The 116,631-nt window shown below is 44.9% G+C and overlaps 3 protein-coding genes across 4 annotated transcripts; 1 reads left to right on the top strand and 2 right to left on the bottom strand.

Annotated features, from left to right (window-relative positions):
* Positions 1–9,812: 9,812 nt before the first annotated feature.
* On the bottom strand, positions 9,813–19,755 carry LDLRAD1 (low density lipoprotein receptor class A domain containing 1). Its single transcript, XM_059689495.1, has 6 exons — positions 18,356–19,755; positions 17,935–17,986; positions 14,567–14,695; positions 12,485–12,622; positions 10,333–10,461; positions 9,813–10,079 (listed from the first exon to the last, which is right to left on the bottom strand). The coding sequence occupies exons 1-6, from the start codon at positions 18,374–18,376 to the stop codon at positions 9,931–9,933; spliced, it is 618 nt and encodes a 205-aa protein (XP_059545478.1). The 5' UTR covers positions 18,377–19,755; the 3' UTR covers positions 9,813–9,930.
* Positions 19,756–24,498: 4,743 nt separating this feature from the next.
* Positions 24,499–57,703, bottom strand: TMEM59 (transmembrane protein 59). Of its 2 annotated transcripts, none has more exons than XM_059689475.1 (8): positions 57,442–57,703; positions 51,743–51,848; positions 49,371–49,465; positions 46,750–46,902; positions 44,739–44,820; positions 43,582–43,663; positions 35,159–35,267; positions 24,499–25,120 (listed from the first exon to the last, which is right to left on the bottom strand). In XM_059689475.1, the coding sequence occupies exons 1-8, from the start codon at positions 57,628–57,630 to the stop codon at positions 24,965–24,967; spliced, it is 972 nt and encodes a 323-aa protein (XP_059545458.1). In that variant the 5' UTR covers positions 57,631–57,703; the 3' UTR covers positions 24,499–24,964. The 2 variants fall into 2 exon arrangements, with proteins under 2 accessions (XP_059545458.1, XP_059545459.1); XM_059689476.1 differs by lacking the exon at positions 57,442–57,703 and adding an exon at positions 53,095–53,246.
* Positions 57,704–57,812: 109 nt separating this feature from the next.
* On the top strand, positions 57,813–96,341 carry TCEANC2 (transcription elongation factor A N-terminal and central domain containing 2). The gene is made up of 5 exons (XM_059689494.1): positions 57,813–58,140; positions 58,746–58,889; positions 69,346–69,487; positions 86,213–86,406; positions 93,878–96,341. Exons 2-5 carry the CDS (start codon positions 58,788–58,790, stop codon positions 94,064–94,066), a joined length of 627 nt encoding a protein of 208 aa, XP_059545477.1. The 5' UTR covers positions 57,813–58,140; positions 58,746–58,787; the 3' UTR covers positions 94,067–96,341.
* The last annotated feature ends 20,290 nt before the right edge of the window (positions 96,342–116,631 follow it).

Below are 116,631 nucleotides of genomic sequence, written 5' to 3'. Positions count from 1 at the left end.
CTGGGTTGCCTGGAGCTCAATCCCCATTGTGAGGTCTGCAGGAGGCAGTGATCCATAATGCTCTCTCATCATTGATGTTTCTATCTCTCTCTCCCTTTTCCTTCTCTGAAATCAATAAAAATATTTAAAAAATAATAATTATGCCACATAATGGTCATGAGGTTTGGAAAGAAAATGATAGTATAGCTTGACAAGATAGCACATCTAGCAAGTGTTATAGCTCTTGGAGGGAAATCATTGGCTTAGGATTTGGATCAGCGATTCCCAGATGTTCCCAAGGGCCTCTTGAGAAGCCTGTAATAAATTGCAGATAACCCTCATCCCTCCATTCTGATTCTGGAGAGTTGGTTGGCCCCAGGAACCTGCATTTTCATCAAGCAACACCCCTGCATGACATCCCAACCCCACCCCCAGGAATCCGATGTGGCAGATCCTAGGACTCCTCTTTGGGAAACTGGATGAAGATGATGGAGTGAGGATGACAAGGATTTTCCAAGGGAAGTACTCTGGAAACCCTGTGCTTTGCAGAGGAGAAACCATGCGTGGCTGTATGGGGGACTTGCTGGGAAAGTCAGGGTGTAAATTTCAGATTCACTTTCAGGTCCAATTTTTCCCTGTGGCATTGAGCAGGCTAAATGGGGAATTTTACAGGCCTTAAACTCATTTACTTCTACCACTGCCATCGGGGGAAAATAGGAGACTCAAGTCACTGCTTCAGACTCCCAGCCTTTAAAATGAAATAATGACGGCTGGGCCCTGCTTTCTCAATGAATGAGGTAGAACAAATCTCCAAATATAGACACTCCCCTGCCCCAGGCCTGACTGGGGCTGGAAGACTTCTGGGAAAGCATCTCCCTCTGCCTTGCTCAAAGATCCAGCAAGCAGCCAAGAAGGAGCAATGGGATCAGCTTTACCTTCCTGCCTGAAACAACCAAAACGTATACAAAGACTATTGGGAGCAACAGTTTTAAAACACTGGATGCCAGGCAATGAAGGACAGTGAACCCTGAGAGACAGGAAACAAGGTGAACCCCACCATTGCTCCGCTTATTGCCTGGAGAGAGTTTCCAGGCTGCAGCACAGAGAGGGGAATCCAGGCAGATAAAGCCTAACAATCCATGAACTAACGAGATGGCGTGAAGAAGTCAGGGAAAGCAAGGCAGCTAGTTGTCATAGGAAAGAGTGGTGGAGAGGGGAAAGCTGCAGACACACAGAGCTCCAGAGATATGCAGAGAATGCCCCTTGGGTGTTCAACACCCACTGAGGAAACTGAGTCCAGGGAAAGACCACCCACCAGGATTAGAGGAAGCAGTACTTGATGGCCACATAAGACTGGGAAAACTGGTGTGACTAAATTTATATCAGACAAATAGATTTCAGAGCAAAGACTATTACGAGATAAAGAACATTAATTACTGCCCTGACCGGTTTGGCTCAGTGGATGGAGCGTTGGCCTGCGGACTCAAGGGTCCCGGGTTCAATTCCGGTCGGGGGCATGTACCTTGGTTGCTGGCACATCCCCAGTGGGGAGTGTGCAGGAGGCAGCTGATCTGTGTTTATCTCTCATCGATGTTTCTGGCTCTCTATCCCTCTCCCTTCCTCTCTGTGAAAAATCAATAAAATATATTTTAAAAAAAAGAACATTAATTACTAATGATAAATGGGTCAGTTCATCAAGAAGATGTAACAATCCTAAACACGTGTGCACCTAATAACAGCTTCAAAATGTATGAGTCGAAAATTGATAAACCTGCAAGGAAAAATAGACAATTCTAGCTGGAGATTTTAATACTCTCTTCTTGACAATTAATAGAACAAGTAAACAGAAAATGGGCAGGATATAATAAACTATCAACCACCTAGGCCTGATTTATAGAATCCACAGCAGCAAAATACACATTATTCTCAAGTGCACACAGAATGGTATATTTCTAGCAAGACCAGAGAGAGAGAGAGAGAGAGAAGGCATCAGTGAAGATGATAAACTTCTAGCTAAACTGATCAGGAAAAAAAGAGTGGAGATGCAAATTACAAATACCAGGAATAAGAGAGGTGGCATTACTACAGATTCTACAGATATTAAAAGGACAATAGGGGAATATTACAAATAATTTTATGTCAGTAAATTCAACAACTTTGAAGAAATGGATAAATTCCTGAAAAGATACTGCCAAAGTTCACTGAAAAAGAAATAGATAATTTAAAACTTCTATGTTTATTATAGAAGTTGAATTTTTAGTTTGAAACTTGTGCAAAGAAAATTCCATGAACACGTGGCTCCATTAATGAATGCTATCAAACATTTAAAGAATAAATAATACCAGTTCTATACAAACTATTACAGAAAACTGAAGCAGAGGGAACACTTCCCAACCCATCTTTGAAGCCCATGTTACTCTGATACCAAAACTTGACAAAGACATAACTTTGTCAAGAAAAGAACACAGCTGTCACCAGTTTGGCTCAGTGGATAGAGCGTCGGCCTGCGGACTCAAGGGTCCCAGGTTCGATTCCGGTCAGGGGCATGTACCTTGGTTGTGGGCACATACCCAGTGGGGGGTGTGCAGGAGGCAGCTGATCGATGTTTCTCTCTCATTGATGTTTCTAACTCTCTGTCCCTCTTCCTTCCTCTCTGTAAAAAATCAATAAAATATATTAAAAAAAAAGAGAAAAGAACACAGATGGAAAAATTCTCAGCAAAATTTTAGCAAATCAAATCCAACTATATATACAAAGGATAATACATTATGACCAAGTGGGATTTATCTCAAGAAAGCAGGATTTAGTTTAACATTTGAAAGCAATTCATGTAATTCAGCACATTAAAAACAACAAAAAAGATCATCTCAATACATGCAGAAGAAACATTTGACAAAATTCACATCCATTTTCAATATAAACTTTTAGCAAACTAGGAATAGAAGAAAATTTCCTCGACCTGATACAGTTCATCTGTCAAAACCTACAGCTAATATACTCAGTGGTGAAAGACTGAATGTTTCCTCCTCTGGATCAAGAATATCTGAGAGCAGACATAATAAGGCCCATGTCTGCTCTCACCACTTCTATTCAACATTGTAAATAGTTGCTGATAAGACAAGATACCCAGATTGGAAACAAAGAAATAAAACTGTTTTTATTCATAGGCTTTATGATTAGCTACATAGAAAAATCTGATGGGATCTACCCAAAAAAATCTGCTAGAATTAATATGTGAGTTTAGCAAGTTTGTATGATGAGGATCAATCTACAAAAATTAACTCAAAATGAATCATAGACTTAATTATAAAACCTAAAACTATAAGTTTCATAGGATAAAATCTTTGTGAACTTGGATTAGGCAATGAATTTTTAAATGCAAAAAATACAAAAGAATGATACATAAAAGAAAATATTTCATAAATTAGACTTTATCAAAATAAAAAATTTCTGAAAGACACTTAAAAGAATGAAAAGACAAGCCACAGACTGGGAGAAATATTTGCTAGTCAGGTATCTGATAAAGGATGTGCATTTATAATATATAAAGAACTCTCAAAACCCAGTAGTAAAAAACAATCTAATAAAACGGGTAAAATATCTGAACAAACCTTTTACCAAGAAAATATAAATGGATGGTAAAGGAGCGCACAAAAAGATGCTCATCATCATTAGTCATTAGGAAAATGCAAAGTAAAATCACAATAAGATGCTAGCACACACCTATTACAATAGCTAAAATTAAAAAGGCTGACTAGACCAAGCATTGTTGCCAAGCATATAGAGCAACTGGAACTCTCATCGTCTAATGGCAGGAATGTAAAATGATGCAATCACTTTGGAAAATAGGCGGTTTCAAAGAAAGTTAAACCACATCCAGTCATTCCACTCCCCCAAGATAAACAAAAGCATACATCCGTATATATAGACTTGTATATAAATGTTTAGAGCAACTTTATTTGTAATGGCCAAAACTGGGAATAACCCAAAATCCATTAATGGATGGATAAGTGAAAAATACATTTCTTCAGCCTGGAATACACAAACACTATCCATACAACAAAATGTTACTCAAAAAAAAAAAAATGACTACTGGGCATGCAACAACATGATAAATCTCTTAATAGTTATCCTGGGTGCAAGAAGCCAGACAGACAAAAAGACTAGATACTGCATAATTCCATTTATATAACATACTATAAAAGTGCAAACTAATCTACATTGGCAGAAAATAAGTTGGTGGTTGCCTGTGTATGGTAGTGTGGATGGGAAGGGCTGAGACAAAGGATTACGAAGAGTATAAGGACATTTGAGAATGATGGATATATTCATTATCTTAATTGTAATAGTTTCATGGGCATATACATGTGTTAAAACGTAGGAAAATGTACATTTTCAATACATGTAGCTTACAGTATGTCAATTATACTTCAATAAAGCTGATTTAAAAAACTCATTGAGCTGTATATTTAAGATCCGTGCATTTCATTGTGTGTAAATTATATCTCAATTAGATCATTTTTTAAAGGACTCTGAGAAATCATTTCTCCCTTGACTCGGGTGGCCCTCAGAATCCCAGCAGCAGCCACCAGGCAGCGTGACTTTGGGCTGGTCCCTTCCCTCTCTGGGAAGCTCTCAGTGCCTCTCCAGCTTTGATGTCTGTAGTTCAATGAATCTAAGGATGAACGGAAAGTCCCAGGCAAACAGCAATGGCAGAGGGTTAAGTCAGACCAGATTTTCAATCCAAACCCTGGGGTGGAGGCTGAGCCACTTTAAATTCCATCCATCTATCCCAGCGTGTTTGCACAGCAAAGAGCCTGTTGTACTTAAAGTACTGATCTTGGAGCTGGGGCCGGGGATGCTGGGAGATGGCAAATATTGATGCTGGAGGCCTGGGTCCTCCCTGCAGGCTGTGGTATTAAATCCCCTGCTCTGCTGATGAGAACCAGGGGCGGGCCCTGGCGGGCTGCGCTGGGCACTGTGTCTTTCTGGACCTGGCTTATGGAGTGCTGTTTGCAAGGTTGCTGGGGCATCTGCTTCTTTCCAAAAGGAAGAACCAATAAATAAGAAAAGAACAAATGCTGTTCTTCAGTGCCAGCCACCTCCAGTTACCAGGCTGCCACCCCTAGCCTGGGTTTCAGCTTTCTCTTCTAGGGAATCCTGGCCTAGAAAGGGTGAGGCATTAAGGAGGGATGCGGTAGGCGCTGGATTTGGGTCTTTCAAGGTTTGATCCTGGTTCAGCCCTTTAAAAGCTGTGTGATTTTGCCCTGGCTGCTGTTGCTAAGTGGTTAGAGCACTGGCCCAGGCACCAAAGGGTCATGGTTTTGATCCCCATTCAGGGGCACGTACCTGAGTTGCAGGTTCAATCTGCACATGCAGGAGGCAGCTAATGGATGTGTCTCTATGCCCACAGGTGAGGATTAACGAAGAATAAATAAATAAAAGCTATGTGATCTTAAGCAAGCAACTTCATGCCTCTGTGAAGTGCTCATAACCAAACTAGGTTCCTGGAAATGAGACACAAGAGACAAGACAACCAAAGGTTTGCCATGGTGCTTGGCATGTGCTCGGCTCGCTAAACATTGGCTGTTAATATTCATTAATCCCCTAACACAGCAGTTGACACTCCCCTTTCTTTTGCCTGACGCTCCACTGTTTCCAAGTGGCGTTCACATGCCAGCTCTCACCTTTTCCTCTCCATGAGCCTGCAGATAGTCTGGCCATGATGTCCTTATTCCAAATGTACAGAGGAGGGCACCTTCTTTGCAGCCCCTCCTCAGAGGGAGGAGTCCAGTGTGTTCTTCCTGCTGAACTCCTCTGCCAGCTCCCTGCAGCCTTGAGCCAAGTTCACTCCCTGCAGCCCAGAATCAGAGGCTCTTCCTCAAGCTCCAGCACAGGGAACTGCTTCACACCTCAGCCGGTCTTCCCTGTCCCTGCTTCCCACCTGGCTCCATCACGGCCCTGCTCAGGCATCGTCGCCACTGGAAACTGCCAGACCTCGAGACATAACATAAAACAGTGACCCACCACAGCTAAGTGCTCAAATACCTGGCTCTGAGCCCCGCAGGTCATATGCCCTGCAAACAGCTGCCTGGCCTGTCTAAGCTTTGCATTAAAACAATACCTCCCGCCTGTCCGGTGTGGCTCAGTGGTTGAGCGTCAACCTATGAACCAGGAGGTCATGGTTCAATTCCCGGTCAGGGCACATGTCCGGGTTGAGGGCTCAATCCCCAGTAGGGGGCATGCAGGAGGCAGCCAGTTGATTATTCTCTCTCATCATGGATGTTTCTATTTCTCTCTTCCTCTCTGAAATCAATAAAAATATGTGTATTAAAAAACAACAACAACCAGTACCACCCTCAGAGTGCTTTAGGGAGGATGAGAGGTACAGCTCTTAGCACAGTGCCTGGCTCGCAGCAAGCGCTCGGCAAGCGCTAATGTGCACACCTAGAAACCTGGCTTTTGCGTTTGTGACAGCTTGGATCTTGAGAGTATTATGCTAAGCAAAATAAATGAGACAGCAAAGGACAAGAACCATATGATTTCACTTGTGGGATATAAAACAGAAAGCAATAAACAAACACAATAAACACCCAAACTTGTAGACACGGATAACAGTATGGTGGTTACCAGAGGGGGAGGGGGTGGGGGGAGGATGAAGAAGGTAAAGGGGTCAGATATATGATGATGAAATAAACTAGGCTGTGGGTGCTAAGCACACGATGCAATATCTAGATGTTGTATGATAGAGCTGTACACCTGAAGCTTACATAATGTTATTAACCAATGTCACCTGATAGGTTTAATTAAATTTAAAACAGAAAAGAAACCTGGCGTTTAGTCCTCACCCTGCTACTGAAACGCTGAGTGGAGTTGGACAAGTTGGTTTCAGCCTTGGTTTCACCCTCCTGTGAAATGAAACTCCCCCAGGGACTATGGAGGGCTTGGTTGGGAGGGGCGGGCAAAATGATGTGCCACCGTGACGCTGATGCCTCTGGGAAGAGCCACAGGCCACCGAAGAGGTTTAGGACTAGATGACCACCGAGGTCCACCTGTCTCTTTCCATGGGGCCCAAGTGATGCACCACCAGCCCCCGCCAGGACCTGGGTGCTCTCCTGCTGCATGAACCAGCAAGGCTGCCTGGTATGAGCAACACAGGCTCGTGTTCCCGTGGTCTGTCCCCAGTGACCTGTTCCCGTGGTCTGTCCCCAGTGACCTTGTTTTCAACAACCGAGGCTCAGGGTGTCAGCAACGTGTTGGCATTTGAATGCCGAACAAGCTTCTTGTTCCTCAGGGACCAGCTCAACCCTCCCTTCGCCAGGAGAAGGCATGGCCCAGGGAGGGAGGCCCGGTGCTCCTTCTCAGGCCTCTGCCTCCCCCCCCTCTTCACCCCCTGACTCCGTAGGTCCCTAAGGGGCATGTGCTCCATGCTCCACCAGTAAGTAGCCCTTGACATGCCCTCTTCTCTGCCTACTTGGTCCCAGTCCTGGCGGCTCTTTCTTGAACTGCTGTAATTAAAGGTCATTGTGACGCTGGTAGGTGTCGTTTATCATGCCTTATCGCCATGGTCCTCAGGATGGAGTGCAACCTGCTGTGCCCTCCAGAATCATGCGCCTGCTCACCTCCTCCTCTCCTACCGTCCCTCCAACCCCAGTGATGTTTTGGCCGCCCTGACCTGCTGGCATTCCCTGGCCGAGCCACACACTGGCCCACACCCACGCCTTCGTTCACATGGTCCCTCAGCTGGGGATGCCCTTCGCTTGCACCGGTACCACTGGAAGTTCTCCTTCCCTGCAGAACCAGCCCAAATGGCCCTCCTCTGGGGAAGAAGCTCCTCTGGGTCGGCGATCAGAACCCAGGATGCCCGAGTGTACCCGCAGCTCCTCACTTGTGCTGCAGTTGCAGAGAAACTCAGCCAAAGGCGCCAGGGCCCAGGGCTGACCATCCCTCGGGCAGGATCCCTGCGGTGCCCTGCTCTAGGCGTTGGTCCTCAGTGTGCCATTTCCTGCACCCCGTCCTTCCATGGTGTGAGGTGCCTCCTCCATGAGACCCGGAGCTCCCCATGCGCGGGGATCCAGGTGTCCTCACTTCTGGGTGCCTGGCACTCAGCTTGGCCCAGGGCAGGTGCAGAGGGACTCTTCGGTGAGTGATGAATGAGGCAGAGCTCATCTGTCTCTCAGATGCCCATTTTCAGTTCAAAACTCACATGAGACTGATACATAAAACTGATTTTATTAATTTCCATGGGGATATGTCTGTCTCCCTCAACAGGAACCCTCTTGCTGGCCAGATTTCAAGTCTCTCTTTCAGAATAAGGGTGGGACACTTTCTGACCCTCAAGCTCATTTTAAAAATACCCCACAGTTACATCTACACGATGGAATACTATGCTGCTATAAAAAGGAAGGAACTCTTACCATTTGCAACGTCATGGATGGAACTGGAGAGCATTATGCTAAGTGAAATAAGCCAGTCAATAAAGGAAAAATACCACATGATCTCACTCATTCGTGGACAATAGAGACCATTATAAACTTTTGAACAATAGATACAGAGGCAGAGCTGCCTCAAACAGATTGTCAAACTGCAGCGGGAAGGCCGGGGAGGGTTGGGGGGCAGGAGGTAGGGGGGTAAGAGATCAACCAAAGGACTTGTATGCATGCATATAAGCATAACCAATGGACATAAGACACTGGGTGATAGGGGAGGCTAGGGGACTGTCTAGGGCGGGGGGATAAAATGGATACATATGTAATACCCTTTGTAATACTTTAAGCAATAAAAAAAAAAAGAAAAAAAAATAAAAATAAAAATACCCCACAGGGACTCTGCACATCCCCATCCCCTTGACCCACAAGCCAAGAGATAATTATATTGATAGCAGGAAAGGCTTCAGGGTTGGGACACCATAGACTATGTGAGAGTCCCACTGACTTTACTGTATGATCCCAGGCAAGTAATTTCTCCCACTGGGCCTCAGTTTCCTCATCTGCTTAATGGGAGCGTCTATCCTTGTCTGTCTGGGTGTGGGAAGCTGGAAAGCTCTGCAGAGAAAGAGCTGCTTCACTCAGGCTCTGGGATGAAAATACACTCCTTACTACAAGAACCCGGGGCTGTATGTCTGGGTACTGGTCACGGGGTGGAGGGAGGGGAGTGGTAGGGTGAAGAATGGAATGGACAGAAGGGCTCCTCTTTCTCCATTCCTTCTACTCTATAGCTCAGAGCCCCCTGGTTGAATTTCACGTGATCAGCCAGCAGGGCGTGCGAGGATTGCTGCAATGAGGAAAATGCTAAGGCTGTAGCCAAGCCCAGCAATACCTGCCTCGGGTACCACAGGAAATGGCATACACTCCACATAAGGCCTACATTCCTCAGCTTGGTGTGTGAGCCCCAGACCTGTCTTTTCTCTAAGGGGCGGTAAGGTCAGGATCTGCAAGTCTGTCTTGGAACAGAGCAGATCTCCTCTGTGTGGCCCCACAGGCAGCCTAAAATCATGGAAGCAGATTCTCCTCATTTTTGTTAGGAGCTGCCTAACATGATAGTGAGCTCCCTGTCCCTGGAGGCATGCAAGGAGAGGGTGAACATCTTGAAAGCCGGAGAGGCAAGTCTTATTCAGAGACAATAGTGTGTAGATCCCACATGCGGCTCTTTGGCCCCTTCCGTGTGGCTCTTCCACAAAATACCACATGCGGGCGTGCACATACAGTGCAATTGAAACTTCGTGGCCCATGCGCAGAAGTCGGTATTTATTTTGTGGAAGAGCCACACTCAAGGGGCCAAAGAGCCGCATGTGGCTCGTGAGCCGCAGTTTCCCTGAGCTGCAGTTTGCCGACCACTGCACTAGGTGATCTTGATGGCTCCTTCCTGCCCTCATGTTCTTCGATTCGATGCTCATGTGAAGGATTACCACCAGTGCCATTCAACCAGTGTCCTGCTCGGGCCTGGTGCCACTCAGGGCCCAGGACAGGAGTACTCGTCAGACCAGTCGGAGCAGTGCTGCACACGGTCCCGGCAGAGGCTCCTCGGGATACAGTCGCAATACTTGAAGACAGTGGAGGGGCAGCGCCACCACCCAGGGCCGCAGGGCGGGCATGCAGTCACTGGAGGGACAAGAGCCGACAAAAGAGCAGCTGTAGTGCCCTGGAATGCCTCGGGCACCCCTAGCTCTCACACCTGCCATAGCTCCCCAGAGCCCCATCCATCTGACATGGGTTGGCTATATCCCTTATTTCCCATCTTTCTAGAATGCAAGGAGGAGGTACAGAAGGAACCTCAGAGATTCCCTGGTCAACCTCTGCTCTCTGGTCACTGCCTGGCCACCTGCCCCAGCCCAGCCCGTGCCCAGACCCCCACCTGGGCTCAGTTCATCCGAGCAGTCCCCACAGTTGTTGGTTCCATCACACTTTTGGTCTGAGTAGATCCAGGAAGCTGGGTTTCCACAATGGGCCACAAGGAAGCCGGGCAGACTCTGGGGCACATCTCCTACAGAGGACAGATGAGTCAAGAGGAAGTTCACATCTGGCCACAGCTGTCTCAGAGTAAGATGAGGTTCATGGGGGCTATATGGAGGTGGACTGTCCAAGCCACCTGGGCAGTTGCCAAACCCAGGGTTACCATGCATCTGTCCCAGGAAAGGCATGAGGAAAAGGCTTTCCTGGAGAGGAAGGAGGTCGGGTCAAAAGGAGAGACATGTCCGTTCCCTGTATATCCAACAAGATGCCCAGAGAGTTGCCTCTCCCTTCCTTATTCCCTACTCAGCTCATATGCGTCCGCACCCTATACCACTGCCTGCCCTTTCCCTTCTCTAGAAATGTCCTCCTTGACACCCACCCAAAACCATCTACTTCAAGTCCATGCCACTTCCTTTACCCCCAGGAAGCCTTCTCCCACTGGAACATAACAAAAGCAAACGTGAAGTCTTGCACTTGGGTCCCAGCACTCAGAGGCTGGAGTTCACGTACCTTGTGAGAGGGGGTCAGAGCACCTTTCTTGAAGTGGATTCTGTGTTAGGCAGCAGTGTGGCACCGCTTCCAAAAGTTAACACAGACTCAGGCCACATCACTGGAGGTATAACCCAGGCTTGGGAGGGGAAAGCCTTTGCTCCTTGGACTAGCCAGAGCCAGTCAGAAGTATCATGCGTGTCGTGGAGCTGTCCAAGGAGAGGGGGGTGGGCAGTTGGTATGTGTTCTGGGGAGTGCTGGAGAGTGGGGAAGACCGCTTGCAAGGGGGGTGACTGGGAGTTCAGAGTGTGGCCCAGGGAAGGGACACTGATCTGGGGGTGGGGAATGCACTCTGCGAATTCATGCAGTGCCACCATCATGGAGATGGATCAAGATGTGGTTCGTGGGGGGCAGGGGTTGATGAGAGGCCAGAGTTGGAACCAATCAAGGATGCCGGTGGGGTCCTAACCAGTTTGGCTCAGTGGATAGAGCATTGGCCTGTGGACTGAAGGGTCCCAGGTTCGATTCCGGTCAAAGGCATGTACCTTGGTTGCGGGCACATCCCCAGTAGGAGGTGTGCAGGAGGCAGCTGATCGATGTTTCTCTCTCATCAATGTTTCTGGCTCTCTATCCCTCTCCCTTCCTCTCTGTAAAAAATCAATAAAATATATTTAAAAAAAGGATGCTGGTGGGAGACAATCCCATGAGAAAACATGCAATGATGGGAGCAGTTGCCTCAAGTTGCAGGGAGCTCCCCATCCCAGGAGTGTGCAAGCAGAGGCTGGGTGGCCTCTGCTGGGTTTGTTATAGAGGGGATTTGGACATGAGCTGGGACCTAACTAGATGACTTTTAAGATCTCGTCTAGGTTTATGATGTAATGTCCCTCCCCTCATTAGCTCCCCTCCTCCACCCTTATCAACTTACCAAGTTCTCTCCCTCCTACATGGAAAGCGCCCTGGCCTCTCTCTCCTGAGAATTCATTATCAGGTCTTGAAGGTCTGGGACAAGACCTTCCCATTCATTCATTCTATCACTCATTCAGCATATCATCCCAAACACCCCTCCGTGTCCTAGCCTGCATCAGGCACTGTGACCCCCAAATCAAGCAGACCAGGCCTGCCCTTGAGGAGTTTACAGTCTGATGGTCACGGAAAAAAGACCAATGGAAAGTGTCAACCAAGGTGACCAGGGCTGGGACCAGGGAAGCACAGGGGCTGTGGGAGCCAAAGCAGGGACCTGAACCAGGTTTGAGAGTCAGGGAAGGCTTCCTGGTGGAGGTAACACTTGAACTCTGCCATGAAGTTTGAATACAGGTTCTCTGGGCACGGAGGCGCACAGAGTGAAGGCCTTCCCTAAGGGGGCACCTACTTATGGGTGCGGGTGGGGGCAGGTGTTCCTGGCTGAGGGCCATAGAAGCGAAGGCCTGAGGACACAAAGGTGCCCGGTAATTTCAGGGACAATTGAGCCTCGTTTGGGCAGCAGGGATAGATGTAATGGGGGGGCAACCCCCAAAGGGCCCTGGAAGGCCCACCCAGGGCAGGGGCGGGACTGAGCAGGCACTCACGGCACAAGGCCTCCTCCTCGTCCTCGCCGTGGGGACAGGTGCGGACGCCGTCACAGACCCCGCTGGCCGAGATGCAGCTCCTCCGGTCATGGCACAGGAAGCCGGTCCTGTTCGTCAGCGTCACGCAGGCCTGGGCCCCTGAGTGGGGGGGTGGGGAGGGGCACGAGGGTCAAGGGTGTACTCACAAGGGCAGCACCAGGTTCCCACCCCTGAGACCCACCTGAGCTGGACCGAGGAGCTGGGGCATGAGGCCAAAGTCCCCGCCCTCCCACCTGCCAGCTGAGTGACCTTGGGCAAATGACTCGACCTCTCTGAGCCTCTTGTTCCTTGTCTGCAAAATGGGGATCATAGTGCACACCCAAGGACTGTGGGGGAGACTTACACACCCAGACATAGAATGTGCCGAGGAAGTCCTGGTTCCCTCCTCTACGGGAAGCTTATCGACGGTCTCGCAGGAGGCCCCTGAGGCCCGGGCTCAGCCGATGAAGTGGTTTTAATGGTGGGGCTCCTAGCACCAGGTTAGGGTCTCAGAAACAATATACTGGGCCTGGCCTGGCCACCATTAATTGTGCCATCATTCCTTACACCTGGGCATAACTTTTCGGTCTGCAAAGCACTTTCACATTTTTATTCTCTTGCTTCCCCGAACCCCTTTGAAGTATCCTCATTAAGCCCATTTTACAGATGAGAAAGGGAAGGCTCAGGGAGGTGACGGGCCCAGCCACACAGCTAGTAACCAGGCCTGCTGACTCAGCTCTTTCCCGAGGCTGGGGCGGCCTCTCCAGCGTCCAGGAATGGTGGCCGCCATCTGAACATGTCTGTCCTTCTGGGAGTCTTCCCTCCCATCCCACCCAGAGCTGCTCCGAAGGATTAAAGGAGAGAGACTGTCAGATGAGCTGGGAGCCACCCTGGCTCCGCTGGCCATGCGTGTGTATACACATGTGTGCAGGCAGGAGATGAGAGCGGTTTGTGCTTGCATGTTTGGGGCACATGTGAACCATGTCTTAGCTCCCAGAACTGCCTCAGCTCATATGAAGGGGACTGACTCTCAGAAACTGTCACATTGTCACACATACATACATGCTTCAGACATGTGCGCACACAAGCACAGAGATATACACAAGCACATGGGCACATGCATGCATACATAGACACATACACAGGCACAGAGACACACATGTGTACACAGGCACATGAGTGCAGCTCCTCTTGTGTGCATATCTGCCCTAAGTGCTCATGTTTCTGCACAGGCATGTAGAGAACTGGATTTATCCGCTCCCCCACCTTGTCCCCTTGCAGCCCCCAGCCTGGCTACAGAGCCATCTGTCAGAAAGGTAGCTGTGGCAACACCCTACCCCCAACTCAATCCCCTTCCCATGGCTCTCTCCCTCCCCAGTGCAGCCTCTGAGGCCCTAAGCGCCTGTGTCCACTGGCCTTCTTGCACTCTCTCTCTCCTCGTGATTCCTCCTGCCCCAGGGGCTCCGCAAATGTGCTCCCTGGACCTAGGGTGCTTTTCCTGCCACCCCTTCGTGTAGTTGCCTTTCCCTTGTCAAGGTGCCACTCTGACTCCTAGTCTGGTCAGAGGCCCTATTCCAGACTCCCATGAACCCTGCCTTAATGTGCTTATTTGATTAATGTTTATGTCGCTCTCCAAATTCTTAGCTCCGTGAGGGCAGGGGCCGTGTTGGGCCTCACCCTGAAGCTGGGGCCACATTCCTAACCTGCGTGTGGAGGCAGACACACAGTTGAGTGGCACCACCCAGGACAGCCAGGCCAGGGGAAGAGGAAGTCGGGGGGTTGTGGGGGCTGAAACAAGGCTTCTAACCCAGCCTGGGAGTCAGGGCAGGCTTCCTGGAGGAAGTGGGTCATAGAGCTGGGTCCTCTCACTACTCATATTACAGATGTGTAAATGGAGACTCAGAGACGTGTTAACATCAGTCTGTGCACACACCCTAAGGAATTGTCCAAATTAATGGCGACCATTAATTTGGAGCAGCCAGTCAGGATGAGGGTGCCCCCATTTCTCTGCCCCCCCCACCCCCTCCCAGCAGGTCTGACCCACCCGCCCTTGACCACCCTGACCTGGTGTACGTGGTGGGGATCCAAGGATGACGACCAGGGCGATGAGGGCCGCGACAGCTGCCAGCAGGAGCAGCACGAAGGCTGAGAGGCAGGCCCCTCGGCCGGAGCAGCAGGGTGCGGTGCAGCCTGCTGTGTGGAGCAGGAAACCAGCGATGGAGCAGCCAGCGCTGGGGCCCAGGGACCCAGACCCCGCTCCTCTGGCCCTTCCTGTAACTGGCCTGTCTCCACCTCAGTTCCCTGGAGGAGGGGGTTCCTAGGCCTGCCATGATGCTCTCATTTCTGCCTGTGGGCCCACCGCCACCAAGCGCCAGTCCCTGGTCCCAGTCCTGTCGCTAGCAGGTGGCGTTTGGGATGAAGGTCCCAGGTCTCTGCCCTGCCTCCCTCACACTCCTGTCCTTCCACGAGGAAGCCGCCTCAGGAGGCAGGGAAAGATGGACACCTGCTCTTTGAGCCCCTATCACAGGCAGAAACGATAGCAGGCCCTTCAGAGCCGTTATTATTATTTTCCGACACAAAATTTTATAGACGAGGAAACCGAGGCTCAGAGAAGGCACGGTTCAGGTCACCTTATGCGGAGCTGAGATGTGAGTTCACACTTATTAGCCATCACAACCAGAGCCCGTTGCATGATGCCAAGTGATTGTCCCTCTGCAGCTGCCAAGATGCTCGTGGGAATCCCGGCTCCCCCACTTCCCAGCTGGGACCCACAGAGACGTCACTTCACTTCTCTGTGCCTGCTCCTTCATGTGGAAAATGGGGGTCATACCACAGGGTTGCTGAGAGGATTAGCTAGTTAATATGTTAAAACAGTGCTTGGCGCTTAGTAAGTGCGATGAAAGTGTTAGCTTTGTTAGCATTTATTAAGCACCTACCATGTGCCAAGCTGTATCCTAAGCACTATGGAAATAACAGCAATAGGAGACACCCTGCTCCTTTAACTTACTTGGCTCCTTTAATTTTTGCTTTGCTTGTGATATAATGAAAGAAAGCTCTATCGGGAACCTGCTAGGTGTCCTGCTCTGTAGAAGACACAAAAGCAGTTATGGCTCAGGTTGCTGCTCTCTTCTAGTTGCACTTAGAAGGCAAAGCATGTTGTACTTCTTAATCCAGCCGTGGGCAAACTACAGCCCGCGGGCCGGATCCGGCCCGTTTGAAATGAATAAAACTAAAAAAAAAAAAAAAAAAAAAGACCGTACCCTTTTATGTAATGATGTTTACTTTGAATTTATATTAGTTCACACAAACACTCCATCCATGCTTTTGTTCCGGCCCTCCGGTCCAGTTTAAGAACCCACTGTGGCCCTCGAGTCAAAAAGTTTGCCCACCCCTGTAATAATCCCTTCACATTTTTCACCCAGCGGCCCCCTCCCTCCCAACACAATCTCCTCTGGCAACCATCAGTTTGTTCTCTGCATCTATGTGTCTGTTTCTAAAAAAAAAAAAAAAAAAAAAAAAAAAAAAAAAAAAAAAAAGAAGGCAAAGCATGTAGGTTAAAAGAAGAGAGTGGGTACAACAGCTGTCCTCTGGGCCTCAGTTACTATTTCAGATAAAGAAGCAGAACAGGTCTGATGCATCTCTGTCCCCAGGGTCCAGCCCAGAGGCAGGCACACAGTAGGTGCTTTGTGAATATTTTGACCCTGAGCTCCAGGACACAAGGAAAGGGCCCCCACCTGAGGTCAGTTCAGGGCATTTCCATTCAATCCACTCATATTTGTGGAGCTGCCTATTCTGCTGTCCTACCAGTCACATCTGTCCCTGTGCCGCTCACAGAGCCAGTAGGAAGTGTGGTTAAGGAAGTGAGTACGGTGCCTCGGTGCTCAAAGGAGGGTGGGGTTTCCAAGAGTAGGTGAGGGGAGGGTGCAAAGAGAGGAGATTCCAGGTAGAGAGCATAGGAGGAGTAGGGTGTGTGGTGTGGGGGGGACAGCAAGGGGCCTGGTGTGGCTGGACCCTGGAATGGGTGTGTATTGGGAAAGAAGACAATAGTAGGATATACAGCATAAATCTAATGAGTCCTAGTTGGTGGTTTCCTTGTTGTTAGCAAACACGGGGTAAACTCAGGTAACCAGGGCGACAAGATGGTGTGAGGCTGGGCAAGAGGAATGTCCTGGTCAGCTGAGCAGACACGCCTCAGACATTTGTGCAGCGCAGGCTGTGGGCAGCAGGGGCACAGGAGCCTCTGGCAGAACTGAGGCCCCTGCCCAGATGAAGATGCTGCCCTCCAAAGCTGGGAGGCCCTGAGGGCCCATCTCCCTCCCTCGGGACAGATGGGGAAAAGGAGCCGTTTGTTCCACAGTCATGCCCACCGTGAGCCGGGACTGGAAATGAACACAGATGGGTGGCACCACCCAGGAAAGACACACAGATGGGTGGCCATCTGAACATCAGTGTGGAGCAACAAAGACTGGGGCTTTGCAATCAGTGGGACCCCAATTCAAATTTGAACCCTGTCTCTCCCCTCCCAGCTGTGTGGGATCCCAGTTTGGCCAAGCTACCCGATCTCTCTTAGCCTCAACTGCCTCGGCTGTTATTGTCCCATAACAGGAGCCCCTCTCGGAGCTATCCTGAGAGTTAAAAGAGGCCATGCCGTGCCAGAAACATCACAGGGCCCTGATTCTTTTTTTCTCTTTTTTTTAAAATATATTTTATTGATTTTTTTTACAGAGAGGAAGGGAGAGGGATAGAGAGTTAGAAACATCGATCAGCTGCCTCCTGCACACCCCCCACTGGGGATGCCTGCAACCAAGGTACATGCCCTTGACCGGAATCGAACCTGGGACTCTTGAGTCTGCAGGCCAATGCTCTATCCACTGAGCCAAACCAGTTAGGCCCCTGATTCTTCATAGCTATGACTGGTATTTACCTCTCTGGGTCTGCTTCCTCCTTGGTCAAATGTGGTCAAGACACAGCACATAGTAGCTGCTCAATAAATGTGAGTTCCTTTCTTTCAACTGCCCTCATTGCACAAATCAGTGGCACATAGTAGGTGCTAAATAAATGTGTGATCCCACCTACTTTATCTCAGTGGTAAAGAGAATTGCCTAGGTCATCCACAGGGTCAAGTATCTGACTGCAGAGCCCTTTCCTTATAGGTGACAGGCGGGCTCTGTATGTGGTGCAGTCCCTGTGAGGTAGGCAGTATACAGTAGGTGCTCCACAAGTGCTTGTGCATGGAGAGAATGAACCACCACATTAAGCAGGTGGCTGTCAGCATGGCTGGCCAGGAAGTTGGGAGTGGAGGACATCGGCATAGGGGGCAGAGGTCTGAGGGACAGTGAGAGTCTGAGGGTCAGTGAGAGCCTTAGGGTGCTCTCTTTGTGCCTCTGTAGCAACGGCGCAACCTCAGGGAACCCAGGCCCTCCATCCATTACCTTCTCCCGGGAGGACTTTGGTCCCAGCAGCAGCATTGCCATTGATGTCCCCCTGCTCGAGAGAACAGAGTGAGGAGTGGGCGTAGGTGAGTGAAGTCCAGCCTCACGGAGCCACACTGGGAGCCTTAGGTGGAACCACTGGCCCCTCGCAAAAAAACTCATCATGCCTGCTTCACATTTCCACACCTTTGCCTGGACTGTGCCCTCCGCCTGGAAGGACTTTGCCCCCACCGTCCACTTGGTACACACTCATCCTTCAAACCAGCTCAGGTGGCTCCTCCTGGGAGAGGCTTTCCCTGATGCCCTCTCCCATCATGTGGATGGATCCCTCCCCCCCACCCCCCTCCAGAGCAGCGGGGAACTGAGCTAACTCAACATCTCTCCTTCCCCAGGTCAGGAGCCAGCTCACGGCAGATCTTACCTGGGGGAAGACCTTGTTCATGTCTCCAACTCCTAGCTCCCAGCTCTAGTCTCTGGTCACTGGAGTTGATGTGTAGAATTCAGCTCAGGTTCCCTGCCTTGTCACCAGGGCAGCCTGGAGGAGGGAGGACTGAAGGCCCTGCCTGGCCACACCCGCGCTGTGGGCAGTCCCTTTCCAGGCTGCCTCCCAGACCAGGAAAGGGCAGGAGGGCCCTGCTCCTGCCCAGCCTCTCCCCACCCTGCATCTGAGGGCAAGGCTCCAAGGCTGCTGAAATCCTCCTCCCCATTTGACAAAGAGCCTGAGGTACAGAGAGAAATAGCCCTCAGGTAGGGGGTGGGGGTTGAAATCAGGAGCTTTTCAGGGCGTGCTTTTTCCTCCATGTCAGTGATGAGACTGAATGCCCTCAGCACCCGGGAGTGGACCTAAACCGGCCGTCAGCTATCCCTCTCACAATCCTGGACCGCTGGCTCCTAACTGCTCACCTGCCTGTCAGCCTGATCACAATTTGAAAAGCCCTGTCCCTACTCCATGCGGTTAGACTACCCTTTTCCTATGGGTTTCCTACCTGGTGAATTGCTTTTTCCCATCTCTTTCCCACTTTTTTATGGGTGGTTTGTCTTGTTCTTATTGATTTACGGATTTCTTTATGCTGAATTGAATCATTTGTTACATGGGTTATACATCTCTCTCCCAGTCTGTAGCTTGTCACTTGCTTAGAGTGACTTCGGCTGGCTCCCTCTCTCTTTCTTGCCCAGACCAGGTAAAAGTCTCACTTCATGAAGCCTTCTTTCACTCTCCCTGCTTCCCTGGGTTTACCTTCCCTGCATTTCTTATGGTCTGGCTGTGGCTAGGTGACCCTCTGGACATGAGATCAGTAAACCCCAGCTTGAGTCAGACACACCTGGGTTTTCATCCAGACTCTGCTAAATTAATACCTATCAAATTTAAGGTGGCCAATCACAGCCTCTCTAAGTCTTAGTTTCCTCATCTGAAGAATGGGTATAAGAATACTTACCTCATAGTTGTGAGGATAAAGTGAGTGCACATATGTGAATGTTTTTGTAGCCTGTGAAGGTGCCATATTATTGCTGGATGCCTCAGTCTGTCTACAATTACCAAGAGATTTGCTTGAGGCCTGGGACTGCCTCTAACTCCAGGCCTCAACTCTGAGTTGGGAGAATGCTAAGTGGGCACCACAATTAGATTGACCCAGGGACCTGGAGATCTGCTTCCAGACCTGGATAGAAATGAGGCACTGTCCCCACCTCAGCGCTCGTCACTCCTCCTATGTATTCCTCAAGTCTCCGAGCCCTGGCTGGCCACCTCTCCTCTCAGAGACTGTTTCCTAACTCCAAAATGGAGATGTTAGACCCCATCCTGCTCTTCTAGGGGGATGTTGCAAGGACCCATTTAAGGTGAAAGCGGGAGTGCTAGAAAGAGCTTTGCAAAAGTCACAGGAATCAATAGACAAATTCCCTTGTGAAATACCTTATATAAGTAGACACTTTTACAAGACAGAACTATAATATTGTTTAATGCAGATGATCCAAATTTGACTGATGTTTACAGACTTAAGCATTATTAAATTAACAGAGGTGGGGAGCTTTTGTTGAAATCTCTCATTTCTAATCTGTTGACAATTTCTTTTCACCCAAGCTTTCAATTATTGCTGTTCCAATGTTGTAAAAACAGTCTATACTAATAATAGAGGGATATGCAAATTGTCCAGGATGCCATCACAATAACGACCAAACAGCAGGCTGCGTGGGGTGACAAGGCCGGCAGGGGGATTAGTGAGGGATGACCAACAACTGAACAGCAGGCTGCGTGGTGGGTGGCAAGGGGGGCAATTGAGGGTAACCAGGCTGGTGGGGAGGGCATTTGGGGGGCAGTTTGTTAGGCTGGCAAGCAGAGGTGGTTAGGGGTGATTAGGCTGGCAGGCAGGTGACCAGTTAGGAGCTAGCAGTCCAGGATTGTGAGAGGGATGTCTGACTGCCGGTTTAGGCCTGATTCTGGATTGGAGAGGGTGCAGGCTGGGCTGAGGGGACCCTCCCACACACAAATTTCATGCACCGGGCCTTTAGTTAAAGTATAAAAAGCACAGGAGAAGTAGTAAAAGAAGCCCAAATAATTTAGAATTGAACAAACAAATATTCTACTCTTAGAGATGACAAAGCAAGCCCGCTGATATGGCTCAGGGTTGAGCATCAACCTATGAACCAGGAAGTCATGGTTCAATTCCCGGTCAGGGCATATGCCCAGGTTGTGGGCTCAATCCCCAGTGGGAGGCAGCCAGTTGATGATTCTCTCTCATCATTGATGTTTCTCTCTCTCTCCCTCTCCCTTCCTCTGTGAAATCAATAACAATATATTTTTTTAAAATGACAAAGTAATATCAGGCAACTTCTGAACCAGGAGTTCAGTGAACGTGGATGGGAAAAATTAAATCATTTTTTCACTAACTTCTAACTGAAATATAGCATTTCCTTTAGTTATGAACAGAGGCAACAATTGAGAGCAGTATTAGCAGTACCTGTGACTTTATCACCAATAGAAGTCACATTTAGATATCAAATTATGGTTGTTGCATATGTTTCAAAATAGTAATTTGATATTGCATCATAGAAATTTCTGAGACAAGAGTGATAGACTAGATGATCTGATTTTTATTTACTAAAAATATCTATATATTTAAAAGCCTAAGCGACCATCTGACCAGTAGCTATGACACACAATGACCACCAGGCAGCAGATGCTCAATGCAGGAGCTGCTGAGCTCAGTGACTTGGCAGCGTTGGTTCTTGGGTGACGTACCCAGAACCAGAGAGGAGGGAGCCTGATTCGGGGTGCATCACCTGAGAACCGCTCTCACAATCCGGGACCCCTTGGGGGATGTTGGAGAGCCGGCCCAATCCCCACAGGCCAGGCCGAGGGACCCCACCGGTGCATGAATCTGTGCACTGGGCCTTGAGTATATAAATAAAAGGTATCCATGAAATTTTGTGAAAAGACTGGGTATCATTCATTATGGTGACTACTGTCTATTTAATTGCATGAATTAGTATGTCTCACCCTAGGAGCCTGAACCAAAGACCTTAGGAGTTTGGGAGGTTTGGACCAGAGACTCAAGGGCCTTGAGATTTTGCCTAGGACCAAGATAAACTTTTCAAGAAGATGCTTTTTATATGATACCTGTCTCATGGAAACAAGTGAAGTTGGGCCCATTCAAGAAAGGCTAAACTGTTACTTTAGGACAGCGATTTTCAACGTTTTTTCACCTCATGGCACCCATAAACGACTAGCAATTACTAAAATTCTGCGCACCAAAAAAGATTTTTTGCCAATCTGACAAAAAAACAGGTATAATTTCAATTCATTCACACTGGACGGCTATTGTTGTTGGCTGTTGTACTCTTTTTAATATGACAACCTAAGGCAGTGGTCGGCAAACTCATTAGTCAACAGAGCCAAATATCAACAGTACAACGATTGAAATTTCTTTTGAGAGCCAAATTTTTTAAACTTAAACTATAGAGGTAGGTACATTGTTATTAACTTAATTAGGGCACTCCTAAGCTGGCCTTTGCTAAAAACGTCCTCAATCTGATTGAGGTACGTTCGCTGAGGTCGACCCCTCCAACTCTCCCATCCACACTCGTCTTGTATACTTGTTTCGTCTATCTCCTTTCGTTCATCCTATGTCCTAACCATCTCAACATACCTTTCTCAATCCTCGACACTACATCTTCTTTCACTCCACAACGTTCCCTAAAATTAACTTAATAAACTTTAAAGTTTTAAGTCAACTTCACACTGTATGTGAGCACCCACACGTGGTATTTTGTGGAAGAGCCACACTCAAGGGTCCAAAGAGCCGCATGTGGCTCGCGAGCCGCAGTTTGCCGACCACTGACCTAAGGAAAGAGAGGTCAGTGTCCCTGACTAAATAGTCAGGTATTGCATGTTTTAAAAAACTCTTGCAGCACAGAGGTTGAAACTAGCTGTTTAGGAGAAGAGGACCAAAGGCTCAGCTTTATTGCTTTTGTTAGAATTTTCAAGTCAAGCATTTTTTACAATGGTAGGAAATAGACTTCTGTGATCCATCTCCAGCATAGCCAACTTTTAATGGAAACGGTTACTCAATTTCCCCAGGGCAAACAGAATGTAGGGCGGAGGGAAGAGGACATAAGAACAAAGAACTGTGTATGGGAGCCACCACCACGGTGGAAACCCCCAAGGCACACACCTCCAATAGACAGCGGGAGGTGGAGACAACTAGAAAAGGCCTCAGCCCAATTTTTTAAATGTCCCAATGGGAGACAATAAGACCTAGGCGAGGAGATATTAACCCCATAGTACTCGGCCAATGGGGAACCGGAGGGGACTCTCGCACCCTAGGGGGGTAAATAGGCTGTGATCACCACTCCATGTGTGCCTGTACAACCGGATAGACACCCGCTCTTGAGAACTTATTAAGTATGGTCTCGTTTTCACCATACTTCTGTCTCTGAGTCCATTATTTTAATTTGAACAGGTGAGCATTTCTCACAACGTCTTTTTTTTTTTTTTTTGGTGGGGAGAATTTTTTTTAATTTTTGAAAATGTCAGTCTGGTTTAATCATGCTAAAATATAAAAGGGGGCAGGATTGATTGGGTTTTCACATACAGGAATTATAAAGAAAAGGGGAAAGTTTATTGCACTTGGATCAAAATATATTTTATTGCCTTTTTTTTTCTTAACAGAGAGGAAGGGAGAGGGATAGATCAATACTTTCAAGACAATTGAGGATATCTCAGGGATAACCATATTCAGGAAGCAAAGAAAACCAAAACCAAGGGTAGGTGAGAGAATACAGGACAATCATACAGTTGTCCTTCTTATCTAGATATTACTCTTATTGTTCTGTTTTCATAAGGGAGGGCTTTCCTAACAGTGGGCTGACTCCTACAAATCTGCGGCATTTTGTGTATTTCCCCCTCACTGATCTGAAGTTTTCTTCACTGGATGTATTTCAATTAAACCTGTACCTGATACTAAACACAAACCATGGCTGGGAAATGAGACAAGCAGGCTTTTTTAAAAGGTGTACTCCCAATCCCTGTGTTCTATAACTGTTTTCTCACAAAGAATGAGAGATGATGACTGCTTGACAACTCTTTAATAATTACTCCTCTCTTCCACACCTGGATGTGTGCACATATCTTCTAAGTCTCCATCTTCCAAATCTAGACAAACTATTTTAAAAACTAAAACCTGTATTTTGTGACCAGTGTCTTACTTGATTAGTTGTTATTGTATTTTTTTGACTCGGAGAAAGCTGATGACTAAGCTGAAAGGTAAGTGTGCAATCCACTCTTTAGTCAAAAAGCACTACTTCAGTTGCCAACAATGTTCCTATGTGTAAGGAATATTGGTTTGCAAAGTTATTTAATATTTCATGGTAAAATAATACCGAATCATGTTAAGATTCTGTTATCTATGTTACCTGATATCAACTCTTATTTTAAAATCTGTATTATTATAGGTAAAGGAATGATAATAGTAATAGCTTTTGCCAAATGAAATCTAGTCTAATTCTTACTGTCAAAATGAAACGTTTTCTCTGAAAATATCTTTAAGCTTATACTTGATATGCTTTCTAACAGAGAAAAATAGTTCTTGGGAAAGGCTCAACAAAAATCTATAGCCTGTGCAATAATATAAAATGCACTTCTAACTCTAGAGAGTTTTGCTCAGTGGTTAGAGTGTCAGCACTCGGACCAAAGGGTCTCGGGTTCAATTCTGGATCAAGGGCATGTACCGTGGTTGCAGACTTGATCCCTGGCTTGGGTTGGGGCGGCGGGAGGCAACCAATCGATGCGTCTCCCTCATGTTGATGTTTCTCTCTCTCTCTTGCTCCCTCCCGTCCACTCTAAAAATCAATGGAAAAATATCTTCAGGTGAGGATTTTTTTTAATAAAAGCACTTCTGACCACATTGTTTTTCAGTTTGTTTCCTGATCATCATATTGTATAGCAGTATGTATTACTGCCATAGCAATAGGTATTAATAGAACATTTCATAATTTTTGTTTGGATTCGATAGGGGTGAGAGGAAAGATCTGGAAAATCAGGAGTATATTAACTCAAATTTCGGCACATAATTATTCAAATAAAATTTTAATGATTTCAGTTCAATACAATTGAAAATGTAGTGTAAGGGCATTTCCTGCTAAATTTCAAATTACAGGTTGTGGGCCATTTCTGAGCAGAAGCATCATATCCTACTGAATATTCAATTTAATCACTAAAGTGATTGATGGTATCATGGTGAGAGGTGGGGAAAAACAATGATCAGCTCATAGAATGTGGCTAAATAGGAAAACAAAAACAATGCAAATAATAAAGAAGCTACAGATATTAAAATAATAATACAATCCCAAATATCCATCTCTTAAATTACTAGAAAAAAATTACAGCAAATATAGTCTTCTCAGATTTGGGTAAATTTATTTTCATTTTATAGTGATTTTTAAGCCCTATATCCAATGAAACCAATTTTAAAAGCTCTATGAGAAATGAATATTTAGATAGCTATTACACTTTTCTTAATAAAAAAAAAGAAAAAGTTTAAATTTCTGAATGAGCAAGATTCACTTTCGTGGGTAGAGGCCCTGCTTCCTCATGATCTTCCACTTGAGATCTAACAACCACAAGAGAAGAAGCTGGATATCTGTTTAGTTTTTGTTCATTCACAAATTCCAAGTCGCCATAGATACTCAGCTTCTGCAAGAGAAAATTAATGCATATTAGAATTTGGATAATTAGAAACTTCACTAAGTAAGTCTTCAATAACAATTTAATCTATGGGTATTTTGTAAAAAAAAAATAAAAAAATAAAATTCTATAAATGTCCTCAAGAATGAAGAATGCTTTTACTCAAAGTGTTACAGATAGGTGATTCAGCTGCCAGTAATGGCAAAGAAAACTTTTCCACATGTCCCAAGTTAAAATATTTAGAAGCATAACAACAGAGATCAAGAAAAACTGCTCAGGTTTAAATGGAGTTAGTGTGGTCATACCAAGAGCACTTATTTGGGATATTTGATTTTTTAAGTGATCCATTCCTTCAAGATCTTAGTTCTCTGACCACCCTGTCTAATGATTTGGAATAAGTTTCTCTGCTACTAAATGTTTTAACTTACTATACTTGGAAAATATGTGCTATTTTAAAAGGCTGTGAGAACAATGAATTTACATGAAACATTTTAACACTGAAAGGTCTTCACAAACATATCAAAGCTCCTTAAATTATCATATCCAAGAAAATAGTAAAACAATAAAAGAATTAAAGCATAAAATACTCACTGCAAATGTCATGAAACTCACTGGAGTATAACAATTATGTCTAACATCTTTTGAAAGTAGGTCTATTTAGATGTAGGTTATTTCCTAAATGCAGAAAAGCTAAATAAAAAGTATTTACTAAGAAAGAGGATAGATTTGTTGTTAACTCGTACAGCAATACATCTCTGTGTCATGAGTGAAACACTGAAGTGCTGACTTTATTGAGAGGATAAGTGACTGATTATAGAGCAAGAACCACATGAAAATACTTAGTATCGTAAAGGTGCATTTGAATAAAGAGCACTTTTAAGATTTTAAGTATCCATCAATACTGATATGTGCTACAACATGGATGAACCTTGAAAACATCATGCTAAGTGAAAGAGGCCAACCATCAGAGACCACGTATTGGTTGCCTATGGCTGGGGTGGTGGTGCGGTGGTGGTGGTGCTTGGGAAAAAATGGGGAGTGGCTATGAATGAGTATGAGTTTTCTTTCTGGGGTAATAAAAATATTCAAAAAATGATTGCCATGATGATTGCTTCCTTGTTTCATGTTTCCGATATGGTTTGCTGACTACTGTTCAAGGCAACAAGGAGATGGCCCAGTACCTTATATTTTTCCATTAAGAGAATACCCTCCAGACAGATTCAGTGGTTGATGGACTGGACATGGATCTGATATTGTGTGGCCTCCTTAAAACCCAGAATTAACATGTGATAATCTGCTCTGGGGCACTGTGAAAGAAAAACTCTACCTAATAACATTTAAAGACCTTGAAAGAGCAACCAAGAACTGTGAGAATGATTTCAAACATCAACATAAAAGCAAGTAAAGAGATGGAGGTGAGGTGGGAGATAGTATAAAGGGAACCACTTAATTCCTCATCCCAGTAAGAAGACATTAGATAATGTCTAAAGCTGGCAAAACAAAACAAAACAAAATAAAACAAAACCAAAAGTTAAAATTTAAAAAATGTTAACTACTTGGAAAAAATTTTAAACTATTGACTATAGCCCAGTTGGTGTGGCTGTGATTGAGTGTCGACCTATGAACCAGGAGATCAAGGCTCAATTCCCAGTCAGGGCACATGCCTAGGTTGCAGGCTCGATCCCCAGTAAGGGATGTGCAGAAAGCAGCCGATCAATGATTCTCTCTCATCTTTGATATTTCTCTCTCCCTCTCCCTTCCTCTCTGAATCAGTAAAAACATATATATTTTTTATTTTTTCAAATATATTTTATTGAGTCTTCACAGGGAGGAAAGGAGAGGGATAGAGAGCCAGGAACATCGATCAGCTGCTTCCTGCACACTCCCCACTGGGGATGCGCCCGCAACCAAGTCACATGCCCTACACAGGAATCGAACCTGGGACCCCTGAGTCCGCAGGCCAACGCTCTATCCACTGAGCCAAACCGGTTAGGGCAGTAAAAACGTATTTTAAAAAAACCTATTGGATGTAGTATATCTCAGAAGTGAGGAAGAGGAAGATTTAATTTATGTTAATGTATTACTTCTAAAAGTTAAAAATTTTTAATTAAAAAAATATTTTTAATTTAGTAAATATGTAGTTGAGTTTTAGGCCTGGCTCTGCCACTAATCAGTTATGTAATCTTTGGTAAGTTATTTACTTAAATCTTTTCTAAAACTCAGTTTCTTAACAGAATTTGGATTAAAAAGCTATGGCATTTATATTGTTTTCTGAGTGTCTGACTCTTTTATGAGACTTAAAGCTTCTAAATGGCAACGTTCTTAGTCTTTTTTTTTAAGAGGAAGAAAATAATGTTTATTATAGTTTAAGACATGTTTCACACTACTTCCTGACCCTTAGAAGCCTTAAACTTTGTTCCTTCTTGATCTTATTCTTCATTGTACCTTTAATCCCTTGAACAGGGCCTGACACATAATAAGTTAGCCATAAATATATGTGATTCACTAACATTAATGTTATTAGGAGTTTTCTAATAACTGAATACATGAAATCAGATGATCATGGTTTTGACAAAGAAAAAGGCAGCATACATATAAAGAGATAACAATGAGGCAGCACGTATAGCAGGGGTGGGCAACCTTTTTTCTGCCAAGGGCCATTGGGATATTTATAGCATCATTCCAGGGCCATACAAAATTATCAACTTAAAAAATTAGTCAGCTATATTTGCTCAAACATTTAATTAACTCACCCCTAATGCCTTGGCAGGGCCAGACCAAATGACTTTGCGAAACCAAATGTTCTCCACCCCTGATGTGTATCAACATCTGTTGCTATAACAACGTTCTGAGGCTGCCTGATCTCTAAAAAGGGATATCCAAAACTGCTAACCCCTGTCCTTTTATGTTGTGTGATCTGCCTGACAAGGACCACTATGGAATGACAACTCTTTATTATTTTAAATAGATAACTCAACAAGAGAAAGTGTCATCCCATTAAGTTTCAAAAATGACATCACAAATGTGAAAAAACAGAGGAAAAAACGTGGAGAAAAGAAGATCAAAATCTTTATGCATCAAGTCACTCAAAATGACACTGCTTTAAGATTAACAAAGGAAATGAAATTCTTTGCCAACTCTTTTTGGCCATTACGATCAAATGATATATGATGAATATCTAATTATGTGTAAAGCAGGTTAAAAATAAATTATCTCAGAGCTTTCCTAAATAAGAAAAATAAAGCTGTTCATAAATTTCTAAGACCACATTCCAGATATCTATTACAACCATTTTAAGCTTTGTTTGTAGTGACTGAAAAGAAAGCTTTTTATATTTCACTAGAGGCATCTTGCACGAAATTTGTGCACTAGAGGCAGGGTTGGGGGATGGTTCCTCAGCCTAGCCTGTGCCCTCTCGCAGTCCAGGACCCCTCACTCCTTACCACCAGAGCCTCTCCTGCCACTGCTGCTGTGCTTGCCAGCCGTGAGCCTGGCTTCTGGCTGAGCAGCACTCCTGTGGGAGCACACTGACCACCAGGGGGCAGCTCCTGCATTGAGCATCTGCCCCCTTGTGGTCAGTGCAGGTCATAGCGACCAGTTGTTCCGCTGTTTGGTTGATTTGCATATTAGCCGTTTATTATATAGGATGTTTAAGCTCCAAGATACTAGGTCTGTACTTAAGAGACACACATTCTCCCAGCAGGCTTATGATTTCCGATAAGCACACAGGATCATATATGTAAATAACATAACACAATCTAAATAATACTGCTCACAGATGAGTTATACTTGTACTAGAGGCCTGGTGCCATGCACTCCGAAGGTCCCTCGGCCCAGCCTGTGCTCTCTCGCAGTCTGAAGCCCTCTGGGGATGTCCAACTGCCGGCTATCCTTAGTGCTGCTGCAGAAGCGGGAGAGGCTCCACCACCGCTGTTGCACTCGCCAGCAGTGAGCCCGGCTTCTGGCTGAGAGGTGCTTCTCCTGTGTTGAGCATCTGCCCCTGGTGGTCAGTGCGCCTCATAGTGACTGGTCATTCTGCTGTTTGGTCAATTTGCATATTAGCCTTTTATTATATAGGATAGTTAAAATGGAGTCTCATGTTACTATGGAGAGGGGTCAGAAACAATTTATGTTCTAATAAAAAAATCAATGAAAAGGCTTTATAAAGAAAGTAAAGTTTAAAATAGGTAGCTTTTGGCAAGAAAATCCAAATAACTTTCTAATGCTAAGTTCTCAGTTATTTTTACAGTAAACAAAGAAAACACCAGAGAAGGAATACTTCTACTACAATATTTTTAAACAAGAAACAAAACCTTAATATGTATTAAAAATTATTTATACTAAAAATAAATCCATTCTAATGACAACACAACAATAGTTCTGTATGATGAGTGATTTCTGCTTCTTTATATGTACTTCACAAATTTCTACCCTAAGTATACAGTATTTTTATAATAAAACTAGAGGCCTGGTGCATGAAAATTCATACACTCGGGGGGGAGGGGAAAGAATGCCCAGCCTGTGCCCTTTTGCAGACTAGGAGCCCTTGTTAGATGTCCAACTGACAGGCCTAAGTTGCCGTCTGGCCTCCCTCTGCAGGAGGTGACCCGCAGGCCAATCAGGGAATGGCACTAGCCAGTGAGTGGCTGGCCCTGCCCCCCCATTGCTGTCCGTTCCGCCATTCAGTCGATTTGCATATTAGACTTTTATTACATAGGATAGGATATATGGTTGAACACAACATTAATACCTAGCCAAAGTGTGGTTTCACATACAAAGTAAAGCCTAAAATGAATGATTCCAAATGGCTGTTTTCCACACATTTTTCTAGAAAATGTATCTTCTTAGAAAAGTCTAGCTCCTTGAGGTTATAGCCATAATTTTAATTGTTAAGTATAGGAAGAAGAGCTCTAGAGAGGAGCAAGAAAGTAACATTGCAAGGCAGATATTTGTAGGAAATGTAACAGGTGCCAAGAGAACTCTATATGGGTGTTGATTATTTATTTATTTTTTTTAATTAAATCTTTATTGTTCAGATTATTACATTTGTTCCTTCCCCCCCCCCCATAACTCCCCTCCTCCCAGTTCCCGCCCCACCCTCCGCCCTCACTCCCCACCCACTGTCCTCATCCATAGGTGCACGATTTTTGTCCAGTCTCTTCCCACATCTCCCACACCCCTTTCCCCCCCAAGAATAGTCAGTCCATTCCCTTTCTATGTCCCTGATTCTATTATAATCACCAGTTCATTCTGTTCATCAGATTATTTATTCACTTGATTCTTAGATTCACTTGTTGATAGATGCATATTTGTTGTTCATAATTTGTATCTTTACCTTTTTCTTCCTCTTCCTCTTCTTAAAGGATAGCTTTCAGCATTTCATATAATCCTGGTTTGGTGGTGATGAACTCCTTTAGCTTTTCCTTATCTGTGAAGCTCTTTATCTGACCTTCAATTCTGAATGATAGCTTTGCTGGATAAAGTAATCTTGGTTGTAGGTTCTTGGTATTCATCACTTTGAATATTTCTTGCCACTCCCTTCTGGCCTGCAAAGTTTCTGTTGAGAAATCAGCTGACAGTCGTATGGGTATTCCCTTGTAGGTAACTGAGTTTCTTTCTCTTGCTGTTTTTAAGATTCTCTCTTTATCTTTTGCTCTTGGCATTTTAATTATGATGTGTCTTGGTGTGGTCCTCTTTGGATTCCTTTTGTTTGGGGTTCTCCACGCTTCTTGGACCTGTAAGTCCATTTCTTTCACCAGGTGGGGGAAGTTTTCTGTCATTACTTCTTCAAATAGGTTTTCAATATCTTGCTCTCTCTCATCTTCTGGCACCCCTATAATTCTGATGTTGGTACGCTTGAAGCTGTCCCAGAGGCTCCTTACACTATCCTCGCATTTTTGGATTCTTTTTTCATTTTGCTTTTCCGGTTGGATGTTTTTTGCTTCCTCGCATTTCAAATCATTGACTTGATTCTTGCGCTCCTCTGGTCTGCTGTCGGGCGTCTGTATAATATTCGTTATTTCAGTCCGTGTGTGCTTAATTTCTAGTTGGTTCCCCAATATAAGATCGAGGGTCTTATTAGTTTTCGTGTAGATCTCATTAAGTTTATCGGCAGCTTCTAAACAGTTCTTGAGAGACCTTAAAAGTGTGGTTCTGAACTCTATTTCTTCCATTGACAATTTTGTCCTGTTTCTTTGTCTCCGCATTTTGTTATGCTTCCTTGGTGCACCCCCTAGTGGTCTTTGTTCACAGTCTTATAGATAAATCTTGATTGTTGTAGCTAATTCCAGGGAGGGTTTGACCTCCAGGCCAAGTGGCTATGAGAATCAGCTGCGTCAGCAGTGAGAGAACTTCTGTCCTCTAGGGAGGTGCTAATCTAGCCTTTGCCTGAGGCTATCTGGCAAATGCCTCTGTGCAGGGCTTGGGCGGGGCGGGTCGCACAGGATCAACAGGGTGGGCCGGAGAGAGCAGTTATGGCGGCTCTCAGTCCTGTCCCCAGGGGCTCTGCCTCTCTGAGTCCCAGCACCCGCTGCAAAGCTCCGAGAGAAAGCTGCCCTCGCTCTGACCGAAGCCAGACAGTCCCGCTTCTCCCGTTTGAGTCTGGGTCCCTAAAGACTCGCCCGGATCTGGTGCTCAGAGTCTGCGACTCCCTCCCGATTGAAAACAACAACCGTGCCCTCCGCCGCCAGCCCGCTCCGCGCACTCCGCACCTCAGAATTTGACTTCAGCACTGCGCCTCCTCTGAGTGTCCGTATGCGTTTCTCTTTCCTCCTAGTTGTAGGACTTCCACTCAGCCAGCGTTCCTGTGGTTCTGGGTGATGTCCCTTCCGTTTTTTGGTTTCACTTTTGAAGTAGTTGTTCAAAGCAGCAAACTCCGGCGTTAACCTATGCCGCCATCTTGGTTCTCCGGGTGTTGATTCTTTAGACTCTATGACAGGGGTCCTCAAACTACGGCCCGCGGGCCACATGCAAATACAAATATTGTATTTGTTCCCGTTTTGTTTTTTTTACTTCAAAATAAGATATGTGCAGTGTGCATAGGAATTTGTTCATAGTTTTTTTTAAACTATAGTCCGGCCCTCCAACAGTCTGAGGGACAGTGAACTGGCCCCCTGTTTAAAAAGTTTGAGGACCCCTGCTCTATGATCACAGGAATCTAGGGGGCATACGTGGGAAAAGTGAGTTGTTCCCCAAAGAATTTGAAAATAAGGGGAGAGAATTTCTCACAGAATTAAAGCTACACAATCAAAATAAAATTTATCACAGCAGAGACATCTAAAAGGAAAAGAAAGATCAAGTCTCTGAAAGGAAATTTCCTCAAATCTATAAGATATAACCAAAACCACAATGAGAGGCATCGATATGTCTAAACAACACCAGAATAGGAGATCGCTTCCATAGGTAAAGAGGTAAGAGAGGAAAACAATGAAATGTCCATTTAAAACTATTTTTGGATAGAAAATGCTCAATTTAGTCAGTAGGCCTGGGGACCAGAATCCAGGTTGTGGTGGATTTATCAAGGTAAATTTCACCTGAGGCCAGCCATTCAGTCTTTCTTGGCAATAATCAGACCAATCTCTATGTGTATCTTTTTCTTTCTTTTTTTTAACCTAGGGGTAAGGATAAGGAACTAATGATGTAAAAAGGAAGGAATAAAGTGCCACATGGTGGGTAGGTCAACAAAGATTTATTACTATGGTTTTGTAGCTTTTTTGCCATAGGATTTAGAGTGCATGGGGTAACAGGCAACGAAAATCCTATGTAAGATGGGTAATTTCATTTTATCAGAAATAATGAAATGACTAAAATATGGACATCAGCACTAAAAATAACACAAATAATGAAGCAAGAAGATGTCATTAGTATACTCCTATCATAAGCAGATGAGTTTTACAGAAATTTACACAATCTCTAATACTTTAATTCCTGATCCTGTTTAATTTTATCCATTTGGTTTATTCTCCTAATTTAAATTATTTTAATCAAGGTAGTTCCTTACTGTACTTCCCTGATAATTAGCTTATTCTTGTCTGTACCTGGGAAAATTGTCTACCCTCTTCTCTGCTAATTCATATCTACCCATACTTCAAAGTTCAGATCAAGATCCACATTATCTAAAAGCCTTATCTGACAATCCAGCACATGGTGTCTGCTTTCCTTAACACTTTAAACATTTATTATTTGTACCACTTAAAATCCTTATCAGCCATAGGAAAGATGGTAATAGGAAAAACACAGGAGTTGTGAATCAAAAGATAAGAGCTAATTCCAGCCTCAATACTTTCACTGCTGTGCAATCCCAGGAAGGTTAACTGGCTTTGTAAGCCTGCTAAGCCACCCATAAAGTAGATAATAGAACATACTATAGAGTACTGCTGGATATGTGAGATATATGAAAATACTTTATAAAATTTATAGAACGATATAAGTGTTAGTTATCAACACTATCCTGTTCCAATTTCTAGCTGCTTGTATCACATATCTTAAAAATATAAAATATAAATCTTAATTATTCATGCATAAACCATATATTAAAACATATCTTTATAGTCTGTTAAGATAAAACTGGTTCAAGCACCATGCTAGGCACATGCCAACTACTTATTGGATTCTATTTTAACTTTCCTCCTTTCTTCTTTTCACTCTTTTTCTATTGCACTTTTGAGGCACAAGAGAACTAAAGTTTATTTCATTTGGAGTTGAGTTAGCCCATATTTATTATATAAACTAGGGGCCCGGTGCACAAAATTCGTGCACTGGGTGTGTGTGTGGGGGGTGAGTGTCCCTCAGCCCAGCTTGCCCCCTCTCACATACTGGGAGCCCTCAGGTGTTGACCCCCATCACCCTCCAATCGCAGGATCGGCCCCTTGCCCAGGCCTGACGCCTCTGGCCTAGGCGTCCAGCCCGGGCAGCGGGGACCTGCAGTGGCAGCGGGGGGCGCCGTGATTGCGCGGGCTCCGACCCTGCCCCTGCAGGGTGCCTCTGGCCTAGGCGTCCGGCCCGGGCAGCGGGGACCCGCAGCTGCAGCGGCCCCACGATCGTGGACTCCGCTTTAGGCCCAGGCAAGGGACCCCTAGCTCCTGGGACTGCCAGCTTCGACCGTGCCCAGCTCCCATCGCAGGCTCCACCCCTACTTCCTGCTATCACTGGCCAGGGCGGAAAAGGCGCCTGATTCTCCGATCATGGCTGGGGGGCAGGGCAAAGGCGGCCCCAGGGCCGCCTTTGCCCTGCCCCCCAGCTCTTAGCTCCCCCCTGGGTTTCCGATCACTGTCAGTGGCAGGGGGCTTCTTCCTGCTTTCCCTTTTGCCTCCCTGCATTGTGCCTACATATGCAAATTAACCGCCATCTTGTTGACAGTTAACTGCCAATCTTAGTTGGCAGTTAATTTGCATATAGCCCTGATTAGCCAATGAAAAGGGTAGCTCGTACGCCAATTACCATTTTTCTCTTTTATTAGTGTTGATAATTCTTTCCTTCAAAGCTAAATTGAATAATCAAATTATAGACTTTTCCAAAATATAACTCCTTTACCTTAAAAGTCAAGTATCTTGGGTCAATTAAATTTTCATTATCAAGGAAGTCATAATAGTTTTCTATCTCTTTCAGGGTTAGATTCCAGAACAAAAGAACTCAAAATCAAACGCTCTGGCCTTGCTGCTTCTAAAGCAGCAATTACTCTTTAAAATTTGTGGCAATTAGTTTAAAATGCTAAGTGGGTATACAAGACTTCTTTCTTAAATATCACCTTAGAAACTGATGTCAACAGGTTCTGAAAAGTCTCAAAGAACCAGGGAGAGAAACACTTTAAACTAGCCAACATGTATGTAACTACGGTAGTTAGCTTTACAGAAAACTGAACAGTGATTCTTGTGCTGCAAACCTGTAATTTTCATGTGTGCCAACCCCAGGTATGTGACTGAAACCACCAAATCTTCTCTCATTCTATTAGTAGAGAGGCCTTGTTTTTTTAGTTTTAAAAAAAATAGGCATTTAAAATGATTAATCATATGGCGCAGTCTTCAAATGGTGTATTAGAATTAAATCTACCTCAGAGGGAACATACTGCTCCACAGCTGTAGCAACAGTTGCACAACAAATCCAGAGCAATACCATCACCGAGAGGACAAGAGTTGTGGTTAAAATCCACCCAGAGTTACTGAAAAAAAAGAAAGAAAGAAATATCAACGATTAGTCATGTTAAAATTTCATAATATAAGAAAGAGGAGATTCTTAATAATTAAAGGCAATCAAGGTTAAGTACTTAGTTTAATAATCTAAAGCTTTACAGTTACTACCTTTAAAACTATTTAAAAAAAACATACTCATAGAAGGAACTATTATAATAGATATTAGGGGCCCTGCCCGGTTTGGCTCAGTGGATAGACCGTCGGCCTGGGGACCAAAGGGTCTCTGGTTCAATTCTGGTCAAGGGCACGTACCTGGGTTGCAGGCTCCTCCCCAGCCCTGGCTGGGGCTTATGCAGGAGGCAACCAATCCATGTGTTTCTCTCACATTGATATTTCTCTTTGTCTTTCCTTTACTCTTCTACACTCTCCAAAAATCCATGGAAAAATATCCTCAGGTGAGGATTAAAAAATAAATTAAAATTAAATTTTAAAAAAAATGTAAGAAAAAATAGATATTAGGGTAGTATGAAACCCTTCCCTCCATTTCTCAAGTTTCTGTAACATGGCTGCATCACTTTAGCAACTTAAAAAAAAAAATCAGACATACTGGCTTTTTGTTAAATGTATAAAATTAAAAAATTATTGTCAAGGGTAATTTTAAATTACTAAATGAGATAAGAAAAATGAAAGTGTCCTATAAATTAGACACTGCTATAAAATTTTATATGTATTATTTTGCAAGTTATTATGATGATACTAGCTTTAAAAAAACCCAACAGCTCAGAATTAAGGTACAGAATAGGTAAATTATGAAATTATCATGTTTCATAAAGGGATTCACAACAGGCTTCCAGAAGTTAGCTTCTCTAGAGCATTTCAAATATTTGATCTGCCATAATTTACTTACAATTCAATTTATAAGAGTATATCTATTATGAAGTATTCTGCACCCATTACAGCACATCTTAGTAAAGATAAAATTACATCTTTCTTATGATTAAAATATTTTTTTAAAATGTTTTTATTGATTTCAGAGAGAGAAAGGGAGAATGAGAGAGAGACAGAAACATTGATCGGCTGCCTCCTGCATGCCCACTACTGGGGATCAAGCCTGAAACCCAGGCAAGTGTCCTGTTTGGAAATTGAACCATGACCTCCTGGTTCATGGGATGACCCTGGTTCATGGGACAAAGTTCAACCAACTGAGCCATGCCGACTGAGCTGATGAAAATATCTTTTTAAAAAAATAGTATTTTTTTTACTGATTTTAGAGAGGGAGAGGGAGAGATAGAAACATGCCGGGGTCCAGCCCCAGCAGGTCCAGGGGTCCCCAAAGGTGTAGACGGAGTCGGCAAAGAAGGAAGGACACGGAGACAGCGTTCAGTTGATCAGCAGCCTAGCCAGGATCTCCAGCCAAGTTCTGGTCTTGATCTCCAGAGAGGCTCTGCTTCGGATTTCCAGCGAGGTTCTGTAGCCATGTTCCCTCGCTAGGTTCTCCAGCCAGGTTCTGTCCAGGTTCTCCAGTCAGGTTCAGTGTCCAGGTTCCAGTCAGGTTCTCCTGCCAATCTCTGTAGTCAGGTTCAGTCCAGGATCCCTTGCCATGTTCTCCCGCTAGGCTCTGTCTCTAGGCTCCGAGGCCAGTCCCTCTCCAGGATCCTCCGGCATGCTCTCTCCAGCGAAGTTCTTCTGTCTCTAGGCTCCGTATAGGTTCTGTCTTCCTGATTCTGTTCTAATTTCTGAGTGTTTCTGTCTTGTTACAACTGTATTTATACCAGTTGATTCAATCCTATCAATCTCTATTACAAAGGTTAGGGTGTTTCTTATCTCCATTCCAGGGAGAAAAGATTACGTAGTTTAAGCATGATTGTTCGTAGTTAAAGGGATTAATTACCCGCCTGGCACTTAGTTGAGGGGTTTTATTCCCTCCCTAACTTCAGGGGAAAATCCCTACCTGGGGATTCAACCTTTCTCGGAGAGGTGACTTTGGTTAAAACACAGCGCCAAGAAGGTGAGCAAACATATTAAGAACCGTATGCCATATATGCCAGGTCCCTTGAAACAGTAAGGATGGACCGGCTCCCGGCAAATTCCCCCTTTTTTATTTTTTAAAAGCAAGCATTAAAAAGAAAAACCCTGAAATGCTCTCTTGTATCCATTTTAAGAGTAGGATTGGCGCTTTCCGCTATTACCTGAGTCCTGATCTATCAGACCAGGGAGAGCTTGCCAATCCTGCACTTTCCCGGGGTGGAAAGGCTGCAGTGGGGTTAAGGATAAGGCTCCTTGGGCCTACCTTCTCCCATGCCTCTACATTTACCTTTCCGGCACCTTTCCTTCCTCAGAAAAGCATGGACGTACTTCTTGTATAAAACGTTCTGTCTGACTGGGAGTAACCTTAATTCCTCTGCTAGCAAGCATATGTGTTAAAAGATCAATACAGAGTCCTATTTCTTTAGACTCAGTATGGCACATCTTCTTGATCTAAAGATCAATACAGAGTCTTCTTTCTTTGGACCCAGTATGGCACATCTTCTCAATCTAAGTTCTGTACTATCCACCTTCTTACCCTACTTATCCTCTATAGGGGGGTTTGCAGCACCCTGGTGGAGTCCTATCCGTCCCGAGTGTGGGGTTCTCAATGGGGGGGGCTTACCTAAGGGAATCCTGTTCCAGGGGTTCCCAAAGGTGTGGACGGAGTCGGCGAAGACTATCCACCCTCTTCCTACGGTGGAGTCTGATCCGTCCCGAGTGTGGAGGTTCTCAATGGGGCAGCTTACCTAAGGGAATCCTGTTCCAGGGCTTCCCAAAGGTGTGGACGGAGTCGGCGAAGACTATCCACCCTCTTCCTACGGTGGAGTCCGATCCGTCCCGAATGTGGGGCGCTTACCTAGGGGTCCCTGTTCGGGCGCCATATGCCGGGGTCCAACCCCAGCGGGTCCAGGGGTTCCCAAAGGCGTGGACGGAGTCGGCGAAGAAGGAATGACACGGAGACAGCGTTCAGTTGATCAGCAGCCTAGCCAGGATCTCCAGCCAAGTTCTGGTCTTGATCTCCAGAGAGGCTCTGCTTCAGATTTCCAGCGAGGTTCTGTAGCCATGTTCCCTCGCTAGGTTCTCCAGCCAGGTTCTGTCCAGGTTCTCCAGTCAGGTTCAGTGTCCAGGTTCCAGTCAGGTTCTCCTGCCAATCTCTGTAGTCAGGTTCAGTCCAGGATCCCTTGCCATGTTCTCCCGCTAGGCTCTGTCTCTAGGCTCCGAGGCCAGTCCCTCTCCAGGATCCTCCGGCATGCTCTCTCCAGCGAAGTTCTTCTGTCTCTAGGCTCCGTATAGGTTCTGTCTTCCTGATTCTGTTCTAATTTCTGAGTGTTTCTGTCTTGTTACAACTGTATTTATACCAGTTGATTCAATCCTATCAATCTCTATTACAAAGGTTAGGGTGTTTCTTATCTCCATTCCAGGGAGAAAAGATTATGTAGTTTAAGCATGATTGTTCGTAGTTAAAGGGATTAATTACCCGCCTGGCACTTAGTTGAGGGGTTTTATTCCCTCCCTAACTTCAGGGGAAAATCCCTACCTGGGGATTCAACCTTTCTCGGAGAGGTGACTTTGGTTAAAACAGCGCCAAGAAGGTGAGCAAACATATTAAGAACCGTATGCCATATATGCCAGGTCCCTTGAAACAGTAAGGATGGACCGGCTGCCGGCAGAAACATTAATGATGAGAGAGAATGATCAATTGGCTGCTTCCTGCACACCCCCTACTGGGGATCAAGCCCGAAACCTGGGCATGTGCCCTTGACCAGAATCAAACCCAGGACCCTTCAGTCCACAGACCAATGCTCTATTTACTGAGCCAAACTAGCTAGGGCTGATTAAAATATTTTTTTTAAAAAAATATATTTTTATTTATTTCAGAGAGGAAGGGAGAGATAGAAACCTCAATGATCAGAGAGAACAATCTATTCACTGCCTCCTGCACACCTCCTACTGGGGATCGAGCCCACAACCTGGGCATGTGCCCTTGACCAGAATCGAACCCAATTTCCATTCTGGAGGCTAAGGGCAACTTCATATCAACCAAGTGATATAATAAAAAGAAGCTCTAGCATAAGGGTCAGAAGACCAGATTCCACTGACTGGCTAGGTGATCCTATATGCAATCATGGAAAAACCATGATCTTTTAAAGAGCGAACAGCTATGATAGAATAGAATGAGTAGAAGACATAGAATTTGAAAACCTAGATTTGAATTTTAATATAATAGATATATAACCTTGGGGTAGCTGACTCACCTCTCTGATTTACCTACTTATCACAGGGTACACTGTTCTAAGAGTCAAATGAGATCACTGAGGGGGGGGGGGAAGCTTTTAAAAAATAATTCTTTTTATTAAAATGTAGGATACTATCATATTTAGCATTCATAAAACTATCAAATTGCAAAAAAAATCCTAAATACTCGAGAGAGAAAAACTGTCCTTTTTAAAGCAAGGTCAAAAGCAGGTTTAGAAATGAAAGGAAGGGAAAATTTAAAGTTAAACCCTTATTTTCTCACCCAGTCTTTAAAGACTTTTGTTCAGTAAAAGGTATTAATTTTTAGATTCCAATATAACAGGAGAAACCAAGATGCAGCATAGGTAAACACCTGAAATTGCTGCCTCGCACAACCACTTCAAAAATACAACTAAAACACAAAACGGACATCATCCAGAACCACAGGAAGGCTGGCTAAGTGGAAATTCTACAACTAGAAGGAAAGAGAAAAGCACTGAGACTCAGAGGAGGTGCGGAAGTAAAGTGCAGAGGTACGGAGACGCACGCCGAAAGGGCTGGCAACTGAGGACGTGGTGCACGTGGGAAGGGCTGGCAGCTGAGGACACGGCGCACTTGGAGAGGGCTGGCAGCTGAGGACACGGTTGTCTTTTTCAATCGGGAGGGAGTCTCAAGCTCCCGACTGCTCTGAACTCCAGTTCCGGGTGAGTCTCTGGGGACCCAGACTCATACAGGAGAAACTGGACTGTCTGGCATCGGGCAGAACTCGAGGGCGGCTTTCTCTCAGAGGTGCTTGCAGCGATTACCGGGACACTGAGACGCGGGGCCTCTTAGGGTAGGACTGGGGAGCAGCCATAGCTGCTTGCTCTGCCCTGTTGATCCCCTGAGACCCCACCCCACCCAAGCTGTACGCAGAGGCTTTTGCATATGAAAGGCCTGGCCCTTTGCAACCTGAAAATTACCTAACAAACTGCAGCTGAATCAGAGAGACCCAGAACTTCCAAAAGAAGGTCCAAGGCCCCACAGCAGCTTGCATTGCTTCACAGCTGGGCCTCATCTGGGCACCTCCAAACCCCAAACAAAGAAGAGGAATCTCTCCATAGCTCCTGCTGGGTAGCCTCAGACAGAGGCTAAATTAGCACCTCCTTAGAGATCCAAGAGCCAGTGTATCCAGTGGTCAGAGTGGGACCATCCAGATTACAACTCCTCAGATCCATAAGGGACACACTCAGGGGGCAGACTCAGTGAGCACCAAAGCCCCACTGATGGAAGTCTTGCCCCAGAAGGGTGTCTCCAGCTCAGAAGTTCTCCCACTACAGACACAGCTGATTCTCACAGCCAAATGGCCTGGAGGTCAATTCCTCCCAGTGATACCTACAACAATCAAGGCTTAACTACAACAAGACTGTGCACAAAGCCCACAAAGGGGTGCACCAAGAGTGTCCACCTCAGGTAATTGGGGAGGCTGAGCCACTGGGCCCTATAGGACACCTAACACAGAAAGCCACTCTATCAACACAGGGAAGCATAAAAAATGCGGAGACAAAGAAACAAGTCACAAATGACAGAAATGGAGGAAAGCAAATGACTGGATATAGAGTTCAAAACCACACTTTTAAGGGTTTTCAAGAATTTTCTAGAAACCGCCGAAAAATTTAGTGAGACCCTCAAGAAATCTAGTGAGACCGCCGATAAATTTAGTGAGACCCTCAAGAAATCTAGTGAGACCCTTGAGGTTATGAACAAGGACCAACTAGAAATTAAACATACACTGACTGAAATAAAGGATATTATGCAGAGTTCCAACAGCAGACTAGAGGATCGCAAGAATCAAGTCAAAGATTTGAAATATGAAGAAGCAAAAATCACCCAACCGGAAAAACAAAAAGAAAAAAGAATCCAAAAATACGAAGATAGTGTAAGGAGCCTCTGGGACAGCTTCAAGCGTACCAACATCAGAATTACGGGGGTGCCAGAAGAAGAAAGAGCGCAAGATATTGAAAACCTATTTGAAGAAATAATGACAGAAAACTTCCCCTACCTGGTGAAAGAAATAGACTTCCAAGTCCAGGAAGTGCAGAGAACCCCAAACAAAAGGAATCCAAAGAGGACCACACCAAGACACATCATAATTAAAATGCCAAGAGCAAAAGACAAAGAGAGAATCTTAAAAGCAGCAAGAGAAAGACAGTCAGTTACCTACAAGGGAGTACCCATATGACTGTCAGCTGATTTCTCAACAGAAACTATGCAGGCCAGAAGGGAGTGGCAAGAAATACTCAAAGTGATGAATAGCAAGAACCTACAACCTAGATTACTTTATCCAGCAAAGCTATCATTCAGAATTGAAGGTCAGATAAAGAGCTTCACAGATAAGAAAAAGCTAAAGGAGTTCATCACCACCAAACCAGTATTATATATGAAATGCTGAAAGGTATCCTTTAAGAGGAAGAAGAAAAAGGTAAAGATACAAATTATGAACAACAAATACACATCTATCAACAAGTGAATCTAAAAATCAAGTGAATAACTAATCTGATGAACAGAATAAACCAGTGAATATAATAGAATCAGGTGCATAGAAAGGGAGTGGACTGACTATTCTCGGGGGGGAAAGGGGTGTGGGGAGGGAAGAGACTGGACAAAAATTGTACACCTATGGATGAGAATAGTGGGTGGCGGGGGTAAGGGCAGAGGGTGGGGTGGAAACCGGGTGGAGGGGAGCTATGGGGGGAAAAAAGAGGAACAAATGTAATAATCTGAACAATAAAGATTTAATTAAAAAAAAAATTTAGATTCCAATATGACCCTACTCTCATCTGATAAAACCTACCAAGAAACTATTTCTATAAAAAGAAATTACAGGAAGCATGCAGTTTGGACTACTGCAGTGTTACACCTGAGACAGAACATAGCGTGAGACTGTGAGGGAAACCACTTCTATACTGTTCTACTCGGGCTTGGTGTGGTATTTGACACATAGTAAATAGTTACCAATAAGTGTTAAGGCCCACTTTCTTTCTCCTCTTCTTTTATTGGTGGGAGAAATTTGGGGGGAGGGCTCATATCATAACTCCTTGCAGGAGTGCAAGCACACATAATTTGATAAAACCCTCTTTATCCTCAGAAGGCTTGATATTCCTTCCTAGAACATAACATACCCATTCCCCCAACTGCCCACTTTTCCTTGCCTTGGCATAGAGTTGATATTCCTCCTTAGCATAGAACATGAAGCCTTCATTAGTCTATAGCCTTATCTACCCTCCCCAGCTTTATATGTGGCCTTGCAGCTAAAAACAAAAATCTGATCCCCAAAACATTAACATATACTTAAGAAGCACATTTCTTAACATAAATCAGGGAATCCTAACAAGAAAGTTTTTATACTGTGAAAAAAACTACTTGCTTGGGTTTAAACTAGTATGATATCACCTTTCATTTATTGTTAAATCCTTAGAATATGTTTATTGATATTAGAGAAAGGAAGGGTGGGAGGGAGGGGGAGAGAAAGAGAGAGAGAAACATTGTTCATTTACCTCCTGCATGTGCCCCGACCGGGAATCAAACCTGTGAACCTCTGGTGCATGGGACAATGTTCCAACCAACTGAGTCACACTGGCCAGGGCTGCATATTACTTTTTTCTTTTTTTTAAATTTTGTTTTATTGCTTAAAGTATTACAAAGAGTATTACATATGTCTCCTTTTTTTAAATTTTACCCCCTTTGAACTTCCCCCGGCCTCCCCTAACCCCCAGTGTCTTGTGTCCATTGGTTATGCTTATATGCATGCATACAAGTCCTTCGGTTGATCTCTTATCCCCCGCCTCCACGCCCCCCAACCCTCCCCAGCCTTCCCGCTGTAGTTTGACAGTCTGTTGGATGCTGTTCTGCATATTACTTTTTAAGAAATTAAAATATCCAAAAGTAGACATTTGGTAGGGAGAAGGTAAATTTTTTTTTTTTTTTTTTTTTTTTACTTTAGAGCAACTAATAAAATTTTAAAATAATAAAAAGGACTATATCTTTCTGATATAAGCCAGACTGTATTTCCTATACCCATTAATAAAGAGGAATACATACAGAGAGAGGCATCTTAAAAAGCCATCACTTTCTCCATCTTCAAGAAAGTTCCTGTGTGCTTGTGAACTTCTCATTTGTAGATCTGGTGAAATAACAAGGCACATGTTTGATCTCTTATACTCAAAAGATAGTCCCGAATGACTACTTCTAGATCTATACATTAAATAATGAATGAAAGTTCCTATGGCACATCAAAAACTAAATAGATATTCTACTACATTAAGGATTTCCTATTTAACTTCCAAATTCTCATTGACATTGAAGCTTTCAATTTAATTACATGTGGGCTTAAATAATGGAATCTGGTTTATTCTAATGTAAAGTTAAAGATGGCCTTATGTACTGTCATTATCCACCCAGCAAAATCATTAGAAAGTTAATTAAATCAGTATCTAAAGTAAGGTAGAAGATAGTACATTTTAAAAGGTAAACTCAGCTTTAGCTTGATCGTTTTATATCCCCATGAGTTAAAATTCACTTCTAGTATGGAAATCAAAATAGAAAAGGAGCTCATACTTTTAGGGTAGTTTCACTATTTGGTTAGTTTATTGGGATGTATCAGAATATTTCATTGGTTTATACTCACAACATCCTTCAAAGCAAACTAAATGGTTTTAAAATACTGGTTCTCGCCGAAACCGGTTTGGCTCAGTGGATAGAGCGTCGGCCTGCGGACTGAGGGGTCCCGGGTTCGATTCCGGTCAAGGGCATGTACCTGAGTTGCGGGCACATCCCCAGTGGGAGGTGTGCAGGAGGCAGCTGATTGATGTTTCTCTCTCATCGATGTTTCTAACTCTCTATCTCTCTCCCTTCCTCTCTGTAAAAAATCAATAAAATATATTAAAAAAAAAAAAAATACTGGTTCTCAAAGTGTGGTCCCCAGACTAGCAGCATCAACAAAATCTGGCAACTTGTTAGAAATGCAAATTCTCAGGTCCTTTCCCAGATCTAGAAAATTGGAAACTTTGGAGGTGGGACTCAGAAATCTGTTTTAACAAGCTATCCAGATCCTAATGCACATTAAAGTTTGAGAACCACTGTTTTAGAAATTATTTGTTCATATTCTATTAGTGTAAAAACAATCATGCAACCAATTCTACACAACCAGATTTGATTGCTAATGTTTTTTATCCCAAGCTGCGTAAAAGAAAACTTACAGGACATTTTGCTTAGCGATGATTCTTTCAAATTTGTAGGCTCCTGTTCCAACTGTGATGCATACTGGATTTCTGGCTTAGACTAAAATGATAATGAAAGCAATTAAGTCATTTGTACTCTTTAAGCCTTTCTCAGTAGCAAGTTCTGTAACACATCATCTCTATAAACATTCAAATTGAGAAAAAGTAACAAAGTATGGCATAAAAAATAAAGCATATTAACCACAATATACTTTAATTACACTTCCTAAACATCAGATCCAGTGCCTTGCAAACAGACACAGACTTTTGGCATCATCAAATATTGTTTAACTTCCTGACAGCATAAAAAAAATTAAAAAAGGACAAATTATAGCATACTGCATTAAATATCATACTCTGCAAAAACGACTTCTAATTCTAGTTGATCAGGAATAATTTAGCAGACTGCCAACGTATATGACTCAACACTTATTATCTCTATTTTTTCTCAACTGAAACATTCCATTCTTCCCTAAGTGTAATTCATAAATTATAGCTAAATACTCCATACTCTACTACAGCACTGACCCTCTGGAGTGGGGGCTTCTTTATCCTAGTTACACTCAAGTGGACACAAAGAGAGAAACAGCTAATCTCACATCTAATCAGGAATGAATGAGGTCTTCACTCTAGGAGTCAATTTATGCTTTACCTTAAGTAGCTTTAAGACACAAAACTTGCCCTAACCGGTTTGGCTCGGTGGATAGAGCGTCAGCCTGCGGACTGAAGGGTCACAAGTTCGATTCCAGTCAAGGGCATGTACCCTGGTTGCGGGCACATCCCCAGTGGGGGCTGTGCAAGAGGCAGCTGGTTGATGTTTCTCTCTCATCAATGTTTCTAACTCTCTATCCCTCTCCCTTCCTCTCTGTGAAAAATCAATTAAAAAAATATTTTTTAAAAAAAGACACAAAACTTACTGAATTTAAAGAGAGAAAATCACATATTAGCTTTACAGTAAGCCACTCACTTAGTAATAATAATTAAAGGTTCACTTTAATTAATACCTGAGAGAAAGACAGTACTACAACATAATTTGTGGGCTGGTAAATTTAAGAAATTTGCCCTGGCCAGGTGGCTCAGTTGGTAGAGCATCGTCCTGTACACCAAAAGGTTGAGGGTTTGATCCCCAGTTGGGGCACATACCGGAGGCTACTGATCGATGTTTCTCTCTCACATTGATGTTTCTTTCTCTCTTTCTAATAAAAAATAAAAAAAAATCAATACAAACATATCCTCAGGTAAGGATTAAATAAATAAATAAATTAAGGAATTTAACTATAGAATTAAAAAGAAGACAATGTTGTAGGGTGGTATATGAGCCTATGAGTTAAAGTGATCTGAGTCTAAAGCCTATTTTTGTTACTGACAGGGTGACCTTAAACAAGTTAGACTCAGTTTCCTCATCAATAAAATAGGGATAATACAACCTCATGAAGTTGTCTGAAGATAAATACATAAGTCCCTAGTACGTAAGAACTTAAAAAAAGACTACTATTATTATCACATCACATGGTAAATAATGAAGTAGGAGAAAAGTTACTTCTCTAGGAGGCAATATGCTTCTTCAATAAGTTCTCTTGTAAGAGTTATGAGGAAAAGCACTAAAAACAACTAAAAATTACATCATATTGCTTTTCTCCAATATAAATACAGGGTATAAATACATACCACTATTTATATTCTAAGTATTTTAATTATTCCTATTTCCCATATCTAGAGGTTTCATTTTATCAATTTAACCACTATAAAATTTAGAAGATTCAGAGTTCTTGTTAGATAAGGATTGAGGGCTTCAGACAGGCTTCCAATAGGCAGAGGGGAGGGTAAGTCACATTGTGTCATGATGCCCAATGTTTTCATTAGGCCAAATAATTATTATTTGATGATAAATATTTTTAAGTGGCATGGCTCTATGCCAAGACATTGAGACATATACATTTACTGTTGCTGGTATTTACTAGTAGATGAACATATGAAGAACAGTTGTCACCTGGAATATAACTAATTTTCCATCATCAGCTTGAAGATAAAAAGTCCATGAAGAGGTTATGAAGCTCTGTGCAGAGTCCATCATGCCACTCCAGAATGACCGTACCAGAGTTAGAGGGAAGAGTAGATGCATTTTTGGCATCAGAGACATGAGCTTTAAAAAAAAAAAAAAAAGTCATAATAAATACATTATATATATACTAGGGGCCCAGTGCACGAAATTCGTGCACTGGGTGTGTGTGTGTGTGGGGGGGGTGTCCCTCAGCCCAGCCTGCCCCCTCTCACATACTGGGAGCCCTCAGGCGTTGACCCCCATCACCCTCCAATCGCAGGATCGGCCCCTTGCCCAGACCTGACGCCTCTGGCTGAGGCGTCCGGCCCGGGCAGCGGGGACCCACAGCTGCAGCGGCCCCGCGATCATGGGCTTCGCTTTAGGCCCAGGCAAGGGGCCCCCTAGCTCCTGGGACTGCCAGCTTCGACCGTGCCCAGCTCCCATCACTGGCTCCACCCCTACTTCCTGCTATCACTGGCCAGGGCAGAAAAGGCACCTGATTCTCCGATCATGGCTGGGGGGCAGGGCAAAGGCGGCCCCAGGGCCGCCTTTGCCCTGCCCCCCAGCTCTTAGCTCCCCCCTGGGTTTCCGATCACTGTCAGTGGCAGGGGGCTTCTTCCTGCTTTCCCTTTCGCCTCCCTGCATTGTGCCTACATATGCAAATTAACCGCCATCTTGTTGACAGTTAACTGCCAATCTTAGTTGGCAGTTAACTGCCAATCTTGGCAGTTAATTTGCATATAGCCCTGATTAGCCAATGAAAAGGGTATCGTTGTACACCAATTACCATTTTTCTCTTTTATTAGTGTTGATATATATATATTTATATATATACATATATATATATATTCATATATATATTCAAGAGAGCAACATAATCAAATCCTTATTAGGACAGGGTATAAAGCATTAAGTGAATCTACTATAATTAGCACTCAAGTAAACTCTTAGTTATCTATGCAAATTGACTATGGTAAAGCTGAAAATCCCTTTAATTTCTAGTAAACACATTTATAAGCTACCTGTCACCTGTATCAGAATAAAAGGCTTTTGAATCAGATAAAAAAATATCTGGAGACTCTTGCTCTGGTTGGTTTTCTTAGTGGTTTGAGCCCCAGCCCTTGGACCGAAGGGTCGTGGGTTCGATTCCCAGTCAAGGGCACATACCTCGGATGCAGGTTTGACTCCTGGTCCCAGTTGGGGCTCATGTGGGAGGCAACCAATCAATGTGTCTGTCTCATGTCAATGTTTTTCTCTCTCTCTCTCTCCCCTCTCCTCCCTCCCTTACACTCTGTCTGAAAATCAATGGAAAAAATGTCCTTGGGTGAGGATTAAAAAAACAACAACAAATATGGATAATCTTAAGATTTGATTAAATAAGGCCTAACAAGGCTCAAGAAATAGAAGGGAAAGGGATAAGTTATTCTTTAATGCTTTCAAATAAAATAAATCATGCCATAATGAACATCAATGAAAAAGAAGGAAAAAAGTCAAAAGAATATATGCATACAATGTGAGACATCTGATAACATGGCAGGGTGAGAGAGTATTTATGGGCTGAATACATATATAGTATGCTACTGATAGGAATTAACACTAATTGACACAATCTCCCCTCCAGTTCTGACTCATAAATGTGCAAAACATGCAATATCATTGTTACATGATAGATTAGAAACAACCTACATGTCCAAAAATAAGGGAATGCTTATTAAATAAATGATACGTTCATACAAAGGAATATGTAGTGAAAAGAGTAGACATTCACTATGTACACTTCAATTTTTAAAAAAGAATGCATGTATATACATAAAATATATCTGTACTGGTAACTCTGGCTACTTTAATGGAGAAAAATATAGGGATAGGAGACTTTTCACTATTTATTCTTTTTACCTTTTGAGTTTTGTAACATATGGCTGTATTTTCTATGCAAAAGTTAATAAAATTTAGAAAATTACCCCAGTATATATGGAGTATAGAGTATGAGGAGTGGGAGATAATAACAGATGACATAGGAGAGGTAATCAGGAGCCATGTTGTGATAAGTGGTTTGGACTTAAACCTGTATATAATGGGGAGCAACTGAAATATATAAGATAGGAGTATGACATGATGAAATTTCCATTTAGAAAGTAAATATCTGGACACAGACTAAAAGATAAACTAGAGGGGGTTAAAGTGGGAAAATAGTTTGGAAGTTAATTTAATTTAGTAATGTAGATGAGAAATGATGATGGTCTGAGTTAAGGTAATTGCAGTTGGGATGAAAAAAAGACAATGAACTATCAATTTCCCTGAGCCTCAGTTTTTTCATATGTAAAAGGGGGATAAAATCTTCACTAGACAACGAGAAAAAACAAAGTGAGATTATGTATGTGAACATATCTTTTAACAGTAAAGCATCATAGAAAAATGTAATTGATTTGTCTATGTGCAAATATATAACTTGTTTGCTGAAAACTAATTTAAAATATAACACTAAAATAGGATCAAGTGGGTGATAAATATCTCAATACAAGTAAGTGTAATACAAGCAGGCAATTTTGAAAGGCAGTTTTGTCTCATACTTGTTCTTGTCTCAATTCAGCAAATGGCAGCTGATTCTGGCAACCAAGATGGCAAGCATATTGCTCATCAGATTGGGAATATGCTTCTGTACATGCTGTAAGAGAAAAACAATCAAATTACAAGAAAGAGACAGAAAGAGAGAAAGTAAAGGAATTTGGCATTTTTATGAAGAAATTTATTACACTAAAACTAAAGGCCTGGTGCACGAAATTCGTGCACTGGGGGGGGGGGGGCCTCAGCCCCGTCTGCATCCTCTTGCAGTTCGGGATCCCTCAATACTTACCACCCACCTGCTCGCTGCTCCTTAGCACTACTGCGGAGGCAGGAGAGGCTCCCACCACTGCCCCTTTGCTCGCCAGCCATGTGCCCAGCTTCTGGCTGAGCGGTGTTCCCCATGGGAGCGCACTGACCACCAGGGGGCAGCTCCTGCATTGAGCGTCTGCCCCCTGGTGGTCAGTGCAAATCACAGCAACCGGCCGTTCTGGTCGTTCCGTCATAACAGTCACTTAGGCTTTTATTATATAGACTAGAGGCTCGGTGCACGAAATTCGTGCACTCAGGAGGGGTCCCTCAGCCCGGCCTGCACCCTCTCTCAGTCAGGGAGCCCTCAGGGGATATCTGACTGATGGCTTAGGGCCTAAGCTATCAGTAGGACATCCTTAGTGCTGCCACGGAAGCAGGAGAGGCTCCTGTTACCGCCACTGCATTTGCCAGCTGTGAGCCTGGCTTCTGGCTGAGCAGCACTCCCCCTATGGGAGTGCACTGACCACCAGGGTGCAGCTCCTGCATTGAGCATCTGCCTCCTGGTGGTCAGCGTACATCATAGCGACTGGTGGTTTCACCAGTTGGTTGATTTGCATATTAGCCTTTTATTATATAGGATAACATTTCATCAATATGCATTTCCAAATTTGGTAATAGTAGCAAATGTATCCTTTCCTATATAATAAAAGCGTAGTATGCAATTGTCCCCTCAACTGGGAGGTCATCCAGGAGTTTGACCAGGGGGCAGGGCCGGCCGGAGGAAGGGAGGGAGGCCCCGGTCGGCAGCCAGCAGCCACTAGGGACCCTACCAGTGCACGAATTTCCTGCACTGGGCCTCTAGTTATTTTAATAAAACCCCTATCTTTTATCACCCACAAGTCAAATATTTCAGGTATAAGTCTATTAATTACACACTCAAGCTCCTATATGATGACATTTATAAGAGGGGAGCTTCTTGCTAAGGTTTACACAGTGGAAAAACATTGAACAGACAACCTCATTGAATAGGCAACCTCAAGTTTTGGCTCTATCATTTGTTGGTTGTTTATGTGACTAGGGCTAACTGTTTAACCTCTCTGACTATTGAATTCCATAAGTCTAAAATGGAAATACAACCACCTTGGCAAGGAAAAAATAGAAGAATTAGTTTAACACCCTAAATTCTAAGAAAATGGAACTTAGAAAATGTTCTACAGCAGGATTCTAAATTTAAATGGGTCTCTACCAGATAAACTCTCTTCTTTTACCAGAGACAAATCTTTCTTATGATAGAACACTTCACCATTATAACAATCTTATTTTTCTTTCCAACCTGTTCATGTATTTGTAATATACTTCTCCAAGATGCTAGATAATAAACTGAACAGTATTATGCACACATAAAGATGGCCAGTTTAGGAGTCTGAGCCATAAAAAATAAGGTTATGATATCACAGAGGCTGGATGTTAGTCATGGCATAGTGGTAAGGAGTAAGACACCTCCTGCTACACTGAATAAACAGTGTAATGTAATGAATAGAGAAAATTCCATTATAGTTCTTTAAAAAGTTAAATGTCAATTTTATCTTTATTATAGGTTTTTTTTGTGTTTTTTTTAATTAAACACCTCTTTCAGCAAAAATAAGAACAGTGGTTTAAGAGATGACAAAGACTCTAGTTACCTCTTTTATTGGCATGGCCCACAAAAGAATACACTATTAAATACCGAGTCAAAGGCCTGATTCAGTAAAAACAAAACTTGGAGCTAAGCTAACTAGCCAATGGTTGAAAGGCTTAGGAAAATTATACTATCTCTTGAAAAGGTAGTGATGAATTATGGGAAGGCTAATTACTACTGCATTTGTCTAAACCAAATACTTGTTTAAACAAAGGTGTCCTATCCACAGTACAAAATAAACGCTATCTCAACAAAAGATGAAATTTAAAGACCATAAAATTTCTAGCAGCAGCTACTAAAACTCTAACTTCATAACAATTAAAATATGCTGGATGACTAGTTTAAACATTATGCTTCTCATTTTCTGAGGAAAATACATTAAAAGTATAACACAGCTCAGAGAAAACATCAATGCTATACACTGCTGATGTCATTAGCATAGCATCTTACCAGATTCGCATTCCAATTTGGTCCGATTTAAATCAATTCCATCATCCACAAACTGACAAATTGAAAACAGCCTGCAACCTCTCTGACATGCGTACAACTCCTCTTCCTAGGGAATTCAAGAACAGGGAGGATTACAAAAAAAAAATCTATTTCCCTCAGGGAAAAAAGGTCAGAAGAAAGCAAAGTTAGTAGGTTTATTATAAACTGCCCAATAAAAAGAATGTTATAACTGAAAGAAAAACGACAGGAGCCAGGTAATGCCCAAGACCTTTCCCATATAAAGAAGTTTTAGTTTCTTGTTTATGAAGTGATATCAAAGAAAGCAGTCTAGTGCGTAAAATCACCCTTTTCCTATTATTTCGTGGGGGGTGAGGGGGTTGAAAATAAAAATAACAACGACATAATCAGAACTTTAACAAAGATAGAAATGAGTAAGCAAGTACCTTAGGACAAATAGCATACTTCTGCCCATAGATATTTATACAAATCATTAAGCTTATTGGGAAAAGTATCATGATTAGCTTCACAAGGCCAATAGTGCTATAAAGGCCCCCATAAAGTGAGGTGTACATCTATACAAATACTTACATAAAAGGATTTTTAAAACTTGGCTTATTTACTAAAAATACAAACAAGAGCAGTAGTATGTTATATGGGAAAGGCCAATGGAATTAGCCAGACCTGGATTGAAACCTTTGAGGTGAGTGACCCAGCACAAGTTACTTTACCTATCTAAAACTCAGTTTTTTTCATCATAAAAGGAGATAATAGCTATAAATTACCTCCAATCCCTTCAGTACTGCTGGAAATAGCTATTTCTAGCACAGTGCCTGGGACATACAAGGTACTCAATAAATGGTAGTGTTAATCATAATAATAGAGTTTTTAAAGAGAAAACAAGTTATAGACACCATTGTGTATGTGTGTGAGCTCAAGGTAGGATATATTCTTCATTACTGGAAAATGTTACCTGCTTAGTTAAGACTAATGGCAATGTCTTCAACAGGCTTTCCGTCAATGACCTACACACAGTATTTGAAACAAACCAGTACATGTGGGGAAGCCCCCTCAACTTACTATGTGATCCACTGTGTACAAACTGCCAGGCCCCAAAAAAGGGAGGGAAACAGCATGTGCATATACCAGTTTGCAACCAGTGGAACACAAATAGCATTTCTTCCCGCAGAGGATCAGTAAAATCTACGTGGCAGCGGCAATCCATTAGGGAGAGATGGCTGCAGTCTAATCGTAAGCAAGCTTTGAAGGCAGCGCATTTCTGGGCCTCAGCTCTAGTTGCACTTATTGTTAAGATGAAACTGAAAGAGTGTTAGCAATTACAATAAATTTCATACCTGAGTAGCTTTTGCAGACTTTGTACAACAATGAAAGAACTTTCATGTCTTTGGAGTACCACACATTTCCTTAAATTGCACAGAGGAAGCATGAGCTCATTGTTAAGAGCTTTACTGAATGCCATTTCCTTTTCAGATATGTTTTCTTCTGTTAAACCAACCCAATAAGCCCTCCAGTACCTTTTTTTTTTTTTTTTTTTAATCCTCACCAGAGGACATGCTTAGGGGAAGGAAGGGGAAGAGAGAGGGAGGGGAAGAGAGAGAGAAACATCCATAGGTTACCTTCCATAAGTGCTCCACTGGGGGATTGAAACCTAAATACAGGTATGTGTGACACTCAACCAACTGAGCCACTCTGGCCAGGCTCCAGTACCATTTTCAGAAGAGAACATGTACAGCATGGTGAAAACAGTCTAGATTTAAAGCTCAGCCCCACCATTTGTACAACCTTGGGCAAGTAACCTAATCTTTCAGCCTCAGTTTCCTTACTTGTAAAACAGGAACAATCTTTCTTCAAGATTATGTCAATCTTGAATATGAGGGTTGTACATTTTATATTCACAATATCATTAATATTGTGCTATACAAATAAATAGACATAACATTAATAATATATTTAATGAGCACCCATAATGTGCCAGGCACTGAACTAACACTTAACATCTGATACAACACTTGGCACAGAGTAGGCACTCAAAACTCATTATGAAGAATCATATCCTTATTCTAAGTACATGTTTCATGTTCTAGGTAATATTACTACTCTGAGTAAATGATTCATGCCCCCTGTATCCCAAATGACTGGCAAGCGTTTATCAAATACTAGAGGCCTGGTGCACGAATTCGTGCATGGGTGGGAGGGGCCCTCAGCCCAGCCTGCACTCTCTCAAAATCCGGGACCCCTCGGGGGATGTCTGACTGCCAGTTTAGGCCTGATCCCTCTCGCAATCCGGGACCGCTGGCTCCTAACTACTCACCTGCCTGCCTGCTTATTTGCCCCTAACCCTTATGCCTGCCTGCCTCATCACCCCTAACTGCGCTCGCCTGCCTGCCTGATCGCCCCCACTGCCTCTGCCTCGGCCCCACTGCCACAGCTTCATCCAGAAGGTTGTTCGGCTGTCAGGTCTAATTAGCATATTATGCTTTTATTATTATAGACTAGGGGCCCGGTGCACGAAATTCGTGCCCTGGGTGTGTGGGGGGGAGTGTCCCTCAGCCCAGCCTGCCCCCTCTCACATACTGGGAGCCCTCAGGCGTTGACCCCCATCACCCTCCAATCGCAGGATCGGCCCCTTGCCCAGGCCTGATGCCTCTGGCCTAGGTGTCCAGCCCGGGCAGCGGGGACCTGCAGTGGCAGCGGGGGGTGGGGGGGGGGGGGCGCCGCGATTGCACGGGCTCCACCCCTGCCCCTGCAGGATGCCTCTGGTTGAGGCGTCCGGCCAGGGCAGCGGGGACCCACAGCTGCAGCGGCCCCGCGATCGTGGGCTCCGCTTTAGGCCCAGGCAAGGGACCCCTAGCTCCCGGGACTGCCAGCTTCGACCGTGTCCAGCTCCCATCGCTGGCTCCACCCCTACTTCCTGCTATCACTGGCCAGGGCGGAAAAGGCACCTGATTCTCCCCCAGCTCTTAGTTCCCCCCTGAGTTTCCGATCACTGTCAGTGTCAGGGGGGTCTTCCTGCTTTCCCTTTTGCCTCCCTGCATTGTGCCTACATATGCAAATTAACCGCCATCTTGTTGACAGTTAACTGCCAATCTTAGTTGGCAGTTAATTTGCACATAGCCCTGATTAGCCAATGAAAAGGGTATCGTCGTACGCCAATTACCATTTTTCTCTTTTATTAGTGTTGCTATTTCCTCTGATTTAGAGCACAAGGAAATGGTGCTCCCCATCAAATGGAAAACCACCTAAATAATTACAATGAATTTCAATAATACATTTATAGATTTTATGTGCATTTTCACATCCTGAGCTAAGCAAAGCTAACTAACTATTCTCTTATTATTCAGCACTTAGGCAGTTGCTGAGAATGCCTCATATATTATCTTTAATTCTCACACTAGCTCTGCAGGGTGTGAAGGTTTTTTTCTATAGCTGACAAAACAACGTAAGGAGAAGTTATGTGATCAGCAAGGACACACAGATAGTAAAAGTGGAGCTGTGGATGTAACCTGGGTTTGTATGGTTCCAGAGCCCACACTTTGTAAAAAAATATGACCAGGCTGGACCTAGTCAGCTTTGTTGTTATTAATATAAACTTATGTCTCTTGTATTTAGACCCAGGCAAATTATGCAACTGCACTTTTAAGGAAAGTTAAAGGGTAAAATATCATAATTTAAAAATAATTACTTACAAATAGTTAAGGTATTCTACTTTCTTAGAACAAAATACTTCTGAAAATAAGTCATTAAAATAAGATTTCTATCTGCCAGCTACAAATGCCAGACCAAGAGAGGCTATGTGCGCTTGTAAATTCATCTAATTTCTTATATAACACACTGCTTTTTTCCCCCCTGAACTGCCAAGTACAATAATTGGGAAGAAGGCCAACAGAAATCAGTGAAATAAGTAAATTATTTTTAATAGAACGTTTTTGATAAAAAGGCAGCACAGTATAGCCGGTTTTAGGACTGAGTTCCCACTACTCCACTAGTTATTGGCTATGTGACCTTGGGCAAATCACTTAACCTTTCAGAGCCTCAATTTCCTCAATTGTAAAACCCTACTTAGCCATGAGAATTAGGGATAATGGGTAATCTCTCATCAAACCAGCTAACAGAAGGTAGACAGGTAATACATTTTAAGTCCAGTATTTCCAGGGTGCCAGAGGATTTAGAGTTCCTGGTGACAACAACTTTAAAGAATAAGTAAAAATAGCTTAGAGATCACACAGTTGTTTAGGAAGTAGTGGATATTATAAAAGTACTTAAAAGTTCCAGAAATGTTTAGCCTTTCAATTTACTTAGTTATTCTCCCAGGATTCTGGTTCATACTGCAAATTTGCTAGGAAAATCTCAGAAATAAAAGCCAAAACCAAGTAGCTGAATGATACAAAACAAGTCTCCATGCCAAACCAGGTCAGATCAATATTAATGAGTTTCCCCATACAATCCTCTCAGATGAGAGGTTTGTAAGAGAAGAAGGTAATTTGGCGATAGTATACATTCAGTCTGGAAATCAGAATGTCTCACTTCTCTCTCTTGCTATATTAGTCTCTGACTGAAAATTTTAGGATAATACCCTCTCCCACATTTTGTCTTGAAAACGGATAATCCGCAGGCAATGTAAACAGACATATGGGAAGTGCTAGCATTTAGGACTTTCCATTTTCAAAGACCTGAAAACACTTGCCAATAAGGACCATCCTAATGTCACTGGGCCTGTCCTCGTGGTCACTTTGTAGACTGAGAGCGCAAACAACATAGAGATGAAGGGAAAACAAGAAGAGAAAGACCAGCAACTGGCAGCAAAAGCTCTTGCAAATAAAGGCAGTGGGGTGGGGAGGGCATATACCCAAATTATATATGGGAAAGGGTGAGGGAGTTCACCCCACAATCTAGAATGTTGAGTAAACAGAGTTCTCAAGAAGCTGAAAAAAACAACTTGAGAAGCAGAAGGGAATTAAGGAAAGACAGCACGTGTGTGTGTGGGGAGGGGGGGGGCAGTGAAAGTAGGGTGACCCCTTCCTCCGTGAGAGGCGGTCTCATTTCTTGACTCACTTCACGGAAATGTAAATTCTTTCAATGCAGATGCATCGACCTGCTTCTTCCCTAAGCCATCCCAGGCCCTAGCGGCAGAGCCTTGCACACAGTCATTACCACAGGCTTTGGAAAGCCCTGTCCGTGCGTCTCACAACTCCGCGGGCTGCTGAACACGTTTCATACCATAGTCACCCTGTATGGCATAGTGGGGCCGTCTGCTCGTCTGACTCCCGGAACAGACGCTTAGCTCCCGGCCCGGGGAGGTGCTCCGTAAACACGGTTCATGAAGGAACCCTTTGTGGGCTGGCGTTTCTGCCCCCGCCCCCGCCGTTCCTTAGGCTCCTGAAGGTGGGGGTCGGTCTGAACAGGCAGCATCCTCCTCCCGCTTGGAGCGCACTGCTGCCCGCAAGCGCTTTCTCATCTCCGCATCCCCCGGCCCCCTACAGGGTCGGTGCAGCACAAACTTCCGGCAGTTACAGCGGGAGCGGTGCGAGTGGGGTTAGGGAGGGAAACAGGAGCGACACAGGTGGGAGACAGCGGCTGGATGGCGGATTCAACGGCCAGCTCCCCGGAGCCGACAGAGGAGCGCGAGGGCGGAAAGACGAACGGCCAGGGAAGGGTGGTAGCCCGGTTCAGACGGGCCCTACCTTGGGGTAGGTGTGCAAGGGGTAGGTCAACTGACAGGCCCGGTGGCAAGACGCCGTATCCCCCAACACCGAGTCAAACGCTTCGGCCGAGGCGGTCCCCGAGCCTCCGGCCAGGGCCACGGTCAGCAGCAGCAGCGGCGGAAGCCCCAGCTGGGCCCTGACCCGGAGGCTCCCTCTCGGCACCGCCATTTTGTTTCCCTCTGTCAAGGCAGCTCAGCTTGTTGCTGTTTTCTTTTCAGGATTTCCTCCTCCTTCCGGGGCCAGCCCCTTCCCCACCCCGCCCCCGGCTGCCGCTTCCGCCTCCGCTGTCCCGCTCAGAAGAGGTGGAGCCAACCGTCGCGAGCACTGGAGCGAACCGGCATCCGGGACCCCTTTTTTTTTTTTCCTCTGCGGTGCACGCTGGGGCATGTAGTTCTTCACCGGCGGGAGGCGCCCTGGCGGTCGGGAAAGCTGGTCTCGGAGAACTACAGTACCCTGGGGGCGACCTCGCCCGCCCCTTCGCAGTGCATTCTGGGGAGTGTGGTTTGCAGTGTCGCTGAGGCTCTCGGCGGGCGGACGTCTCTCCCGAGAAACTACCAATCTGGAAGGAAGCGTCCGTTTAGTTTCATCAGGCCGAGACTGGGGAAGAAACTGTTTAATGGACTCTTCGCAACCGTAGTTCTCTGGAGGGACCTCGCTGTTGCCAGGCTGCTTTTCCTGGTGCGTTTCACGTCAGACCCTTTGCATTGTTAGGTCCCCCTTTCTGGGCTCAGGAGTGCTGAGGGCAGAGGAAGATGGGGTTTATTAATAGCATTTTCGCTCAGGGATCGAGAAGCCCATAGTCGTGGATAGGGAGGGCTCTGGGACCACAAGCAGTTCCCGGAGACAGGGACTTGTTGCGAGGACTTTGCTGAGATCTGGTTACTAGGGAAAACCTTGGGATTGCGGCAGTGGTGGGGTAGTCATTAAGAGAACTTCATCGCACCCAGTGGAACTTGATCCTGCCACAACCCTACCTAAGTTGGAAGAGGTTTGTCACTAGGTTCAACGCCTGGCCCACTATCGGACTCCCCTCCACAGCGTGCACTTGTGAAAACTAGGCACTTTCTGACCCAGATAGTAGACCCGTTATTGTACAAGTTTCAGGTCTTGGGAAGATGTTTCTTTTTCAAGAGAAAATCTTCCCATAAATTCCATCCAGTAGTCCTCATAATCCAGGGAAGCTTCCAGAACCCAGAGGGTATAGACCACAGTTGTGTCATTTTAGGGAACACACATCCCAACAGTTAGGACGTTTTAGAATCTGCCCTCTTTTTTTTGAGCAGAACACACTGCAAGCACATGGAGGTAGCCGGAGGCCCCTAGCAATGGATAAATTCGTCATTCGAACGCCTAGACTCCAGAGTAGTCCTCAGAAGAAAGGTCCTGGAGGCAAGATTTACAAGCAGGCCACAATCGAATCTCTGAAGGTGAGAAGGGGACCTGGGACTAGAGAAAATGTGCAACGGGCTGTGACGGCAAGGTGTTGTGAGCTCCGTGGAAGACCTGTGTGCTATTTTTGCATTACTTCCCAGTGTTCCTGGCCACTCCTGATTTGTTTCCCCCGTACCCTGTACTGATTTCGATTGACCAGTTCCAGGACTTATCTTACACTTGCCTCATTACTTTGGCCTAATGGTATGTTTTGGTAGCTGGTAGGACAAACCCCCAGTGTTGTTCTTCTTTTGCAGAATTTTGTCTATTAGGAATGTTCAAGTACCAAGTATGAGTTTATGTACCCTGTATAAACTCAGTCAGGCTGGGTGATGATACTGTACTCTCCTAGCTTTTTGGCCCGAACTGTATCACGAGACCTCCATCGCTATATCTGAGATTGGGGAAGAGACTATTTTAATGGACTCTTTGCAACCTGAGTGTGTTAGCAAGTTAGAGTCAAGGAATAGATACAAGGATAGACAACCAACAGTGAGTCAGCCAACATAGAGACTCAATTAATGGTAAAATAGTTATTTCACTAAAAACAAAAAACTACTTGTATTGTATTAGTTCGCTTTGTCTTCTTGAACCTCTCTTCCTACATATTGGACTTTTTCTTTTCTGTTTCCTTTATTGCTTCCCCTTCCTCCACTAGACTCCTAATGTTTGTGCGCCCAAGAGCTTACCTGACTCAGATTAGAAAGCAGTGAAGGGGGTATAAACAGAAGCCCTGGGTTCTAGTCTTTACTGTGCAACGGGGTGATCTTTAGCAAGCCATTTTCTCCTCTGGGATCTGTTTGTCCTTCCCATAAAATGTAGGGTTGCGCCCTACCTGGTTTGGATCAGTGGACACAGCATCGGCCTGCGGACTGAAGGGTCCCAGGTTCAATTCCAGTCAAGGGTACATGCCCCGGTTGTGGGCTCAATCCCCAGTGGGGGTGCCTACAGGGAGGCAGCCAATCAATGATTTTCTCTCATCATTGATGTTTCTATCTCTCTCTCTCCCTTCTTCTCTGAAATCAATAAAAATATATATTTTTTAAAATGTAGGGTTAAGTAATATCAGTGTTTCTTTAAAGGAGCACTATTGTCATTTGGGGCAAGATAATTCTTCATTATTTGAAACTGCCCTGTGAGTTGTAGGAAGTTTAACATCCCTGGCCCTCAGATACTAAATGCCAATAGCACCTCCCACTGTGATAACTGTGGGCTACAAGGCTGCTGTGGGCACATGGGCAGGTCTTGGCCCATCCTCTGTGCCCCCGCCCAGCCCCTCCTGCCACAGCCCCGGTCCCCTGTCTGCTGAAGGCCCCCCGCTTCCACCACCCGCCGCTCCCACGCGCTAATGGCGCCGGCCTGCTCGATTGGGGCCAGCGCCAGCAGCGGGTGCGAGCGGGGCGGGCGGGCGCTGTCAGCGGGTGCAAGCAGCGGTTCCAGTGCTGGCCGCGAGTGCGAGCAGGGCTGGCACTGGCAGCAGGTGCAAGAGGCTGCCAGCCCCGATTGCCCCTCAGGAGCAGGGGGAGGTGGAGAAACCCTCAGGGGCAATTGGGGCTAGCAGCTGCCACTTGCACCCGCTGATGGTGCTGAGTGATCGGGGCGGTGCCAGGCACTCTCAGCAGGTGTGAGTGGCGGCTCCGGTGCCAGCAGTGGGTGCGAGTGCCTGGGGTGCGGGAGGAAAGAATTTTCAGTAACCACCAGAGGCTTGCCCCGATGACAGCAACTGGCGCCCTGCCTTGGTCTGGCGCCCTGCTTCACCATCTCGCCGAGGCCGATGCCTGCCATGTTCTGTGCTCTGCCGCCTGCTGCTGGCACCCACCATTTTCCACATGTGCCCCCTGGTAGTCAGCGCACGTCATAGTGACCGGTTGTTCGGTTGTTCCACTGTTCGGTCTATTTGCATATTAGGGTTTTATATATAGAGATAACTTTATGCCCAGCACTATGATGAGGTACTCTGGGAACCATAAGGGAAATTTAAGGTCAACGTATGAATCATCATGGGACTTCCTATTAGAGCATCATAGCAAAAGAAATTATTAAGTAATGATACAAAATCATATGTGATCCATTACAAATTGTTTTTTGGACAAAAAGGGTTAAGAGTTAAGAGAGGAGAGAGCTCAATGTCTCTTTTACTGGTCAGAGCACCCAAAGGGATGGAAAGATTTGGCTAGGTAGAGGGAAGAGTGACAGATACCCATTCAGTAAGTGGTACTTGCTGTTCTCTTTTCTTTGTGCACACACACACATGCCTACTTTCATTTGTACACAATGACAAATTAAAATCAAGTTGAGTTAAATGTGAGTTCTAGAGTGTTAGCTAGGTCTACTCTCTGCCAAATGACTTAGTCCTGCACACTAGCATCACATTTTAATGCCAAGAATCTGCTGAATGTTCAAGCCTCAATTTCCTCATCAGTAACATCAGAAATAATATCTAACCTGCAGTGTTGTTATAAGGGCTAAATAAATGCATGTTGAAAGGGTTAAGTATTGTGCCCGGAATGTAATAAAAATAGCTATTTACTCTTTTCATGTACAGAAAAGGAGAGGCTTGTGTAAAACTAGAACTAGAGCTGAGAATGATGATGGGGATGATAATAGTAGTAATGAGTACTACTAACATGTTTGAGCCCATTTCTATGGGCCAGGCATTGTGTTAAGTGCTTTCCATATAGTAACTCTTTAAATTCTGTGAAATGGATGATTTAATCCTCGCCCAAGGATATGTTTCATTGTTTTTTAGAGAGAGAGAGAGAGGAGAGAAACATCAATGTGAGAGAGAAACATTGATTGGTTGCCTTCCGTGCCCACTCCAACTGGGGATCAAAACTGCAACCTAGATATGTGTCCTGACCAGGAATCTAAACACCACCTTTTGGTGTGTGGGACAATGCTCCAACTAACTAAGTCCACCCAGCCAGAGCTATCATTTATATTTGACAGATGAAGAATCTAAGGCAGAGAGATTAAGTAGTTTGCTCAAGGTCAGAGACAATCTGATTCTACAGTCTGCCCCCTATAGGGTGAACTATTAAAAAAAAATGGAGGTTTCTGAATGCCATGTAAAGGAAGTATAAAAAACTTAGAGTATTAGGACCATTGTACTTCTGTTATCAGTGTGGTACAAGTAATTTTGCCGTAGCCTTAACTCATTCAGTGAAAGTGATACTCAAGAGCTCATATAGTGTACATTTGAATGGTAAAGGTTAATTTGGATAATCTCTTATTCCCTTAAGGGAAAGTGATTTCTTGTGTTGGTTGCAATAGGAGATTTTATTACTAAAAGATTCTAGAACATGCTAACCCTTTTAGGTTTAGCACGTAAGAATGCTCTATAAACCTTTCCTCCCTTTGTAGGATTGACTATCCAATATGTGTCCCTTGCCCCACCAGTGGAATGGTGCTCATGTTATTGCTTATGAGAGAGTATTGTCCCTAATTGGTTCTGTCAAACTTGATAATTCAGCCATTCACAACTGTAAGACCAGATGGTATTTTGGAGAACACCTCTTCTTTCTGGCAATAACCTTTCCACTACTAATTGTAGCTACCCCATTGGTATTTCTTTTTTTCTTTTTTTTAAATATTTATTGATTTTTTTACAGAGAGGAAGGGAGAGGGATAGAAAGTTAGAAACATCGATGAGAGAGAAACATCGATCAGCTGCCTCCTGCACACCCCCTACTGGGGATGTGCCCGCAACCAAGGTACATGCCCTTGACAGGAATCGAACCTGGGACCCTCCAGTCTGCAGGCTGACGCTCTATCCACTGAGCCAAACCAGCTAGGGCCCCATTGGTATTTCTTGTTCACTTCCCTTGTTCCTCCCCATAATTCTGATACAAATTTGAAATATATGTTTTGGGGTTCACATTTGGATGGAAATAAGGAAGCATTCTTTGATATTTATGGAATTATTCTGCTCTGGAACTGACTGCTATATTTTCTATTTCTGCCCTAAAATTTCAGATCTGAAAATGATGCTGTACTTAGTCTTTGAGGGTAGAAATGGTGTTGTTCAGTTACACTTGTTTTTGTGCACTGGGGATAGCCCTCAAGTTCATAGCCCAGTAGGGAAGACAGCCTTCTAGATAAACATATGCAGAAAGCAGAGATATAGAAATAGAAGTCTGTACAGATTACAAAGGGACCCAAAAAGGAATATGGTCAAATGTGTTTGGAGGGAGGCAAGGATGGCTTCATAGAGGATGCTTGAAGAGAGTCTTAAAAATTAATAGGCAAAAAAAAGAACATCCCAGGCAAAGAGTGTGAAATACTGTGACTCATTTAGGTAGCTTTAACTAGGTTGATGTATCTGGAGCAAATGATGAAGCTGTTAGGGTGTCAGGAGCCAAGTCATGTAAGGCCTTTTATGCCATGCTAAAGAGTTTGGGCTTCTAGTTCCATATGCTGGAATGAGCTGAGTGAAACCCTGCACTTCATTCTAACCATGTAGAAAGTCTCCAGTACAGCCCTGCCAGTGTGGCGCAGTGGTTGAGTGTCAACCCATGAATAAAAAGGTTATGGTTCCATTCCTCGTCAGGGCCCATGCCCGGGTTGCGGGCTCCATCCCCAGTAGGGGGCGTGCAGGAGGCAGCTTATCAATGATTCTCTCTAAGCATTGATATTTCTCTCCCTCTCCCTTCCTCTCTCTGAAATCAATAAAAACATATTTTTTAAAAAAGTCTCTAATACTGAGGTGAATTTGAAAGCAAGAAGGAGAAATCCTCAGGTGCCAGGAAGAAAGGAAATCCAAACCCAGAGCTGAAGTTGAATAGTTCTATTGAAACCAGATGTAATGCTTAGGGGCTAGGGTTCTAGGGTCAGTACGGGGATTGCACATAAATCCTCAGGTTAATAACCCCCATATGAAGCTGAGAGCCAAAACAAGACTACCATGTTTGAGAAAAATGAACTAGAAAAATTTCATTAGTATAAGGAAACAGCATGAAGATTGTGGTCTTCTCAGGGTTTGGGGTGAAAAAAGAGTTAACTATAACAGTGTAGAACTCCATACTTATTACTATGCATGGAGATATACATCTATATTTACATTTATACATGAACACATATAGGCTATATAATAAAAGGCTAATATGCAAATGGACCAAACGGCAGAATGATTGTTTGCTATGACGTGCACTGACCACCAGGGGGCAGACGCTCAATGCAGAAGCTGCCCCCTGGTGGTCAGTGCGCTCCCACAGGGGGAGCGCCACTCAGCCAGAAGTCGGACTCATGGCTGGTGAGTGCAGCAGCAGTGGCCGGAGCCTCTCCTGCCTCCGTGGCAGCGCTTAGGATGTCCGACTGCCGGCTTAGCAGGGAGCAGGCCTAAGCCATCAGTTGGACATCCCCCACAGGCTCATGGATTGCAAGATGGTGCAGGCTGGGCTGAGGGACTCCCCCCCCCCCCCACTAGTATATATATATGTAATAGTGGCCCGGTGCACGAAAATTCATGCACTGGGCGGGGGGGGGGGGGGGGAGTCCCTCAGCCCCGCCTTCCCCCACTCACAATCCAGAAGCCCTGAGGGAATGTCCTATTGGCCGGGGAGGAGGGGGGGAGCAGGCCTAAGCCGCAGTCAGGCCTCCCTCTGCTGGAGGCGACCAGCCGATCAGGGAAGGCGACACCCCCATCATGCCGCCGCTGCTGCTGCTACTGCCAGCCACCACAGCTGCCTGAGCCTTGGCCCTCGCAGCCACTGCAGCTGCCTAAACCTCGGCCCGGCCCTCGCAGCAGCAGTAGCCGCCATCCGCCGCTTGCCTGAGTCCCTGTGAGCCCACGGTGGGTCAGCCAGGCCAGGTGGGGCCTGGGGGGCCTGGGGAGGCCTTTCCCTCCTGGAGCCGTTCTTTCCAGGGTGGCAGTGTCAGCCGTTTGTTTGGGGGTTTTTTTCAAAAAAAATTTTTTTTTAAATTGGAAAGCAAGCTCTGGGCTTGCGGTTCCTGGGATCCCTGGGCCATAGCATGCACCTCCAGGACTCACTGTGCCACCCGCCCCCCCTCCTGGGTTGAGTGGCTGGCCCCTGGTGGTCGTTACAGTTGTTACACCCTTAGGGCTTTTATTATATAGGATATATATACATATAGCTTAAATCACACTATCTGCAATCCTGAATATTAATTAGGGGAATAGATTTTACAACTTTTAGGACATTTGTATATAAAAATAATGGAATACTCTCCAATACTATTAAAGTATATTATCTGGCTTTATATATATACTAGAGGCCCGGTGCACAAAAATTTGTGCACTCGGTGGGGGGAGGGGAGTCCCTCAGCCCGGCCTGTGACCTCTCGCAGTCTGGGACCCCTCGGGAGATAACGACCTGCTGGCTTAGGCCTGCTCCCGGGTGGCAGAGGGCAGGCCCAATCCCTAGGTGCAGCCCCTGGTCGGGCTCAGAGCAGGGCCAATTGGGGAGGTGGGGCGCCGCCCCCTGTCATGCACAGAGCAGGGCGGATTGGGAGGTTGCGATGCCACCCTCAGTCACGCTCAGGGTAGGGCCGATTGGGGGGTTGGGGCACCGCCCCCTGTCACACTCAAGGCAGGGTCGATAGGGAGGTTGTGGCGCCACCCCCTGTCACTCACAGAGCAGGGCCAATCAGGGTTGGAGCGCTGCCCCCTGTCACTCACAGCGCAGGGCCCATCAGGGGGGTTGGGGCTCCGTAACCTGTCACGCACATAGCAGGGCCCATCAGGGGTTGGGGAGCTCCCCCCTGTCACGCACAGAGCAGGGCGGATCAGGGGGTTGGGGCGCCGCCACTGTCATCCTCAGGACAGGGCCGATGGGGAGGTTATGGCTCTACCCCATCACACACAGAGCAGGGCCGGTGGAGGGGGGGTTGGGGCGCCGCCCTCTATCACCCATAGAGCAGGGCTGATCAGGGGGTTGGGGTGCCGCCACTCTCAGGGCAGGGCCAATGGGGAGGTTATGGCTCTACCCCGTCACACACAGAGCAGGGCCCGTGGGGGCAGGGCGGGGGGGCGGTTGGGGCGCGGCACCCTGTCACACACAGAGCAGGGCTGATCAGGGGGTTGGGGCGCCTTCCCCTGTCATGAACAGAGCAGGGCAGATAGGGAGGTTGTGGCCCCGCCCCCTGTCACACACAGAGCCGCAGGGCAATCAGGGGGTTTGGGCGCTGCCCCCTGTCACACTGATCCCGGTGCCGGGAGGACTCTCAGCTCCGCTGATCCCGGTGCTGGGAGGCCTCGTGGCTCTGCTGATCCTGGTACTGGGAGGCATATTACCCTTTTACTATGTAGGATAGAGGCCTGGTGCACGGGTGGGGGCCGGCTGGTTTTCCCTGAAGGGTGTCCTGGATCAGGGTGGGGGTCCCCCCTGGGGTGCCTGGCCAGCCTGGGTGAGGGGATGATGGCTGTTTGCAGCTGGTCACACACCCTTCAGGGTGGGGGTCCCCACTGGGGTGCCTGGCCAGTCTGGGTGAGGGGCTGAGGGCTGTTTTCAGGCTGGCAGGTGACTGAAGCTCCCAACTGCTCCTTTTTTCCTTTTTTTTTTTTTTTATTCTGGGTCAGCTTTAGCTCTGGCTCCAGCTCTGAGGCCTTGGCTGCTGAAAGCAGGTATCTGGTTTGTTTGGGTTCTATAATCGAAACTCTCTATCAGCTCCAGCTCTGAGATCCTGGAGGGCTGAAAGCAGGTTTCTGGGGTTTTGTTTAGCTTCTATATTTGTAACAGTGTCTCAAACTGCAAGCTCAGAGGCCGGCAAGGCAGGCGGGGAATGTTGGTTTCCTCCATCACTGAAGCAAGCAAGCCTCATGTTAGTTTCAAGCTGCCTGGCTGCCGGCTGCCATCTTGGCTGGCAGTTAATTTGCATATCTCGCTGCTTAGCCAATGGGAAGGGTAGCGGACGTACGCCAATTACCATGTTTCTCTTTTATTAGATAGGATCAGTATGAATAAATAAAGAAAACATATTGAGTGAAAAAGCAAGGTGTGGAATGATATGATATTTATACCTTCTTCCTATTGAGACTATTTCAGAACACTAAAACCTGATTGGCATCACAACAGAAAGTAAGGCTTTTTCTTCCCTTGCCTCTCCTTTTCCTAGCTTCAAACTTGGAAGGGTTAGAGACCAAAGTAAAGAAGCAGATAGGATGGGAGGAACAAAGATGGGAACGTAGAAGAGTCAGACATGTCCTCCTCTCACCACTGCCGGCTAGGCTGGAAGCAGACCCCAACCAGGGGAGGAAGTTGAGACTTTTTTTGCTGTTGTTGCTTTTATATATTTATATATACACATATACTTTAAGTTGATTTCAGAGAGGGAGAGGGGGAGAGAGAGAAACATCAATGATGAGAATCATTGATTGGCTTCCTCCCACATGCCCCTTACTGGAGATCGAGCCCACAACCCAGGCATGTGCCCTGACTGGAATCCAGCCGTGACCTCCTGGATCATAGGTGGACCCTCAACCACTGAGCCACAGCAGCTGGGCTGTTGTTGCTTTTTATTGAACTACTAGAGGCCCGATGCATGAAATTCGTGCACTGGGGTAAGGGTGTCCCTCAGCCCTGCCTATGCCCTTTTGCAGTCCAGGAGCTCTCGGGGGGATGTCTGACTGATGGCTTAGGCCCGCTTCTCACGGGAGCGAGCCCAAGCTGGCAGACATCCTTAGTGCTGCTGTGGAGGCAGGAGAGGCTCCTGCCACTGCAGCTGCACTCGCCAGCCATGAGCCCGGCTTCTGGCTGAGTGGTGCTCCTCCTATGGGAGCGCACTGACCACCAGGGGGCAGCTCCTGTGTTGAGCGTCTGCCTCCTGGTGGTCAGTGCGCATCATAGTGAGCGGTTGTCCTGCCATTTGGTTGATTTGCATATTAGCCTTTTATTGTATAGGATGGCATGCCTATAAAAAAGTGGACAAATCATGAGTGTACCTCTTGACTGATTTTCACAAAGTGAACACACCTATGTCACCAGTATCCAGATCAAGAAATAGAACATTACCAGAATGCCAGAGCCCTCAATACCCTCTTCCATTCCTTAACTGGGCCCCCCTCACCAGGGTAATAACCGTGAAGACAAAATTTTTAAAAATTTTTATTGATTTCAAAGAGGAAGGGAGATGGAGAGAGAGAGAGAGAGAGAGAAACATCAATGATGAGAGAGAATCATCATCTGGCTGGCTGCCTCCTGCATGCCTCCTACTGGGGATCAAGCCTGCAACCCAGGCATGTGCCCTGACTTAGAATTGAACTGGACTTCCTGATTCATATGTCAATGGTCAACTGAGCCACACCAGCTGGGCAAGATTTTTTAATTATAAAAACAACTTTATTATTTTATCTTTGTTAACTTAAAAAAAAATTCTTTAGTTGAAATAATTTCAAAACTACAGAAAAGTTGCAACAGAACAAAGGACTTTCCTATCCCTTCACCCAGATTCCTTAATTGTTAAAATTTTATACTTAATGAAAAATGGTGATGTTTTATTTATAAAAAAATGGCAAAATGTTAACTTTAAAAAAATATTTTTTTTATTGATTTCAGAGAGGAAGGGAAAGGGGGAGAAGAAACATCAATGATGAGAGAGAATTATTGATTGGCTGCCTCCTGCACGCCCTCTACTGGGGATTGAGCCTACCCAGGCATTTGTCCTTGACCCAAACCGAACCTGGGACCCTTCAGTCCACAGGCTGGCACTCTATCCACTGAGCCAGACCGGCTAGGGCTTAACTTTTTTATTATAAATAGTGAATTACTCTACCTTTCTATGTGTTTAGAGTTTTAAAAAATTCTTCAAACGAGACCATTTTGTTTTTTTTAAATATATTTTATTGATTTTTTACAGAGAGGAAGGGAGAGGGATAGAGAGTTGGAAACATCGATGAGAGAGAAACATCAATCAGCTGCCTTCTGCACAACCCCCACTGGGGATGTGCCCACAACCAAGGTACATGCCCTTGACCGGAATCGAACCTGGGACCCTTCAGTCCGCAGGCCGACGCTCTATCCACTGAGCAAACCGGTTAGGGCACAAACGAGACCGTTTTAGTTCTTTATCTAGGAAGCAGGGAGCAGTTGAAATGCGCTTTTATTGTTGAAATAGATATGTCTTTATGACTTTTCTGTTCTCTGTCCTCATCTATGAATTAAAGCACTTAAGTAAGCTATAGGGTTGATTCACCTCAGCATCGTTTTTCTTTTCTTCTCATCCTTATTGCTTCTCACTGCTAAGTGCCCAGTGGTGTCTGACATGGTAAGATTAAAACTTGCACTTTTCCTAATAGATGTAACTCTCTTCCTGATTTGCAGTAAGCAGGACCTGCTTTTAAGCAATTACCCATCATTTGGGGCTTCACACACGCTGCTTTGGTTCAGGTCATAATCAATAATTCATATGTCAATAGGATCCCCATTAGCTCAGGTGAAGGCAGATGTCTTTATAATGAAAATGTTCCATTTTCCAAATGACGTTTCTTTTTCCCAGAGAGTTGTGGTTGTAGAAGACATAAAAAGATGGAAAACTATGTTGGAGCTTCCTAATCAAACCAAAGAGAATCTAGTTGAAGCCTTACGAGAATTAAAGAAGAAAATACCCTCCAAGGAAGTGTTAAAATCAACAAGGATAGGTATGTTTCTCCTGAATGTTATGCAGAGTACTTATATTTTGTCTCTTTCCTTCTTCCTTTCCTCCCTCCCTCACACATTAAATTACCTATCATATCAGTGCTTCTCAAACTATCCATGGTAAGGGACTGTTGTTTTAAAAAGTTTCCATTGATTGCAGACCAGTACTTTCATAATATATGATAAAAATTACCAGAAAAATAAAATTAAAATATACAAAATACAAGCTCTACCTTTTTATTACTAGATTCAACAGATGTAGAATTACTCTGTAAATTGCTATAAAATTTTCTAAATGCTTCAGTTTCTGAGTTTATTGCCTGGACTAGTGATCTATGGATGACATTTTGAGTGAGTTTGATGCTGGGTGTGCAAAAATGAGTAAGACATGATTCATGATCTCAAGGAACTTACGGTTTGGTGGAGAAATAAGCATGTAGACAAATGTGAACAGTAAGAAATTATAGGTTGTAAATAAAAACAATAGAAATTATATTTGTGGTACCATTCTGATTTATACAAGGTATATGCTGGCATAAAGAACAGAGTAGTCATTTGCACCTGGCGAGTTAGAAAGGGCTTCATAGAAGGAGTGACATTTCAGTTCAATCTTGAAAGGGACTTGGCTTTTCTGTCTTGAGTAGAAATAACTTGCAAAGCATGGTTTATAAAAACAAAATGATAGCATCCTTTGCTGCTACAGCATTTGTTATGGCATTAGAGATATTTAAAAGATAAATCAGGGACCACATTGAATTGCTATTTTAGTATAGTACACAACTGTGAATAATCTGCAAGGGAGGACCAACATGTGTTCCTCAAGCTGCTCCTAACTCCCCAGGGAGTCCAGGGTAGTCATTCACAGCTGCTGTTGTTGCCCTCACTCGTGCAGCCATTGCCTTCTCTGCCTCCCCTTGACCTCTTGTTCATGAGAGGCAGGAGAGAGAGCAGCTTCACACTGGCGCTAACAGCTGGCAGGAGCTGTGTGAAATCCCCCAGAGAGCCCCCCAAGAGTCTTGAGAGTTGCACCCCTGTAATATAAACCAGAATCTGAGAAAATTAGATGCTTAAAGAACATAAAACCCTATCATTATAGCCAAGGAAATGCTCCCATCTGCTGGTGGATTTTCTCTTTATAGGTTGTGGTCACTAGAGGGCAATAAGACCATTCATATGAGCAGATAAGGTATTTCCACCAGTAGAGGGTACTAGTGATTAATATTTTATGACCTGTATATATTTACATATATGTATATATATGTTCATATTTAGGCACATGCCACAGTTACCATTTATGATCAGAGCTTAAATATCAACATAATAGGCTGGAATTGTCCTACAAATATAGAACATGATAATTTTTTTAAAATCCTTTCTATTACTTCTTTGAGTAAATTGTGAGTATGCTTTCAATAATGGGTGTGTCTGATCAGAGATTTCAATTCGAAGATCATAATGAAACCACAAAAGGGGCTTGACTTGAGAGGAGCTGGAAACCATCCAAGTTTTGAGTCTTGACCCTACCCAAGCCTTCCCTAAAAATGAGGTTGAATAGAATATAGGGGTTTCTTGATTTTTTTGTAGTTGCAACAGTTGCTAAGCTGAAGATTCATTTGGATCATTGCCTGAGCATGTTTACATTCTTCCATCTTTAGCCTCCTGCCTGTCCTTATCCTGTGGGCTACAAGAGACGAATATTTACTGAGTGCTTTCTTTGTGCTAGGAACTGTGTTGGCATCATAATGGAGACCGATATTGTCCATGCCACTTTGAAGCCTGCAGTCTAATGGAAGGACAGCCAATTTAACAAGACTGTCAGACAATGTGATGTTTGCTCTAATGATCGGGAGAAGTTAGCTTAAGGAGTATATATATTGAGAGTAGAAGAGAAGATGTTGCAGAATGTGTCAGGCAGGGGCTGTACATGCGAGTTGCACACAGGGCTGAAGGTGGGAGAGAACAGGATGCATTGTAGAAACTAAAAGAAGTTTGGTGTGTTTGAAGTGAAGCTGGAGAGCCAGTCTGGACCAGATGGAGAAGGTCTTTTGTAAACCATTCAAAACTATTTGGTCTTAGCATGTGTAGTAGTTATCTATCCCTGTATAAAAAGTTACCCCAAAATTTAGCAGCTTAAGTATTGTTATCTCACACAATTTTTCTGAGAGTCAGGAATCTGGGAGTTGCTTATCTGGATGATTCTGGCTCACAGTCTCTTAAGAGGTTTCAGTCAAGCTATTGGCTGTGGCTGTAGTCATCTGAAAGTTTGACCAGGGCTTAAAGAGCTACTCAAAATGGCTCACTCCCAGGATTACTGGTAGGAGGCCTCCGTTGTTCATCACATGAGCCTCTCCTTAGGGCTGCTCGTGACATGGCAACTGCCTTTCTCCAGAACAAGTGATCCAAGGGAGAACCACCCAGATGAAGCTACACAGTCTCTTTTATAACCTAATCTCAGAAGTGACATACCATCACTTCTGTCATATTCTGTCGGGCACACAGACCAGCCCTGTTACAGTTTGAGAGACAACTACATATAGGTTATAAATACCAAGAGGTGAAGATCATTGAAGGCTATTTTGTAGACTGGCTACTACAACATGTATTTCTCTTTTCTCTTTTTAAATATATTTTTATTGATTTCAGAGAGGAAGGGAAAGATAGAAACATCAGTGATGAGAGAGAATCATTAATCGGCTGCCCCCTACTGGGGAATCAAGCCCATAACCTAGCATGTGCCCTGACCAGTAATCAAACCAGGACCTCCTGATTCATAGGTCAACACTCAACCAACCACTGAGCCACACTGGCTGGGCAACATGCATTCTTTTTATTTAACCTAGATATATTATATTTCTTAGACATGCAGATTTGTGTTCATTTGTAGAAATTTAACAGTCATTATCCCTTCAAAAGTACCTCTCTTTTGCTCTATTTCTTTGTTCTGGGATTCTATAATTACAAGTATGTTAGACCTTTTATTTTCCATATCCCTTAGCTTGTTTGTCATATTTTTTTTTAATCTTGTCTCTCATAATATTCTGGGCAGTTTCTTCAGATATATGTCTTCCAAGTCACTAGTTCTCTTTCTAGTTGACTCTAATCTGCTATTTAACTTACTCATTGAGTTCTTTATTTCAAAAACTATTTTTCATTTTTATAAGTTTCCTTTTTCCCCTAAATCTGTCTCTTTTAAATAATATTTGTACATTCTTATGATTGTGCCTTTTATTTCTTTAAACACTTAATGTATAGTTCTTCTGTCTTTTTAATCTGACTCTTCTAATATTTGTGGTCCTTGCAGGTTTAAATCTGTTGTTTATTGTTTCTGCTGACTCTTATGGCACTTGCCTTCCCATGTATTTGTTAATTTTTAATTGTAAGTGCATTGTTTTCTTTCAATCTATGGGAATTTAGTGGGACTAAATTGGAGAAGCTTCCCTCTAGAGCAGCTGTTGCCAACCGGTGGTCTGCAGACCACTGGTGGTCCGTGAAGTCTGAAAGGTTGGCCACAGCTGGTTTAAGGAAACCTTTGGAGCAGCAGTCGCCAACCGTTGGTCCGCGGACCACTGGTGGTACACGAGGTCTGAAAGGTTGGCAACCGCTGCTCTAGAGGGAATTAGCTTCCTTCTTTTTTTTTTGTTTCTGCCAATAGTGAAGGGTCACTTCTGATCTGGAATACTTTAGCACACTTCTCAAGGATCCCAGCTCAGTTGAGCATCCCAGGATTAGCTATCCCACTTCACCACTGGCCCAAAAGTAAGTTTTCAGCAGCATTGCTATTTACATCAGCCCTTTGTTTAACCCTCCCCCTTCCTGAACATACTCCTTTGACCTCTGCTTACTTTTTTGGAAGAGGGAATGAGGTAGTTTTTATCTAGAATCTAGTTTTACTGCAGTGAAAGGATAGTTTTTGTCCATTATGAAGCCCAAGACCCTAAAGATAGTGATTGTTATTGGAGGATTTTGAATGGAAGAGTGACATAGTCATATTTGCATTTTAGAAAAAAAATTTCTGGCTGCCATGTGGAAAAGTACTGGAGAAAAGCAAACCTAAAGGCAATTAAAACACCTGGTTGGGAAATTAGGGTGGCCTGGGTAGGGTAGTAGTCGAGGGGATGGAGAAGTGTGGTTCGAATCAAGAGACACAAGTGGAATAAAATCCCAAAGGATGTAGAGATTGATTGGATGTCGGAAATGAAGATAAAGGATTGAAGGCTGAAGCCTAGATTTCTGTTATGGCCAAGTAGGTGGATGTCAGTACCACACATTAAGATAGGGAACAGCAGTTTTGGAGGTGGAGAGATTCATAAATTCGGTTTTAGACTTACTGTGTATGACATACTAGTGACATCCAAGAGGAAATGTCCAACAGAATGTTGGATGTGCAAGGCTGAAGCTAAAGAGAGACTAAGTCTATACAGGGAGTTATCAGCAGCATATAGTTAGAAATTGAGGCAATCTATATATATAAAACACTAATATGCAAATAGACCAAATGGTGGAACAACCAAACAACCAAATAACCAGTTGGTATGACATACACTGACCACCAGGGGGCATGCGCAGAACATGGCGAGCATCAGCAGCAGGCGGCAGAGTGCAGAACATGGCGGGCGTCAGTCACAGTGGGGTGGTGGAGTAGGTGAGCGGGGGCACCAGACCAAGGCAGGGCATTGGTCGCTGTCATTGGGGCGAGCCTCTGGTGGTTACTGAAAATTCTTTTCTCCCGTGACCCATGGTCCCGCCCAGCGCTCCCACCTGCTGCCAGCACTGGCCCCGTGTGCACCCACTGCCAACACTGAAGCTGCTGCTCACACCCGCTGATGGCGCCGGCCCTAATGGCTCTGCCCTGTCAGCAGGTGCGAGCAGGGCCGTCACCATCAGCGCATGGGAGTGGCTGTGCCAGGAGTGGGGCTGCAAGCAGACAGGGGACCGGGGGGCCGTGGTGGGAGGGCCCAGGTGGGGGTGCAGAGGATGGGCCAAGACCCACCCCTGTGCCCACTGCAGCCTCATGGCCCACAGTTCCTTTCAAGGTGCATGAATTCGTGCACTGGGCCCCTAGTGGGAATATATAAGCTTGCCCAGGGAGTGTATTTAAGAAGAGCATAGAGCTAAATCCAAAATACTGAAGCACACCAATATTTAAGAGACCTATAGAAGGAGACTGAGAAGGTGTGACAAGGGAAACAGTTGAGAATGCTGTCATGAAATGGGAAGTTAAATTTTGTTAGGGTTTGGGGCAGAAGGTTGAATGAGAAGGAGGTAAGAAAATGAAATTGAAAATAAACAACTCTTTCAAGAAGCTTCATATTGAAAGGAAAAAGAGAGATGGCAATATCGGAAAGGGAATGTGGGGTTGAAGAAAGTTGTCATTTATTAAATAGGAGAGAGGTTGACAGATTTGTAGAGAGACCTCATCTGGGAGAATGGACTGGACTTAGTAAGGATCGACTGTGGTGATGAAGAGGCCAAGATGTCTCTCTTACCATTTCTGCTGGTTCTTCCTGACTTCACACAGTCTCAGGTCTTTTCCTTTAATTGTCTTTGCCATCTCTTACAGACACCTTGTTTCTCTTCTTTCCTTTATAGCCAAATTCCTATAAAAATGATTAATAATCTCAACTCCCATTTCTGTAGCTCCCATTCCTTCTTCATTCAACCCTTTCCATGCTGACTTCTCTCACAACCACTATTATTCTCTCTCAGGACACGAGTGATTTCATTCTATCCAAGTCCAGTAGTCTTTTCTCATTTCTCATCTTCCCAGAACCATGAATTTTAGACCATTGATTGATCTTTTTTTCTGTCAACATAAATGACACTGAACATGTTGCCAATTCTTTATCTTTTTTTTAAATGTTTATTTACTTCATATCCCGCCTGAGTTTGTACTTATTTATTTACTTTATTTTTTTATTTACTAAACAGGAACCCAAGGCAGCAGGACCGTGTAACACATTTTATTTAGTCATGCATTTCAAGCATTAGTGTGGCATATAGCAAGAGTGCAGGATATATTCATCAAATGAATGGAAATGACAAGGTCAAATAAGATTTTCTCTGTGACTTTTTCTAGCTTTTTATATTCCTGTTTCTTGCCATCTCTGTTAGTCCTTGTTCCCTATTCCCTATCAGGGTTGCGTTTCCATAAAACTCCGACCTCAGTCGTGCTGCTGCTTTAGAGCATAACTGAGGCCTCAATTCAGACAGCTTTTGGATATGTATCCCCCGTCCTGGTCCATTTTTAATCTTAGATTTTTAGACATGTTCCAATTTATATTCCTACCATTTAAAAAAAAATCTTACTAATTAAATAGGTTAAAATAGCATCTTGTTTTCACTTGCTGTAGAGAATGAATTGTATTTATTGGCACTTCATCTTTTTTGGTGAATTGCTTATGTTCTTTGTCCATTTACTGTTGAGATCTTATATTTTTCTATTTCTGAACTTTGTAAATGTCAATGTCATAATACTTTTAAATCCATTTAGCTACCTACATTTTTTTAAATGTGTTTATTGATTTCAGAGAGGAAGGGAGAGAGAGAGATAGAAACATCAATGATGAGAGAGAATCACTGATTGGCTGCCTCCTGTATGCCCCACACCGGTGATTAAGCCTGCAACCTGGGCATGTGCCCTGACCGGGAATCGGAACTGTGACCTCTTGGTTCATAGGTCGATGCTCAAACACTGAGCCATGCCAGCTGGGCCTAAATTTTTAAAAAATATATATTTTTATTGATTTCAGAGAGGAAGGGAGAGGGAGAGAGAGATAAAAACATCAATGATGAAAAAGAATCATTATCGGCTGTCTCCATGCCCCCTTTTGGGGATTGAGCCCAAAACCTGGGCATGTGCCCTTGACTGGAATTGAACCCGGGACCCATCAGTCCGCAGGCCGACTCTCTATTCACTGAGCTAAACTGGTTAGGGGACTACCTAAATTTATAAAGAAGGAAACAGACTCAGAGAGATAAAGTGACTTATCCAGGGCCACATAGTGAGTTAGCACCGGAGATATAGTGAGAGCCCGGTCTCTTAGGGCAGTGTTATTTCTTGGTTGGCAGCAGGCTGCCGTTGTGCCCTGGACCCTAGCCATATGTGCCTTTATTTTATTGGACCATCTCTATGGGTTCTGCCATCTGCTCAAACTCACCTCTTTTAAACAGAATTTAGTGCCATTTCTTTTGTGCCTCAAATACAAAGTTTTTCTCCTAGTATTCCCATTTTAGTCAGTGTCCCTAGTGTTTTGCTCTGACATTAACTCTCCAGGTAGAAATGTCCAGCAGGCAGTTGGAGATGTGGGACTGAAGTTCATATGAGAGATTTAGACTAAAAATACATATTTGGAAGTCATTTGCCTGGAAGCATTTGCTTAAAATCACCTAAGTGAATGAGTTCTCTGAGTAAAAAAAAGATCAAAGGGCTGAAGGATAGAACTTGGAAGATCCATGGTGGGGAAGTGGGAGGAGGAAGAGGAGCCAGTGAAGAGGCTGAGGGAGTAGAGAGAGAGAGGAAGAGTGCCAGGTCTTTTATATTATGACATGAAGGCCAAGGAGGAGAGTGTGTTAAGAGGCAAGGGAAATGAGTGTCCTCACTGGGCAAAAGCCTTTGGACTTGGCACTTAATGGGGCCTCTGTGACTGCATACTTTCACTTTAAAGGAGTCTAGTGGGTAAGAAGTATTGAGTAGATGGCTGATGAGGCAGTGGAGTTAGGCCTTGTACTCTCAACCTAGTGAGCAAGCATGCTCCACTTTGCAATGCTGTGTGAATGAATATTCTGGGAAAAGTTTTATGTCAACCATATTTATCTGATTTCAGATAATTTTTCATTTATGATTAACAACAGGAAAACCTATACTTACTAAGTGCTTTCCCAACTATGACCTCATTCGATCCACATACCAATTCTGGAAGGTAAAGGTTGTTATTTTGTCCAGATGGGAGAACTGAGGCTTAGAGAGTTTAAAGTAATTTACCCAGGTCAGAAAACCAAAAAATAAGTGACAAAGCTAAGATAAGATATTTTTATACCATGTCATGCCACTTCCTGAAACCTAAAAATGCACCTTTGTCCATGGCAAGCTTTTACTTGTCCTTCAAGATTCAGATGAAACAATCTATTTGAAGCTAAAAACGTTTGTTGAATGAACAAATTAGTGAGTGAGTGAGTAAGTGAATGGGTATGTGATTTGACTTATCCAAAGACATGGGATAAGTGGCAAGGACCTTTCAAATAGCCTTCTGGTCTCAAGTTGTGCCATAGATTTCTATTTCGTCAGCAATCTTGAACTACTTATGGACTCCTGTATTCATTTTCTGTGAATAATGCTATAACAAATTACCACAAAATCAGTAGTTTAAAACAACACAGATTTATTATCTTACTAGAGGCCCGATGCACGAAGATTCGTGCAAGAATGGGCCTTCCTTCCCCTGGCTGCCGGCAGGGCCTTCGCTCCAGCCGGAGCCGCCTTTCTGCCTTCCCATGCTGCCTAGAGGCCCGGAACGGCTGGGGCGGGGCAAAACCTGCGTCGTCACCATGGCGATGACACAAGCGTCCCGCCCTGCCCCCCAGCCATTCGTCCCCTGTGCATGTGTGCGCTGCCCACAAGCCCACCATCTTTGTCGGGTTAATTTTATACTCACTCCTGATTGGCTTGGGGCGTCGCGAAGGTACTATCAGTTTACATATTTGTCTATTATTAATGTAGATTATTAGTGTAGATGGTTTTGTGGGTCAGAAGTTCAGTACGATGCTCAATGGTTAAAGTGTCGGCCTGCGCAGTCAAGGGTTGCAGGTTCGGTTCCTAGCCCTCGTCAGAGTACATGTGGAAGGCAACCAGTTGATGTGTCTCTCTCACATCAATGTTTTTCTCTTCAATTCCTGGTGAGGGCACATGCCCAGGTTGCAGGCTCGATCCCCAATGGGGGCTGTGCAGGAGGCAGCCAATCAGTGATCTTTCTCTCTCATTGATGTTTCCATCTCTTTATCCTTCTCCTTTCCTCTCTTTTTAAAAATCAATTTAAAATAAAAAGGAATTTCAGTGGTCTCAGTTGGGCTAAAATCAAGACTACATTCCACTCTGGAGAATCTGTTTCCCTGCCTTTTTCAGTTTCTAAAAGCCACTTATATTCCTTAGCTTGTGGTTCCCTTCCTCAATCTCCAGAGCTGGGGGGTCGAATTCTTCTCACATCTCATCTCTCTGACCCACCCTTCTGTCTCTTCACCTTTAAGGAGTGTGATTAAATTGGGCCCACCAATAATCCATCCTATGTCAGGGTCTTTAATTTTAATCACATCTGCAAAAGTCTGTTTCTATGTAAAGTAGCATATTCAGAGATTCTGAGGATTAGGACCTGGCTGTCTTTGGGGACCATTATTTTGTCTGCCACAAGCCCTCAAATCATGCCATTTCAGGTTCTACGATTTTGTTCACTCTACTGTGAGTCATGGTCTCCTTGAGTCATTGGTAAGACTCAGGGTAAAACTTTGCCTGTTTCTTGGTATTTGGTGACCCCTTTGCCAGCTTAATTGATTCCTTTTGGCCCTCCCTGGGGTTCCCCCTTCAGTGCTGTCTTAGGACCTGTAACACTTCCATGCATTTGTTTCTTTAGGTGTCTTCTCCTGTGCTTAGACCTACCTGGAGCTCCTTGAGTACAGGGCTGCATCTGGTCAACATTCTATCCCAATGTCCAGCACAGGGCCTGATACATACCTAGCATTTGGTAATGTTCGTTAAATGAGTGAAAGACTGTTCCTGCAGGGAATTTGGCTTAATGTGCTGGTAAGCAGAAACCCTCTACCCTTAAACCCAGAGGACTTAACCTAGATCATAAGACCAGCCAGTGGCACTGTTTGCTTTAAAACATAAAAGTTCATGGAGCAAATAATGACTTTTTGCAGATCATTAACTTTCTTGATGTAGCTACTGACCAACTTGTGACCTTGGGGAAAGGTCATGGATACTCATTTTTTTTTCATCTGAATCAGAGGAGGTAGAACTGTATAGTATAGGGTTAAAGCGTGAGTGCTGGAGCCAAATTGCCTACATTTGAAATCTGGTCCTGCCATGTCCTTCACAAGTTACTTAATCCCTTAGTTCCTTAGGTTCTTTACCTATAAAATGGGGAATCACAATGGCACCTAACCCATAGGGTTGTCCTGAGGAGTAAATGAGTTATGGTATGTAAAGCATTTAGCACAGTGGTTAACTGTCATCATTATTGTTACCACAAAATTCCTTTTGTGATCTAAAATTTATTATTTTTGCCTTGTTTTTTCTAGAAGAGGGTTCCCTTGCACGGCCCCCCCTCCCGCCCCCCCCCCCCACCCCTACTTCTCTTTTCCTGTCCAGGCTGCCTTTCCTGCTGTCACTTTTTTTTTTTTTTTTTGGAGACTCCTTCCTCTTGCTAACAAATCTTACAGCCTTGCCCTTCCTGGGATGGTTTCCTTGGTATTGGCAGAGCCTCCTGGCCAGTCTGGGTGGGGCTCCTGAGAGAGTTATCTGTGGGTGCACTGCCCCCTGCAGGCAAGAAACATGGACTCCACTGCCTTGGCCGGAGAGATGAAGTCTTAAGCATATGGCAACCTCTCAAGTCCTGTGCTCTTCTGATTTGGGAATAACAAGAAGGTGAACATTATCTCAAAGAGCCTTGTTGATCACTCCCTGTGTTCCAGTCCCTAATAACAGGGAAATGCAGAGTGTTAGGGGGTTAAGTATACAGGCCCTGGAGTCAGGCCGCTTGTGTCAAATCTTGGCTTCCACACTTACTAGCTGTGAGACCTGGGGCATGTTATTTTGCTGACCTTCAGTTTTGTATTTGTAAAGAGAGATATACAAATAGTATTTAATTCATTTAGTTACAAAAATTAAATAATTCATATGAAATCTGGAGTAGTAAGCAGAAAGAATTCTTAGCAATGGGTAAGAATTAGGAGCTTTTGATTTCCCCAGTGCCTTTGGGTTCAATTCTTTACAATATCATTCCATTATTTTGTTTGCAATTGTGTGATTTTTACCAATCAATTGTATCTATATTCAACAATTTGAAAGCTAAATTTAAAAATTTTAATTTAACTTTGATTGAGCTCAGCAAACATATATTTATTATTCTGTGCGAGGTACTATTCTGGGAGCTGGGAATATAACTTGAAGTAAGGTATGGCTCCTGCCCCCCAGATGTTTGCAGTTTAGAAGGGAAAGTGAGCATTTAAACATTCTTGGCAGAGGCAACAGTGAGCCAAGGCACAGAAATGTAAGAAGGCCAGACAGCCTGAACCAAAACAAGGATGTGCAAGCTGCTCTCTGTGGCTAGAACTTAGTGCATGGAGATAAAGGGGTAGGAGGGCTGGGTTTGAGGGGAGGGAGAAAAGGGTGACCTGGTGAGAGGTAGGGCCAAAGAGTTCAGGTCATTTGGAACTCGAATGCTATACTTAGAAATTAATTTGAGGGCAGTGGAGAGAGCCACTGAAGAGTTTTTGGTAAGGGAATGATATGATCAAATTGTGTTTTAAAAGGTTATTTTTGACATCAGTATAGAGGTTAAATTGGAGAAAGCCAGACTGGGTGTGAACAAAGGTTGGTTAATAAATCATTGCAATAGACCTGTGGAGAGGTGATGAGGACGTGAATCAGGGCAGCAGTGAGGATGAAGAGGGAGCTGAGGAGGAAAAGGGAAAGATATAATAGATGTTAAGGAGCCTAATATGATTGGTGAATGGTGGTGCCATTGTGTGAGGGACTGATGGGGATAATAATGATTTCCATTTCCATTTTTGAAATGTTGAGTTAGAGGTGCTTGCAAAATAAGCAAGTAGAGATGTCCAAAGGGGACTGGAATTTGGGTCTTGTGCTCAGTGAGAGCCTTTGGGCTAGAGATACATATTTGGTAGTCATCTGCTTGCGTATAGTAATTGGACCACAGGAGTGAGTGGGATTACTCAGGGAAGGCAGGTGGAGAAACAAGAGAAGAGCCCAAGGACAACGCCCCAGCTGGGGTTCACAGATAAAGGTTGAGCAAGGCAGCCAGCAGAAGAGATAGAGAAGGAAGAAGAGAACCAGTAACAGGTGGTATGTCAAAGAACAGTGGAAGAGAATATTTCAGAATGAAGAAAGCAGCAGTGTCAGATGCTATTGAAGGATGAGGTACATGAGGTTGAAGAAGGTCCATTGGTTCGACAAATAGAGGACTCTGAGGGATTTCTGTGTCTTCAGTTCTCATGTATAAAGCTGGATCAATAGTGCCTTTCTTGGAGAGAGAAGAGGGTAAGGTTGGGAACAGATAGACAGAAGGATCTCTGTTCCAAAGCAGCCTGAATGCACCTCTATTACAGCACAGCTCGCACTGTTAGGATTGCTTACAGGTTGAGCCCACCCACAGGATTGTGAGCTGGACTGCATAGGCACACCCAGTCCCACGACTCAGAGGAGACTCACTAATAATTTCAATGTAAATTCTTTTAGACTTTTCCCTCTGCAAATAAACACATATGTGTTTATATGTGTGCACAAAAGTAATTGAAAAAAATATTGGCTCATACTGTGGATGTTCTGAGAACCTGTTTTTAACTGAATAAATTAATCATCTTTCTATGTTACTACATGTTGAGCTATTCTAGTATTTAATAATTGCAAAATATTTATTGTTTGAGTGGACTATAATTTATTTAACAAAGTGAGCCTTTAATGATGAGCTTTTAGCCTTTTACTATCGCAAACAGTACTGGAATAAATAGTTTTGTACACATATCTTCTTTGCACACCTTGGTGCGAGGTGAGTGTAGGTTAAATTCCAGGGACTGGGTCTTTTCCATCTCTGTACCCTCAGCACCAGGCATAAAGTAGGTACTTAGTAAAAGTATTAAAATGCCCTGAATTTAGGTCTTGAGGTCCTCCAGTGTCTTGTTTATCTTTGTATTTTTAGCATCTATAGCAGTGACCAACAAAATTTTGCTTGCTAAATGAATAATCTCAAGAATATAGAGAACTCTGCTCAGAAAAGGAAAGTATTGAGTAGTGACCAGCTTTTAAGTGATGTGTGTATTAGAACACCTCGCTAAGCATTGCCAGCTAGGAAGCACCTGGAGACATTTACTCCGAGTGTTCTGCATATTTCTCTTCCTCTCCTTGTGAGGAGTGTTGATGTATTCCTTTCCCTGAGCAGTAGAATGGCTAGATGAAATTTCTAGGTAGATAATTGGTTGGAATGAGAAGTTAAAGACTCTTGTCTTCCCTTCAGAGTTATATTTCTTTTTCACCTGCAGGATGCCCTTCACAGAATCTTTTTTTTTTTTTAAATATATTTTATTGATTTTTTACAGAGAGGAAGAGAGAGGGGTAGAGAGTTGGAAACATCGATGAGAGAGAAACATCGATCAGCTGCCTCCTGCACACTCCCCACTGGGGATGCGCCTGCAACCAAGGCACATGCCCCCGGCCGGAATCGAACCCGGGACCCCTCAGTCTGCAGGCCGACACTCTGTCCACTGAGCCAAACCGGCCAGGGCCCTTCACAGAATCTTAAAAGCAGGAGCATATTCTTGTTCAGCCCTGCATGACTAGTGCCTAGCATACAGACATGGGCCTTCAGCAAAGGTGGAGGGTAAGGGAATCATTAAGTGTTAGGCTATGCTAGTGGTCGGCAAACTGCGGCTCGCGAGCCACATGCAGCTCTTTGGCCCCTTGAGTGTGGCTCTTCCACAAAATACCACGTGCGGGCGCACACGTACAGTGTGATTGAAACTTCGTGGTCCATGCGCAGAAGTTGGTTTTCGGAAAGGAGATAGATGAAATAAGTATACAAGACGAGTGTGGATGGGAGAGTTGGAAGGGGTCGACCTCAGCGAACGTACCTCAATCAGATTGAGGACATTTTTAGCAAAGGCCAGCTTAGGAGTACCCTAATTAAGTTAATAACAATGTACCTACCTATATTGGCTCTCAAAAGAAATTTCAATGGTTGTATTGTTGATATTTGGCTCTGTTGACTAATGAGTTTGCCAACCACTGGGCTATACAGTTGGCATAAGCTGATAAACTTTTCAAATGGTTTTGACTATTTCCCCAAATTTAAATCTGTTTTCTGCTTCCCTTTGTTCAATGATGACTCTTTTTAGTATATATTGAATTCTTGTATATAATGAGGTCTATTTCTGTGCTTCATTTTTTTATTCATTAGGTTTATTTTCTGGTGCTAGTTCATATAATTTTAACTATTATTGTTTATAATATGTCCTAATCTTCTCTCTATATATAATGCTAATATGCAGAGTGTCCCCTTGGATGTTCAACCGGGAGACCAGGAGTTCAATTGCTCACTATGATGTACTCTGACCACCAGAGGGCGGCGTGGATGAAGGAAGGAAGGCCCTGGCCAACAGCTGGAAGGCCCCGATTGGCTCTGATCTCTGGCTAGGCCTAGGGACCCTACCTATGCATGAATTTCATGCACCAACCTCTAATACAGCCGTGGGCAAACTACGGCCCGCGGGCTGGATCCAGCCCGTTTGAAATGAATAAAACTAAAAAAAAAAAAGACTGTACCCTTTTATGTAATGATGTTTACTTTGAATTTATATTAGTTCACACAAACACTCCATCTATGCTTTTGTTCCGGCCCTCTGGTCCAGTTTAAGAACCCATTGTGGCCCTCGAGTCAAAAAGTTTGCCCACCCCTGCTCTAATATCTTATAAGGCTAAATGCTGATAATTCCTCTTTTCTAAAATATTTTAGACTTTTACCCATTTATATTTCTATAATAAGTCTATAAATATTGGTTGTCCTCTAATACAAACAGCCTATTGAGATTACATTACATTTACAAATTAGCTTCAGTACTGGCATTCTTTTACTAACTTTTCATCATATAATATGGTAGTTTTCCCCTTGTTTTACATATTTTAGTAAAAATATGTTATTTTTCATGTGGGCCTATGTCTCCACAACACTTATCGAACCACTCTTCTGATCCCTCGCTCCTGCCGTGGTGCTGTTTGCTAGAGGTACAGAAATGAACAAATCACAGCTCTTAACCTCAAGGAGCTCTCTTTGGTGGACAAGAGAGATAACTGATCTAATGGCAACTAATTATAATAATTATTGTGATAAACAGAAGCCCAAGGTGCTAAGGAAGCACAGGAGGCATACAACCAAGGCTCGGGGTGTTAAAGAAGACTTCCTAGAGAAGGGGCTCCTGTACTGAGTCTTAAAGACAGAATGGAAGTTAACCAGATGAAGTGGGAAGAAAGAGTATTCCAGGCAGACAGAATGTTTATTGGAAAATATGTTCAAAAGCAGAGACTTTCAAAATATTGAAGTATTTTAGGAGCTACAAGTAGCTGGAGTATAGATGACAGTAGGATGGTAGCTGGAAATGAAGCTAGAAAGCCGGGGGAGGGTGGCAGATGATTGAAGGGACTTGTGTGACAAGATACGAATTTGGATATAGAATTGAAAGATTTAAGTAGAGCAGTGAAATGGTCAGGTTTATGTGTTAGAAAAAAATATCCCTAAAAAGAGAAAATAATAAAGTTAAATAAAGACCTCTCTGGCTTCCGTAGAAGATGGCATTAAGGGGTTCCAAATGTATTGCATTTGGTAGTTTGGACTCAAAAGACTCTTTTAATCTAAAGCAGTCTGTGACCTTATTCCCCTTTTTAAGAAATACCATTTACTATTATAGAAACCAGGTCTGTTGTCCTGTGGAATGTGCCACATTCTGAATTTGTCTGTTTCCTCATACTATAACCTATTCCTCTGCCTCTCATATTTTCTATAAACTGGAAGTTAGCATTGAATGATTCATTGGATTCTGGTTCATCTTTTCTCTGGGAGGAGGGGCAAGAATACTTCATAGGTAGGGCTGTGAAGTGCTACCTGTGTCTGATGGTGCCACTCTCAGGGATGCTGATTGATCAGTGGTTCAGGTCATGACAGCTCGTTCCTCCATTATAAATTTCCCCATCAGCCTTCTATTGAATGAATTGATCTACTGATGATTAGCACCTGAGTGAATTATTTCATCATGGGCTACAATTTTTTTTTAAATTCTGTCAATCTTTTCACATTTATTAGCTGAATAAAGAACATTTCCTCGCCCTAGCCAGTTTGGCTCAGTGGATAAAATGTTGGCCCATGGACTGACCAAGGATTTGATTCTGTTCTAGGGCATGTACCTTGGTTGCAGGCTCAATCCCCACCCCGGTCGGGGCATGTGTGGGAGGCAACTAATCAATGTGCCTCTCTCACATCGATGTTTCTCTCTGACTCTCCCCCTTCCTTGCACTCTCTCCAAAAAAAATCAGTGGAAAATATCCTTGGGTGAGGACTAACAACAGCAACAAAGAACATTTCTTCAATAGCTAGAGCTATTTGGTTGTTCTGAAATATAATATGTATCAAAAAGATAAGAAAAATGCTTACTTCATTTCTTTTATTGCAATTTTTGGATTAAGGTGTTGGCACCTTAGTTGTTCTGTTGTAAGTATCTTTTGGTCATGTTTCTATTTTATGACTTAATACATTGGCTAGTCCAGTGCTTCTCCCCCTAGTGATTATCTTGTAACCCCAGTCTTTGAGAAATGGTCTGCATTTGCACAAGAGCCTTAAAATCCTTTGGGATGTGAATGGCTTTCTAAGTGCCATACACACATCAGTCCATCTAGTCCTGTACTTTCAGAAGACAGAACAATCTTTCCTTTGGTTTCTCTTCTCTTGCTCCAGGTCACACGGTGAATAAGATGCGTCAACACTCAGATTCAGAAGTGGCTTGTCTTGCCAAAGAAGTTTACACTGAGTGGAGAACTTTCATTGAGAAACATGCAGATAGACCTTCTATTGAAGTCCGAAGTGATTCCAAAACCGAGGCACTTAGGAAAAACGCCCAGAAATTACTCTCAGAAGCGTTGGAATTAGAGGTAATGTCTGGTTGGAATGTGATTATTAGGAGCTCTTGGTTAAATGAGCCTCACATTTTCAAAATGAACTTTCATAGTCTTAGTGCTGTGGCTTTATTCTGTTTTTTTCTTTAAGGGTTCTGGATTTGTAATCATTCTGGGAGACAGTGTTGTAGAAAGGAACTAGCAAACCTGAATTAAAACCCTGGCTCTAGTACGTACTAGCTGTGGCACCTTAGGCAAATCCTTTAACATGAGGCTTGATTTTTTTTAACTGTAAAATGATTATTGTTCCTACCACCTAAGGTTATTGGGAAGAGTAAATGGACTGTTTATACGAAAGAATAGTATAGTGCCTGGTGATTACAAGTCACTTAATGAATGTTGGCTCCTTCCATTTATTTTATTTATTTATTTTTATTAAATATATTTTTATTGATTTCAGAGAGGAAGGGAGAGGGAGAGAAAGATAAAAACATTTATAATGAGAGAGAATCATTGATCAGCTGCCTCCTGCACACCTTCCACTGGGGATTGAGCCCACACCCAGGCTTATGCCCTGACCAGGAATCGAACCTTGACCTCCTGGTTCATAGGTTGACACTCAACCATTGAGCCACATTGACTGGGTAGGCTCCTTCCATTTAAAATTTGTTCTCTTGCCACTGATGCAAAAATTCTGGGATGGACTCTGTGATGGAATATCAGTGGCAAAAGAAATAGCTGTCTATTGAAAAGATTCTACTCCCCCATTTTTTTGTCCACACTCTAAAGCATATAATCAATTGGCTAGACATAATTCCTATCATCCTGATAGCCAACAGTTCAGATGACATTAGTGGCTTGAGGTGCACATGCTAAAAGGATTTTTGCTCATTAACAATAATATTAATTACCATCATCAAACAAATCTAATATGTCAGTTCATACTCTGGAAAAATCAGACATATAATATTTATATATTTTCTTCTTTTTAGGGTATCCCTATCAAAGTTTCTTTAAGAATAATTTAATATTATTAACAAAGGAAGCAATTCAGAAGTCTGATTTAAATGCTAGAACTGTTACTATATTCTCTGAAAAAAATTTTAACCTTTCTGTCTCAATTATGTATCCACAAAAGAAGGGCAAATGAACTCATGGTATATTATTTACTTTTTAAAATATAGTTTTGGATTTTTAAATACACACTTAGAAAATGTGAAAAACATAGAGAGGAAAAATAAGATCACCATTGAACTTACCACCCGGATATAATCTTGTTAGCATTTTGGTGCATTTTCTGTTTGGTAATTATTATAACTTTTTAAATGAATGCTATAATATGATTACCCCAGCTTATTAAGAGCCAATTATATGCCAAATGTTCCATAAGATAGTTTTATTGATATTTAAACAACATTGCAGAAAATTAACAATAATTTACATTTATGTTGTCTTTTTCATCTTGATCAAATCAGTTAGTGTCATTTTGTATATCCTTTTCTATATATGGTTATTTTTTCATTTTTATAATTTTCAGTGTTATTTGATAGCTCAGCAAATTGCTATGCTGTTAAGTTTGCTTTTCTTTTCCTAAAGGAAGCTTTAATATGAATATTAAGCCCTTGGAAGAGAGAAAAAAATATGAAGGTTGTAAGTCTAAATAAATAACTTTCCAGAATATTGATTAGCCAACAAGACTTGCTATTTGATATTTTAAATAAAGTTTATTTTTTAAATAAACCAAAATTATTACAGAAACATAGAGTGTGGGTATATAATATGTAGTTAATGTGGTGTTAAATTCCAGTTCCCTGTGGTATATTTTTAAGTAAATGATAATAACGAAGCAATGCTTGTGAGGATTAATGAGCAGTTTGCCTACTACATTAAACTCCATAATAATTATCCTTTTAGTTTATCCATTAATTATCCTTTAAATGGCACATCAAGTGGTAAGCACTCAAGTGTTACAAAGCAAAGTTAAAAAAGTGATACATTCGTTAGTGCTTTCCAACATAATTGGAGAAAATATCAGATTAAGCATAGTTGAGTGGTTTTGTTCCCAAAGAGTAAATTTTAAAAATTAAAAAGTATGCATCTTTCTTTCTTCCTTGGCCAAAAAAAAAAAAAAAAAAAAAAAAAAAAATCAATCTGTTTTTCTTCCATAAATAGTATTTGATAATAGTTTGATCCGTTTGATGTGTTGAAGAATTATAAACATTTTTGCATAAAAGTTAACTCTTAGCACCTATTACCATCTGAAACATTTCCATATTAAGGTAAATCAGTGACCCATCTAATCCAGTATCTGGTCTTTGACAGTAACCAATGTTGAGTGCATTCAAATCAGACATCCAATCTCCACAAATGTACTTTATCAGGCAGTAGTAAACCATTGGGTAAGTTACTGGCCTGGCGACTAAAAAGCCTTTACAATTTGATCCTAGCATGTGTCTTTACAGATCTACCCGTTACATTTTTTGTAGAAAATAAATGTTTTCATGTTATTTGTTTTTGTTATATTCTTTTGTAGTGAAAGCCACAGATGAGGAATATACACACACAGCCAAATGTATCTCTTTATTACTGTATAGATCTTGCTTTCCAGATTCATAGATTGTTTCCTTGTTCTTGGAATAAGGGAATAGATGAATAAAAACTCCATTGTTGAAACCCTGGCTCCATTCCCCTTTACTTTCTCCCTTCCGGATCTTCTTTGTTCTTCCCTACATTTTAGATCTTTCCTCATATGAACATCCCCTGTGGTGTCATTCTCTTACTTCCCCTTCCTCATTATCCACTCTCCTTCCTACCTCATGGCCTGTGATCATTTTCCTATTATGTCATTAAAAAAAAATGAACCTGATTCTCAAAGTGAGCCTGTATCATTAAGAGTTATGAAACACTGGCTGGTTGGCCCAGTTGGTTGTCAGATGGTGCTAATGAGATCCAGGTCAGGGGTACGTCCCCATATGGGACTGTTAGTTTTTTCTTTGTTTAATGGCCTCAGACTGCACCTCTGGCTTTGACCAGCTCTTTCATAAATGTATTTAAATGGTCAAAAAGGAGTGTGGTTAGATAGGTATAAACCCAGTCATGCTCTGTGTGCTAAAACTCACACAAAGTTTGCTTCTAGTGGATATTCAATTCAATAGATGTTTAGTACTACTACTGCTAGTGCCAGGGAGAATGCTAACATAAGTGAGTTGCATTCCCTGTCTTAAGGACGCTTACTGTCTCCTGGTGGAGAGCCTGTAAATGACTAACTAATAGAAGGCAAGATGAAATATATCTGAAATGGGTACAAGCAAATGGTGTAGACGAGTGGTCGGCAAACTGCGGCTCGGCAAACTGCGGCTCACGAGCCACATGCGGTTCTTTGGCCCCTTGAGTGTGGCTCTTCCACAAAATACCAACTTCTGCGCATGGGCCACGAAGTTTCAATCGCACTGTACGTGCGCGCCCGCACGTGGTATTTTGTGGAAGAGCCACACTCAAGGGGCCAAAGAGCCGCATGGGGCTCGCGAGCCGCAGTTTGCCGACCATGGGTGTAGACACACAAAGGACAGTATATGAAATCTGATAGGGGAATCTGGGAAGGTTTTATGAAAGAGATGGCAATTGAATTGGCCTTTGCAAGAGGAGTAGAATTTTGCTAACTTGAAAATACATATAAAATAGAAACATTATATTTCATATCTTATTTGCTATGTGTAGGATGTTATTGAAAGAGCAGGAAAGGAGGGAGGATATGTTGGGGGGTAGGGGAGAAGGACATTCATTTAACAAATATTTACTGAGCTCTTGCCATGTTCTTGTACCTATGCTAGGCATGGGGAATTTAGAAATGGATCCAGCACAGTATCATCCCTAAAAGGGCTTACAGGCTTCTGTGAGAGATAGACAAATAAATAGTTACAGTACAACGTGGGAAGTTCTGCATTTAAGGTACACACATAAAAAAGACCTGTTCCCCTGCTTTTAAAGGGCTTACAGATGTGGCAGACATCACTAATTGATTATGGCACCATTTCCCACTGAGGCCAGAATCCTTGATGAAAGAGCTCTAGGTGGTCATGTTTTATTCTAGGTGATCATGTTTTATATCTTCTCCAAGCTATAACCAATTTGTCCAGGATCGGACAACTGAATAACTCACAGGTACAAATAGATAGGGAAGGTAAATCAGATTCTCTGTCTATGAGACATGTGAACTAGGAAATGCTAAGAAAACAACAGTGGGAGTGTTGGAACAGATGTCGGAGGAGTTATGAGGAAGCAGGGGTAGAAATGTGTAGAATATGGGGAGCCGTGAGTAAGGCAAATGGAGAGGAGCAAAAACCAGGAGGGTCATAAGATACAGAGAAGGAACATGGTCCCCAAATGAATCCCTAGGTTTCTTGCAGCGTTCCTATTCCCATTTCCACTGGTGCATCTCACAGCAAAACTCCGTCTTCTCAAGGTATCAGTGAGACTCTGGTCCTTTAGCTAAGTCCCAAAGGGCTTACCTAAATCACCAGGTTAGGACCCATTGGAAAGGAGTCAACGATTTGGATTGGTTTGGGTTATCCAAGGGCAGTTTAAGTTCATTCACTTTGTGCAATTAACTTTTATACAAAAAGGTACATGATGAATTATTATCCTGTATCATTTACATTTTAATATCACTGATGTTTTTCTTCACTTCTTCATTCTGATTGGCCTTCATTTAATAAGAAGGCATGAATGAGAATTGTTACATGCTTGCTCCCTATTCCCATCACATTGCTGGTAGAACACCTATTCCACTACCCAGCGGTTTCTGTGTATGTGCAGTCGCCTTTCTAGACTGTGATTCCTGGATGGTAGGGGGCAGGTCTTTTCTGCGCAGTCTCCCTAATACCCAGATCAGGCCAGACTCAGAGTAGCAAATCAGTAACTATTTGCTAAATAAAGTATATATGAGTATCCAGTTATGCAAATTTCAAGGCACTGTCAGAGTTCTTTTTTAAATTTATACTGTAATTCAGTGGAATGACCATGACCTGTTTTGCAAAAGTATATATGCCCTTTTCCCCCAAACAACCATTCCCCTAAAAACACCCACCTATTTCTTAACTGTTTAAGTGAATCTCTAAACAGTGACTAACCATCCTCACACTGGATTGAGGAGCCTCTCTGGCAAATGTTGCTGGACAAATGCTGGCCAGACAACCGGCCACCCTTTCAACCTCCTAAAGTAACCTGCTTCCAGGGCTGCCTCAGGCCAGGGGCTAGTTCGCTGCCCACTCAGGAGGCCATGAAGAGCTCGAGGTGTCTGGGTTCTGGAGAGCCACGGAGCCAAGCCACATCCACTCACCCTAGCATAAGCCAGATCAGTCATCAGGACCACAAACTTCCTGGAAGGTCTTGTCTGCTATACCTTGGCAGATGTCTGGGCCTGCATATTCATTCTCTGTCCCTCTTTTTCTCTCTCAGGCCTGTTCTGCTCCTGCCGTCCTTATTTCTTCCAAGTTTCATTTTTCTGTTTGTTTCGGTCTGTCCCTTATATTAGGGTTTTTTTTATCAAGTGTTAGGTGACTCTTTTCTATGTTTGGTACACTTTTTTCTTAAACTTTTCTTTTTAAATAGTGTATAGCCCTGGCCAGTGTGGCTTGGTTGGAGTGTTGTCCCAGACACCAAAAGGTCGTGGGTTCGATTCCTGGGCACATACCCAGGTTGCAAGTTTGCTCCTCAGTCAGAGTGCATATAAGAAGCAACTGACTGATGTTGCTCTTTCATCTCTCTCTCTCTCTCTCTCTCTCTCTCTCTCTCTCTCTCTCTCTCTCTGTGTGTGTGTGTGTGTCTATCACTGTCTTCCTCTTTCCTCCCTTCCTTTAGTTCTGTCTAGAAATCAATGGGAAAAATATCCTTGGGTGAGGATTAACCAAAACAATAATAAAGATAAATAAAATATAGCATAAGTACACAAGATATATATGTACAGATCAGTGAATTTATCACAAAGCACATGCCTACTTTGTGATAAGACCCTAGCCAGCCCATACTCATTCTTCAAATCTCAAGTTAAACAGCATTTCCTTCCAAAGCCAGGCACTGCCCTCCAGGGTTGGGTCCCTTTGCTGTAGCTCTGCGCCCAGTATGTATTCCTGTCCTCTTTCTTAGCACTCGGTGCCCTTGTAATCCATGTTCACTACTGCTTCTTACTGGCCTGTGCTCACCATGAAGTCACAGACAGTGCCAGCCTTATTCACTGCTTTTCCCTCTCCCCAAGCACAGAGCCTAGCACATAGTAAATGCTGAATAAATATTTGAATGAAGGGGGAAAAGCAAGTAAGAGAGAAAAATTTGTGTCCTGTATTCAAGGAACTCACTTTGTCCTGTATTCAAGGGACTCACTGTATTCAAGGAACTCACTATCCAAAAAATGGATAATTGTAGTATATTGTGATAATGACTAAGGGGAACTCGGGACATGTGGCAGCCCAAAGAAGAACTTTCAGTCCTCTGAGCTAGGATTTGCTTTCTTGTATTTTGCTTTTTAGCTAAGTTTTGACATACAAATAAGAATGTATTTCCTAGGGAAAGTGTACCTTGCTGAGGGAACAAGTATCTGCAGCAGACAGAGGTGTGTGAAAGCAGCTTAGTAGGCTCATGCGGGGCGATGCTCAGGACTGGGGAGGGGAGGGGCCTGGAAAGGAAATTGGGGCTGAGGGGTCCCCTGACCAGCAGCCCAACCTGGCCTGGATCCAGACCGCGTGGACCAAGTCCCATACCTGTCCTACTTTGATTATGTCTGCGACTTTAGGAGGACTTGGACCTGAGCCAAACCACCCTGGAATTGCTACAGGTCCCATCTCCTAAGTCTGCTGTGCTTAGCTGACCCTGCAAGCATCTCCTCAAACTCTACTCAGAATGCTGAGGGGACAGTCAGTGCAGTGAAGGCAGAAATATGAACTTGGAGTCGGGGGTCCAGGTCAGAATCCCAGCTCTGCCTCTTAGTTGTAAGAACTTGAACCTTTCTTTACCTTTGAACCCATTTCCTCATCTGCAAAATGAGATAATAGGAGTTGTGAGCATTCAATGTGAAAAGTGATCTACACACATATTAAGATCCAGATCCAGTGTTTCTGAGATGCAGTAAGGGGTTAAAAGGCACTCTTAAAACAAACCCCCCCAAAAGTATAAACTGTTACACTGATTTATTATCCTTGGTCTTTGTTTCCTGGTTGGTAAAGTACAGGGCCCAGTACCCGTCGCTTAGTTCAGGCCAGTTTCCTGTTATAATGGCAAATATTACCACCCGGCAGGGGTTGTGAATGAGGTCCCTGTCACAAAGCACATGGCCTTGTTCCTTAATTGCCAGGGTGGAATTAATTTGCTCTTCCTGTTTCTCTTGTGACAGGAAGTAGATGTCCTTGAATTTCAGTTGATTAATGGAAGCCTCTGAGCAGAGTGCTTCAGCCTCTCTTGTTTTTAATTCTTATGCGTTGCAAGGCCCTAATTTGATAATTTTGCTGTTTTTTAGATGGATCACCTACTGGTTGAAAATATTGAGCGGGAAACGTTTCATCTCTGCTCCCGCCTCATTAATGGGCCCTACCGGCGGACGGTGAGAGCCCTGGTCTTCACATTAAAGCACCAAGCTGAAATCCGGGCTCAGGTGAAGAACGGCTCGCTGCCAGTCGGCACGTTTGTACAGACCCACAAAAAATGACCTGAGGACGGTTCTAACCCTGGGCTGGGCAGAAAAGAAAATGTGTCCCTTTCTGCCATTCAAAGACTCTTTTGAGTTTGGGTGATGGCTGATGCTGGCTGCGCTAAATTTTCCCATGGTGCCATTCCTTCAGACAGAGGCTGCAGGGAGCCCTGGGAGACAGGCTGCAGGAAATGCTTCATTAGCTGTAGTGCGCTGGTGCAGCCTAACAGGACGTGCACAGGCTGTCCCTAGGAAGCGCTGTATGGTTGACATCACCCAACACAGCAAAGGGTGACGGATTTTGGATTTCGCTGTGAGTATGCCAAGGACACCTCTAAACTTCCCCCACGTCAGGCAGATGAAGTTACTACTTTATTTCGCCACCCTGCAGGTAACTGAAACTCAATTACTGCTGCCGCTCACACAGTTCCATCCCCCTGAGTTTAGATGGCTCTGGTGCCTCTCAGAACTCCCCTGTCTGTTCTCTTTGCTCTACCCCAGGGGTGAGCCTGCCCGAGCCAGCCAACTACCCCTTCTTTCCAGAGCTCACTTATCTGAATGCGTCAGCTCCCCCGGAAGACCTTCTGTGTTGGTCTCCGGAGCCCCCATGCTGAGGCTCCTAATGAAGAACTGGCCTGCAGCATCCCCACACTCGGGCTTATTTGAATATGTGACACTCTCATTTTAAGGTTCTGTAGAAGATACATAATGAAATTCCTCTTGAAATGAATTACTGTAGTGAAAAAATTCCATACATATATTTTTAAAATAAAATACCTCTGCATAGGCCTATTGGAACAATTATGTAAATGTATTTGCTTTTTTATAAGTAATAATAAACTGGGACTTTCCCCCCACCTAAAACAAAAGATATGGCTTGTTCATTGAAAAGTATTTTGGGTTGAGAAAAAGTATAGTTGGTGAAGATGAAAAATTATTGCAAAGAATTTAGAGAGATGGTAAGACCCAAGAAAGGTTTTTTGAGGTTAAGGGAGACTGGAACATGTATGTAATCCAAAAAGAAGGAGCTAATAAAAAAGGAGAGATTTAAAATACAAAAAAATAGGGGATGGGTTAAAAAGCAAGGACAGAAAGGAAGGGATTAACATTGCCTGTTTAATCCTCTCATCTGTTGTGTTAGTAGATATTGTTTCAGTTTTTTTATATTTCTTCATTTATTCAGCAATCATTTATTGAGCACCCATTCCACGGAGTACTGTGGATACCTAGCAGGAACTGCAGATGAGACCCTGAGGCTCACCAAGCAAAAGTATCTTGTTCCGTTTCCCACTGCTAGGAGGTACTGGAGCTGGAATCATAATGAAGCACCCACCAGGCGCTCAGCACTGTGATAGACATTTTAATAATAATATCCAATTAAAGATCAGAAAAGTGAGCCCCAGAATGGCTTAGTAGCTTACTCAAGGTCACACAGAGAGTGAAAGGCAGAGCTAAGGTTCAAAACCCAGGTCTGTTTGACTGGATCCAGTCTCCCAGGTTCATTTCATTCACTCTCTTATGGTTACATGCAGGTGACACTCCAATTTGTATCTTCAGACCATACATGGTTCCTCAGTTTCAGATGATATCTCCAAGATGTCTCAGGGGCTTCGCAGCTACACATGTCTTTTCTCACTTGGCAATCCTGGTAGCCCAGGCATTCTTGCTAGAAGCGAGAGTCCTTACCCAATCAGGTCCTAATGGTTTTATTCGTCACATGTATTTAGAATCTCTTGCCTCTTCTCCATCTCTAGTACCACTTTAGGGCTTCATCCTCTGTTGCCCACATGGCTACATGGCTTCCTAGCTGGTCCCTTTGCACCCAGTCTGAACCTCTTCAAATTTATCTCCCTGTGCTAGAAACAAAGTGGCATATCAGAACTGGAAATCTCACCATGCCACTCCCATCAGAGCATTCACATGCTATTTTCTTCTCTAAAATGCTAGTCTCTACCTAATTCCCTATGCTCCCCCTACCATAACATCCTGTGTATTGTTCTATTCATATCCACATGTTCTGTGGTTGTGCTTTCGATTCTGTCTCCCCACTAAAGGTAACACAAACTCATGGACACGACAATATGGTGGTTACCAAAGATAAAGGGAGTGGAGGGGGAAGAGAAAGAAGATAAAGGGGTCAGATGCATGGTGATGGGAGCAGACTAGATGTTGGGAGGTAAGCACACAATGCAGTATACAGATGATGTATTATAGAATTGTACACCTGCAACTTATATAAAGTTAGTAACCAATGTTACCCCAATAAATTTCATTGAACTTAAGCTTCATGAAAGCAGAGTCTTTGTTTTGTTCCCTGTTGTATTTCCAGCACCTAGAGCACAGCCTGGCACAAACTAGGTCTCCATAACTATTGAATAGTTGAATGACTACTTGTGGGTGTACAGGAAAGGCATCTAACCAATCAGGTAATACTTCCTGGAAGAAGTGATACTTGTGTGCAGTCTTAAAGGGCAGAAGTAGTTAATTGGGTGGTTGAGGCTTATGCCTGACGGAGAAAGCAAAGTATGGAAAGACTCAGACCTGTGAAATGTCTGGAAGGTGATTGGTGTGGCTGGAGTAGAGGAAAGTAGGGTGAAGAGTAGATGGAAATGAGGCTGGAGAGGAAGGCAAGGACCAGGACCAAATGTGAAGGGTCCTGAACAACAGGTGAAGGCGTATGGACTGATGCTAAGCAAGAACTGGTTAATTTTTGTTAACAGGCTGTGGAAGAAGAAGCTGGAGCCAGGGAGGGAGACTGGGAGGCGGAAGCTTCATTTGTAAGCAACCGAAAAGTTCTAACATAAGGACCCAGAGTAAGTTGAAAACAAATTGCTCTGCAGCCGGAAGGTTTCAGTGGTGAGAGTTAGAAGGTAAAATGATTGCAGAGATGTGCTTTGGAGACTTGGAAAGTAGACCGTGTTATTTGTGGCTGTTTTCTCCTTGATGCATGTGCAGAATTTCCATGAACACTAATAGAGCTGTTCTGAGTGCTTGCTGAAGGAAAGGAGGCTTGTAGATGTCCACCCAAGCTGACCCACCCACTAAGAAGCACTTCTGAGCTCCAGCCTGTGAAAAAGGGAAGGTTCACCTCCTGCAATGGGGTGAAAAAGTTCCTGGGACCTCTGAACTCCTAGGCCTGTAAATGTGGACATGAACGTGTCCCCTAATGTGTGTGGTTGCTAGAGGAAGTTTGGGAAATTACTGTTAGAGGCCGCTTCAGCAGCGTATTGATCCTTTTCTTCTGGTGGTTAAATCGGAGGTCCTGGTCCTTTGGGTAGGGACTGAGTCTCCATTTTCATTCATCCATTCATTCAACAAACTAATGTTGCCTATCTTATGTGAGCCAAGGCCTAGACTGGCACTGGAGAAATGGCAGTAGATCTCATTTCTACCCTTGAGGAGCCCTTAGTCTAGTGGGGAGACAGACACATAAGTAAATAAGTACAGTACAGCATACTAGGTGTTTATTGTAGATATTGATTTAAAATGTTGAGAAAGTGGAGAAAGGAGTGATTAATACCATTCTAAGAAAAGATAAAGTCTTCACAGAGAGTTAATGTTTTAACCAAGTCTTGAAGGATAGATAGTTATTAGCAGAGGGATCAGAATGTGTACAAAAGCCCAGAGGTGTAAAGTGTACGCCTTGTGTCAGTAAAGGCAAATGCTATGGAGTGGTGCAGGCAGAGTTCTTAGACACGGTGGAGAGAAATGGGGCAAAACAATTAGCCAGGGCCTTAGAGGCCTGGTGAAGAAGTTTGGACTTTGGCCTTCAGATAATGGGAGGCTCTGGGAAGTTTTCGAGTAGGTGAGGGAACTAATAAAATGTGCATTTAGAAAGATAAAAATGTTCTTACATAAACAGATACTTTAGAAAAATTTTCAAAATTTAAAACTCCAACAATTTATGGCAAAGGAAAGAGACACTCAAGATTGTGTAAATTAGATAATTTTTTTTTTTGACAAATGAAGTTTAGAGTTGACCAAACAGATATCATTAGAGAGTCCCAGGTTTGAAAAATGGCAGGAAGCTCAGATAATGCATTTACTGTGTTCAGTGGTGAAGGAACAGGCAGCTGGCCTTTTCTCATTTAAGGAATATCAGGTTCTTACACTTGTGCCTGTCAACCTTGGTTTTCTTTTGCTGCAGCCTCAGGCCTCAGAGTCTCATTCTGAGATTTGTAATGTGTTTTGGATGTGTTTATCACAGCCATATGGGACGAAGGCTCAGTTTGTTACTGCCCATTATTGCTATCAGAGGGAGTCCATCCAGAAAACAAGGCTTTGGGAGCGTTTATTAGTTCAGTGACACTGCTTCGATTTCAAAAGAGCAATGGTTTGATTGGATGACATTGTATTTTCTTTTAAATCAACCAAAATGATATAATTGCTGTCAGGGATAGGCTTACCCATAAGCCAAGGAGGTTAGTTTCAAGATTCAAGAAGACCAGGTTGTCCAATCAAATGCTGCTTTTTCTTGTTAAAATCACTCATTCAGTGCATATTTGAGTTCTTATAGGCAGATTCAAGGGTCACAGGAACAAATAAGACATAGTTTCTGGCCCCAAGAAGTTCACAGTCTACTGAAGGTGAGTGCCAAGGTCTACTCTAGATCAGTGATGGCGAACCTTTTGAGCTCGGCATATCAGCATTTTGAAAAACCCTAACTTACCTCTGGTGCCGTGTCACATATAGAAATTTTTTTGATATTTGCAACCATAGTAAAACAAAGACTTATATTTTTGATATTTATTTTATATATTTAAATGCCATTTAACAAAGAAAAATCAACGAAAAAAATGAGTTCGCGTGTCACCTCTGACACACGTGTCATAGGTTCGCCATCACTGATCTAGATAAATGATTTAAAAAGGCCAACGATATGAATTATGGGAGTTGGAAGCAAAGGAAATAAGCCAATAAAGATGTTAGAAGATGCCCAACCTCATTAGTAATCAGGGAATGGCAAAGATAAATGTCATCCTTAAAGATCTAAAGGATGCAGCGATAGTGATCACCATTATGACTCTTTTTTTTTTTTATGAAACTTTCTTTTATTTATTTTTTTTAATTAAATCTTTATTGTTCAGATTATTACATTTGTTCCTCTTTTTTTTTCCCCCCATAACTCCCCTCCTCCCAGTTCCCGCCCCACCCTCCGCCCTCACTCCCCACCCACTGTCCTCATCCATAGGTGCACGATTTTTGTCCAGTCTCTTCCCATATCTCCCACACCCCTTTCCCCCCCCAAGAATAGTCAGTCCATTCCCTTTCTATGTCCCTGATTCTATTATAATCACCAGTTCATTCTGTTCATCAGATTATTTATTCACTTGATTCTTAGATTCACTTGTTGATAGATGCATATTTGTTGTTCATAATTTGTATCTTTACCTTTTTCTTCCTCTTCCTCTTCTTAAAGGATAGCTTTCAGCATTTCATATAATCCTGGTTTGGTGGTGATGAACTCCTTTAGCTTTTCCTTATCTGTGAAGCTCTTTATCTGACCTTCAATTCTGAATGATAGCTTTGCTGGATAAAGTAATCTTGGTTGTAGGTTCTTGGTATTCATCACTTTGAATATTTCTTGCCACTCCCTTCTGGCCTGCAAAGTTTCTGTTGAGAAATCAGCTGACAGTCGTATGGGTATTCCCTTGTAGGTAACTGAGTTTCTTTCTCTTGCTGTTTTTAAGATTCTCTCTTTATCTTTTGCTCTTGGCATTTTAATTATGATGTGTCTTGGTGTGGTCCTCTTTGGATTCCTTTTGTTTGGGGTTCTCCGCGCTTCTTGGACCTGTAAGTCCATTTCTTTCACCAGGTGGGGGAAGTTTTCTGTCATTATTTCTTCAAATAGGTTTTCAATATCTTGCTCTCTCTCATCTTCTGGCACCCCTATAATTCTGATGTTGGTACGCTTGAAGCTGTCCCAGAGGCTCCTTACACTATCCTCGCATTTTTGGATTCTTTTTTCATTTTGCTTTTCCGGTTGGATGTTTTTTGCTTCCTCGCATTTCAAATCATTGACTTGATTCTTGCGCTCCTCTGGTCTGCTGTCGGGCGTCTGTATAATATTCGTTATTTCAGTCCGTGTATGCTTAATTTCTAGTTGGTTCCCCAATATAAGATCGAGGGTCTTATTAGTTTTCGTGTAGATCTCATTAAGTTTATCGGCAGCTTCTAAACAGTTCTTGAGAGACCTTAAAAGTGTGGTTCTGAACTCTATATCTTCCATTGACAATTTTGTCCTGTTTCTTTGTCTCCGCATTTTGTTATGCTTCCTTGGTGCACCCCCTAGTGGTCTTTGTTCGCAGTCTTATAGTTCAATCTTGATTGTTGTAGCTAATTCCAGGGAGGGTTTGACCTCCAGGCCAAGTGGCTATGAGAATCAGCTGTGTCAGCAGTGAGAGAACTTCTGTCCTCTAGGGAGGTGCTAATCTAGCCTTTGCCTGAGGCTATCCGGCAAATGCCTCTGTGCAGGGCTTGGGCGGGGCGGGTCGCACAGGATCAACAGGGTGGGCCGGAGAGAGCAGTTATGGCGGCTCTCAGTCCTGTCCCCAGGGGCTCTGCCTCTCTGAGTCCCAGCACCCACTGCAAAGCTCGGAGAGAAAGCTGCCTTCGAGTTCCGACCAAAGCCAGACAGTCCCGCTTCTCCCGTTTGAGTCTGGGTCCCTAAAGACTCGCCCGGATCTGGAGCTCAGAGTCTGCGACTCCCTCCCGATTGAAAACGCCAACCTCGCCCTCCGCCGCCAGCCCGCTCCGCGCACTCCGCACCTCAGAATTTGACTTCAGCACTGCGCCTCCTCTGAGTGTCCGTGTGTGTTTCTCTTTCCTCCTAGTTGTAGGACTTCCACTCAGCCAGCATTCCTGTGGTTCTGGGTGATGTCCCTTCCGTTTTTTGGTTTCACTTTTGAAGTAGTTGTTCAAAGCAGCAAACTCCAGCGTTAACCTATGCCGCCATCTTGGTTCTCCCCCCATTATGACTCTTTAATTCACTGCTCTGGGCCCTACAAAAATAGAAGGATCCTGGAAGATGGCGGTGAATTACAGCAAAATTAACCAAGTGGTAGTTCTAATTGCAGCCACTGTTGTGGCCTCTTTCTTGGAGCACATTAATGTGTTCTCAGGTACATGGTATGTAGCCATTGATCTGGTCAATGTTTGTCTTTTCCTTCCCTATCAGAAAGGAAAGTCAGACTTCATATTTGCTTGGAACAGACGAAAATATACAATTACAGTCTTGTCCCAGGGCTGTTAACTCTCCTACCTCTCACAGCCTAGTCTGAAAAGACCTGCACCACCTAGACATGTTGCAGAGCATCATATTGATCCACTACATTGAAGACATCAGCTAATTGGGCCAGATGAGCAAGAAACGAGTATATTGGAAGCCTCAGTAAGACACATGAATTGCAGAGAGTGCAAGCACACACTGTAGATGCAGGGGCCTCACATATCAGTGAAGTTTTTAGGGGCCAGTGGTCTGGGATATGCCAGGGGCATTCCCTCCAAAGTAAAAGACAAATTATTGCATCTCCCAGGCCCTCATTAAGAAGGAATGCTTGGTAGGCCCCTTTGGGTTTGGAGGCAGCATATTCACACCTGGGAATACTGCTCCATCCCATATCGTGAATGACAAAGCTGCCAGTTTTGCTGGGCGCCCAGATCAGGAAAGGACTCAGCAGCAGGGCCAGACTGTAGTACAAGTAACCATGCTGTGTGATCTGGCAGAATCCATGGTATCGAGGTATCTGTGGTGGGAAATGATGCCTGTGGAGTTAATGACAAGGCCTAGGAGGAGCATCACTATGTAGACCTCTCGGGTTCTGGAGCAGGGCCATGCCATCTGTAGCCAGGAATGGCACACTTTTCACAACACAGCTCCTGATTTGCTACAAGGTTCTGGAAAAGACAGATCATCTGCGCATGAATCATCAAGTTGACCGTGCAGCCACAGCTGCTCATCATGAGCTGGATTCTACCAGATCCCCCAGTCAGAAAGTCAGAAAGCCCAGCAGCAATTCATCATAAGGTGGACATGGTACAACTGGCATTGGGCACAGCAGCGCCAAAGGGCAGAAGGTAGCTGCATGAGTAGGTGGCCCAGACATCTATATCACCCACCACCTTTGCACCCGTGCCCCCCCTCCTCAGCTGAGCTATGGCTGCCTGAGAAGCTTCTTATATCCAGCTTGAGGTGAAAAGAACCAAGCTTTGTTCCCAGGTAAATGGCTCAGTATGAATGAGCAAGCCAAAAATAGACTGGCTGCACTGCAGTCCCACACAGGGGTGTCCTTGAAAGACAGCAGAGGAGAAAATCTTTCCAATGGGCAGAGCTTTGGAGCAGGGCCATGCCATCTGTAGAAAGAAAGGGGGCCCAAGGTTAGAATATACCTGGATCTTTTTGTGGAAAGAAAGGGGGCCCAAGGTTAGAATATACCTGGATCTCCTGGGCAGTGGTGAATAGCTTGTCTGCTTGGGTCTAGAATAAGATTAGAAAATCGGGGGCAAGGAGCTCTGTGTAGAGGTATGTGGTTGGACCTATGAGCGTGGACATCAAGTGTGAAGGTCATTATATTTCATGTTAACACCCACCAGGCTGTATACCATGGAGTAAGCACTACATAGCCATGTATATGCAGTTGACATCAGCCAGCCTCTATCTAAGGACACCCCAGGCTGGCACATGGGTGCATAAACAGTAATAACCATGGTGGCATACAAAGAAGGTATATGTGGGGTCCATAATATGGTCTCACACCCACCAAGACATGTAGTTATTGCTGACACTGAGGGTTGAGCCTGCCACTTACAGAGACCAACTCAGTCTCAGATACATCTCAGTCCCTTGAGGACAACCAGCCATTTGACAAGTTGATTATATTAAACCCTTTCCACCCTGGAAAGGGCTGCAATTCATTTTCACTGGAGTAGACAGTGTCTAGATATTGCTTTGTTTGTAGGGCTTTATCCAGCACAACTCTCTAAGGGTTCACAGAGTGTTTGACCTGCTGGCTTGGGATCCCCTGTGAGTACAGCCAGGGAGGCGAAGCAGCAGATGCAGGCCATGAGTCCACTCGTCCTTTCCTGCACCGCACTACCCCTAAGCTCCAGTTTGTAACTGTCTCTTGAAGACATAGTGAGGCATCAGCTCAGAAACTCTGGGAGAATAGGGTGCCATTGCAGAGAATGGATAATGTGTGTGTGGGGGGGCGGGGGGGGGGGGTAGCCAGGAGAGACTCACTCTTTCCTTACCTGATTTTTTGAAATAAACTTTTTACTTTGGAATAATTTTAGATTTACAAAAAAGTTGCAAAGAGCCCAGCTGGTGTAGATCAGTGGTTGAGAGTCGACCCATGAAGGGAGGTCACAGTTCGATTCCCTGTCAGGGTGCATGCCTGGGTTTTGGGCTCGATCCCCAGTAGGGGGTGTTTAGGAGATAGTCAATCGATGTTTCTTTCTCATCACTTTTTTTTTCGTCTCTCTCTCTCTCTCTCTCTCTCTCTCTCTCTCTCTATCTCTATCTCTCTCTCTCCCCTCTCTCTGAAGTTAAAAAACATAAAAAAGAAAATAATAAAAAGTTGCAAAGATAATACAGAGTTCCTATATGCCCCTCATCCAGTTTCCTCTATTGCTAACATCTTACATTAAGTGGTACATTTGTTGAAATTAGAAATCCACCATGGGTACATTCTGTTAACTCCAAACTTCATTCAGACTTCACTAGTTTTTCCACTAACGTCCTTTTTCTGTTCCAGGATTCAGTCTAGGACACCACATTGCATTTAGTCCAGTGCCGCTCTAGTTTCCTCTGCTCTGTGGTAGGTTCTCAATCTTTGCTTGTCTCCCATGACCTTGACAGTCTTGAGCAGTGCTGGCCAGGTGTTTTGTAGAATGTTCCTCGATTGGGGTTTGGCTGATGATTTCCTCCATAACTGGGGTTATGGGTTTTGGGGAAGAATACCACAGAGGTAAAGTGCCCTTCTTGTCACTTCTCATCAGGAGGTACACGATACTCACATAATTTATCACTGGTGATGTTAACCTTGATTGCTTGGTGTAGGTCGTGCTTGCCAGGTTTCTCCACTGTAAAGTTACGATTTTTTTCTTTTCTTACTCTCTTCTTTGGAGGCAAGTCACTAAGTCCAGACCCTACTCAAAGGTGGGGGAATTAAATTCCTGGGGAGGGTAGAGTACTTCTAATATTTGGAAGGTTTGCCCAGTTTTGCCTACTTATTTATTTATTTATTTAATATCAGTATTGACTCACATATATTTATTTTATTCTTTGGGTTATAATCCAACCTGATGGTTTTTTTCACAGCAAATATAAATTCATATATATATATATATATATATGCGCGCGCGCACACACACACACACACACACACACACACACACACACACACACAGTGGCCAGATTATTATGACCACCTGACATTTGTAGGCAAATTAGCTATAATTTCGCGCTGAAGTTGCTAGAGAGCCAGACCATTATAAATAGGGAAGCAGGTTGTTTACCACGACAGTAGAAGTGATTTTTTTTCTGAAGATATGGGTAAACAACGCGATTTAACAGTCTTTGAATGCGGGGTATATATATATGCAGAAAACAAGTATGCTGTATGAGAAACAAACTATATGGTTGGCAAGATTTTTCCTCCACAGCTCTTCATGACTGCTTTTGAGTAGGATAATCATTGGCTTATTACTATTCAAATAGCAACCTCAGACATGCTATCTAAACTCTTCAGGCCTCAGTTTCCCCATCTGAATAAGAGAATGCTTTTATGAAATGGTCTGAGGTGAAGCAAGGAGTGACCTTTGTATAGGAGTACAGGCATTTCTTTTCACCTATTAATAGACCTTAAGTTCTAAATGGCAAGGGTTATCTTCTCTTATTTATGTTGGAAAATGAACCCGGTGCTAATAGCCTTTGAGAACATCACGTAAACATAATCAATATTTATGTCCCTATCACAACCCCAAATAGTTCTCCTGCCCTGCTCCTCACGTCTCAAGGGGATTTGGTTTTCCTATTCTTTTTCGGTTCCAGGATTCAATCCAGGATACCACATTGCACTTAAGTCACCATGCCTCTCCAGTCTCTGTCACTGCCCTGACAGTTTGTTAATACTTACTTGCTTCCCATGATCTTGACAGTCTTTTCCTATTTTCAAACTCAGATTTTTCTCCCGTGTCTGAAATCCACCCTGAGGCCTGGCATCCAAGGCCTCGCCTTACCAGGCATCTGCTGACCTCTTTGGCCTCATTCTTGTCCCTCATCAGCCACACTGACGTCCTCATCACTGCCATGAATGAAAATGCTTCCAGAATAGCTCCCTCCTCTACATGAGGCCCTGTGTCAGGCCCCAGGCCACTGAGATGAACCAGGTAAGATTCTGTATCAGAGCTCACAGTCAGCCATCCACAGCAGTCTGACATAACAAGGGATGAGTGGGGGATTGTGGGAGCAGAGTGGAGGGAGGTATTCCCTAACTATGCCTGTGGAGGGGCCTGGTCTGGAGAGATTCAGGAAGGCTTTGCAAAGATGCTACTTTTTGAGATGGGCTTTGATGGGTATATAGGAGTTTACCAGGTCGTAAATGAGAGAAGCGGTATTCCAAGAATGATATGTATGTGCAAGCCAGAGAGATGTCAGAGAAAAGAAACAATAATAAGTATAATGTGTCTGGAGCCAAAGGCAGGACAGAGAACGTACTTGATTCTCCACCTCGCAGTCAGTGTGAACATCTAAAACATACTTCAAAAATAAATAAATAAATACATAAATAAAACATACTTGAGGTCGCGTCATGCCCTGCTCAAAGCTTTCCAGTGGCCCACGTCACAAGGTCCCACATGTCTTGACCTCTGGTCCTGTCTCCATCTTGACTTGTACCCCACTCCCAACCCGCTCTGGCCTTCTGCCCCTCCAACTTGCCAACTGTGGCTCTTCCTTGGAACGTTTGCATCCACTGTTCGCTGTGCCTGGCGCACTGACTGCCGATTCCGTGCTGACCCCGTGCCCTTAGGTTTCACCTCCTCAGAGAGGTCTTCCCTGGCCTTCCTCTCTAAGGAGGCCCTCCCCCACCCCCTCACGTCCCTGACATGAGTGCTTTTTATCTTCACAGGGTTTAACACCATCGGAACTCACTGCACTCTTATTTTTCTGCTTCCCCCACCAGGGCACACCCTTCATGGGAGCAGGAACCTTGTCTGTGTCCTCTCTGCCTCTGCAGCGCCCAGGGCAGGGCTTGGCCCTGGAAGGGCCCTATACTAGGTGCTGAATGAATGTTTGTGTGAACGAACAAATGGCTCCGCCTCCACACCTACAGGCTGGCCCATGAGAACCACGTGGTCAAGCAGCATGGTCTACGCTACTAGGAAAAGCTAATCCCAAGTGTGTGGATGACAGATGGTGTGGAGTCCTGAGCGGAAGTGCGGTTTTTATTAGTCTGAGTTGCTTTTGCTTGAAATAGGATTAGCATAAAAACCATCCCAGGCAAGTGGATAAGGTAAAGCTCTGTTAGTTACATTCAGATTTTGTTTTCCTGCCACAATCCAGGACCATCCTTTTGCTGGGTTAGTCCAGTTCATGGCTAAGGGTGCTGCTCAGAAAGGTTAAATGGGATGGGAGTGGGCAGGTCACACACAAAATCCTCAGTTCCCCGTTCTTCCCCTCCAGTCCCCTCTCCGAATTGACCTCCAGAGTGACCTCTTTAACCCATAAAATCCAACCTTACCACACCAGACGTAAAGCCTTTTAGTGGCCACCATTGTCCCAGGATAAAGCCCTAATGCCCAGATGGGCTGCCCCTAAAGCTCAGGCGTGTTCTCACCCCGGCTACCCTGCCTCCCACAGGAGGGAGAACTGGAGAGAAGCGTGTGTTGGGCAGTCGGCTAGAGCTGCTCACTGACAGGCTTTGCTTCACACACCTGTCTTGCAGCAAAGAATTCAAACTTGGGCCTCAGTAAAATGACAAATTATGGCCAGTCACTGACCCTCGAGGCTATTGACAAATCATCAAGACCCAAATATTCCGATCCTGCATCCCTCTAGTCCTCAGTTCTTGCAGTTTCCTGCCCTTTTGCACCTTCATGTCCTTGGTGTGCCCTTCGGAGGTGTCGCCTCTGACAAGCTGCTCAGTAAATACGTTGATGTGAGATGGAATAGCAAGGACACGGCTGGGCAGGTTATGTCAGCTCTGCCCCTTTGGCACACATGGCTGGTGGGTCATGTCACCTCTCTGTGCCTCGGTGTCTTCAGCTCTAAGATAGGAGTAATTACATCTAACTGAAAAGGTCTGAGGATCCTCAAGTGAGGTCATGGAGGCCAAATGACAAGTAGAATGCCCCATGCAAATGGCATGATTTCCAGTAACAGTAAAAGCTGGAGTGAATCTGATCACCTCTATGGAAAAACAGCTGACTAAATTCACACCTACTAACTGCTCACTTCTTTCTGTCTAATCCACCAACCTGCCTTGGTCAAGTCTTTCACGTCTTACCAAATCCCTTTGTTGCCTTACTAGTCCTCGCCCAAGCCCGAGAGGTGGGATTGGGCAGGAATTGCCACCCCTGCTTTACAGATGAGGAAACTGAGGTTCTCAGGGGGAAGTGCCTGGCCCAAGGTCACAGCTAGAGAGAGGCGGTATGGTCCTCATACCTGGCCTGTCACGGCCCTGCCCTAGCCCACAGGATAGAGCCTGTCCTCCTTAGCCTGGCACTTGAGGCTCCCCAGGATTTGGCCTTGCCTCCTTCCCCAGATCACCTCAGCACACGCCCCTTTGTGCTTCAGCCTCCCGAGTGTATCATCATTCCTCGAATATGCAATGACGTTTCTCAGCCCCTTGTCTTTGCTCCCCATGTTCCCTCTGCCAAGCTGCCTGGAGCACTCCTGTCCATCCTTCATCAGCTCCTCCTATAGTCACCGTGACAGGTTTCTGACACATAGTTATTGATGTTTTCCTTGCTGCCTTATTGATCAGTTTGCAGAGTAATTCAGTGCTCAGGCTCTGGAGTCAAATGACCTGGGTTTAAATCCTGGCTCAGCCACTTACTGGCTGAGTGATCCTGAGCAGGTTACTTAACCTCTCTGTGCCATGATATGCTCTCAACTATATCATGAGGTGCCTACCTCCTAGAATTGTTATGAGTAAATAATACATATAAAACAATAATCATAGGTTCTGGCCCAGAATAAGCACTCAATATTAGCTTTCATTTTCTCTTGTTTGTATACAGTGTTTCTACCCTCTCCCGTGCCACTCAGACTCGGCGTTTGGCCTCAGAATCCAGGGGAGGAGAGAGGCATGCCCACACTCCATGACACTGCATTCATTCTGACACGTCACTGTTTTGCATAAGTCCTCCTGTGTCCCTGTTCATGGGGTCCAAGGAGCAAGCCCCATTCTGTAATCACTCCTTTCTGCCCCCAGAGGTGGCCGGGTCCTCACGCCCCTCACTCTGTTGAGTGTCTCCTCGATGGCTTTGTCAGCTGCCCCTTCACTCCACGTTCCCCCCAGAGACAGGCCACTCCCAGAGCACCAGGAAGAGCCGGCTGCAGTGCAGTTTATCTCCCTGGGCTGCTTCCCCAGCTGAGATTCAGGCTGTGCCTGTCACAGTGACCCTGCAGCTCAGTTACAGATCTGCTTCCAGGCTAGACTGGGCCAGGAACCTGCCTGGATTTGCCAAGCAGCCCCGAGAGAGCCACAGGCCTTGTCAAACCCGGGACCTTGGCACGGGGCCCATCCAGCTGCCTTGCTTGTCACACATGAGGAAACTGAGGCCAGAGGTGGGGAGATAGCTTCAAAGTTCCCACCAGGGAAAGTGTGTCCAGTGTGAAGTCTAATGCGGGCCCCTGCTTACCGTCGAGGGAGCTTATTTTACTGTACGTGAATGTATGACTTCATTCTTACCCCAAGAGCTTTCTTTATATAACTATTTGCTATGGAAACATGGCTTTGACACTTAAACCTAAAGCAATACATTGTACCTCCATAAGCGAAGGCCATATTCTGTCCGCACAAATTATTAGGAATGCATGAGGGGAAACCATGCCCAGCCCCACCAGCCTAAGACTACAAAATGGGGTCCCATTTTTGTCCAAAAGGCAATGACTCTGGGCCCCTCCAATAGGAGGAATGTGTCCTTTTCAAAGAATCTGCCAGTTATTCTTCCCCAAAGTAGCCACAAACCAGCCTGTCAATGGCAGCCCCCATTAGATCACTTCCTGTCCAGCTCTCATTCCCTCTTCATCAATATCCTCAACTAGTGAGGCACTTGGAAGGAATCCCACTGCTGCCACCATTAATGGTGCCTCTGTGGTGACAGTGTCAGGGCTCAAAGGTGCCCCACACTATCTCTTCTCTGGGTGTGAACTGCCCCCCCCCCCCCCAGTGGGAATCCAGGTCCCTTGACACCCAGTCCTATGAGGTGCAGGGATTGGGTCCCTCTTGTGGATTGGTCAGGCCACCTCCCCCTGAATGTGAGCAACCTCAACAGTGACGTAGAGGTGGCAATGCCCACTTGCAAGGGTTGTCATGAGGATCACACGAGGATATATGTACCTGATACCTGGCACAGAGTAGATGTTCAATAAATGGCAGTTATTATCATTATTATACTGTCTGAGGCCGGGTTCCCCAGGAGCAGACCCTGAAATGAGGATTTGAGACAAGTGGTTGATTTGAAAGGTGATCAGAAGAAGCACTATACAGGTGCTGGAAGGTGAGACCGGAAGGGAAAGAAGTGAAGGGTGTGTTACCAAGGAAGTTTCTGCTCTAACCAGCCAGGGCTCCATGCCACCAAAGAATTCTGGATGTACAGAATGTGCCTCAGAGTTGTGCCAGTCCAGGTGAGGGAGGTGGGTATGCACCCACAGACTGGCTGGGATCTGCTGTGGGGAGAGCATGTGAAGCCTCTGACCACTTTCCCGCATGCATGCCCCAGCCTGGTGTGCCCCAGGCCAGAGCAGGTCCTCAGGCCGAGTGAGTTGCGAGGGCTGGCCTTGGAAGCTGTCAGGCCAACATGCAGAAATGGTGAAGGCTACAGGACACAGCCGGGACCCTCAGAACATCTGCTACAAAAGCCATGTAGTGTCACTTCATCTAAAAGACAAGATGCTGAAACTACCTCCTTCAGGCCGAGGCAGCCCAGGAGAAGGGTGGAGGCTGCTCAGCTTTTCGTTCCAGGTCTGCCATCTTCAAACTGACGTGGGCTGAGCAGCCTCTGGTCTTCAGTTTCCTTTCCGTTCAAGTGGAGCGTTCAAAGCAGATGGATCTTGAGGTCCCAGCCTCTTCTAGAAGTTCCACAATTTATCTGGCTTTTTACACTGGAGCCTCACAGCACCTCTTGGGAGGGGTACCCAGGGCCAGACGAGCCTCCCTGTTGAGAGCTGAGGAAATCCAGACTCAGGGAAAAACAGCTAGGCCAGCGGTTCTGAGTGTGGGCCCACCCTCTGCTATGTCAGCAGCACCAGGGCACTTGTTAGAAATGCAAATCTTGGGCCTCACCCCACATCTACTAAATGGAGACTCTGGGGTGGGGCCCAGCAATCCATGTCACCCATGGTGATGCTGATCCTAGGCGTGTGCAAGCTGGAGACCAAGGTCAGGCAGCGAGTTAAAGGCAGAGCTGGACGAGAATCTAAGCTCCTGCCTCCTGGGCCGCACCTCTGCTGTCAGCACAGTACCTTGTGCTTAGTAGGCCCTCAATCAGTAGCAGGGGAGCCTTAGGCCCCACACCCACTTCTGAGGGCTCTACCTCCGGGCGCCTTTGGTGCCGTGCTGTGTCTGCTACTGGTCTCGGTCGGACAGTTTGGAGCCCTCGGATGTCGGAGCATCAGGCAGTCAAGCAAATCCACGGTAGATGGTACTGGAGAGGAGGGTCCCCTGGCCCTCGGTCTCTCAGCGAGGAGGTGAGCCAGCCAGACCACAGGGTCCCCGCTCTTCCCTCACAGCTCCCACTGCTGATGTGGGGGGGCCCCTTTGAGCTAGGTGCCACCTGGCAGCTCTGGGAGACCAGACTAGGGCCAGCTAGCAGTGAGGTAGGCTGAGGTCTTTTGAGCCGTCCGATGCAAGGCCAACCCTCCCTCAGACGTTCGCTGCTCCTGGGGTCTCAGCTTCCCCCAGACACCTTCCCCCTTCCCATCCGATGTGCGGGAGCTGACGAGAAATCCAGCCTTAGGGGAGGGAGGAAACTATAGGCGTCTAGCTATCCTTCCTCCACCTACCTGCTTCCCAGGGCCACGTAGATACAGGGCGCCCCTCAGTGCTCCCGGAGGTAGGGAGCCCTCCCCTCGCAGAGCCAAAGGGCCTGGGTCACAGCACCAGGGAGGACGGGTCCTGCAGAGGCTCATCCGGGGCAGCAGGGCCACTGCAGAACCCAAGAGCCACCCCCAAATGCCTGAGGGGGCGCAGACTCAGCCAAGGTCACCCAGTCGGACCCCAGCTTCCTGACCGGGGCCGGGGCTGACCGGTGGGGCTTTGCAGCTCACTCCCCTCCATGCACCTCTTCTGCTCGGACGCTCAGTATCTCCCTGACTTTGTGCCACTCTGCAAATCTGACTCCACACACACACACACACACACACCCCGGCACTGAACCCGGCTCCACCTCCACCACGGCACCACGCCTGATTCACCAGCTCTCCTCGTTCCCAAGTATTAATCGGGGTTGCCGGCTCTCCCCCAGGCTGGGGGCTGCTGACCTCTCTGTCCTTGAAACCTGTTCCTCTCCGTTTTTCTAACATCCACACTCTTCTGGCTCCTCCTTGGTCTCAGGCTTTGGTGGAACCCTTCACTCACCCACCTCGGATGTAAGTGGCTATTTTTATGTTGGCCATTGTGCTGCATCTGGTGACTCAGTGGCAAGAAGGTGGTCAGGACCTGCCTTCCAGAGCTCACAGCACAGGGACCCTCCCTCGCCCTCCTTCCCACTCTCCTGGTAATCTCAGCTGCATGCCCAAGGCTGTCCAGCCCCTGACTTCTGCCCACACCTTTCTCCCAAGCCCAGGCCCACACCTCTAATTGCTTGGAGGACATTTCCGTCTGGATGGTCCACAAACAACTTAAACTTGCAAGGTCCAAACCAAACTTACGTTGTTTTTCTCTGCGGCCTCCCCCACCAGGCTGTGTGCTGCAGGAAAACCCGGTTGAGGTTTGTTCATCTGTGCGTGAGTCAGCAGAGGAGAGAGGAAGAGTGCTAGTGTGGAGACCACTGAGGCGGCGAGCTCTCAGACTCAGTGGGTGAGAGACCAGAACACCAAGGAGGGAGAGATGAAGGGCAGTGGCATACAGACGGGGAGCCATCCTGTCCCTGCAAGGAGCACAGAAGCTTCTTGAGGTGGCGATGTCTGAGAGGATAGCATTTCTACAGACAGAGATGGAGGCCATCAGCAGAGCATGGGTGTGGGTGGGAACACACACACACACCATCCCAACCACCACACACACACATACACACACACACACACACACACACTCACACACACACCATCCCAACCACCACACACACACACACCATCCCAACCAGCACACACACGCATCCATATACACACACACACCATCCCAACCACCACACACATACATACATACACACACACACACCATCCCAACCACCACACACACACACACACACACACACACCATCCCAACCACCACACATACACATACATACACACACACACACCATCCCAACCACCACACACACACACACACACACACACACCATCCCAACCACCACACATACACATACATACACACACACACACCATCCCAACCACCACACACACACACACACACACCAGCCCAACCACCACACACACCATCACAACTATCACCCACCCACCCACCCACATCATTACACACATATCATTGTCATTCTCCACAGAACACAACCAGCAGCACAGTGGGTACAGGTAGAGCAATGGTTGGAAGTGTCACTCCAAGAGTGATGGTGCTGGAAGCGCAAGGCCTGGTGAGCAGGGTTGAGGGCTCCAGCTTCCTCCTAAGAGCAGTGGAGGGCCACGGTGGGTGGGGGGGCTGAGCATGAGGAGCCCTCAGCTGCAGTGTGGGGAAGGAGTAGAGGGGTCCACCTGCCCAGACAAAAGCCCTCAACGACACAAATGGGCCCTCTCAGCTCCTTCAGTGCAGAGTGGGTAAGAGGGAGTGTCACCTGATTGGCATGGTCAGGATTCTCAGGGCCCAGAACATTCTCTTATCCATAAGCTGGGACCAGACTGCATGGTCTTGATGAACTCAGGACAATGGCTGGAGGCAGGGAGGCCAGGCGAGGCTAATGGTGTCCGTGTAATGGCAGTGGGGATGAGAGAGAAAGGAGCAATGGAGAGATGGTGGTACATGGAACTGACAGGGCTGGCGGTGGGAGTGAGGGGAAGGGAGGGATCTGGGTGACTGGTGGGCGGCGATGCTGCCCACTGAGATAGCAGCACAGGAGGAGCAAGAGGCTCAGGACACAATGGCTCCATGTGAGGCTGCGAGGCTGTGCCTGTGGGACAGCCTGGCGCTGTCAGCCAGACCAGCAGATGGGGGGACTGAACCCAGGAGAGAGGTCTGGGGGTGACCCAGATTGAGAGTCACCGAATGCCACAGAGATGGTAACAAAACCCCCAGGATAGAAGAGCTTGTCCAAGGAGTCTGTAGCCAGCAAGACCCTCTGCTGGGTGAGGGCACAGGGCACCCTCTGAGCTGGGCCTCCAGGAAGTTGCCTCCATTGCACCTGTTGTTTCTCCTCCGTCCAGGTCCCATGCCGAGTCCAGCTCATCAAGACTGCCCCGGTTTTAAACTGAAAGCCCATGTCCTGGGACCCCTCAGTCCTGGGCAGACCAGGACAACTCACCACCCTTTGCTTACCTCAGTGTTAAGGGTTTAGGTGGTGTCTGTCTTCCCTCGTCCACGGCAGTGGATCTGAGAGGCTGGGAGGAAGATGCGGGAGGATGTGGGGACTGGTTTGGATGTTGGAGAATAGCCTCAGGAAAGCATGTTGGGTCTTTTTGTTGCCGGGAACTGGCACAGCCCAGATGTAGGGGCTCAGTCAGGCTCCAGGGGTGGCCTCTGGGGCCCCGGGCCCCTCTGCCATATGGCCATGGCTCTTTCTCTCCAGGGACAGGCTTCCCTGTGAGGCCACGGATTCCTCCTTGTAGCCCCACAAGGTGGCGCTGTGCCCAACACCAGCCCAGGCCTCTGCCAGGTGGGCAGAGACCTGGAAAGCCATAGGCCAACCCTCTCTCCAAGGTCTGGTGGGAGAAGACACTCCAGCCCACCCACAGCCCCCTGAGCTTCCTCTCCCCAGGCACACAGACCCGGACACACTGCCCACTCACACAGACCCCAGAATACCCCAGCATCGACAGCCCTGCAGCAACAAGATCTGCAGAGCCGGAGCCGGAGCTGGGAGGGACTTGAGGGATCATCACTTACAGTGAGAGAGGGAGAGAGAGAGAGAGAGGGAGAGGGGAAGAGAGAGAGGGAGAGGGGAAGAGAGAGAGAGAGAGAGAGAGCGCACACGGCACGCCCCCTGCATGAGCACACGCATGCACGTAGCTGCCTCCTACAATCAGGTTCTTCCCCTCACCCTGCACTGAGGTCCTAGCTCCCTCTCAGCCTCCCTTTCTCCACCACCCCTGCCTCCTCACAGCCCTGTGGTGGGGATCAATGAGACCCTGCGAGAGAGAAGCTTTCATAGCAAAGCAGGTCGGGCACACATGAAGGTACAGTGTGGCTAACATTAGACAAACACACATAGACATATACAAACACACCCAGTCACCTGCACAGGCAACAACACAAGCCCCTCCCTTGCACCTGTGCCCCAGCCACACTCAAGTTCATATCTGACTGGAAATGTGCTCCCCCGACCCAGGCCCTGGTTCTAGCTCCCCCTGCACTGACTGTGACCTCCGGACAGACCTTCCCCTCATTGGTCCCTCCCCTGCTCCCTGAGGCTGGACCATCCTGTATCAGACCTAAAGGGTCTTGTGGGGAAGGGTGATGGTAAGAGACTTGGGCAGCGAGGGCACGCTGGGCTGGAAGGTCCAACAGACCTAAACTGGAACTCGCTCCCCACCTCTGCCTCTGGGTGACTTGGGCACCCTGATGAGCCTCCAGGGGTGACATTTTTTATGGAGCCAGCACGGGGCCTCCTATGCCAGAGGGATGGGGAATCTTTGCTTCCCTATGACAGAGTCATAATTGTGTGGTGGAGATTGCGTGGAGCAGGCCGATCGTGTGAGAGAAAGGGTTTCCACACCCTGGCAGAGCTGGAGACGCCTGGTGACAGGGAGCTGTATCCCAGGGGAGACAGGGGGCGGGCCAGTCTCAGAGCCACCGCCTCCTTCCTACCCTGCCCCGCCCCTGGCCTGGCACCAGTCCTTCGGCCCTTTGCTCTGCTGCATGTAGGTAAATCCAGGAAGGAGTGGACATCCAGGAGCTGCAGCCTGGGCGTCCATGTGTGTGCATCTGTGTGCACCTGTGTGTGCATGTGTGTGCAGGAGGGCATCTATGCATGTAGCTGAGCATGTGGCAAAATCTCTCAAATGAGCCTGTGGCTTGGGTTTGAATCCCAAAGACACTCATGGGCTTTGTGAACTTATCCAAGTTCTTCACGTTTGTGTGTCTCAGTTTCCTCATCTATGAAATGGAGACAATGATGGTAATAAAAACTAAGTACTAGCACAGGCCTCATAGGCTAAAGGCAGTTAGCCGAGCACCCTGTGGCACATGGTAGATGTTCAAAACCTGTTCGCTGCTGCATGATGGAATGAGCTGGAGCCGAGTACTCATTCACTCATTCATTTTAATTCGTTCACTGACTCCATCTCTGTGCCAGGCCAGCCTTGGGCTGGAGGCTGAGGACACAGAAATGCCCTACAGGGTCACTGACCCCCGGGAGCCTCCAGAATGCTGCGGGGGGGGGGGGGGCGGTGGCTCTGAACGCCAGCAGTGGCAGCAGAGAAGATCACCCCGAAGAGGCAGCTGAGAGACAGAGCGAAGGGGAAGCAAGCCACTGGGAACGGAGGGTGGCCCTTGCACATGTCCCCACACTCCCTGTGCGTCAGCCCCACTGGTCACTCCCTGCTCCTGACCTGTCCCCCTGCTCTCCGACCTCCAGGCCTTCGCTCACTCTGTTTCCTCTGCCCTGAAAGCCCTTCTCCCCAGCCCTTCAGTGCTGCCTGCCGACTGATTTGCATCTCTGAGAGTCTCAGCCTCAATGGCACCCCTCTGCCTCTCTGAGACCCAATGGCTCTTGGCTTTACCACCACATTCATCAGAGATTCGCCCTTTATGGATGCGTGGTCACACGTGCAACCTCCTGGGGCTACTTGTTTCTCATCTTAGTCCATCGTCAACTTGCTGTGTGACCTTGAATCATCGCTTCACCGCTCAGGCCTCAGTTTCCTCCTCTGTAAAGTGGGTGACACCGCCTTCTCAGGACAGGTGTGAGGATCAAAGGGCAGCATGTTTGGGGGAAGCACTTTGCAAACTATTAAAAGCTGGGCTCCTGTCCAGGGGAGTTCTCATGCAAACAGCTTCCTGACCTATCCTGGGAATGAGCCAAAGATGTGT

Source organism: Myotis daubentonii, chromosome 3 (genome assembly GCF_963259705.1).
Source record: "Myotis daubentonii chromosome 3, mMyoDau2.1, whole genome shotgun sequence".
In the NCBI taxonomy this organism is placed as follows: domain Eukaryota; kingdom Metazoa; phylum Chordata; class Mammalia; order Chiroptera; family Vespertilionidae; genus Myotis; species Myotis daubentonii.
Note: the sequence above shows the minus strand (reverse complement) of the source record. Positions and strands in the feature narration are given on the sequence as shown.

Bases quoted from the DNA above. Each gene is read 5' to 3' on its own strand.
- TCEANC2 (XM_059689494.1), top strand. From the start codon at position 58,788: ATGGATAAATTCGTCATTCGAACGCCTAGACTCCAGAGTAGTCCTCAG. The intron at 58,890-69,345 runs GTGAGAAGGGGA...TCTTTTTCCCAG, and splicing joins CCACAATCGAATCTCTGAAG to AGAGTTGTGGTTGTAGAAGA. The intron at 69,488-86,212 runs GTATGTTTCTCC...CTCTTGCTCCAG, and splicing joins GTTAAAATCAACAAGGATAG to GTCACACGGTGAATAAGATG.
- TMEM59 (XM_059689475.1), bottom strand. From the start codon at position 57,630: ATGGCGGTGCCGAGAGGGAGCCTCCGGGTCAGGGCCCAGCTGGGGCTT. The intron at 44,821-46,749 runs GTGACAACTGTT...TTATCATTTTAG, and splicing joins GAAAATTAGTTATATTCCAG to TCTAAGCCAGAAATCCAGTA. The intron at 43,664-44,738 runs GTAAGTTTTCTT...TTATTTCACCAG, and splicing joins ATCGCTAAGCAAAATGTCCT to ATCTACAAATGAGAAGTTCA.
- LDLRAD1 (XM_059689495.1), bottom strand. From the start codon at position 18,376: ATGAACAAGGTCTTCCCCCAG. The intron at 12,623-14,566 runs GTCAGGGTGGTC...CCCCCCACTCAG, and splicing joins ATCCCCACCACGTACACCAG to GGGCCCAGGCCTGCGTGACG. The intron at 10,080-10,332 runs GTGGGGGTCTGG...TTGTCCCTCCAG, and splicing joins CTCGGATGAACTGAGCCCAG to TGACTGCATGCCCGCCCTGC.